This window comes from Anabrus simplex, chromosome 12, assembly GCF_040414725.1.
Source record: "Anabrus simplex isolate iqAnaSimp1 chromosome 12, ASM4041472v1, whole genome shotgun sequence".
Lineage (NCBI taxonomy): Eukaryota > Metazoa > Arthropoda > Insecta > Orthoptera > Tettigoniidae > Anabrus > Anabrus simplex.
Window position 1 is genome coordinate 50,914,192 of NC_090276.1, and position 124,471 is coordinate 51,038,662.

The window sequence follows — 124,471 nt, forward strand, 5'->3', positions numbered from 1 at the left end:
TTCCCGCGCGATTATACGGTTTGCATATTATAATAGTTCAAAAGAGTAAATTGAGGAGTTCGTAGCCTCTTCACAGATGGTATCTTGATTTGTTGTCATTGATGCTTCCACGGCCCTTACTTATAGACATGATACTGTATAGGCTTTTCGGTTTATGCCGTGTCAAGAAAATAAGGTGAAATTCTTTACGTTTCGCAGAGAACTATGCTCTGCGTCATCAGAAGAAAATCTCGACTGTCCACGAGAAAGGCTTCTTAAACAATGGCTTTTTAAAAAAAATTAGACGTTATAATAGAAGTGGAAATGGTACGTTCATTCGCCACCAGATGGCTCGCCGGTCGTGGCACAGCGCTAGCGTTCGAAGCGGAAGCTGACCGAACCATCAGAATCAGTCAAAGAGATTCACATAACATGTGTACGTAACATATGACATTGACAGGTGTATGACATTGACACAAGCCTGGAATGAAACCTCTGGCGATGAGGAACGTACCGAGACGAAATCACAATAGTGAAGGGACAGGGAAGGGTATTACTTAATTGATAGCCAGTGTCCCAGTTGAAATTGTTAGGATTTCTATGTATTTCCACAGCTTTCCATGTAATCCTGGACCTGTAGTGTCTTGTGTGGGTAAAAGCTCGAGCATCTTGGAACCTGACATCATGGCCCGACGATAGAGCGTGCTCAGCTATTGCCGATTTGTCTGGCTGGTTGAGACGAATATTACGTTCATGTTCCGTAAGGTATACATCGGCCAAACATGCCAGTCCATCGGTACCCGTATCTTAGATAAAATACTGAGATACTTGAAATAGTTAAAACTACATAAATTAATAGAATTGAAAATAAATTTAAATAAATTACTGGGGCCGGCTACCACAAATGATCTGGAACGTGTATTTAAGTTGTGAAATGATGATAAAAAGTTGAATTTAGAAGAAATATACAGTGGCTGGCTTTCAGCCAACACACCAAACACCATCGTTAAAATGTGTAGCTACCGACGTTTATCAGGCTTCAGCCATGGGAGAGTCTGATAGTATGGGGTGATATGAACATCGTACCCGATATTGTAAATAAATCGCAGACAGGAATTCAGTGCTCGTTGAAGTTTAAGTGTTTCTTCTCTCGTTATGTCAACTAAAACGACGTCACAATAATCAATAATAGGGAGAACCAGTGTCTGTATTACTTTGGCCTTTAGCTCAAATGGAAATACATATCTCTGCCGATTAAGAAGGTTAAGCACTCCAAAAATATTTTTACGGATTTCTTTCGTGTGATCGGACCAATCAAGTGTTCATTCATAATTACGCCGAGATTGTTAACCGTTTTATTGTAATAATAATGTTATTTGCTTTACGTCCCACTAACCACTTTTTAAGGTCTTCGGAGACGCCGAGGTGCCGGAATTTAGTCCCGCCGGAGTTCTTTTACGTGCCAGTAAATCTACCGACACGGGGCTGTCGTATTTGAGCACATTCAAATACCACCGGACTGAGCCAGGATCGAACCTGCCAAGTTGGAGTTAGAAGGCCAGCGCCTTAACCGTCTGAGCCACTCAGCCCGGCCGTTTTATTGTAGGGATTAATGTTACCATTCAATAGGTTAGGCAGGATTGCGACATTGTTTGAGCAGGTCAGTAATTTTCGTGATCCATTTATGATTGCCTGAGATTTTGTGGAGTTTAATATATCCAGTAGCATTCAGCACCTCTATGTGCTATATCTTGTTGGAAACCTGGAACTTTCAAAAAGCTATCGTCGACGCAGTTCTTGATAGTATTGTATTGGACACAACTGAAGAAGGCGGTGTCCTGGTGGGGTTGGAGAATTCTGTAAGTCCTGTCACCAATACGATGTGGTCATACTAAGCTTATCGATTAGTAATCTCAAATCTAAGTCCATATCTCTTAAGCACGTCCGATAAGTTATCTGACATCTCCTTCTCTTTCTGAATCACATTACCGTCTGCTGCTTAAAGTTGATATGATAATGCAGCGACGCACCAACAGAAATGAAGGTAATAATCCGTGGGATCAAACTGTGCTAGCAGGTAAGAAGCTGCGAGTACTATATTATTGTGAACGAGCTGTTGTCTTTGGCTGTTTGTTATTACAGCAGTAACACCATCTAGCGAAGCACACCTCAACTAACAACAGTCACTCGGTATAATCCAACGCCGGTGAAACTAAAGGAAGTTTCGGTTCCAATCTGTAGCTAGCTTCATGTAGTTCCAGTCACTTTTTCTAGATCGCACTGGATATCATTGAAAGTGTGTAGATAGTTGTAGGCAGGTTTTGTAGATGGCAGGCGAGTAGACATGAAATTAAAGATTTTAATAATAAGAGGCTGTTTGACTCGAGGTGAAGTATTTCAAAGTTTAACCTGGATCATTGGGTCCTTCTGACCAACAATTAGTAATATAACGTTAAGTATTGTGGAGATGAAAATGAAATGGCGTATGGCTTTTAGTGCCGGGATACCCCAGGACGGGTTCGGCTCGCCAAGTGCAGATCTTTCTATTTGACTCCCGTAGGCGACCTGCGAGTCGTGATGAGGATGAAATGATGATGAAGACAACACATACACCCACCCCCTGTGCCGTAGGAATTAACCAATTAAGGTTAAAATCCCCGACCCGGCCGGGAATCGAACCCGCGACCCTCTGAACCGAAGGCCAGTACGCTGACCGTGCAGCCAACGAATCGGGCATTGTGGAGATAATTCAGGGTCTGTCATGTAAACCCAGAGCGAACGCGCCGTGTTTGTACTCTGGGCTACGACAGCTGCAGTGTGGGAGGCGCGCGCGTAGTTCTTGACCTTGCAAGCAGCCTGCGCGTGTTGGACCTGGCAAGCATTAGTCGCCAGTCTGAATGTCAGTTGTTAACATGGTGAGACAGTTATCACTGCAACACCGTATTTTCGTATGTAAAAGTTCTGGTTTCATCTAAGTGGTCGTGTGAACAGTCATAACTGGTGTGCAGAAAATCCTGATGGTGTTTATGAAGTCCCTCATTATGATAGAAAGATTGGTGTTTGGTGCAAGACGAATAATTGAGCCAGTTTTTTCTTCGAGATGACAGTAAATACAAAGAGGTACCAAGACGACATTTTTACGCCGTTCTTCTATCAGTTAACGGAAGAAGAAAAATCGTCTGGTTGGTTTCAACAAGATTCAGTCCCTGCTCATACAGCAGAAGATTCCCTTCTTCCAATCTCGGAAGTGTTTGCAGACAGAGTGACCTGTACTGGTCTATTTCCCCCTCGTTCTCCAGATCTAACGGCGTGTTATTTTTACTTGTGGGGTAAACTGAAATAAAAACTGTATCGAACAAATTCTCACACATTGGAGGAACTGAAAGAAAACATTACGAATGAAATCATAAACATTACAGTGGCAGAACTCGCTCGCGTCAGCCAGAATGTGGTTACCAGACGTACGTTCGGCCGAGGCAGCTGCCGCAGCGCAGAGTACGAACACCATGCGTTCGGTCTGTATTTATAGGAGAGACTCTGTACTGCCGGATTGCATTAAATCCTACTTTACCCAATCGTAGAACCTTGTTCGAACTCACTTATATTGATTTTAAGCGTACGTTCACATGGTGCTATTTGTGTTGTTTGAATTCCGTGTGCTTGTGCTATTTAAAATAATGTAAACGTTGCAAACCTTTGTTCCTTGTGCTTGTATATTGGAAATATATCCTCGCCAATGGTCGTGAAATCCTGTATTTCCTGTTTGAGTACACCTCAGGGGCTGGAAGCTGTTAATGTATTTCTATATACCGTATTTACGCGAATAATCCCCGCACCCCAACTTTGGGTAGGCTTATTTTGAAAAAAAGAAATGCCAACTTTGACGCAAAAAAAAACGCATCCCAATTTCGTGCCTCATTTTTTTTTAAAAATGTGCGGGTATTATTCGCGTAAATACGGGTATTTACGTGAATAATACCCGCCACCGAATAATCCCGCACCCTAAATTTAGGAAGGCTGATTTTGAAAAAAATGTCAACATTGACGCAAATAAAACCCGCACCCCAATTTCGTGCCACAATTTTTTTTAAAAAAAATGTGGGTGTATTATTCGCGTAAATACGGTATTTCCTGCCTCAGTGCATTTAGTTCTGTTATTTTCATGTGGTACTTGGATACTGTTGACACCCATTATCTTGCGTATGCTGTGCTCTGCTGTCTTGCTTTTGAAGGGATTTATTATTTGACATAATATCAGCTTTGTGTTGTGTTCATTTCAAGGTAAAGATACTTTGTGGTGTGTGAAGTTATGCTCTCAATAAGATAGTACGCCATGAACTAGGATATCAGATCATTATTTACAAAATAGTAAGTACAGGGTTATCCGAAAGTTCGTAAACATTTGACGAGGCAATACTTCACGGAATATTGGAGGTAATGATTGACACACATGATTGGCATGACTTGGGGTTTTATTGACAACAAAATAAACTCCACAAAATGACCAACAGGTGGCGCTTCATACGATACACAAGCAATAATTAGCATAGCAACACATGCTCTCCATGTCGGCCGTCATTCATCAACAATACCTGTAGTAGAGGGACAATGTTATGAACAGCACTCTACAGCTTATCTGTAGGTATGTGAAAAATTGCCATCGGATGTTGTCTTTTAGCATCCCTAATCAGGTCGGACGGTCGCGGTAGACTTGCGACTTCACGTAACTACACAACCAATAATCACACGGATTGAGATCTGGGGACCGAGGTGGCCACCCACAACATGCCACGATCGCACGCGCATCTAACGCCCTCTCTCACAACAGCTCCTCTGTTCGTGCACTCGTTGTTAGTGTCAATAACACTCCATGCCATGTCAAGCATGTGTAGCCATTTGGACCTGATGTGTTGCTGTCCGGCGCCATCTGTTGGTCATTTTGTGTACTTTATTTTGGTGTCAATAAAACCCCATGTCATGCCAATCATGTGTGTCTATTATTACCAACATTCCGTGACGTATTGCCTCGTCAAATGTTAACGGACTTTTGGGTCATCCTGTATTTGAAAATAAAAATATATGAATTATAATGTATTGGGAATGGAAATAGTAGAACTGCATTATAATCATCATAGTTGTTGAGGGGGTTAGGGTGTAGGGCGAGGGATGAAGGGGGATGGAGGAACTGTTGTGAGCATAACCGCATATGTGTCTCTACGCCGGAAGTTTTTTTTTGCTAGGGGCTTTACGTCGCACCGACGATGGGATAGGAAAGGCCTAGGAGTTGGAAGGAAGCGGCCGTGGCCTTAATTAAGGTACAGCCCCAGCATTTGCCTGGTTTGAAAATGGGGAAACCACGAAAAACCATTTTCAGGGCTGCCGATAGTGGGATTCGAACCTACTACGCCGGAAGTTACTTCTCTGTGCTATCTGTTGATGATAATAGTGAGGTATTGCTCACAATGCGCATTGTAGCGCTATCTCTGATTGCGGACTAAAACTACTGTGCCATCTGGCTTGATACGGAAATTTATTACTGAGTTTTATCTCTATCCTATTTTATCCTATTTCACGTAATCCTTTTCTTATTCCTTTCGCGCTCATTACTCGAATTATCTTTCCTTCTTGGTAGAAATAGTGTCAATGTAACAAGAATCAGTGGTGGGAAGAGTACAAGAAAAAGTAATCCGGCTGAAAAACAGTCACCTATTCGAATAATTACTATTTTACGCAAATAAAGGACTTGATGAAATAAATATTTTTCTAATAATCCTGAGATGGAGACCTTTCTTTTGATGACAACACATGCGCATTATTATTGCGGTTTTCTTTGAATTTTCTGTTACACGTTCAAATTATATATAGATATATGATTTAGATTTTTTTGCCAAACAAAAAGATAGAACTCCTAACGAAATTGTCATCTAATATCATTTAGACTTTCACGGCCCGTGTAACTATTCATGAGTTGTATTTTTGGGCTTATGCCGTGTAAATAATTATAAACACACTCAACGTTTCAAAAGGAACCTTGCCTTTCTTCATCAGGAGACAAAAGAGAAAAGAAACGACGTATTGATGGTTGCTAGGAGAAAGCAACAAGGAAGCTTCAAATGGTGCCCAAAGATGTATAGGGGACGCCATTTTATCCCCAAGCTAGAGGCAATGAATAGTAACAACAAAGCATTACTCTCTAATGGTTCTGATTATAGGTAGCCATGATTCACTGAGGTTGTAACCTGTATCGCGGTTGAAATTATCTGGATTTTTACGTATTTCAACCGCCTCCCTGATAATTGTTGGGCGATATTGCTTTATACGGGCAAGAACATCCACTTCTTGGAACAAGACGTCATGACCAGGTGTTAGGGCATGATCAGCAACAGCTGATTTATCAGGTTAGTTGAGTCTGATACATCTGGTATGTTCTTTGATGCGAGTACACACCGTTCTCGAAGTCTGCCCAATATAAACCTTGCCACAAGTACAGGGAACTCTGTAGATACCAGGTTGTTGTAATTTAGGCAAACTAACCTTAGTTGGTCGCAGGAGTTGCCTAATCTTAACTGATGTTCCAAAAACAGTTCGTACATGGTACCTACGTAAGATTTTAGCAATACGATCCGTCGTGTTATGTATGTAAGGTAGGTAAGCAGTTCCTTTTACATCTTTTTTTCTTAACAGACGTCCGATTATGTGCCGATTTCAGAACCCTTGAGATCAAAGCTCTGCTGTAACCGTTGCTCTCAAGGTGTTAATTTCCTCTTGTAGATCTGACGCTTCAGAAATCCTCCTGGCCCTGGTAGCCAGAAACATGGTGTCCTTACAACTCTTATTATTCACAACGTTGAACTTATTTAGCAGATGAATTTGCTTTATTTCCCTTCCCAGAATCTCTTCATCATATCGCTATGACCTTTCTTCCGTCTATGCAGCGTTGGTTATCATCCTGGGTTTGTTCGACAAAATTATGATTGTTTACCAACCTCTTTCTTTCTTGACTTCATGAATCCAGATTGTTGTTGGCTTCTCGTTCCAAAGTTATTTGAAGATCTGTTAGGGTAACCTCTTGTCATCCATTCTGTATGAATGCCCCTCCGTATTGTTTTTTTTTTTTTTTTTTCCTTCTATGTTGCGATATATTCTATTATTACTTCCTGATTTCTTAACGGTACAAGTATTTTCCGTATAATTTCTTCTTTCCAGTTCTTCTAATTTATTCAATTTGTAGTTCAGTACTAGACATTCACTCGCGCATTCGTATTCCGGTTTTTTTTCCTTAGTTGCTTTCTTTACGTTGCACCGATACAGATAGGTCTTGTGGCGACGATAGGACAGGGAAGAGCTAGGAGTGGGAAGGAAGCGGCCGTGGCCTTAATTAAGGTACAGCCCCTGCATTTGCCTGGTGTGGAAATGGGAAACCACGGAAAACCATTTTCAGGGCTGCCGACAGTGGGGTTCGAACCTACTATCTCCCGAATGCTGGATACTGGCCGCACTTAAGCGACTTCAGCTATCGAGCTCGGTCGTATTGCGGTTTCACTACTCTGTTGTATTTTGAGGGTTTTAGATAAAACACTTCTTGTTGTACCGTAGATATTCCTAGTTATACAGTATGCTTTTTTCCATGTTGTGTATCCGTTCTTCTATAGCGGGTTTTTCTAAAGTTTTCTTCTGATATAACTATAGTAATTTCCGTGCAACATGGCACCGAGCACGGATCTGTTTATATTATTGAATTAACCATCCATCTATCCAGCTGCTCGTCTCGAGTGATAGCATTCTTGACATTGCACGAGAGAAATGTACTGTGATTGGCGCTCCAGAAATAGCAGAGACTCTGTATTCGAGCATTACTCTGTACAGGCTATTTCTAGCTGTGCTCCAAACCCGCCCGAGAGACCTTATACATCATCATATTATTATGTTCCACTTGTGTACGTCGAGTTCGAAAATTGGGGAGTGTAAAGGGGCTCATAGACGTGCAATATTATTGCACAAAAATCGAGTTTGTGCAATAAATAGAATCGTGTGGAGATAATATTGATAGTTGTGCAATATATTGTGCAAAGCGTTCATAGACATACAATATGCGTTGCAATATAATTATAGTCAGTCCATGCCGGTATTTATTTGGTGATTATATTGAGTGACACTGATCTCTGCTGCGTTTCGATCGCCGTGGGCGTAAGTGCCAAAAAGAAGCAGAAACGGAAAAGAAGCACAAGGGCCAAACAGTGGTTTCTAGACAGAGAAAAGTACACTCATGAAAATTTACTCAATGTACTGAGAAAATGGGAATCAAATGATTTTCGAAACTTTCTGCGCATGAATGGTGAATTGTATGATGAACTCCTCGCTTTGCTCTTAACGTCCCACAGAGCCGGAAGGCCATGGTACACTTCGATAAACTCCAAAATAAACTTTTTCTCCTCCTTTTTGCCTGCCATCACGATACCTTCTCCAACGCCTGTTGATACCAACTGGCGGGAGGACGGGATATTGCACAATATTGCCAACACACAGCACAGTATTTTGCGATTTGCGCAATATATTTCAAAATTTCTTGATTTTGTACAATATATTGCACAACCCTTCAATATTAAATACACACTATCATTTTTATTGCACAAACCCCGATATTGCGCAATAATATTGCACGTCTATGGACCCCTTAAAAAATAATGATAAAATGTTAATAATAATAATAATAATGATAATAACACAGTGCTCAAACCGGAATGCCCATACGCGAGTGAATATCTGGTATTGAATTATAAACTGAATAAATTAGAAGAAAAAAATACGGAAAATACTCGGTCCGCTAAGAACTACAGAACTCTGGAAATCAAGAAGTAATGATGTAATGTAGCGGAACATAGAAAACATAACAGAAACAATGCGATAGAGGCGATTGATAATATTTGGTCGTTCATACAGGACGGATGACAACAGGACAACCAAACAGGTCTTAAAATATCTTTGGAACAAGAAGAAAATAACCTGGATTCATAAAGTCAAGAAAGATTTGAAAAGAAACAATATACGAGAAGAAGCAACAAATGAGAGGGAGATTTTTTTTAGAAAGAAAGTGTTAAATATGGGAGGATTCCAAGGTCGGGAGAGAAAGAAAACAGCTTCAGAATGGTCCATGGAGAGGAAAAGAAGACATAGTGAGCAGATAGAGGAGTATTGAAGGAAGAAAGAATAACAAAGGATGAAGCATTGAAATTGTCACGTGGACCCTAGAAGTCCCTAACGGAGAAAAAACTGATGATGAAGAAGAAGAAGAAGAAGAAGAACTTCTGTCTTCACGGTGATCTTGCATGTTGCAGTTCAGCAGACTGGCGTTTGAGCTCAGGTTCATACCTCCTGGCCCAAAATTCAATCGTCAAATCGATTTTGCACGGAGCCTGACTCACTACTGCCGTTCCATCGCCCTTTGCGTGGTACCTGTCCAATACACCGCCATCTCGAGCTGTGTCCATGTACTATGAGTGTCATTGTATGGAAGCACGTTGCAAATGTGAGGGGGGGGGGGGGACCTGTCATGACTTTTGCTCCAACGCTCGTATATTCTATTCGTCGCGCACACATCAGATGATGTGTGTGTCGTGAGTTTCTTCTTATTGTTTCGTTGAAGCCCCTTGGACCACGTAGTTCCTAACTCTTAGCACAGTATTCCTTCATCTTAGCGCTGTGGGTTGCTTTCCTTTCCTGAGTCTATCAACTACCACTCCAGGATGCAGTGTTTTAGCTGTCAGTGACTGGAGAGTGTCAGATGTTCAGATCAGCATTCTAAAAGTTATCCCTGTTGAATAATTTATATCCTTGGGATCAGTTTTTAAAATGCTTGGTCTTTTCGAACCAGTTTCATCTATTTATCGTTTGCCTCCTTCCCTCTAGAAATGGTGTTGGAGATTTTTGAGGTCAGTCTCTTGTTGTCCACCCTGACTGACCGTAGAGGATACGTCTCCTCTTTCTTATGGCTGATGTTATGCTCTCTAAATGTTGGTAAAGCTCGTTGTTATGCCTGATTCTGTAGTCGCCTCCCTCTTTAATGGGGCCCAGGATCTTTCATTCTTTCAGTTCCAAATTCCTGAGTTGTGCCTTTTTGACCATGTTCAAGCATTCTGAGGCGTACAGTACCGAACGTCTTACTACGGTTTCATAATATCGAAGTTTGAGGCGAAGGGAAAGGGGTTTGGACTTGTAAATATTCTTACTGAGATGAAAAGCTCTCTCCAGTTCGGTACATCTGGTTTTCATGGCTAGATCCTCACTAACGTTCGAGTTTTTTGCAAGCTGCTTTACGTCGCATCGACACAGATAGGTCTTATGGCGACGATAGGATAGGAAAGGGCTAGGAGTGGGAAGGAAGCGGCCGTGGCCTTAATTAACGTACAGCCCCAGCATTTGCCTAGTGTGAAAATGGTAAAACACGGAAAACCATCTTCAAGGCTGCCGACAGTGGGGTTCGAACCCACTATCTCCCGAATACTGGATACTGGCCGCGCTTAAGCGACTACAGCTATCGAGCTCGGTTCGAGGTTATTCAGTCTCCGAGATATTTGTAGGCGTCAGTCTTCTGTATTACTGCTTCCCCGTGTGGGATTGAGTTGGGTGCATCTCCAATGTTGGTGTTGAACTCCGTTTTCTTAATGGGAATCTTCAACCCTACTTTGGACGCTGTTTGACTGAGGCAGGAGAGTTGGTGTGTAGCTTCCTCCATACGTAATGCTAGGAGTGTGAGGTCATCTGCGAAGGCCAGGCAATTAATGTTTAACTTGTCCTTCTGGAAACCGATTCTCAACCCCGAGTTTTTCGACATTCACGAATAACCTTCTCTAACATGTAGTTGAAGAGAACTGGGAATAAACAATTCCCTTGCCTAATACCTGTTCTGATATCGAAGCTTCTTGACTTGGTGTTTGTTTATTCGTTAGTGTATTTATTTATTTATTTATTTATTTATTTATTTATTTATTTATTTATTTATTTATTTATTTATTTATTTATTTATTTTTAACCTCATAATTACAATATAATGAAGAAATACTGTTATTTAATTAGATACGTAATTAAGACAGTAATTTAGAAAAATACATAACTGGCCCACATCCGTGTTGATTTCGACTTCAGTTATCATCACCACAAATAAATGCGTACTGTGCACTCCAGTGTCTCTTCCAGTGAAAGAGAATATTCATTTTAGAAGTTCTTCCCAACATTTGCTTCTTTTGTATTTATTCTGTATGAGTATCGGGAATTGTCGTGACACAAAGCTGTCAAACATTCTGTGTCGTTATGTGAGTGATCAGCTCCCATCGACTTCCATGGAAATGTTTTGGTACAGATAATTGAAGTGTCAGTCTATGTCCAATCCTTTCACGAAACGTACCAATTCATTTCAATGATTAGAATAATTTTGTAATTAAAAACTACCGAAGTGCAGTTCTCTCTTAAAGAAGAATCTCTTGTGATTACTTTTCGCACACACATATACCTCTCCAGTGTATGATAATACTTATTTTTGATACCAATGTTTTCGATCAGTGACTTTTATGTTCGAGAAAAGTTTGAGGTGATGATTGTTGTTCTGAATGAAAAAGTGATAATGAGGGAAAAATAATTCAGACTGCTCGAAAATAAAGGTAACAGATTTACCACATATAACGACTCCAACATAATATAATTGAATTTGAATAATAATAATAATAATAATAATAATAATAATAATAATAATAATAATAATAATACTTAAACTTTCCGCCAATATTTAGACATGCTGTTTTACTCGGGACAGTAGTAATCCCATTTATCGGAGACGAGTGGCAGTAGAAGAGACATATTACATCACAACAATGGTCAATGTAATGTTATTGTTGATCAGTTTTATGAGTTTTCGATATTGTAGGTTAGAGGTGTGATAAGCTGTTATGTTTGTGTAACTGCTACATCTGTCACTGCTGCAATAAAGTAACTGTGAAAAGTAACAGTTAAAAATAACGTTCAAACTTACCTTTTATTCCTCACAGCCTGGTCACGGCTTCAAGCTTGTCCCCTTACAGCTGTGTTGCGAAGCCCCATTCATTCACTCGCACATGCGAGCACGCATCACTACGCTGTTGAAAGTCGATGCAGCAAAACACGCATTCCTATTTGCTATAAAGTTAACGAGAGGCAGACAACGGATGAAATAACATATCGTCTTTTCTAAAATCCAGAGGAGTGAGTTTGGCAATGCCCCGATGAATGACAGAAGACAAGAAAACATGATGATCTGTCTGCCAAACCTCGACACAACAGATGCAACTAACTGCTTGCTCGTTGTAACATGTCAAAATTGAGTTTACAAATTTAGAAAATTCCTCTATGTGTTTGTCTATGAGTTCGTATTTCTCCACCGGCCAGTGGCCTACTAAGTTTGTATAATCCCAAAGGATATGGTCAACTGGCTGATGATTTGTTTCACCGCGCGCGCGTGCTTGCACACACACACACACACACACACACACACACACACACCTAGGCTCTTCTGTTATTTTGAACCTAAAGAATTATTCACCAAATTTCTCGTGGCCTGTTGTCATGGCTCTGTGTGTGTGTGTTTACTTAATTAATTAATTAATTAATTAATTAATTAGCTAGTTCCATATTTTGTGATCTTGTTTTGTTTGCGTAACTTTGGGGGGCAAAACATTTTCTGCTCTCTCAAAAATGATCTTAAGGGGGGCACAGTGCCATTCCTCTCCCCCCCCCCTCTCCCAAATCTCCTCCTAGATGTTAAGTCCCCTTAAAGCGTAGAGTTTGGTAGTCTTCAGAAGCTGCTAAGGCATTAAATCTGAAGAAAGTGGTAGATGGTTTTATATCAAGAAATGAGATTAGAAAGCGGGCATTTCTTCAGAGAACTACATTTCCCAATGGAGACTGTTCAGGCGGTAGAGCTTTTCACATTTCGTATCATGAAATGCATCATATACAGCACGGTAATAGGATATTTATTAAGCAAGTTCTAATTTTTCTTCGTACATAAAATATTCCTTCAAAATATTTACTGTATTTGTGAATCAAGTTCTGTGTTTTCTGTTTACTTGTGAATATTACTGAAAACTCCGTACATAGTACTCGTTCAAACATGTATTTGCGAAGCAAGGTCTGTTGTTATTGTTCTGTCTGTGAATATTGTTATTATATAGGAAGGCTTGCATTGATGGTTGTTCCTCATTTCACATGCCCCCCTTCTCCCCTATAAATTACCCGAAGTCGGCGCGCCTGATTTATCAAGATCATTAGGCTAAATGTATTTCTCCGAGGTACTTTAATTTGTTTACTTTTTTCACATTTCGTGTAATGGTATTTTGAAGCAACTTTCTTCTTCTTCTTCTTCTTCTTCTTCTTCTTCTTCTTCTTCTTCTCCTTGCGTTCCGGCCTTCAAAGGACCACGTTACAATTTCAATTCTTCCTCCTTAGTGTTGTTCTTTCCTTTTCTTCCAGTATTCTTTCAAAGTTTCACTGTACTTCTTTTTCCTGTCTTCAGTCCATTTTGTGCCTGTTTTCTTTTCATTCCTCCCTTGGAATCCTTCCATTTGTAAGACTTGCTTCCGAAAAATCTTTCTTTCCAATAATTCTTATTCTCGTATGTTGTTCCTTTCCAGGCCTTTTTTGACTTCTTGAATCCAGGTGGTGGTTGATTTCTCTTCTCAAAGGTTTAGTTAGTCTATTGTCATCCATTCTATAAATTTGTCCAAGAAATAGCAGTCTCTTTTTTCTTTTGTTTCTGATATGTTTCCTATGTTCTGATAAATTTCATTGTCACTTCTTAATTTCCAAAACTCTACAATTCTTAGAGGATCTGACATTTTCCTTATCTCCACCGGTCTACGGAACAAGGTCTCAACTGCCCCCTCCCATTTTTCTTTTTGTGAACTGTAGTTTATTTTGTCAAATGTGTGTTCAGTAACAAAGGATTTTTAACCCATTTATGCCCAGAACTTTTTTTATTTACTATTTTGACAATTTTTACAAATTTGACTACTTGGTTAAGAATAAACATAAATAACTCAAAATTACACAGTAATAAAGCTCTATATGTAAGATTACATGTTGCGAAAACGCAACACTGGGCAGATCCAGAACCTCAATGAAGTCCATGTATGGAATATGAAATTTACCGTTTAGATGCAATCTACTATTAGTAAATTGAAATCACTTCACCTTGGACAGACAGCTCTATAATTCTTTCTCATATCTTACGGAACGAAAACAACGCGTAATTCTTCAGAATAGGTCATCCGAATGGGTAATGAAATATTCAGGAGTACCACAAGGCTCTGTACTTGGAGCACTTCTCTTTGTATCTATATTAACGATATATCGACACGGCTAAGACACTGTAAATACCACTTGTATGCTGACGATCTACAGATCTATTATCATTCCAAAATTTCAGACATCAATCAAGCAATAGGTTGTATGAACTCTGACTTAAATAATATCTGTGCATACGCTCATGAAAACTGTATTTTAATTAATCCATCAAAATCTAAAGCTATTATTGTTGGGCAGACGAAACAAATCAGTGCGGCAAAAAACAAAAACATTCCTCCACTAACTTTATCTGGTAAAATTATTCCGTACGAAAACTCGGTAAGAAATCTTAGTGTAATTATAAACGAGAATCTTAACTGGGGAGAGCACATTACAAATATCTGTAGAAAAGTGTATGCGTCTCTTCGCCCATTAAAATATCATCAAAATATAGTGCCACTAAACATGAGAATTAGCCTTATAAATACTCTTATCCTCCCTATATTTTACTACTGTGACATAGTACTAATTGATGCCACGAGAGAACAACTAAACCGATTACAACGTGCTATGAACTCATATATTAGATTTATATTTTCCTTACGCTATGATGTTCATGTTACCCCTTATTATCGACAACTTTCCTTTCTAAAATTTGAATAATATAGAAACCTCCACGTGGCAGTATTAATCTTTCGAGTATTAAAAGAGAATATCCCATACTACTTATCTTCACAACTCTTTCCACCAGCATAACACACGCTCCGGCAGTACACTTGCTATCCCTCTCAGCAGGTCAGCAGCATTTAGCCGTTCCTTTGTTGCAAATGGAGCTAGAATATGGAATTCTCTCCCCCACAACATTAGAGCCATAAAATCCTTAAATTCCTTCAAGTTGTCTTGCCGTGATGTGTGCCGCCAGGCTGAATGAATCTGGTAGAGTGAATGTGTGTATGAATGTACGTTTACTGTGCTTATGGTATTTTGTGTCATTCAACTTTTAATTTGTAACGATAGTTTTAAGACATGACTAAGAATATTTATAGAGTTTGTTATTTTGTTTCATAGTTTGTAATGGTAGTTTTAAGATTATGAATATTGCTTTCAGATGTACAATGTTAATGAAGTGTGGTTACGTGTAAGAGAGGACCATGAATCCTAACTTCGCCACTACAAATAAAGGCAAATATAATAATAATAATAATAATAATAATATATAATAAAACTGACATTTTCGGTGTAATTGATAAAAAAAATGTCCGTGTGAACATTTTTCCCAAACAATGAACATGTATATTCACGAATAAATACGAACAATACCAAACATTTGCTGGAAGGAAGTGTAAATTTTTACTGTCCCTTCCGGAAGTTAAATTCTCTGAAACATTTATTGTGAAGAGCTACTCTGCATTTCACACATCGATGTTAGTAGTTGACTTGCACTGAGTTTCAGGTAAGTGTCCGATGTTATCGAAACGAAGCTCAGTCGACACTCTAGCACCGGTAGGAGTAGCAACTGGACCATGTCTCACTCTGGGCGTTCCATGCGTGTGTAGTAAAGTTAATGCTATGCAACGTCGAAATTCTAGGAGATTCGTAGAACTCCAGTAAATTTCGTTGAAATCTTGTGAAAAATCCAGGCATTCTGGATTGACACATCAATACCCCAAAGAAGTATGGGCCACCACCACTTCTTTGAGCGTATGTTTACTCTGTAAGTACTAACGTTTTGGTCCATTCTGTGAGTTCCACCCGTGTTCTCGTTGTATGGTTTTATTAGTAAAGGCTGAGGAATCGAGATTTTCTTCTTTTCACTGAAGGAATATCTGATTGCTGTTCGTACTGGATAAACACCATCACAGTTCGATACCAGAGTTACAACAGAATTGTCATTCCATCTGCACACAAGTAGTTTCTTGCTGTCACATCTCATGTCAAACGTTCTGCGTTCTTCTTTCTTGATAACAGAGATATCTTTTAGAGGACACTTGTCAGTTCTGTTACTTCTAATAGTTCCTGTGAAACCAATGCCAAGTTTTGTAAATTATTCAACTACTTTTAGGCTGATGAAGTAATTTTCAGCAAACATATGATGTGGAAGTACTTTCCCGGCTATGTCCCTTGGAAGACTTTCGGTGAATTTTAGAAGTACACTACTACCTAAACCGAACTTTTCATTTTAACAGTTTTTCAGGCCCTTTTGCTCCTTGGTATATATCAAAATCAATCAGATATCCCAGGGGTTGATTGAGGCACCAAACTTTATACCCAAAGCGGATGGGTTTGCCTTTTATATGCTGCTTCAAACCATGGCGCCCGTAATAGAGAATCATGGCTTCATCACAGCTAGATTGATTTTGACATATGGTGTACTCCAGAAACGAGTTTCGAAGTGAACTAGGTATGGCCTGAGTTTTGATATTTTGTCCCTCGTGTCTATATACGTATTGTCATTCAATTGGAGATAACGCATAACCTTCTCAAAACGATTTCGCCTCCTAGAATTAATCACAGCCTCGTTTCTTGTGTCGGGCCGTTCATCCCAATACATCCTCCTTCGAGGTACAGGTATATAACCACTCAGAATTAAAATACCAAAACACACTTTGAGTTCCTCAATTGAAAGCTGAAAGTTTGTTTTTCCCTTCTGAACAGCATACTTCACACTTTCCTTTACAATAATGTCAAGAAGTTTACCTTCCCGCTCACGGCACTAGAATTACTGTCCGATAATTTGAGCACACTCTCCTTGCACTCATCACCTATAACAACGGCCTCATCTGCACATCTAAGAACAGTTTCGGTTTCTGCAGCTAGCTGTCTTCCAGTAAGATTACCGCACGTCCCACAAAAGTCTTCGTCACCGCTATCTTCGTCGGGTATCTTCATTTACATCAGGTGGAGCAATGAACATATCAATGCTATGAGCCTTGTCAACATCTTCATTTTCTTCCAATAGGGAGAGAATTTCATGGACACTCAAGTTTCTGTAAAAGAAAAGAAATATATACTGTAGTTTTGAATAGGTATCGTATCTGCCCAGTGTTGCGAAAACGCAACGCTCGTGTTCTAAGCTAATTTGTGAGGAGAAAAAAATAAATACAAATCTCACGAGCTGTATACTTGTTAACTTAAGTTTTGTTATTCACTATTTGTGAACTTCAACGAATTACGTACATTTGTAAGGTGATAACTTACCGTTTTTGTAACAGCGCGCGCGCTTACTACCTTCCATTTCCACAGACACAAGTTTACAATAGTCCACTGCCACTTCGATTGTTACACTGGATTCTCAATTCACTGCCTGTGAAGTTGATTCGACATTCAAATTGTAGTTGGAACTGATAGATCCTGTTGTTCTTTATCATAATACTAGCTACATGCTGTTAAATGGACGGAAGACAAATGTTGCGAAAACGCAACACTGGGCATACATGGGTATGAATGAAGGGTTATATTGACGTGTGGTGTTTGTTCCAGCGGGTCGCGGGCTGCGGGTTGCCATGGCGACGCCCGCTATAGGCCGGCGACGCACCGCATCTTGTCTGCGTACGGCTCTCTTCCTGTTCCTCGTCACATTCGTGTGGCTACAGTTACACGTGGCATCGCTAAACGGTGGTCGTACGACCTCCGTCGGAAGCGAAGCCCCCGAAGGGAACGACTCGACGGCAGCTATCCTCAGCATGGTGCCCCAGGTCAGTAGCTTTCAGTATCATGGTTTTACTCTACATTTCCCTCAATACTGTAGTTAATTTCAGATACTGTATTTTTACTTTGATTCATTTTCGTAAATCGTCTATGCGTAGCAAAATTGGTTTGCCTCTAGCTTTTGTGATGAAAGATGCGGGACCGAATTCATTCCCGGTTGGTTGGCATTTAAGGAAGGTTCATTATTCGAGACCCATGTCTCCACGTTATATAACGCCGTCGGGCTGAGTGGCTTAGACATATAACGCGCTGAACCCAAGTTGGCAAGTTCAGTCCAGGCTCAGTCCGGTGATATTTGAAGGTGCTCAAATATGACAGCCCCGTGTCGCTAGAATTACCAAAACATAAAAGAACTCCGGCGGGGCAAAATTGCGGCAACTCGACGTCTCTGAATACCGTAAAACTAGTTAGTGGGACGTAGGCCTAGATATTTTTTTAATGAGCCTCTATGGACTGCGTTTTAACAACCAATCTCATTTTCAGGGTCTTATGTCTAGTTCGTCTGCCGGCTTTGACATCCTGCCAACATCTCTTGAGCGCATCGATCAGCGCTTTCTTCCGCTCTTCTGGTAAAGGGACTCTCCATCTTCCGATTTCTGTCTCCACCATAAAACCCTGATAGCTTTTCACCATCCTTCTAAAACTAACCCTGTCGGTCATTTTATCCTCCCTATTGCCCACCTCTCTCAGATCTTTCTCACACTCGTGGAGCCATCTCACCTAAGGTGCATTTTGGTTTTAGAAAATGCCATATTTTCTTTGTGAGCCGGTCATTATTCATACGGAAGATGTGCTCATAATACAGCAATCTTCTCTTTCTAATTGCTGTTGTTATCAGTTCCATCTTGCTGTATATTACTTTATTGGATCTCAGTGGAACCAGCCCGTCAACCCATCTGTTGCCAAAGATCTTCCATAGTAGCCTGGATTGTCGTTCAAGTAGCTGATTGACTTGTCCTTTTCCATTCATGCACAGGGTCTCCGAAGCATATACGCCTTTTGGTCTAAATTATTATTATTATTATTATTATTATTATTATTATTATTATTATTATTATTATTATTATTATTATTATTATTAGGTAATCTTTTCTTTTTCTTGTCTTTCCAAAATGTTTCATCCTTCCTCGGTGGTGGTGTTTTCTTTCATCCGTCCATTTACTGCCTGATTTCTTCTTGGATTTCTCTGGAAATTTACACTGAAATGTTGCTTCCCCAAATACTTCCCTGTTTGCAAGTAGTTCTTTTCTAATGTTGAGTAGTTCCAAATCATCTTCGGCTTCATTTAAAAAATGATAATTTTTATATAAAAGCTTTTCAGGACAACATTATTATTATTATTATTATTATTATTATTATTATTATTATTATTATTATTATTATTATTATTATTCAGAGTTCTAAAAGGAACAAAAATTTGCTAGAGTTCGGTATCTTTCACGACCTTAGGAGATTGCACATTCTTCAGATTATAATTCTACTGTAGGACCTCGATAAAAATTTAAAAAAGGTCTCCAACTATCATATTTAATTAATTATATATTGTGCGATGCCAACTGAACAGATTTCCTTGATGGATAATAGAAAACCGTGGGTTTTCAAAACTAATTCAAAAATGTTATTTTAAAAATTCAAATACTGGTTCGTATGTACTGAGTTACTTGTTTTTTTTGTTTTTTTGTTTTTTTTTTTTTTCAAGTCAGCTACTCGGAAGAGGCCTTGAGGAAGTCGAAGGGGAGGGAGAATCACACGACCGCCTGTTGGTTGGCAGGTTGGAATAATTCTCCACCACTGAGGCAGTAGATGTGTTCTTTTAATGTTTTAGAATTCTAACAAGCCGTTCTAACTCTCAAATGCATTTTCTGCCATTTTGAATCGTTTATCATCCATATGACGCGATATTTTGCTAAAGAAAGGAATTTATTATCCTTCTCAAGCATTGTGGGTTTTTTTTTTTTTCGCCGTATACTTACAGAACTCACTGAGACGACTCGAACGACACCACGCCGCACCCCATTGTGTTAGCCGCGTGGCACGGCGATTTTAATACCTCAGTTTGTGTGCTATTGCATCACACAATAACATAATGTTGAGGTCCGAACTCTTGTTGCTAATTCCCTGTGGGGGGGTGCTAGAATAATACTCCCACGGTATCCCCTGCCTGTCGTAAGAGCCGACTAAAAGGAGGCCCCATAGGCTCTCAGCTTGGGAGCGTGTGTTGGCGACCACGCGGTCCTAAGCTAAGTTCTGGTATAGCTTCCACTTGCTTGTGCCAGACTCTTCAATTTCATCTACCCTATCCGACCTTCCTTGGTCAACTCATATGTTCTTTTCCTACCCCGACGGTATTAGGTTCCCATGGTCTCCGTAGGGAGTCTTTCATTTCCATGCCCTTCGTGGCCCTTATCTTCCTCTGCCCTTCCTGATGTCAACCTCGTCAAAGGGTCATTTTTCGAAGTGTCGGACGCCTTCACATTATTACCTTTCTACCGCCAATATTCCCGTGAAGTATTGCCTCGTCAAATGTTAACGGACTTTTGGGTCATCCTGTGTTTGAAAATTTAAAAAATATGAATTATAATGTATTGGGAATGGAAATAGTAGAACTGCATTATAATCATCATAGTTGTTGAGGGGGTTGGGGTGTAGGGCGAGGGATGAAGGGGGATGGAGGAACTGGTGAGCATAACCGCATATGCGTCTCTACGCCGGAAGTTACTTCTCTGTGCTATCTGTTGATGATAATAGTGAGGTATTGCTCACAATGCGCATTGTAGCCTCTCTCTGATTGCGGACTAAAACTACAGTGCCATCTGGCTTGATACGGAAATTTATTACTGAGTTTTATCTCTATCCTATTTTATCCTATTTCATGTAATCCTTTTCTTATTCCTTTTGCGCTCAGTACTCGAATTATCGTTCCTTCTTGGTAGAAATAGTGTCAGTGTAACATGAATCAATGATGGGAAGAGTACAAGAAAAAATAATCGGGCTGAATAACAGTCACCTAAGAAATATTTTACTTTATTACTAATTACTTTCTTCCAATTATAATTAGAATATTACTTACAGAATATTAGTCTTAAGGAAATCACTGACTATTTTCCTCGCATGGGGCTGGAATAATACAAAAGTTTATAAGGTAACACTCTCTCTCTCTCTCTCTCTCTCTCTCTCTCTCTCTCTCTCTCTCTCTCTCTCTCTCTCTCTCTCTCGTACTCCTGTTAAAATGATTATCACCACCACCACACATGGACATAGAAGTACGATTCATCCGTTTGCCGCGCGCATTCGTCAGTCTGGCAGTCTCACTGAGTCAATGTGTCTGTGCAGCTCTATCTAGTGTATTTACTTTCTTAACGTGTAATCAGATACTAAATGACTTTTTATTATATAGTCACGTCGTACTTCTATTTAACTGTAATACGTGTGTAATCGTCCCTTTGGTGAAAGTTTTATTGTATAGTTATTGAATCAAAATCTTTTACAAAAATGTATTACCGGAGTTAAGTTGGTAAACTGTCAACTTTTACCTCTCTGTCGAAATTCGCTTGGAGAGAGCTCCAAAGCTTAACAATTTTGCAGCTTTTTAATTATTTTTTCCAAGTTTGTTGTTACTCTCCCCCCGCCTACAGATCTCCCCAAACCTCCTGGCAAATTTTGTTGTCTATAATGTTTTGTGCCCCGCCCCTAATTCCTAGTCCCCGCCATTACGAACATGACTTCACGTAAACCCTACTTGTGCGTGAAATGAGTAGCTCATTCGTTACTGAAGGCGCCCACAGCCAAAAACACACAAGAACGTTGAAGTTTCCCTAAAACCGTTAGAGTTAACAAATAAAATGTATATGACGTTTCTTGTAGGAATTGTAAGTTCAAGACCAAAACGTACCCTCCATTTTTCGATGGGAACAATCATTTACCCGTTATTTTAGTTGATGTGAGGGAAAAATTTTCCTGTATTTGGGACATACCCCTGTAAAATCCCCTAATAGTTCAAAACGGTGAAATTTATAAAAATCAAAAGTATACCTTGCGTGACTAGGGATTTTATTCAATATCCTTACCAAATTTGAGATCAGTCGGCCCAGCGTATCCGAAACACAAACACAAACAAACACGGTCTAGATAAAAATGAAAATGTCGTGCTTCCGTATTCCACGGCGAACACTTTGGGGACTGTTATATCAACCAAATGTGCCCTAACCCAAAATGTGTAGCCCTTCTGAGGTAGAACTCTTGGCATTTACTGTCCCAATAGTCCACGCCGTATTTCATTTGGTTGAGGTGAAATTCCTTTCACTTACTTTACTTACATGTGGTTTGTTCTTTTTCTCTTATTTTATCTGTCCATGCTTCTTTACATCGGAACGAGTCTCGCATGGGGAACTAAAGAAGTGAGCGACATTCTTTGTTTTCTCTTGGCAAACACTCTTTGTTATATACGAGTAACAAAATAATGTCGAAACTTAATCAAAATTTCGGCTTAACACTGTAGATGCAACTAGAAGAAGAAATACAGCCGGAGATAGCAATGCAAATATATCTCCAAGAAGAAGAAGAAACTACAGTCCAGGAGCTGCAAGACGACCAGCAACCAACAACATCCGGAACGGAGGCAAGTTCTCGCATTCCCTGGGGAAAGGTGGAGGAAACATGGCACATACAGCATTCGTGAAGGGTTGTAAAGCAGATCTCTCTATTTCACTTACATTGTGATTCTGAAGAATCTATTGTCCCCTTTTTCATCAAGGGAATAAGGGCGAATATTTCCGTTTAAAGCTCGTAATTTGTACTGATATATACAGATTATTTGAGATGTACTTAAAATGCAGCATGCCAAAACACAAACATTTTGCTAGTGATTGTATTACTATGGTTCCCTACATGTCTTTTGGCTATGCAAATCTAGCATGGTAAGGTAATGATCTAATTTACGTTATTCATATTGGCCTTCATTTGCACCACATAAACTTAATTTGTATTAATTTGTAAATATGATATGTTCAAGGTCATTTTCCAAGCATCATAATAGTAGTGGTGTTGGTATCTAAATCCTGGCATGATGACACTGGTCTGTGCACGTGTTCATAGATTGCACTTGATTCTTTCCTTCTTGATGTAGTCAAATTCGGAAGCGTCGAGCAAGTGCTGAAAATTTCGCACATATTTTATCCGAATAAACGAACGAAATGTTTTCATTTCCCGCCCTGAGGGCATGGGGCGGCCCACTAAATGGAAACACCCTCTCTCTGGCCAGGAATTTCGGGGTTGTTATGGAAAGGATGGTGAATAGAAGGAGATGGCTGAGGGAGGGATGTTATATTTCCGTAGGGTACCTTTTTGTCTGTTTTCTCTATTATATTATCTTTCGTACATGAAAGTAATTATACATAGTGTATCAGAACTATACCGACAAAAAAACAGGGATGCTCTTCGTGTTATGTTAAATTGACGAACTTGCCGTATTTGCATCCGCTGTGATCCAAGGAAGAGAAGAGAAGAGGAGGGAGGGGAAGTGGTATGTACGTTGGAGACAGAGATAATGAAAGCGGTTTCAGTGCAAAACAACTATTAAGGTACTTATTGGTAATATTGCAATATGGTGCACATTTATTTTTCATGCAGTTTGACTACCTGAAGGCACATTATTCTTTAGTGTAGCACAAGAAATAATCCACACTGCAACAAATGGGCTTGCAGCATGTGTGCAGTTCCACTTTGTCTCAGTGAGGCCAAAAGCTGCTTTCCTGCATTTCGTATTACACCAAGCAGAGTTGAAGTTCATTGCGAATAGAGCAGGTGAGGCTGATTTTGTTGGGTCTCATTAATCCCAACAAAACATCTAATAATTAAGTAAGCTAACAAGATATACAAGAAACAAGAAACCCACATTATTGTTAAAATATGTGTAAATAAAATGTGCAAAATGAAATGCATGAACAATGGTAATAGTTTCACCTTGAAACCACCAATTTTGAGACCTGATTAATCCAGTTTTTCAGAATTTCAATGTTTCTTATGCACCAGGGTTCCTGTTCTTGATGACAGATATGTTTTTATTCCAAATTTAATGCTTCAAAGGGTTAGTGATTCGGTACTGAAAAGTATGTCTTCCTTCATAACAAACAAACAAACAAACAAACAAACAAACAAACAAACATTCGTACAAAACAATAATCTTCAGTTTCTTTCTCATTATCGGCATCGACTTCTTGTCAGGCTTTTTACCAAACTTCAATTTCTCCAGCGTCTTTTTTCTATACTGATCAAACCCTTCTCCCGTTTTGTAATACGTTACAGTCACATTTCACTTCCTAAAGATTTATTAACGCTGCCCGTTCAAGCGTGACGAGCATCCCAGGAAGGAGGAAATGCTCTTTATTTGATGTAACTAACGCAGAAATACGACGCTGTCTGTACTTACGGAAATGAATATGGAGGGTTTTTAAAAATTCACGGAGTCTTTTGATGCTAGTCTTTTCGATGGTTCAGAGCTGCCGTCTTACATTGGAGGGATTTTAACAGTTCTTCATCCTCATTATTATTATTATTATTATTATTATTATTATTAGTAGTAGTAGTAGTAGTAGTAGTAGTAGTAGTAGTAGTAGTAGTAGTAGTATTTATGCTTGTCCAGTTCTTTCCACATTGGGGCTTCTATGATTCCTCTCCACTTTTATGAGTTAGTTCCACCGCTCTTCATTTAATACTGTGATGGTCCAGTACATGCTGTATTTTCATTAATTCTAATTCTTGTGGTTGATCAATACGTTAAATCAAATGAATATTTATCTGGAGCGAATACGATTTACATACATGCATACATAAATATAAACTGTTAGGCCTTTCAGGGTTCAGGTCTATAGCCTCTACGAATGAACTAAGGGTCTCTTCAATCCTCTATTTGCAGCTAACTCTGGGGCGTCTTTTAATTCCTCACCTCTTCCATTTAAATCGTTAAAAACAGAGTCCACTCTTCGTCTTGGTCTCTTTCTGCCTCTTCTGACACCCTATATGGCTGAATTAATTTATTCTCCTCGGTAACCTGTCCTCCTCCATTCGCTTCACATGACCCAAACAAAGTTCATACGCATAGCGAGTGAATTCCTAAATTAACCTTAGCTTCCTCATTATGAAAGCCCGCCAGACATTGTTACCCCATATTTGTTACCTGTAATAATTCGTGGTAGTCTCCAAGCTTGTAAAGAAGACATTTTGAGTCCACCCAGCTTTCGCTCTGTACACGAAATTCAGGCTGAAAACACACCGATGTAAGGGTAATTTCGTCTGAGACCTAACTTCTTTCTTGCAGAATATCGTTGATCGCAGCTATGAGTTCACGGCATTAGCTTTGCCACACCTTGATTCGATAGGCCCTATCACTTACTACCATCCTACACATACTAAATCCTTGGAATGTTCCACCTGTTCCAGTTTTATTAACCCTATCTGACATTCAATTCCTCTAGGTTTCTCCCCATTTGGCATCACTTTAGTCTTGAAAACACGAATTTTCATATAATTAAGCTGTTCAGTCTGGCGATGACGAATAAAACACTTAAGAGCACTACAAACTACTCCACTTTCGAATTGTTCACAGATATCTTATAATGTTCTAAGTATTATATTCCTGTTACATAGACCAAAAAGCTTGTAAGTTAATTAACTGAGTCGACACTTAACAAAAATTCATATAATACTCACTGCAATTCAAGTTCCAAGATATTGGACTACAAAGTTTCAACGTCGGTAACAAGTCGTCGGCATAAGCCAAACTACTCGTTATATTTCCATCACACTGAGCCCCTTCCTACCAGTTTATACTTTTCAGTAAATGGTTCATATATATTATGAACAAAACTATGTACATGAACAATGAAGGTGAAATATTGTAGCTTTGCGTAACCCCTGTAACTGCTCTGAACTAAGAACTCTTCCTATCATAAATTCTCACCCGTGGATTGTCAATGCAAATACCTTTTATTACCTGATCCCATGATCCCTCATTATGGTCAACGTACTTTCACTTCGTGATCTGTCATACGCCTTTTCTAGATCTACGAAATATTCGCATATTAACTGTATATTCTAGAATGAATAAAAGTCGCTTACATTACGATCTATCTGCACTCGCGTACGGAGCACTCACTGCAGAGAGTTAAAAGTAAAGAACGTCAGGCCTGAAATCGGAGAAATTACAATACAGTATTGCAAAACACGTTCCAAAAGAAACAGGACTGGACACGAGGGTCTACAATAAAATATCCTTCTGTAGTGAAAAATAGAAGTATTTTGACAAATTACGTAATACAGTTATATAATAAATACAATAATAACAATAATGTATTTTATGTACTGTACTTGTGGTTCAGTTCAATACTCCAGTCCTCCTTGGTGTCAGAAATTCCTTTCTTTTTTTTTTTTTTTTTTTTTTTTTACTGATTTTAAGGCCAATCCGATGAGACGATCTTAAGCTATTGACTTACTGCAGCAGGTCTTGATGCGATTCGGAACAGAGAAACCTCTTCCTGCTGTAAACGGGACTCGAACAGGCTAACAACGGTATCAGAGATCATATAGACTTGACGCTGAAACGACCACGGCCACCAGGTGGGCTATTATTATTATTATTATTATTATTATTATTATTATTATTATTATTATTATAATAGTTTACGCCCACATTGGAGCACTTAAATCAAACCCAAATACATTTACGTTAACAAAGAATTAACTGAAGATTTAGCTTGCATCATCTTCTTCCTTTCTCAAAACCTCTTCATTCTGGCTGACCTGGCTGCCCTTTCTTCATCAGATATGGCATATTGTTTGTGTTGTACAGTTTTTAATGACAATCTTTTTTGTTTGTTTTTGAGAATCCTTATTTCTTCTCTATTTTCAATTTGCTTCATTGCAATATTCAGCTCTTCTGAATCATTCTGAACTTCTTTAAACCAATTATTTTTTTGTTTTACTTTTCCAAAAGTAATTAGTTGTTTTATTATCCTATTATTATTTAATCTAGAAAGATGACAGAAAAAGGCAATTCTTTTTCTCATCGTATCTATTATAGATGCATTTTCCCTATAAACCACTGCATTAGGCAATAATCTCCATTATCCATCCACCTGATGTTTTTTTATTAATGATTGTTCTGAGTCTCCTTCAGTAAACCTTTTGCAGTGTATCAGTTGTTGCTTTGGTGTTCAATTTAAATAGTGTTTCACAAGCATAAGTCGCTTCAGGTTTAATGACGGAACAGTAATGTTGAAGTTTAGCATTTATTGAAAGAGATTTTTTCATGTACGTTGGCCATGTAATTCGTTGTGCTTTTTTAACTGAAATGTTCTGCTTTCTATTGATGATTTTTCATTGGAGTTCCAAGTTATAATTTCACCGAGATATTTAAACTTATTCACAATTTTAATTTGTTTGGTATTGGCTAAGGTAATGGTTGCTGCTGTAACCGGGAAGGTTGGCATTATTTCTGTTTTTTCATATGAAATTTGCAATCCAACTTTTCTTGCTATGTTATCAAGTTCTTCTATTTGCAATTTAGCTTCTTCCATATCATTAGCAAGTAGTGCAAGATCATCAGCGAATGCTAAACAATTGAGTCTTATTTTTCTGCCAATCTTGATGTTGGGTTGACACATCTTATTCCATTCCCGCATGATTTTTTTCCAACACACAATTAAACAATAATGGTGAGAGTCCATCTCCCTGCCGAAGCCCAGTATTAATGTCAAATGGCTTTGAGAGTTCATTTCTAAATCTAACTTTAGATTTAGTGTTCTTAAGGGTAATTCCAATAAGGCGAATAAGTTTTGGATATAAACTAAATTCTTTTAGGATATTCAATAATGGCTCACGATGGATTCTATCATACGCCTTTTTAAAATCAACAAAAGTGATAACTAACTTTTTGTTTCTAACCCTATGATGCTTCATAATCCACTTTAAACTGATAATTTGATCTGGACAACTTCTCTCTGGACGAAAGCCTCCTTGGTATTCTCCAAGTTCACAGTCAAGTTGTTCTTGAATTCTCATGTATAATAACTTTGAAAAATTTTTGTAAGTGATATCCAGCAATGATAACCCCCGATAATTGTTGGGATCTGATCTATCACCTTCTTTTATGTAAAGGGTGTATTATCGCCATATTCCACTCTTCGGGCAATTTTTTCATTATTCCAAATGTCTATGAGGTATTTATGTAAATTCTGAATGGTTTGTGTATTAGCATTCTTCCATATTTCTGCAGTTAGTTGATTCTCCCCTGAAGCTTTGTAATTTTTAAGTGAATCGATGGCTTTCAACACTTCATTGTAATCTGGTGGTATAACCTTTTCTAATGGTGTTTTATTTTTTGAATGAAGGTCATACTCTAGGTATTGTATTGTTCTTCGCTATTAAGTAATTCTTGAAAGTATTGAGCTAAAATTTCTGCATTCTCTTGGTTACTATACGCCAGTTTCCCATTTGTATCTCTCATAAGTGTTGGTGTATAGTTTGATTGGTAGGTATTGTCGAAACGTTTTATAAAAATCCCTCGTCTTATTTTGTACTATCTGATGTACCCGTGCTTCGCTACGGGATTCTCAGAAAGACTGCCTTTGTGGTTTTCCTAACTGAAATCAACATAGGTCATTACAAAAACGTAAGTAGGAATGTAGCGATTAAAAGCAATGCTATCATATAAAATACTCGATCAAATGGAAAGCCGCACGTTTTATCACGTTTAACGAACAGTGTTGCGGTTAGATTGCGGTGCCAATCTAATAGTCCAAAAGTTCCAGAGCTGGGATGACCAGGCCGCAGATTGCCATGAACACTCATCTGCCATCATTCCACTAATTATGCACACTGTTCATTCCAATCAGTGCCTCAGAATAGGGATTGAATAGCCCGAATGCTATGATGATCCATTGTGTTACGTACCAGTAGTATCAGCAAATGTATAAACCAGGGGAATGGCATGCTAAAGAAGAAAGTTATCTAACTCCCCAGCTACTTCCCATCAATATTCAGACAGGCTGTTACACTCTGTACGACTGGGCGAGTTGACCGTGTGGTTAGCGGTGCGCAGCTGTGAGCTTGCATCCGAGAGATAGTGGATTCGAACCCCACTGTCGGCAGCGCTGAAGATGGTATTCCGTGGTTTCCTACTTTCACACCAGTCAAATGCTGGGCCTGTACCTTAATTAAGGCCTAAGGCACTCCTAGCCCTTTCCTACCCCATCGTCGCCATAAAACCTGTCTATGTCGGTGCGACGTAAATCAAATAAAAAATACTTTGTACGCAGCAGTAATCCTATCTACCGGAGATGAGGGGCAACAGAAGACAAAGCACATCACGACAAACAATGGTCAATGTAACGTTATTGTTGATCAATGTTATGAGCTTTCTATATTGTAGGCCTACACATTTAGTTTTCTTTCGACTCTGTGATTTGTAAAATGTTTTATGCCGTAAACTGTAGTTTCTTATTCTCCGACTATACCTACTGGTTTTCATTAAATACTGTTTACCCATTTTCTCGTTACTCGGCGCTGATATGGACTTAGTAACAAAAATCCAAATTCGTGAATATCTTTGTGATCATAGCCAGTACGGTAACAATGTATAAGACATGAATAATAGGAAATTTAATACTATATAACCTTAGTTATGTAGCATTCATCGATTACACCTCTAATAAGAAATATTTGAGAATTACATTTTAGGCCTTCCCCTAAATTACCATATCACTCAGCGTGAATAAAATAATTTACAGCCTAGACTATAGCGACTTATTTCCTGACTTTGCATACCGATTTTCATCAAGATAGGACTACTAATGACAACAATATTTGAGAATTAATTTTTAGGCCTTCCCCTAAACTACCATTTTTCTCAGCGTGAATACAATTATTGACAGCCTAGATTGTAGCAATTTATTCCCCAACTTTGCATACCCATTTTCTTTAAAATAGACCACTAATAACATAAATAGTTGAGAATTCAATTTTAGGCCTTCCTCTAAACTACCATTTCACTCAGCGTGAGTAAAGTGATTTATAGCCTAGATTGTAGAGGCTCATCCCCCGACTTCACATAACGATTTTCATTAAATTCTCTTCAACCGATTTCTCGTGATGCGTGTACATACATAGGCCTACATACAGACAGACAGACAGAAATTACGGAAAAGTAAAAAGTGCATTTTCTTGTTACTGTGGACATGACCGATACAGAAATACCATTATTTTCAAATTCTGAGCAATGTACAGACAAAACTCTTATTTTATATATATAGATGAATGCTTCATCTATGGCGTTTAATGATTCTTTGTCATAATTTCTCTTAATCCTTCTGATTTCTTTGGCTGTTTGTTTTCTAGCATTATTTAGTTCTTCACGGGACTTTTCTGTTCTCTTTTGCTGATCATTCAACCATGCTTTGCGCTGTGTCACGCTCCACATTCCACCAAGCATGTTTCTTTCGTTTTTTAACAGGAGCAATTTCTTCAGCTATGGTTTTTAATTTTGCAATTACCGTCCCCAAATTGTCGCTTAGAGGAGTTTTAGACCTTTCAAAATACAGTTTATTATTAATTAAATAACTAGGGTCTTACTTCTTCCTCCTATTGGATTTAGATATTTTGTTCTTCTTTTTTGGCGTTAATTTTATTTTAATCTTGGAAATATAGTGATCTAAATCTATGTCTAACCCACGGAGTACTTTCACATTATAAATTTCTTTGTGATAATTCTTGTCCATCGCCACATGGTCAATCTGGAACTCCCCCAATTTAATATTAGGGCATTTCCAAGTCATTAGTTTGTGTGGTCTTCTTTTAAACCTTGTAGATTCCAAAATTAATCCATGATCTATACAAAGATCAATTAATCTTTGACCATTTTTATTTGTAAATTTATGCGCTGGCCATTTACCCACTACTGTACGAAATCGTTTTTCTTTTCCTATTTTAGCATTAAAGTCACCAAGTAAAATTTTAATATGTGTGTCAGAGATACCTGATATCAACTGGTCCAATTCTTCCCCAAATTTTTCTGTTCCTTCCTTTTCTTTGTTATTTTTGTCATTCGTATAGGCCACTAATGGACCATGTAAAGAGTCTACTTGATGTGAGATTTTCTGAGGAGCCACACTTCTTTCATCTTCTCACTGTGTGATTTCTTCCTTTCTTCAGACCAAGTTGTTCCAGTCTTCAATTTCTTGACCTCCCGGCCCACTTTCCACTTACCGGTACGTACTCGTACTTTTGGTCTGAATATCTGTCTGTCGTGTATGTCCGAATCTGTGATTCTTTAAGTCTTCTCTAACTTCGGCGATCCACTTCATTTTCTTTATGCTTTCGGTGCATTCCAAGATCTGTTTAGTCAGTCGGCTGTCCAACATTCTCTTGATGTGACCATAGAATTTCAGTCGACGTTTCATCATGTCGTGTACTATGTTGGATATCTGTTCAGTCCCCCTCTTTACTTCGCAACCGGTACCGTATCCTTCTCGTATCTTTTTGGGTCCTAGAATTTTTCTGACAATTCTTCTCTCTAGTTTCTTAATGTTTTCCTGTTCACCTTTTCTATTCAAGACCAGTGTTTCATGTGCGTACAGGGTTTCAGGTTTGATGACCGTGTTATAATGTTTCACTTTGGTGATAGACATGATTTATTGTAGATGTTCCCAGTCGTCCAGAATGCTCTGGTCATCTTTTGTCTTCTCTGCTCGTAAGCTGATTTCTCCATCCCATTCGCCTGTATCATCTCTCCGAGGTACTTGAATGTGTGAACTATTTTCATATTCCCGTATTTTGTTCTAATTTCCTCCGGTGCGTCTTTCATGTTCGGCAAACATTGTGTTTTCTCGAAGGAAATCTCTAGTCCCACTTTCCCAGCCATCTCTTTCAGAATTTCGATTAGTTTTGTTGCTGTTCCTATGGTATCTGCTAGTATTGCTAAATCATCGGCAAATACTAGACAACTGATATCTAATACGTTGTTCTTTCTTCCTAACCTGATGGGTTTGTGAAGTCCCTGTGCCTTCAGTTCATTTTTTTGCATTCGCTGATCACATTGTCCAGTATTATGTTGAAAATAATAGGTGATAGTCCATCCCCTTGTCTTACTCCAGTTCTAATTCCAAATGAATGTGATGGTTCTCCCATAAATTTGATTTTGAATTTAGTGTCCGTTAGTGTCTGTTTGATGAGGTTTGTCGTCTTCTCGTCAAGGCATCTCTCCTCTAGTTCTTGTATTAGCGATTGTCTGTCTACAGAATCGTAAGCCTTCTTGAAGTCTACGAAAGTACAAACGATCTCTTTGCTTCTCATTGCATGATATCTCAGAATTGTTTTCAGATTGAGTATCTGACAGCACAAGATCTTCCAGGTCTGAAGCCTGCTTGGTATTCTCCTATCGTGTGTTCCAGTTGCGACAGTACTCTATCTAGCAGGCACTGTGATAGAATCTTGTATACAGATAATAATAGCGATACTCCTCTGAAGTTATCTGCATTCGTTCTATCTCCTTTCTTACGAAGAGGGTGTATGACTGCACTCTTCCAGTCTTCAGGCAGTGCATCATTTTCCCAAATATCTTGTATTATCTTCGTGATTTCACTGATTGTTTTCGGTCCGAATTCCTTTAGTAGTTCGGCTGCGATTCCATCTTCTCCTGCAGCTCTACCGTTCTTCATTTTCATGATGTGTGCCTTGATCTCTAATTTATCTAGTGCTTCTGTCTTCTCATTTCTGTTGATATATTGTATCCTTGGGAATCTCTCTGTGGGTTCGGGACAATTCAGGAGTTCTTCGAAATGTTTTGCTAGTGTTTCGCAGTTTGCTTTGTTGTTCAGTGCCATTTCTCCATTCTCTTTTCTGAAGTAAAGGTTTTTTGGTTGATATCCTGTGATTAATTAATTTAATTTCGTGTGGCTATTTCTAGCCGAGTGCAGCCCTTGTAAGGCAGACCCTCCGATGAGGGTGGGTGGCATCTGCCATGTGTAGGTAATTGCGTGTTATTGTGGTGGAGAATAGTGTTATGTGTGATGTGTGAGTTGCAGGGATGTTGGGCACAGCACAAACACCCAGCCCCCGGCCCATTGGAATTGAAAGTTAAAATCCCCGACCCGACCAGGAATCGAACCCGGGACCCTCTGAACCGAAGGCCAGTACGCTGACCATTCAGCCAACGAGTCGGACGATATCCTGTGATTATGCATTTGATTGTCTTCTAGAACTCTCTCCTGTATTGTGGTTACGGAAGTTTTCCTCTGTCCCTCTCAGGTGATCCTTTAGATATTCTCTTTTGACCTTTCTGATGACTCTTGTCGTTTGCTTCTTTGTCTCTAAGTATATCGATAATTTGGTTTCCGTTTTGTCGCTGTTCCAGTTGTTGTATGCTGTTTTTCTATTCTCAATTGCTTCTTCACATATGTCATTCCACTATGGGTGTCTCTTTGTTTTGGTTAGGGGAATTTTCTCTTTAGCTTTCTTAATTCTCTTTGAATTCTCCCCAGGTCGTTGCTGTCTCCTCTTCCCATTCCTCTTTCATTCCTGATGATTGTAGTTTTGTTATATCGAACTTTGGTATCCGTGGAGCCTTCTTTATTCTCTTTGGTGTCAGTTTGATTTTGATTCTCGTGAGGTAGTGATCGGAGTCGAAGTTTGCCCCCTTTCTCACTTGAACGTTCATAATTTCTCTGTGGTTTTTGTGTGTTATTGCTACATGATCAATCTGGCATTCTCCTAAGGACGTTACTGGGGAACGCCAGGTCTTAGTTTTCCTGATATCCTTCTTGAAGTGCGTCAACATTATCTTCATATTGTGTTGATAACACAACCCCACCAGTCTCTGACCATTCTTGTTAGTGAACTTATGTCCGGGGTAATGTCCTACTGTTCCTCTGAATCTTCTTTCTCTGCCTAATTGCGCATTGACGTCGCCCAGTAGAATTTTAACATCTCCTTTAGGGATTTTTCTCATTGTTTTCTCAAGTTGGTCCCAGTACCGTTCGACTCCTTCTTTGTCTCTCTTGTTATCTTCGTTTACTGGTGCGTGTATGTTGACTATTGTATAGTACTTGTTAGCAATTTGAGCCTCATCGTCATCAGTCTGTTGTTTATTGGTTTGACTTCCGTTACTGAGTAAAGTATGTTCTTGTTGACAGCGAAGGCCATTCCCAGGAGCGGTGTTCCTTTACCTACTTTCCTTTCTGTTTTGCTCTTGAATAACCTGTAGCTGCCGAAGGCATCTGCCATGCGCGTCTCTTGGATTCCTAGTATCTGAATCTTCTGTTCGACTAGCATCTTTTCCAACTCTAGTAATTTCCCTGCTAGTTGCTTTACGTCGCACCGACGCATATAGGTCTTATGGTGACGATGGGACGGGAAAGGGCTAGGAGTGGGAAGGAAGCGGTCGTGGCCTTAATTAAGGTACAGTTCCAACATTTGCCTGGTGTGGAAATGGGAAACCATAATTTTCCTGCTCTGATTAGTGTGTTGATATTCAATGTCCCTATGTACGTCTTTGTGGGAAGTTTGCCAGAGGTCTCCGACTCCCTCTGTCCCGCCAACCACGAGAACAGAACCTTGAGCACCGGTGGATTAGTTACCACCTGGGGTATCGAAGTTATTTCTCTCACGATCCATGTCTACGCTTGTTGACACTGGTGGGTCCAGCCAAGGCCGCACTAGATAGACGGCCTTGGTCCAGCTCTTGCTGGGTGGTTAGAACTGGAGTGGTTAGTTCCAGAGCTTTGTTTGCAGCCGCACTAACTACAGAACAGACGCTGACTCCCTGCCGCTCGCTCCGAGTACAGACGCAGAAAGATTTGCTTCATTCAGTTCTTCCATTCTCTCCCCCGTTGGGAAATGGAACTCCTCTTCCGCAGTGGCGGCTGATGCAGAAAATCAGTTGTGTGCTCTAACCCATCCTCCCGTCTTCTTCTTCTTCTTCTTCTTCTTCTTCTTCTTCTTCTTTATCTGCTTACCCTCCAGGGTCGGTTTTCCCCTCGGACTCAGCGAAGGATCACACCTCTACCGCCTCAAGGGCAGTGTCCTGGAGCTTCACACTCTGGATCGGGGGATACGTCTGGGGAGTATGACTAGTACCTCGCCCAGGCGGCCTCACCTGCTATGCTGAACAGGGGCCTTGCGGGGGGATCGGAAGGATCGGAAGATTGGAAGGGGTGGACAAGGAAAAACGAAGGAAGCAGCCGTGGCCTTAAGTTAGGTACCATCCTGGGCATTTACCTGGAGAAGAAGTGGGAAACTACGGAAAGCCACTTCCAGGATGTTTGAGATGGGAATCGAACCCACCTCTACTCATATGACCTCCCGAGGCTGAGTGGACCCCGTTCAAGCCCTCGTACCACTTTTCAAATTTCGTGGCAGGGCCGGAAATCGAACTCGGACCTCCGGGGGGGGGGGCAGCTAATCACACTAACCACTATACCACAGAGGTGGATTCCCCATCCCCCGTCCAAAAATAAAAATATTTAGAAACTTTTGCAGTTTTCAGGAGACTCTCCACTGAGTTTTCATACTGAACAAACACGCGAACAACCCCAACACATATACACATTCCTCATACAAAACCAATTAAACACACAATAACACCTTCCATCACAAAACATTCACGAACTCAGGAACACTTGGTGGGCGCGCGCAAAAAACAGAAGTTCGCAACGTTATAAAAATCATTGAAATAAAATCAGCAATGCCGTAATGCAAAATTACATGTTATGTTGTTATAGTGAAATTTATGTCCGCCTCCGTAGAGTAACGGTTAGTGTTATTAGTTGCCGTCCTCGGGGGGCCCGGATTCGATTCCCGGTACTACCAGAAATTTAAGAATGGCAGGAGGGCTGGTATGTGGTTAAAATGGTACATGGAGCTCACCTCCATTGGGGGTGTACCTGAACAGAGCTGCACCGCCTCGGGATGAGGACAGGAGTTTACTAAGTGAAATTTATAATGTAGACATTTTGTAATTATAGGACATCACAATATCATGTCCTTATTTTGACAACATAAAAAGTACATTTTTTTTTTTTTTTTTTTTTTTTTAGTTCATCGATTTACAAATGTGGCTATGGAATAAGCAAGTTGGGAGTATTATAAGACCTGCAGCTGATGGCTTTCTCTACAGTATTTTGTTTCCCGAATGCTTTGAGCGATTCACTCTTATATACTACCGCTGAGTCACCTGCCACGTTCTCATTTCCGTCGAAATGCTGGTGTGACCAGTGCTGCCTCTATGTGGTCGAACGAAGACTCGCTGTGAAGTGATGTGTTGGCTGTTCCTTTCACAGCCTGTCGAAGAAGTTAGGCACGCATGCGCAAAAGGCGGAGTTCCTGCTTTCTGGCAAAAGGCTTAGAAATTCTCGCCGAGCCACGCTGAGCTGTGATCTGCACAGCCAACACCCGGCGTGGGGCGCACCACTAGTTACGTGTTGCGAGCAAGGTCTGTCTAGGGAGGTCTGGTCACGTTACCACAATCCTTTGCGGTGGCGGCCATATTGGGTCTCAAATATCGTTGTTATGTGGGCGCGCACGATGTAATGATGTGAGTTATTACTTGTATTTTGAAAGAAAATGGGATACTGTGCCGCTCCAAATTGTCAAAATAAGACAACTGACGGAATTAGAGTGTTTCGCTTCCCGAAAGTTAAGCAAAGGGAGCTCAATGGGTACAAAACTGTAGGCATGACAAATGGTAATCTACAGGTAATTTCGTCTTGTGCGCGCTTTTGTGAACTTATGCACTCGTATTATTCCTGAATAATACAGTAATATGTTTGTATGAACGATGTTTTATATTTATAGGTCTTATTATGTATTTTCTTCTAGCATAATTTTGAAGAATCGCTATTTGAACTAAAGAGGGCAGATGGACGGAAACTACTCAAGTGGAATTCCATCCCAACAATTTTCAACGTCCCTAATCCACCCAAGTCTTTGACATATGATAGGAAACCTCCCAAAGAAAGGGAACTATCTTTCAAAACAAGCAAGAAAAGTAACAGGAAATGTGTAATAGTAGTATTGTTGTTTATGAAAATTTCCTTTTCATGCGTCCGGCTCCATGGCTAAATGATTAGCGTGCTTGCCTTTTGGTCATAGCGGTCCCGGGTTCGATTCCCGGCAAGATCAGGAATTTTAACCGTAATTGGTTAATTTCGTTGGCCTATCTCTTCAAACCAACAATTTGTGTCCAGCTTGTACTCATTACAACAATAATTGTTAATAAACGGGAAACTACCTCACTCATTTCCCTAGTACGCCTCTTCAGTGATGCCTAGGCCATCTATGACAGCTCATGGTGGAACTGTTGAGGATCCAACCAGCCTTCGGGCTGATGACTAAACATACATACAACAGTCTTTTACGGTACTGTAGTTATTTACAGCTATATTTCATTCACCTTAAATGCTCTATGGAGTACATTATCTGGCTGGACAAATACTTAAAGATCACAACACTCGCACTAACCAACGACTGTAATTTAACGTACCGTAGCCTAACATAGTATCCTAATGTAATCCCTAAAATAGCCTAACCTAGGTTAACTCAACTTAATAGTGACTGAATTTCTATTTCTTAAGGAATCGTGTCTAACAATGGCTGTAATTTTCTTAACCACTATTATTATTATTATTATTATTATTATTATTATTATTATTATTATTATTATTATGTTGCTGCCTGCTGTCATTTCTTGATGGATACAGTACTTTTGCATCCATCTCTTGGCACAGGCCAGAGTAAAGTGTAGCTTCCACCGAAGTCTCAGTCAAAATCCATGGCTATGACAATATGGAAGTTGCTGGGGTATGGGTAGTGCTGAGTAATGACATTCAGCACATGACTAGTGCATCTGAGTGTTATGAAAGGCGCTAGGGTCAGTCGTGCTGCAATAGTACTTTCTGACCCAGTGAGGAAAGCAATGGCAAACTACCTCACTCCTCATCTTGCCTAGTACGCCTCATTTTGGTGCTGCTTTGGTTTTTGGGGTTTCCTTATAACCGCACAACCTTTGGTGGTGCTATTTGAGGATCCAACCATCCTCTGGTCTGGTGACCTAACAGACAGATTATTATTATTATTATTATTATTATTATTATTATTATTATTATTATTATTATTATTATTATTATTATTATTATGCTATTTGCTTTACGTCGCACCGACACAGATAGGTCTTATGACGACAAATGGATAGAAAAGGCCTAGGAATGGGAAGAAAGCGGCCTTGGCCTTAATTAAGGTACAGCCCCAGCATTTTCCTGGTGTGAAAATGGGAAACCACGGAAAACCATCTTCAGGGCTGCCGACAGTGGGGTTCGAACCCACTAGCTCCCGAATACTGGATACTGGCCGCACTTAAGCGACTGCAGCTATCGAGCTCGGTATTATTATTATGATGATTATTATTGTACCGGGCGGTACATCTCCACGCCGCTAATTTAAAATGTGCGCCAGTTGAAACTCCTCTGCTAGAGGAAGTCTGAACTTTATCTACGCTATTAATTCTCTACCTTCTCAGAAGATGTCACCACGTGGAAAACTTTGAGTTTTTGAACTGTGTCATTTTTGATGTGTTTTTGTTTAGCTTGAAGTAAGAAGTGTGAACTTTCTCTTCTAGAGGACACTACTGAAGATCAACAATAGTGCACCCTAGTGCGGAGTCAAAGAACTATTTTGTTGGAGAAAATTTAATTTCAAGAGTTTGTTCTTTGTTAAATTTCTTTCTGTTATTGTTTAAGTTGGCTATATTTACCCCTTTCTTCCCCTTGTTTTGAATGTATCCAATCACAAATTTCTTCAATTAATTTCTGACCAATCTGGGGTATCTTCCCCCAACTTGAATCTGTTGCGGGGTCCTACCCAATAAAATCTTGGTGGGAGGGTGTTTTCTTTCCCCTAACGCCTAGAACTTTCTGCGAGAGTATTTAAACTGCTGATTTTAGGGTCTCTGGGCCATTTCTGTTCCATCTTTCAGTGTATTAAGTACATAGCAGGAGGCGGGAAGCGCCTCTTTCTTCGGCTGCGGTCAGCAATAAGGTAATGGCCGATTAATAAATTCTTTCCTTGCTAGCTCAGCAGTTTAACTTTCGGGGCGGGTTCTAAGCGTTCCACTATGTAACCTTTTCCTAAAATGTAACTACTCTTTTCATCTATTCTCTTGTGAAGCTACATACTGGGATAGAGAGTGCTAACCCTCTCGAGCTCCCACTCATATTGTTTTGAGGTGAACTTTTTTCTCAACCTATTCTTCGTTAATGTAAAACAAATCGTTCCCTTCTTAAGTCACCTCTTTAGTATGGGATTAGCCCTTGTATTAACGGCCTAGCGCCAAGTAGGTCTTAATCAAAGTGTATTAGGAGTGCAAGTTCGCCTCCTCTCAAATTGTTATTTTAGAGGTCATTTAATTAACATTCTTTTCGCTTAATAGACCTCAGTAGATTGGGTATTTTACCCCTGTGTTATGTCCGTTGAGGACAGCTTGAAGGTGGAGTTTAGTGTGGCCTGGGAGAGGCTTAAATTGGAGAGCGTGTGGCTCTTTTAAAATTTGTATGTTGTATGCCTCGAGGAGGCTTTTCAGTGTAATTTGGAGCAAGGGCTCCTAGGTATGAACGGGGTTTTCTGCCCCTCTGTTAAAATTGTGTTTGGGATAAAACTGAGCTGATTGCCCAAGCATTGTGAATTCGGGGCTCGAAGCCCAACTTCTGTAAATATTGTAACTACCTTATTTGACTTGCTACTCTGTAACTGCCATGCTTGTTACTTATTAATTTTGAAAAGAAAATATAACCTTGTTAAATTTTAAAATTAATTTCACTTTAGTAGCTTGAGACCTATTCACCACCCAGCACCTTCTTTCATGCATAACTACCACAAAAACACGGTAACAATTATTATTATATGTATGAACGTTAGGACTCAGTTGAGAGCCCCGTGGTCGCCAACCCACGCTCCCTAGTTAGGAGCTCCTGACGCCCCTTTCAGTCACCTCTTATGACGGGCAGGGGATACCGTGGGTGTTATTCTATTGCCCCCGCCCACAGGGGAAAATCAATTTGGGTTGTGACTACGAGGCCCTTAGCTGAGTCTTGACATTTCTTTCACTTGTGTTAGGCTCTCACCTATTCTATCCCATCCGACTTCCCCTGGTCAACACTTGTTCTTTTCCGACCGCGACGGCATTAGCGCATTCGAGGCCTAGGAAGTTTTTCATTTCCACGCACTTTGTGGCCTTCATCTTTCTTTTGCCGATACCTTAATTTTTCGAAGTGTTGGACCCCTTCCATTTGTTTTCTTCTGATTAGTGTTTATAGAGGATGGTTGCCCAGTTGTACTTCCTCTTAAAACAACAATCACCACCACCACTTGGTACTATATAAGCTGCATGGGTTATCAACAAACTAGTTACGAGTAGCTAAGAACATCACTCTTGTTGCACATGTGCAGAGTATTTTTGCCTTAGAACCAAAAGAAATACCACATGAATGGATAACAACAGTTACCATACATCATTTAATGCACTCAACTCAAGAGACTTTCAGTGTTTGTCAACACACTGGGATAACCCCTTAGAAACGCAGTATCGGTAATTACTTACTTAATAAAGAAAATGCTGAAGGTAATTTATTACAACTGTCTCTTAGTACTTTAAGTATAGTACTTCAAATTCAGTATTTCATGTAGCCTACCGTTAATCATAATATGACACAGGTACTGTACAGATTTCTATGTTTCTGTCAATAAGATGACGTATTTGACAGATGATATTAATAGGAAACACAGTAAGACCAAGTTGTAAGGAAGTAAAAGAGTAGGACATGAGCTTTCCTGTTGATTCTTGTTTCTAAAAAAAAATTTAAAAAATAAAATTCAGGCTCTGCTAATTATCTTCCTATTCAAATAGCTGTGAATGTATTAATATAATTTAAGTGTTATACAGTTATATATGCAAGAACAGTACATGCCCAATTAAATTCTTTACGAAAAATAGTTGATGTTCTGTTTTTATTTCAATGTACGGCACCGAAATCCTCTAAATTCGAATACACTTGCCTTTGGTTACGCTCGCTTACAGACTCAATATGGCGGCTCCATAAGAAGCATTCGTGACTTGACCTCCCTAGACAGACCTTGGTTGCGAGGAGAGTCGAATGATTTGTTATTCTTTGGCTGGCGTCTTTTTCAGTGCACTGTATTTGATTGTAGATAATATTATTCAAATAATTTATTTTTCAAATAGACAATGTGCTGCAGCACTTTAGCACATAAGGTACGGCCGCCCCTGCGTCTTCCGCCTTCCAGACCGTTAACTGCATTGCCCTACATTGTGCCATTATTATTATTATTATTATTATTATTATTATTATTATTATTATTATTATTATTATTATTATTATTATTATTATTATTATTATTATTATTATTATTCCGAGCGAGTTGGCTGTGCGGTTAGGGCCGCGGAGCTGTGAGCTTGCATTCGGGAGATAGTGGGTTCGAACCCAACTGTCGGCAGCCCTGAGGATGGTTTTTCGTGGTTTCCCATTTTCACACCAGGCAAATGCTGTGACTATACCTTGATTAAGGCCACAGCATCTTCCTTCCCCTCCTAGCCCTTTCCTATCCCATCGTCGCCGTAAGACTTACCTGTGTAGGTTCGACGTAAAGCAGCTTTATAATATATATAGTTACTATTATTGTTTTCAGTAATGAAGGGAAAGTTTTCTAATGTTTTTTTGTTTTTGTTTTGGGAATTTATTATTCGCCATCTCAAAAAATAAGTCATGGTTGTCTTATTTTATTCTATATAAATAAAATTGACTCTCACCAATACCAAGTCAAAAGTGAAGTTTAGGGGTGAAACATCAGAGACATTTGAAATTAAAACTGGACTACGGCAGGGAGATGGGCTCTCACCACTATTATTTAACTGTGCTCTAGAAATGGTAATGAGGGAATGGTTTAGAAAATGTCCCCCCAAAATAAAGATTGGCCGAAAAATCAAAACAAATTGCCTGGGTTTTGCTGACGATTTAGCATTACTAGCAGTGGACATAAAAGAAGCAAAAACCCAGATATCAGAACTTCAAAACATTGCAAATAAAATTGGCCTCAAAATATCATTTGAAAAAACAGAAATTATGCCCCAAAAACCAACACAGCTAAAAGAAGTCACCATAAATGGTAATAAAATCAAAATAGTAACTCAGTTTAAATATCTTGGAGAAGTAATAACACATAACTTAAATGAAAAAATCTCAATCCAAGTAAGAACAAATAGATTAGCTAAAGCACAAAAATTAACATGGGATATCTACAAAAAGAAATGTCTATCAATAAATTCAAAAATAAAACACTACAACACAGTTATAAAACCGGAAGCTACATATGCAGCAGAAACACTCTTTTACCTGAATAAACAATCAAAGACTGACAGACTTCAGAAAATTGAAAGGAGGATTGGAAGAACCTGTATCAACAAAAAATATCAGAAAGATGGACAGTGGCGGTTAATACCTAACAAAGTCGTGTACAAAGAGCTAGAACCCATTACAGATACTATGCGTAAGAGGAGACTGGGATTCTTTGGACATATCATGAGGATGCAGGACTCAAGACTTCTGAAACAACTAGTACAACACAATCTCGTCTCAAAAAATACCACAACAGGATGTAAATGGATCAGAGAAGTAAGAGAGGATCTGAAGGAAATAGGCCTTACAACAGAAGACACCAAAAATAAGATAAAATTGAATACAAAACTCAAGAATACAAACCTCCGCTTTACCCTTACACAAAACAAACCAACAACACGCACATTTTCAACTGAGGAAAGGGCACGAAGATCGGAGCGTCTGAAGAAGTACTGGGAGGACCGCAAAGCCCGAACAATCCCTTCAAAGAGACCTGAACGACGGACTGACTAAAGTGATCCTATGTGGTCATAAAAGAAGAAGAAGAAGAAGAAATAAAATCGTAACGACCGTGTGTCTGTACATTGACTATTTTGGCGAAATATCTCTACAGTTATCAGTTTCAGTTGTAATAATGGCCATCTGCATATTTTTTTAGCTTAGGTGTTTGTTTGTTTGTTTGTTTGTGTTTTTTGTCTGAGTTCTTATAACTTGAAAACTACTAGATGTATTCCTACCAAAGTTGATATTTAGAATCCACCTGTCCTTGGGTAGGTTTTAGGGCCAATATTATTTAGGGATACCTAAATTTACTGGGGGTTTATCATAAACCGAAACCATGATTTTTTTACTCCCATAAAATATGCACATCTAAACTTAATGGAAATCTACCGTCCTGATTTTTTTTCTCATTAACGGACGGTTTTTCAGTCTCAACGGACTTAACTTAAAAGCAGGTGCGTGTAAAGCGTTTTTCTTATGACTTGAAAACTGCTGAAGATATTTCAACCAAGCTTTAGCCTATATTTAGCATCCATCTGTCCAAAGGTGTGTTTTAAGGTCCATACTATTTCAAATTTCCGAAATTGACTGGGATTTTACAGAGAACCGAAACAGTGATTTTACTCTCCCACAATGTATACAAGACCGACCTGATTGGAAATCGACCAACCTCGATGGAAATCTATTTCTAAAACGTTTTCCTCGTGTGTATTTTTTCGACAGGAGGATTAATAAGGGAGATATGAACGGTCGGTTTTGCAGACTAAGTCCAGCGGACATAGCCCAAAAGGTGTTGTACGTGGAGCAGATTCCTTATCTATCTATCTATCTATCTATCTATCTATCTATCTATCTATCTATCTATCTATCTATCTATCTATCTATCTAAATAAATAAATAAAATCGTAACACCCGTGTGTCTGTAATAGGTGTCTGCTATTGTAATCAGTACTCCCTACATCGACTTTGAATGGCAGTAGGAATGGGGTCTTTCTCCAACTTCTGTGTAGGTGGCATCAGTAAGGAGGGCCTATCATTGCAATGAATAACTCCCTTTTTGATTTGACTTGCAGGAGGCAAGGGAGCATGCAATTTTGTTCAAAACTCCCTTACCTGATTGTGTTTGGCTGAAGGCAAGGGTGCCCGCCATTGTAAACAAATGTACCCATCTAAAATGTGACTGGCATTAGGCATAGTAACCTACTATTTTAATGGAAACTCACCAACTCGCTGTGACTGGCAGTAAGCTGGCGGGAAGTAGGAAAAGGGGCCTGTCATAATAACAGCACAACTCAGTTTTGACTGGCAGCAGGAAAGTTGCCTATCATTATAATAAAAGCTCCTCAACTGTAATCTGTCTGGAAGTAGAAAAGGGGATCCACCATTGTAACGAAAATTTCCCAAATCGATTGTGACCGCGCAGTAGGCAATGGGGCGTGCCATTATCATGTAAACTTCCCAACTTGATTGTGAAAGACAGTAGGCAAGTGAGCCTGCGTTATCATCACAACAACGTATGGGGACCTGCCCAAAGTTGTTTCTCGGATAACGCTAAGAGACATGCATTTTTTTTTAAACTTATTCACTGCATGTACAGTAATTTACTTCGATATCCGTATACAATGTAGAACACCGTAGCGAAGCACGAGTACATTTGCTAGTTATTCTTAAATTCTCTTCGTTTGAATCACGTTACCATTCATGTCATTTTCTGTGATAGGTTATATCCATGCTATCAAATAGGTCTAATGTCTTCCCCAACACCGCAACATCCGGAGAAGACCACGTGTGACTAAAGACATCGTTAAAGATTTTTATCTACTGGTTTCTAATTTCATAACAATTTTCAATATTTTGTTAATCTTTCCGCTTGCCAGTTACCTTTTGAAAAAGGAAATTGCACTGTCAAATTTAAGAAGCTACTGTTTCTTTTACCAGGTCTCCCTGAATAGAAACTATTTGCTGTACCTAAAGGTTGTTTTTTCCACATTTGTTGCAGGTGCTCCACAAGTTCCTGACGCCGCGTCCTCGAAACAACACGGCAGGTTCTGGCTCGACCAATGCCAGCACCGATTCAACGGGAGCGCTTCCCACTGCCAACATTTCCGAGATCCGCCGTAATATAGAGCGCTACAACGAACTGCAGACGGTCCTAAACGAGGATATCTTCGGTCCTGTACAGAACGACTCGCTACTCATCGTCGTACAGGTAATAACTTCACCACCACACGTCTACCTTAGCATGTTTGAGAAAATGAGCGAAATAAGGTCGTAAAGGTCTAATAATAATAATAATGATGCTATTTGCTTTACGTCCCACTAACTACTCTTTTACGGTTTTCGGAGACGCCGAGGTGCCGGAATTTAATCCCGCAGGAGATTTTTTACGTGCCAGTAAATCTACCGACACGAGGCTGGCGTATTTGAGCACCTTCAAATACAACCGTACTGAGCCAGGATCGAACCTGCCACGTTGGGGTCAGAAGGCCAGCGCCTCAACCGTCTGAGCCACTCAGCCCGGCAAAAGGTCTAACTTCAAACTTTTGCAGTCTTATTCCCGCAGATATTTCTGACTTGTCTCCGTGAAACTTTCAGTGACACTTCGTTTTACGGGGGTGAGGAGTAAGGAGGGAGCTACAGCGGTTCCGGTAATACGGCCAACTGAATGGAAATGAAATCTGAATTGAATCGAAAGTATGATCGATCGATATGAATTTTCTAAATCGTCGTTTTCGTGTAGAGTTCTCCGTTGTCCCTGTGATGTACTTTGATTTTCCTCACTCATGTTCAAGCTTAACCTACATTTTGACGTTGCTGTGTAAAGGTCCCCACACACACCAAGGCGAACGCGAACACGAACCCGAACACGAGAGCAAAGGCGAACATTTGGCGAACTCCCCAGCACACACCAAAATGATAGTCCGCGCGACCTGGCCATAGCGAACGTGTCTCCGCCAGTTCGAATGCTGAGTCTTGGCGAGATCATGCAAGTCTATCGGTTTGAAAAATAATGTCTTCTTATCGCAGTAGCTTTGGACGATGACGAGGAGGTAAAAAGGTAAATAAGACGAGATGAGATCCTATTCACGTAGTGCGTGGTGAAAACTTTAAAAAAATATTTTAGATAATTCTTAATTCCTCTCGTAATAATAGCCTATTACGTAACATGATAGTGTAGAAGGCACAGATAATTAATTATTCTATCTGAACATATTTTCTCTTAATAATAGGGACAGGGGCCGATGACCTTCGATGTTAGGCCCCTTAAAACAACAAGCATCATCAGCATCAATGAAATGAAATGGCGTATGGCTTTTAGTGCCGGGAGTGTCCGAGGACATGTTCGGCTCGCCAGGTGTAGGTCTTTCGATGTGACTCCCGTAGGCAACCTGCGCGTCGTGATGAGGATGAATTGATGATGAAGACGACACATACACCCAGTCCCCGTGCCAGAGAAATTAACCAATGATGGTTAAAATTCCCGACCCTGCCGGGAATCGAACCCGGGACCCCTGTGACCAAAGGCCAGCACGCTAACCATTGAGTATGGAATCAGCATCAATAATAGGGACAAACGCATAACGCTATGGGCACACGAAATTAATGCTTCGAGACATTCAAGGATAATTCAATAACTTGTATCATCAGCTGAGGGAGGATGAAGAAAGGCTTTACACGGCATTGGAACTTTGAATGTTTCGATCTTTTAGAGATGAGGATGAAGCATTCCCATTTTGCCCATGCTTAATGCGGCCATTTCCGTGCCGACACTCCGGAAATGACGACTTAAAAGAGAAGCACAAGAGATTATGCCGTGCTAGACGCACAGTCGGGAATGCATTTAGTATTTCAGCTCAGCAACTGAGAGTTTTCTTAAGACCTTTAGAAATTAAGGTTGATACTGCAAAACTGATCGTCAAAACTGCCTTCGTTCTTCATTATTTAAGATCAAAGAATTCTGATGAAAAAAATTGAACACCTTCTTAAACCAACTACTCCGAAGATGGCAGCCTTTCAAAACCAAAACTTGCATCCTCGAAGGCCAGCTAATTTCGCATTTGAGATCCGTGAAAGATTTGTTACATTTTGCAATTCAGACTGAGTATGAACACTATTTGTTTCTACGACATCAAAGCTTCCTCTGTGGCTGTATGGTATTTTCAAGCTCTAATCTCCTCGAAAACATTCCAAAATTAGTCCGTTTGAATATTTTCATTTCATTCGTCTTCCAGCTTAATTTCGCTTTCCCCTTTTTTACTACGGTACTCATAAAAACGTAACCACTGGGAGTTCGATTATGTTTATGAATTTTGTACAGAAACGTGAATTTGTTAACAGACACGATGTTCTTAATATATGCCAGCAGGTTAAATAATGGCTTGTCAGTAATATTGTTCATCATCATCATCATCTGTTTACCCTCCAGGTTCGGCTTTTCCCTCGGACTTAGCGAGGGATCCCACCTCTACCGCCTCAAGGGCAGTGTCCTGGAGCTTCAGACTCTTGGTCGGGGGATACAACTGGGGAGTATGACCAGTACCTCGCCCAGGCGGCCTCACCTGCTATGCTGAACAGGGGCCTTGTGGAGGGATGGGAAGATTGGAAGGGATAGGCAAGGAAGAGGGAAGGAAGCGGCCGTGGCCTTAAGTTAGGCACCATCCCGGCATTCGCCTGGAGGAGAAGTGGGAAACCACGGAAAACCACTTCCAGGATGGCTGAGGTGGGAATCGAACCCACCTCTACTCAGTTGACCTCCCGAGGCTGAGTGGACCCCGTTCCAGCCCTCGTACCACTTTTCAAATTTCGTGGCAGAGCCGGGAATCGAACCCGGACCTCCGGGGGTGGCAGCTAATCACGCTAACCACTACACCACAGAGGCGGCCCAGTAATATTGTTACTGAAATTAAATGCAGCAATGCATATTATGTTATGTCTTACCTGTCATTCCAAAAGTGGAGCCTATTTCATCCCATTTCTTGTTAGTTACTTTTATATTCTTGTAACCGTTCAGTGTCCTATTATAAATCCCCTCATTCTTTTCCACTGCTTTTATGAGCCGTTCTGCACTTTTGGATGCTTGCTACTGAAACAGTTGCGCAAGGAGGTAAATCCGTGGCAACGCAATGCACTCACCAGGCGAGTTGGCCGTGCGGTTAAGGTTGCGCAGCTGTGGGTTCAAGCCTCACAGCCCGCAGCCCTGAAGATGGTTTTCCGCGGTTTCCCATTTTCACACCAGGCAAATGCTGGGACTGTACCTTAATTAGGGCCACGGCGCTTCATTCGCACTTCAGGGGCTTTCCTATCCCATCGTCGCCATAAGACCTATATGTGTCGGTGCGACGTAAAGCAAATCAAAAAGGAAAAAGAAATGCACCAAAACCCGCTGCCCGCCAACGGCGCGAACTACCCGACATGCGCGATCTATTCGCCTGCCCGCTTATCTGACCGCGCATTTTCCTTTCCCGCGCGAACCGCTCCCTCTCTGGTGTGTGCCACTGCATTTAACTTCGAGTGTTACAGATCGCGTTCGTTCTCGTGTTCGTGTTCGCATTCGCCTTGGTGTGTGGGGATCTTAAATAACAACATAGTTTAAAGTGTTGCAATTATACCGCCAGTTTTTTTTTTTTCTTTTTTCTTTTTCAGAGGTTGCCAATACGAATCTCGAAGATAACCGAGGTCTACCGACTCAGCACTAGGGAGCCGAAGTATCACTAAACGTTTCGTGGATAGTAGTCTCTAGGGCATTGGTACTGGGAATTGAAATTTCCAAGTTTGAGGATAGATTTTAAACGTTAAATTTTGAACAAAATAAGACCCATTGGCAAAAACTCTTGAACAGCGCTAAACTATTTTTTTATGAAGGGAAAATCCTCAAAATTGTAGAAAACCACATAGCGACCTCCCCTTGTTAATTAATGTTTTATGAGTCATTAAGGACCTCTCTGATACCAGTTAACACAGTCGGCTACATAAAGAATACAAATTACATTTCACCTCCCAAGAACTTGTAACATTGTATGCTTTGGTATATGCCATGGGGAGGGGGTTACAGAGTTTAATTGTAATAAATATTATTATTGGAATCTCTTTTTGACTTTCTCACATTCAGAGTAACACCTGCGACTAGAAACAACAACAACAACAACAACAACAACAACAACAACAACAACTTAAGCATTCCAGACACACGTCTCTGAGTACTGAAAATATAAGCTCAAATTCTTGTAAATGTCGAATTAGCAGGTATCTGGTTCACAGATATTAAACAATAAACTTGCAATTCTTGCTTAGACTATCTCAGTAGTGTAGCTAGGATCGACTGATGATGGGGTATAGTTGCAAAATGATAATAGAACACAGTGGCGGTGCTTGTTCGTGTCTGGTGTGCGCATGCATGAATGTCAATACAAGGACACTGGTACAAGTGAATTATGTTGATATTCAGATTGCAATACACTACAAAATCTTACATTAAAATACAGAACGAGAACAGTATGATCAAGGTCAACAGTTTTACAGCGAATGGTATGTTCAAGATTACAATCTAAAATCCAACTTTTGAGGCTTCTTTAAAAAAAAAAAAAATTCAAGAGATCTATCGGTTTTACAATTTTGTCTCTGTGAATGTTCCAAAGAGCCAACCCATTGGGTTGACTTTCACTTGTTTATCGTCATTTTCCATTTATTTTCTTTTGTAAAACTTCCATGGGGGCCTGGTGGTTCTAATCTCCAGTAACCCCACCTCTGGACTATCAACTAAGCAATTGATAGTCACGGAATGCCCCGACCGTCAAGAACACAATTCAGACATCGCCTTCTACATTCAAAATAATTCCTCTGCTTGTTCCTGCAGTACGTTTGAGTTTGAGAATTGTTCAAGCTTTTTCCTGACATATTGCTGGGCATCATCCAAAAATTTGTGTAACATGACGCGACCAGAAGAGTAACCATAGCAACCGTGCAGGCTGTGTCTTATGGCTGGTTGTCATCTGAAATTAGCAGCCGTTGATGGATGACCATGACTGGGAGACATATTTATGACCATTTGATTTTTTCAAAGGAAAAAGTGGTTTCTTTTTTCGCTCCTGCCCTGCCATCACCGTAGCGTAATGATTAGCACTACTGGCTGCCATTCTCGGAGGCCCAGGTTCGAATCCCGGCCTGCCAGAAATTTAAGTAAGGCAGCAGAGCTGGTATGTGGTTAAATTGGCACCTGCAGCTGACCACCGTTCGGGGTGTGCCTGAAAGGAGCTGTACCACCCTGGGACGAACATATGACTTTACTTTTTTCCCAGGGGGTGCCAGGTTCGATTCTTGGCTGGTAATTCATTGGTAATTCTGCTGCCTCGGACGCTGGATGTTTGTTCTGTCTTTATCATTAGAATTCATCTTCGGTAGGACGCCATCTAACAGATGCGCAGGTTGCATATAGAGTGTCAACTCGATAAACCATTTAATTTTAAAACATTCAAGCGGTTTAGGCCTGTTTAGTTAGCAGCGTTTCCAAGAAGCTCGCAGCTAGTGTGCAATTAAGACACTACAGGAAGCCTCCTATGTAGTACAGTGCAGTGATGGTGCACTAGAGGAAGTATATCATCTCCACTCGTGTAAATGCTTGTCTTTGTCTTTTGTATCACCGAGCTCGATAGCTGCAGTCGCTTAAGTGCGGCCAGTATCCAGTAATCGAGAGATAGTGGGTTCGAGCCCCACTGTCAGCAGCCCTGAAGATGGTTTTTCGTGGTTTCCCATTTTCACACCAGGCAAATGCCGGGGCTGTACCTTAATTAAGGCTACGGCCGCTTCCTTCCACTTCCTAGGCATTTCCTATCCCATCGCCGCCATAAGACCTATCTATGTCGGTGCGACGTAAAGCAAATAGCAAAAAAAAAAAAAAAAAAAACCAAAAAAAAACCCAGTCTTTTATATCAAAAAATGAGTTCCCAGGAGGAAACCGTAGTTTAATTTCATTGATTGTAAATTTTAGGTTCACAATCAAAGTAATTAAAGTTAGTTCATTTTAATTTTTAAAAGGTACAAATAATGTGGACTGTATTGCAAATAGAGGAGTCGATAGCAGTAAAGTACTACACTCGTGCTCAGAAATTAAGGATAATGCTGATACATGGTGAAACAATGCAATGGTGGGCGGTTTGCGGGTTTAAATCACCTCGGGGTATGACCATGTGGTGCATTTGACCTGCGGTCGTCGCACGATGGCGCTGGCAACAGTCCAAATACGCAGAGGTGTGTTGGTGCATGTCAGAGTACGATGCAGCGAGTAAGTGTGCAGATGTTTTCAGACGTGCTAATGGTGACTGTGTGATGAAAATGGCTCAACGAACACATATCAATGACGTTATGAGGGGTAGAATAATTGGGCGACTGGAGGCTGGTCAAGCACAGCAGGTCGTACCACGGGCCCTCCGTGTTCCACAAAGTCTGATTTCAAGATTATGGCAATGATTCCAGCAGATAGGAAACGTGTCCAGGTGCTACAGTACGGGACGTCCGCAGTGTACAACACCTCAAGAAGACCGACATCTCACCATCAGTTCCCGCAGACGGCCACGGAGTACTGCAGGTAGCCTTGCTCGGGACCTTGCCACAGCCACTACAACACTTGTCTCCAGACACACAGTCTACAGACGACTGAACAGACATGGTTTATTTGCCCGGAGACCTGCAAGGTTCATTCCGCTGACCCCTGTTTACAGGAGAGCCCGTAAAGCCCGGTGTCAAGAACACAGTACATGTCATTGGAACAGTGGTCCTAGGTTATGTTCACGGACAAGTCCAGGTATAGTCTGAACAGTGATTCTTGCCGGGTTCTCATCTGGCGTGAACCAGGAACCAGATACCAACCCCGTAATGTCCTTGAAAGGTAGTGGTTTGATGGTGTGGGGTGGGATTATGATTGGTGTACGTACACCTCTGCATGTCTTTGACAGAGGAACTGTAACAGGTCAGGTGTATCGGGACGTCATTTTGCACCAGTATATCCGCCTTTTCAGGGGTGCAGTGGGTCCCACCTTCCTCCCGATGGATGATAACACACGGCCCCACCGAGCTGCCATCGTGGAGAAGTACCATGAAACAGAAGATATCTGGCGAATGAAGTGGCCTGCCTGTTCTCCAGACCTAAACCCCATCAAGCACATCTGGGATGCTATCGGTCGACACATCGCTGTACGTCTTCAAACCCGTAGGACACTTCAGGAGCTCTGACAGGCACTGGTGCAAGAATGGGAGGCTATACCCCAGCAGCTGCTCGACCACCTGATCCAGAGTATGCCAATCCGTTGTGCGGCCTGTGTATGTGTGCATGGTGATCATATCCCATATTAAGTAAGTAAACTCGTGTCCTCATCCAGAGGTGGTGCAGCTCTTTTCAGGCACACCCCCATTGGAGGTGAGCTGCATGTACCATTTCAACCACATACCAGCCCTCCTGCCATTCTTAAATTTCTGGCAGTACCGGGAATCGAACCCAGGCCCCCGAGGACAGCAGCTAATCACACTAACCATTACGCTACGGAGGCAGACATATCCCATATTGATGTTGGGGTACATGCGCAGAAAACAGTGGCATTTTGTAGCACATGTGTTTTGGGACAGTTTTGTCAACTTACCACCAATACCGTAGACTTTCAGATATGTTTCGTTTGTGATCACTGTGTGCCTATGCTATTAGTACCAGTTTTGTGTAGTGCCACGTTGTGTGGCACCACAATATGCAATTACCCTTAATTTATGAGCATGAGTGTAGAAGAGGGGTGGTGTAAAGACTGAGTAAGGTGGAGGACTTTGGTACACTACCCTACCCAGAGAGAATCTGGAAAAGGGAATGGATGAAGAGAAGAAGATGAAAAGACAAATAATATCATGGAATATCATTCTTTTCATATTCGGTAAGCCGTACTTCGATTTAAATTCACTGTACATAGCTTGACATTGTGTATATCGGGCAGCAGGTTACACAGAACAGACCATAGTAATAGGAAACAAAATTAAAATTCCAATAATGCACATTTGAATAGCAAGTCTTTAAATGACCCCAACTTATGTGTGTACGCTACTGATTGTAACTATGAAACTGCTTTATTTTCAGATTCACACTCGTATTATCTACCTGCGCCATCTGATCGTGAGTCTGGCACAAGCTAAGGATATCGAGACGGTGCTGCTGATATTCAGTCACGATTATTATGACGAGGAAATCAACGAGTTAGTCCAAAGTATAGATTTTTGCAAAGTGATGCAGATCTTCTATCCTTATTCCATCCAGACTCATCCTCACGAATTTCCAGGAGAGTCGCCTGGGGACTGCCCACGGAACATCAAGAAGGAGCAGTGAGTTTTCTCTTATTTTCCTTTTTGATTCTAACACTGCAAAATAATTAATGAGATGCTATATTTTGACCAATTAAATAGAGGACTTTCTTCCCTTAACTTTCGCTAAATGGTCAGCGTTCAGGTCTTCTTTTCGATTCCCTGTCGGGTTGGGGACTTTAATTACATCTGATTAGTTCCTCACATTTGAGGATTTGGTGTTTTTGCTTATCCCAACATATTCCTCTTCATATTCACACAGTGTATCACACTACCACAGAACAGAAAATTTTCTCCATTCCGTGCGCCAAATTCCAATCTGCACGAACAATTTTTACCATATTGAAACTGAGTGAACTGCTGTCATACTGAGCCTGTTTTATAGGTTGTTAGTTTTAGTTTGAAAACAGCGACAGCTGTAGTATGTACCTTCAAGTGAACATTTTGAATGTTATTTTTGTAAATACGTAGGTCGAGTCATAAATCATGGCAACTATTTTTTTCTCACGAACAGGAGAGAACACGGAAAATCTAAGATATGCATTTGGAAACGTACGGTATGTACTTGCGTATGATGCCACTAGATGGTGTATGTAAACAGCAGTGTGGGTCTAGGCATGTCCCCAAGGTCAGTGTGTGAGTGAGAGTGTCACAAAATGGAAGTCAACAAGCAGGAGCAACGATCTTATATTAAAATAGCAGTCCTCCGCGGCAGAAATGCTCGCCAATGTCATGCAGAGCTGCGGGAAGCATTAGGTGTGCATGCCATGCCGTATAGAACAGTGGCAAGGTGGGTGGAAAGGTTCAGACGGGGTAGAGTATCAACTGCCGATTTGCCTCGCCCAGGCCGTCCAGTGTCCATGGACAAAGATGTACTGCTGGCAACGCACAGTGGAAACCAAAATCAAATCAAAATCTCTTTATTTGCAAATGAGGTTTCTACCTCGGTGGCAAATGGTACACTAAAATACAATATTGTCAAGCACTAAATTTTAAATTAACAAGAGACGAAGAAAATTTTCCTAGAATACAATATTATACAATTTACGCTAATAATTTGTTCTATTAAACACACACATCATCCTTAATAAATTTATATTGTTTACAAAATTCTACTTATAATATCTTACAAACATAGTCAACTCATATACAGTACGGTATGTGAAATTACTTCTAATAATAATATACAACTGGTATAAGATTAAAATTAACATTGAATTTATTTACATATTTATATTTTACCCATTTTGGAACCTAAGTAGCATAACGACCTGCTGCGTCTTAACCAGAGCCCCTTTTGCCACCACTTTTCAGAGTTCCTGAAGGGCATTCACAGCTACCGTAGCGGTCCCAGGGCCCTCGAAGTCCCCACTGTACTTCACCCCTACAGGCAGTCCCCTACTTGGGCTGTCCAAACTCCATAGACCAGGGGATGGAATTAATTTAATCACACACATTTTTTATTTACAATATCCTGCACTGGTCGAATGCCCTCTAACATTTCATTTATTTTCTCTGTTGTTGTTTATTCTCTTCTTGAATATCTGTACAGATTTTGGAAAAGGATCAAACACTATCCCTGGTAAACTGTTCCACTCCTTCACGCCCTTCCCAATGAATGAAAATTTACCCCAATCGCTTCTGCTAAAATTCCTTCTAATTTTGTACTTGTGGTCAGTTCTACCAATATAATTATTTTCCAACTGAAGCCTCTCACAGATATCTCTCCATGCTTCTTCTCCTGTATATGCTCTATATAATCCTATAAGTCTAGTTTTCTCCCTTCTCTTACTTCAAGTTTCCCAACCAAGTTCCTTTAACATTTCTGATACACTACTCTTTCTCCTGAAATCCCCTGTTACAAACCTTGCTGCTTTCCTCTGCACACCATCTAGTTCTTTTATTAGGTATTCTTGGTGAGGATCCCAAACACTGTTTGCATATTCCAATAATGGACGAACCATACTTAAGTAACTTTTTTCTTTTAATTCTTTGTTGCATCCTTTAAGTAGCCTCATTATGACATGTAACGATCTGTATGCTTTCCCAACAATGTCATCAACATGACCCTTCCAGTGCAAATTACTTTCAAATCTCACACCTAAGTATTTGCACTTGCCATCTTTTGGGATAACTACCTCATCCAAAGTATATTCGAATTCAGTTTTAAAGCTCCTGTTTGTAAATATTGTAACAGTTGATTTGTCTCCATTAATCTTCATATTATTTTCTTCAACCCATTCTTGGATACTCTCAAGGTCCCTTTGTAATTCTGAGCAATCCTCAATGTTATTTATTTCCCTATAAACAATTATGTCATCTGCATACAATCCTATTTTCGATGTTATATTGTTCCCTAAATCATTTGCGTATATTAAGAAAAGTAACGGACCGATTATACTACCCTGTGCAATTCCCTTCCAAACTTTCTCTTCCTGTGATATATTATTTCCTACTTTGACTTTCTGAACCCTTGAATTTAAAAATGTTCTTATCCAACGTATAACCCTTACGTCCAATCCTATTCCCTCCAATTTCTTTAATAATATTCCATGTTCCACTCTATCAAAGGCTTTGGAAAGATCTATGGCTATGCAATCTAACTGGCCTCCTGAATCCAACTGATCTGATATGTCCTGCTGAAATCCCACCACTTGTGCCTCGCAAGAAAATTTCTTTCTAAATCCATACTGGCTCCTCATGAACCAATTTTTATCATCACATATCCCTCTGATGTACTTTGCTATTAAACTCTCCAGTATTTTACAAACTATACTGGTCAGGCTGATTGGTCTGTAGTTCTCTGGTTTCCTTTTATCACCCTTTCCTTTATAAATTGGTATTATTATAGATTCCTTCCATTCCTTTGGTATTACACTATTATTTATGACATAGTCAAAGAGAAATTTTAAATAAGGCACTATATACCACCCCATTGTCTTTAATACCTCCCCAGTAATTTGATCACTTCCTGCTGCTTTTCCTTGCTGAAGCAGTTGGATTTCTCTGAAAATATGTTCATTTGTGAATGAGAAGCTTCTTGTTTCCCCATGTGTCTCTCCCTCTCTATCTTCTGTTATGGTTTCCAAGTCCTGACAATCTTCTACTGAATCTCTGAATTCCCTACTGAAGAGGTTTGCTTTCTCAGTATCTGTTAAATAGTGTTCACCCCCTTCTCCCACCATTGTAGGAATGTGGATTTCTTTTCCTTTTTGATTCCTAATATATGAATACAGCTTTTTCCATTTCCCTTTGTGGTCATTACCCTCTTGAAGAATGCCATTCATATAATTCTCTTTTGCTTCCTTTTTCACTCTATTCAGTTCCCTCATTAGCGGTTTTCTAGTTTCTCTATTCTCCCTACCCTCTTTGATTTTCCTGTTTACTATTCTACATTTTCTTTTAATTTTCTTATTTCCCTTGTATAATAAACAGCGTCTGAGGTCATTTTACCCTTCTTAACAGGTACAAATCTCTTCTCTCCTTCCCAAATGATTCCTTTAAATTTAGCCCAAATTGTATTCACATTACTCCCTTCACTTATCCAACAACTGAATTGTGATTTAAGGTAAGTCCCAAATTCATCAACTTTAGTTTTTCTGTATAATTTCTTGTCTTGTGTGACCCTCTTATTAAGCCTTTTTGGCACCAGTCCTACATCCATTATTACAGCCTTATGGTCACCTATTCCTTCAATTACCTCAGTTTTATCAACAATTTCCCCTGGTTTAACCAAGAATACATCTAGTAAGTTATTGAGACGAGTCGGTTCTTGTACTACTTTTGTAAATCCTCCCTCCCAAATTAACTTATTTGCCAGTTTCTGTTCATGGGCTTCACTTGCAGCTCCATTCCATTCAACTTCAGGCAAGTTTAGATCTCCCCCAATTATTACCGTATCATTATTGTTTTTATGAGTATAATCTATTATTTTCTCAAATATATCCATATCTCTTTCCTCTCTTCCAGGCCTATATGTTCCTATAATTCCCACCTCCTTCATATTATCACAAACTAATTTTATCCCTAATATTTCATCCCTTTCATCAGTAAACCATTCATGCGCACAATAAGTTTCCTTCACCAGAATAAATACCCCTCCTCCTTTTTTATCTCCTCGGTCTCTACGATAGACTGTATACCCTTCTGGAAATACTTCTGTATTACCCACCCCTTCTCTCAACCACGATTCCACTCCTATCACCACATCCGTCTCATAAGATTCCATCAATGTACCGAATTTTAATTGTTTATTTACTACACTCTGACAGTTTACCAAGAGCAATCTCAGACCTCCTTCCTCCCTAAAACTTGACTGTTGCAATTGGGTAACGTTTGACTCATGAGTTGAGAACTTCCCTGGAACCCAGATCCTTGTACATAGATCTTGATTTAAGGGTCTGGGTTTTCTGGCAAGTTTCCCTGTATGTGCCAGTTTAGTGGTATGGGTTTTCTTAAGTACCGATTAGTTTGCAAATCTCTGTTGATAATTGTAGCAATTTGTCTACAGAGAGTTGCTTTTCCATTACCATTTAGATGTAACCCATGTCTAGTGAACATTTGCCTGCCAAGACCTAAAGTATCTACTACATAGACATTTCTAAAACTCTTACATAATCTCTTGATTTTTATATTTACATCATGTACAGCTTTGTTCACACATGAGTCCTCTAAAAGGTCATACCTGGGTGGCACATTTACTACAATTACTTTTGAGTCAGGTAGTTTGGAAATCTTACCTCTGAGAGTCGTAATTAGTTCCTCACCTTCATTTGCAGCAATGTCATTTGTACCACTCACAATCACCACATAATTGTCCTTCTCTGACACAGGATCACAACTTGAAAGGACGTCTTCAGTTTTGGCACCTGGTTTTATTAGTCCTAAAACCTCAGTCTCTGGATTCTGCAGCTCATCCTTGATGCCTTCTGCCATACCCCGCCCTTGACTGTCTGCGTAGAGATGAATCTTTGGCGATCTTGACTTTCGGTTGGTTTTCTTACCTCCACTGGATTTAAAATTATTTGGAAAACTTGGTGTGTCTTCTTCTGGAACTTGCTGAAGTAATTGAAATCTATTTTGGCACTGCAAAGAGTTTTTTCCCGGTTTTAAGTTGTACGTAGTTTCTCCCATATGTTTAACATTAGGCCTAAAATGGCTACGCGTCACTTCCGTCCACGGCGATCTTTCTTCTCCAATGTCTTCTTTATCTTCCAGTTTCTTTATTCTGTCCTTTAAGCTTTCATTTTAATGTTTCAGAGCGCATAAGTCTTCTTGTAGCACTCCTAAAATCTTAATTATAGTTTTGTATGTCTCTCTTTCTTGTTGTTCTGCCTCACTATCAGTTTGTTTACACTTGGGACACAGCCACTCACTTTCTTCAATATCAGTCCTATTTACAATATTTGCACAACTAAAATGGTACCATTCATCACACATACGACACAGAATCCCATTTTTAACTACTCTTCTGCATTTGCCACATTTTTCACTGCATCTTACACCATTATCTACTACGGATATCACAGACTCACACACAGTAGTCGCCATCTTACCCTGGGTAATTATGGGTATATTTACCGTGGGTAATTATTTCGAAGGTCTGTAACCAGTGGAGATCTGTCCTTTGTACGTAGTCTTGTGTATTTGCTGTCTATACCATAATAAAGCAGTGTTTACCAATGGGCTGTGTTCTGTCAGTTTCCTACGAGAATCTTCTGAAGTCAGAATTTGTCTTCAGGCACTGTGAATAAGTACATGCCCTATATTTCCAAATGCATATATTAGATTTTCCGTGTTGTCTCCTGTTCATGAGAAAAAAAATAGTTGCCATGACTTATGGCTCGACCCTCATATTTATAATTGAGCATGCTTGATAAATGAGTATTTGTAAGAAAAGGTGGTTGATGGTGCTCAGCATCTAATTGCAAAAAATAATTCCAACACAAATAAAGACAAGCTTTATAGCTTTCAAAAAGACTAGCAACATCATGTAGAATACACTTTTTCTAGGGATTGTAGCAGTGTTGGGTTCTGTGATACCAAGTTTTACAATAGAATGCCTGGAAATACCTCAACTGGCACCTGCCTTGTATTTATTCGATTTCAACATGGTGGCCATTGCTGGGTTCGGCTTGCTAATGACCAAGGAGCTGTCGTCTGCTTCACTTTCTGTTTGTTCCCTCTTGTACCATCCACCGCAGAAATGCGCAATAGTGAATACATCCCCCCACAAGGGTTGGGGGGTTGGTGTCAGGAAGGGCATCCAGCTGTAAAACAGGGCCAAATCCACATGTAGGCATAGAGAAAATGATAGAAGAATAAGAAGTAGAAGACTTCTCTCTTGATATGTGAAACTAACATAAACTCAAACCCACAGAGCTGGCTTTGATTCCTCACCAGGTCTTAGAGGATGGTTGCCTAGTTGTACTTCCTCTTAAAACATTAATCATCACCACCACCACCACCACCACTACCTCACCAGGTCAGGGCTTTTTGCCTGGATGTGAGAGCTGATTCAAGAACAACTCGACCTACTGGCATGTTTTCCCATCAATTTCTTCCATGATTTAGTCACAGACTGAGCAACATCAACACAAATTTCTTATTGAGTTGAAGGTCTTTTGACACTTCCTGTGCGGAAAGCCTTTTTTTTTAATTTTTTTTTTTAAATTTTTTTTTTTTTTTTTTCAGACTTCAGCAAGTGCCTCTAATTGGTAGCGCCTTGCTAAAAGGAGCCCAAAAATTGTCACAATGTCATTAAAAAATATTTTGTACATTCTTCTCCTTCTTTTATGACCACATAGGACCACTTTAGTCAGTCCATCGTTCAGTCTCTTTGAAGGGATTGTTTGGGTTTTGCGGTCCTCGTAGTACTTCTTCAGACGCTCCAATCTTCGTGCCCTTTCCTCAGTTGAAAGTATGCATGTTGTTGGTTTGTTTCGTGTAAGGGTAAAGCGGAGGTTTGTATTCTTGAGCTTTGTACTCAGTTTTATCTTATTTGTGGTGTCTTCTGTGTAAGGCCTATTTCCTTCAGATCCCCTCTTACTTCTCTGATCCATTTACATCCTGTTGTAGTATTTTTTGAGACGAACTTCTGTTGTACTTGTTGTTTCAGAAGTCTCGAATCCTACATCTTCATGATATGTGCAAAGAATCCCAGTCTCCTCTTCCGCATAGTATCTGTAATGGTTTCTAGCTCTTTGTACACGACTTTGTTTGGTATTATCCACCACTGTCCATGATTTGTACATTATTATAAATTATTTTGCATATTAGGCACAAAAAATATCTCAGCCTATGATACCATAATTAGTGAATTTTAAGTCCACTTGTCAAATTTTTTGTGTGTGAGACATTGCCATTTATATTAATCTAAAATGATCAATTTAATAGTACCATCACAAATCACCCTGGGAGCTAAATTTTATTTTGAGTTATCGAAATTTTGAGATATAGAGAATACCATTTTGGAGCATATATAGCATGTAATTGAATCATGCGTTTCTACGGGCTTATACTGAATACAGTATTTTTTGCAGTATTTAGAAATATACTAACAAACTCGTATTTTACAACATCGCTTTAATTATGACCCTTATTAAAGTAAATTTTTAGAAGATAGAATACAATACATTCAGTAATGAAACAAGAAACATACCTTCGTTAACACGTTTGAAAAAAATTCGTTAGTGTCTTCTGTTTCTTACTGTTAACCTTCTTTTCTTCCACATACTTTTCAACAATATTTATTGCTGTGAGAAACTCTGTCATTTCTATTCCACTGACTCTGTACGTACTGTAGGTTCGAAACCTCGCAGCCATCCACAACTTCAGGGGTTGCTTTCATACATGACCGTCAATGAATTCACACCCGAAAAACAAGGCTTCTCTGATTTTCTGATCACTAGAAGTTGAAGTTTGCGGTTCCCATCACATTAGGTCCCAGCATCACTATAACCCTTTCTTTACTTGCTAACTGTTCCGCACAAACTACAAATGCTGTATTGCACAGTCAAATGTTGTACAAAATTCGAGGTACAGAGAATTTTTTTTTTGCTTCAAGGGAGGAAACGTTAGCTTCGAAAAATAGAGAAATTCGTGTAACCGAATTTCAAGTAATAAAGAAATAAATACACGTGAAGAATAGGACAAATTGCTGGGAAATCGAAGTTGCTTCAAGATAGTGGAAATTCAAGTAATAGAGGTTCGAGATATCGAGGTTCAACTGTACATGTACAATTAAAATATTAAAATTGGAGCTGAACTGCTACACTGGTGTATGAAGTTAAAATAACCATGTTGTGTCTTAATTGATAAAAGTCTGTTGTGCTGAGTAACGTATATCGGTGAGAAATGTGTCAAATGTGACCCCCAGCTGTGTTTGTATAAGTGTTCACAAGATGGATTAACTTGAGATGGTACAATTAAATTGTTTGATGCAAAGGACCTTACAAAACTGAAGGACTTAATATTTTAAGTGTTTAATTTTGTTGTATTTAGTTGGACATTTGCACTATATATTGTCAATTTGAGTCTATAAATGGCTAAAAATGGCCCGTAATATGGTCAAAACTGGTACCAATATAAGTAATTATGGCATTGTATTAAAATACATTGAATTGGTGGATCTTCATTTTAATTTCTTATTGATCTTGTATTTTTCGCAAAGGTCAAGAACAACGTGTGGTTCGTGAGCCAGTAAGTGCAATTGCATGCTTTAGCTGGGTACCTCCAATGTTTAAAGGGTTGAAAAACATCCTTTTTCTCCTAAGATTGCTAAAACAAACTAATAATCCTATTCTTTTGCCTCCTCCTCCTCCTTCTCATTCTCTTCACCCTCCTCCTCCAGTATTTTCCACACCATTTTTTTTTTCTTGGTCAGTCTGCGTCCAGTTTATTTTGGTGCATCTCTTTATATCCTCATGCCAGGAAGTTGGGGGTGCTCTACATTCCTAGAGCAGGCCCTCTCAGGTTGCATGCACCGGTATATTGCGCGGCGCAAGGTGTGCGAAGACGACTACGCTAGGTTGATCAGTGCCGACCCCCACCACTCCTGGATTTGAAGCAGTAGCGCTGTCTTGTTCACTCCGCCTGTCTCCCCCTTCCTCACTTGCTCTGCAGTGCTCCACCATCCGAGCTGAGTGGAGTGGAACTTAGCCAAGTTGTCCCGAGACAAAACGCTGGTCCGAACCGAGCAAAGTCGGGCCGATGCGCAGTGAACAGAACCTCTGCTCCTCGGTTTGCACGCGTGAGATTTTGGGCATTTGAGAGGCCCTGTCCTAGAGTATGTTCTGAGACACTGGTATAGAAGCTGCTTGTTCCACTTCTCCTCTGAGCTTCTGGCCACCTCCATTTCAGCGTTGCTACCCACTTTATAATGACTCTCTCTCGTGTTCTGCTTCTCAAGACTTTGTTTCTCATACAGTCCCTTAAGCTGATGCCCAACATTGCCCTTTCTGTGGCTCTTTAGCTGATATGTAGTTTCTCTGTACCGTTTTGAGTAAGTCGCGACCTGTCTTGTAAACTTTATGCCTAAGTTTGACTGGAACTTTCAGGTTTTTCAGAAAGTGACTGAGTTTGCCAAAGGCTTCCAAACTTTGCATAATTCTGCATTTGAATTCCCCATTTGATTTTGTCAACCAAGCTTTATAGTGTGGCCCAACCATATCCTCAAGTTTTGTTTCTTCGTATCTTTTTAGCTTTCTTTCTAAGTATTTAGTTTGTTTCATTGTTGTTTAAAACATCAATCATCACTACCAATCATATTATATTTTATTTTCTATTGTCCACTACACACTATAAGAAGAAACAGTTTGTTTGTTAGGGCTCCTCAGTTACTGCAACGTAAATTTTTCCCCGCCAGTTTCCGATATATTTGTGAAAAGGTGTAATTTTTTTAACTCTATAATATTAGTATGCAGTATTTTGTTCAGCTGATGTATTAATAACCTTTAATATTGTACTGGTATAAATGATAGCCCTAACATACTTTTAGGTAAAATAGGGTACTTTCCTTGGAGAATAAATAATAATAATAATAATAATAATCTGATTTGACTTTTTGGTAGCCTGTTTGTTACCTCTTTCATAATTCTTTTCACGGTCTCCACAGGGCTCGTGAAATGATGTGTAACAATGCCCTGTATCCTGACTTGTATGGCCATTACCGGGAAGCAAAGTTCACCCAGACAAAACACCATTGGTGGTGGAAAGCCAACCGTGTGTTTAACCAACTAGAAGTAACTCGTAATCACACAGGTAAGTTTATGAAATATTTATTTTACTATCTATGTATTAATTCAAACTAATGTAATACAGTGCCATTGCTGTTGGATAGCTGATCTTTGAATTTATTTCATGGATGTCCTGACATCTTAATACTGTCTTGGTAGGCTGGCTGTATCCTGACAAGTACAGTCCATTAGGAGTTCACCTTGATCCATTGTTTAGTTGTACCCCGTTGACAGAGTATGGTAGTTAGAAGTAAGGATTTAGAAATGATGCAGTCCTGACCAGTACAGAGTTGAAAATTTTCTATTACTTGATTTCTAGGCTAATAAAGTGGAGTTTGGCACACACCAGTTTTGTCAAGCTTTCATGATAGTCTATATTGTAGCTTATAAATCTCATATTTTGTCTCGTATTGGCTCAACACCACTAAGGTTAAGTTATAAGGAGATTTCCACCTTCCAATACTTGTCAATTTTTTATAATAATTTTATTGATTACATGAAATAATTTAGCCTAATCTCTAGATATACAGTATATTAAATAGGACATGTTTCATTGCGATTATGGAATATCTTCAGCTAAAAGATTTAATAAAATTGGCAAGACAATTAAAACACAAGCAATGATTATGGTGACAATATAAAATGTTAATTCATGTTAGACACCGACTTGTTGGAAATTTTAACCCAACATGAATGAATATTTTATTTTGTCACCATAATCATTGCATGTGTTTTAATTGTCTTGCCATTTTTATTAAATCTTTTAGCTAAAGATGTTCCATAATCTGAACGAAACATGTCCTATATATATAAAAGAACATGTCCTGACCGACTGACCGACCGACCAACCGACCGACCGACCGATAATCGCCGAGCCAAAACTACTAAACATAATGAAATTAAATTTTGAGGGTACATTTATAGTACAATGTAGACACTCGCTAAGGGAGGATTTTTGGATATTCCATCACTAAGGGGGTAAAAAAGGGGGGTGAAATTTTAAAATGAGTGTATCTATATCTCAACACTTTAAAAGTTTACAGATGTAAAAATAGGTCTTTAGAATCTCCTTTAAAAATAAGGAAATATGTATTTTTCATTTTTGGAAAATCCCAATAGAAGGGGTGAAAAAGGGTGAAAAATGGGTTGAATGCCTTTAATGAGGATACTTATATCTCAAAAACTGAAGGTATTACAGACCTTAAAATTGGTATTTGGGATCTCCTTTAAAAATAAGATAAAACATATTTTTTGTTTGTGGAAAATCCTATTAATGGAAGGGTGAAAAGGGGGGGGTGAATTTTTAAAATGAATGTATCTATATCTCAAAACTTTAAAAGTTTATGGGTGTAAAAATTGGTATTTAGAATCTCCTTTAAAAATAAAGAAACCCGTATTGTTTTTTGTTTTCTGTAAATCCCAATAGGAGGGGTTGAAAAAGTGTGAATAAGTGGTTAATTGCCTTTAATGAGCATACTTATATCTCATAAACTGAAGATATTACAGACCTCAAAATTGGTATTTGGGATCTCCTATATGAATAAAGAAAGACGTATTTTTTATTTTTGAAAATCCGAAGAGTGGGGGGGGGGGGTTGAAAAGGGGGTGAATTTTTTAAATGAGTGTATCCATATCTCAAAACGTTAAAGGTTTACAGATGTAAAAATTGATATTTAGAATCTCCTTTATTAATAAAGAAACACGTATTTTTTTGTTTTCTGAAAATCCCAATATTAGGGGTGAAAAAGGGTGAATAAGGGGTTGAATGCCTTAAATGAGGATACTTATATCTCAGAAACTGAAGATATTACAGACCTCAAAATTGGTAGTTGGGATCTACTTTAAACATAAAGAAACACGTGTTTTTGTTTTTCGAAAATCCAATTAATGGGGTTAAACAGGAGTGACTAATTGTGGTGAATTTTTAGAAAGATTATATATACATTATATTTCAGAAACATAAAATGTTACAGACGTAAAAACTGGTATTTGGAATCTCCTGTAAAAGTAAAGAAACATAGGTGATTTGTTTTTGGAAACTCCACTTATGGGAAACTAAAAAGGGGGTGAAATTTTAAAACGAGAATTTCTACAGTATATCACAGAAACTTAACATGTTACACAAGTGAAAAATGGTATTTTTATCTCTACTGAAAATAAAGAAACGTGTACTTTTAGTTTCTGAAAAAAACACTTGGGTGGGGGTAAAAGTGACTGGAATGAGGTTGGATTCATTTAATTAGGATACTGACATCTCAAAAACTAAAGATGTTACAGACGAGAAATTTGGTATATGGAATCTGCTTTGAAAGTAAAGACACACGTATTCTCGGATAATCCAATGAAGTGGGGTGGAGAGGTGAAAGAATTGAAAAATTCATTGAATTAATTGCATGAGGATACTTACATCTAAAAAAAACAAAAGTTGTCACAGACGTGAAAATTGGTATTTGGATCCCCTTTAAAAAAAAAAACAGTATTTTGGTGTGGAGGAAATCATCTTGGGGGGCAGGAGTGAATAGGAGTTGAATTCCTTTCATGAAGACACACATCTCAAAAACTGAAAATGTTAGAGTTGTGATAATTGGTATTTAGAAAATCCTTTACTATTGAAGAAACAAGTACTTTTGCCGGAAATTTCCCCTAAGGGTTGGGGGAGGGGGGGAATGTGAAAGGAAGTGAAAAAAGTGAATTATGTTTATGAGGATACTTATATCTCAAAACTAAAGGTAACACACGTGAACATTGAAATTTGGAATCTCCTTTAAACATAAAGAAACACGCCTTCCTTTCTGTTTGGGGTGGGGGAGGGTAAATCAACTTAATGGCTGTGGGGTGATAAAGGAGTTGAGACCAAATCCCGGTCACTCCATGTGAGATTTGTGCTGGACAAAGCGGAGGCGGGAAAGGTTTTTCTCCATGTACTCCGGTTTTCGATATCATTTCCTTCCAGCAACACTCTCCAATATCCTTTCATTTCATTTGTCATTCATTAATCATTGCGCCAGAGTAGTGCAACAGGCTTCGGCAGCCGGTACAATTCCTATCCTCGCTGCTAGATGGGGCTTCATTCATTCCATTCCTGACCCGGTCGAATGACTCGAAACAGGCTGTGGATTTTCAATGTACTTATTCTGATCATAAACCGATCATTTTTAACCTTTCCTGCGTTCGTTTTCAATATCCATCTTTTCCTTTGGGGAACGTTCTTAGATTACAATAGATTATCCTGGAATATAAATAAAAATTAAAACACATTCAAAATAAACATTAGGAATGAAATTGACCGTGCAATTGTTCACCCCTATAATAAGGTCAATAATGCACGGAAGTATGTCATTCGTATCGCCAGAAATCCCGCGTACTTGCTTGCCTACGTGTGACGATGGTGCTGGTCACAAAGTCAGCAATGACAATGGCAACATATGTAATTTACCGCCAATTAGCGGTCTTGCATCTTCCTGTGGGGTCCAGAACATCAATAATAATAATAATAATAATAATAATAATAATAATAATAATAATAATAATAATAATAATAATAATTCAAATCATGGAGACAAAATATAGCAAAATAAATCAGGTCCAGCAATTCAAATATCTCGGTGAAATAATTCAGGAGAATCGAATAGAAACAAAAGCCAACAAAGTTATGCCAAAAAAATGGAAACTGCATAGACTCACCCAAAATATCTATAACAAAAAGTGTCTCTTCAAGCATGCAAAACTAAGACACTATAATACAGTAATAAAACCAGAATGCCTCTATGGATCAGAGACACTAATTTTGAACAGGAAAACTGATCTAGAAAATATTCAGAAAAAGGAACGCAAGATCATTAGAAAAATTTTAGGCCCAAAACTACTAGATGAACAGTACCGCCTTAGAGGGAAACAGGAAATCAAACAATTTTCTAACATTCACAGTGACATCAGAAAATCCAGATTAGGATTCTTTGGACATATAAAAAGGATGAACCCAGATAGACTTACCAAGCAAATAGTTGAATTTTATGAAAACCGAAGTAAAGCTAAAACGGACACAATAAAATGGATTGGCGAAATTAAAACAGATCTCAAACTGGCAGGAATTACACCTGAAGACATCCAAAGCCGGGTTATCTTCAGAGCCAAAGTTCATAAGTGGCAAGTTGACCAAGAGGAAGAACCAAGGAAGAAGTCCGGAACAACATGGTCTCAAGAGAGAAAAGAAGCACACAGCAAACGAATGAAGGAAGTGTGGGCAAAAAGAAAGGCAAATGCCTGTCTCTAAGTACTTTGCGTAGTCCTAATGGGCTCATTCGCAAATAATAATAATAATAATAATAATAATAATAATAATAATAATAATAATAATAATAATAATAATAATAATCTGGACCGTCGTCAAAATGTGCGGACCACACTGGGAACGGGTCCTGGCCAGGTAATGACTACAAATGCAGTCCGGCCGCGGGTTCAGTACCAACAAGGCACCCAAGACGACACCACGCCGGAACTCCTCAAGGATTTGATCCATATTTAAAATGCTTATAGGAAAAGATGGCAAAGATTTAGGGACCCAACTGACCGGGTGGAGTACCTGGACCTAGCCCAGGAAGTACGAATCAATTGCTGGAAATATAGATTGAAAAGTGGGAGGAACTTCGTCGTATCTCTCAGAAAACAAGTCAGATCGTGAATTTCGGCGGATTATCTATAAAACGTTAAGCATTCAATTATAAATTTCAGTATAATATTGTAGCGAAGCACGGGTATCTTGCTAGTTTAATATATATCTAGAGATTAGGCTGAATTATGTCATGTAATCAATAAAATTATTATAAAAAATTGACAAGTATTGGAAGGTGGGAATCTCCTTATAACTTAACCTTAGTAGTCTACATTGTTCCAAAATAGATATATATTTGGAAATTCTCTCAAATAAGCTCTAGTTTTCAAAGTTTTATCATTTTAATTTTTAAACACTATTTACAAGCTGTCGTATAAGCTAGCATTCAAAGAATAATTCACGTAGCATAATGGCAAAGTTACTTGCTTCTCAGTTTAAGGGGCATTGATTCAAGACATCACAAACGTTATTATTTACGTAATACATTTTGAAATTGTGCAATGTTCAATTTTTAGTTTTATCCTGTTTTCTTTTTCTTATGCCTGAAACCATTTTGCAATGCTATATTCTTTGCATACATTTGCCAATGAAACACTGGACTCTTTTCTCCTACACTTAATGAAACACACTTCTCTTGTTCGACATCATTGCTATGCACAGGCTCAGCATGACTTGCTTTTTCTAAGCTGGCTGTGAGATACCTATGGATGATTCTAGTGCTTAGTGCAGATATGATATGAAAGGGATAGTAGCACTGCATTCATCATTGTCGTCGTCATCATCATCATCATTTCCCAGCTTCAGTTTCCTGGATGTGCACTGCATTGCGTCATCTAATTTAACATTTTAGCCTACCAGAAATGTGATTGTCGCGTTAATAATTGAAATTTTATTTTTTACGTTATCCAGCGTCTGAGTTATCGAGCATTGACTGTATGTACTATGTTAATCATTTTGCACTGAAAAAATGTACATTAGGCATACAAAACATCTCTCTGCCTATGATACCATAATTAGTGAATTTAAAGTCCAGTAGTCAAATTATTCATGTGTGACATTGGCATTTTTTCATAGTTTATTATTTTCATGTCTGTATTGATAAAGTTCACGATTGTAAAATGGTACTTAATGCAGATGTCCCATAATTCAGTGAAAGAGAGACATCTTTTTCAAAATGTTACACAAGAACAATTCAAAATCGGCCAGTATATGCACTAGTCACCAATCAGTAACATCGATGTAGTTAATGAACAGAATATTATTCATATAACATTTAAGTTTCTAATTTGAATATTCTCTATATTTAAATTCATTCCAAAATATTTTTAAAATCATATTCAGTTTTATTCCAACCATGTGTTTCTTCACCGAATTGTTAACACATTGCAGACCGGGTGTCCTTCACCCCATGCACAGCCCTGTTCCCGGCCCCTTTCTAACTACCTCCAAACTGGAGTGCATGCATTCAAATAAACTGCCAGAACTTCCTTAGCCTTTAAAGGACTACTGTGTTTTATTCTGGAGGCCTTCCTGAATAGTAGTTGAAGTGCAGGTAGGTAAGTATTTGCTGAAATCTGTTTCGGCTCATAGTTTTCCGAAATATGGGGGTTTTCTATTAGGGGATCGGTTGGCCAGTAATCTTTCAGATACGATTTCTTCACCTGCCCTATCAATATACACAAAGCAATTTTTTAATTTCCCTGCTAGGGACATTAGTCCATTTTAGGGTTTTAGGGGATATGTTATGAGAATGTGAATTCTGCTCATAGTATAAGTTTGTCTGCTCAGCTACATAATGAAAAAATCCTCACCAAACATAAGTACTGTTACTTGTCCCATGTTTCCAGATTCATCAGGCCATACCTTTATACCAGGAGCACATTCAAAATCCTCTAGCCTAGGTTTACTGTTGTCCATAACCCAGTTGTCAGAAAACGCTACATTATTTACAGTATTTAGAATATTTACACCCGTAACACAATTATCAGACTCATTCTGCGCCACGTGAGTTCCACACCTTGAAGATACGGCTATCTCCTCGTCATCACTTGAAACATTTCCGTTAGAATATATTTCATCATCGAACTCTAAATATTCAGCATCACTTCGACATTCGGGGCCTGTATCAGCACATAATTTGCGAATAATTTCATTCCTGTCTAAACCCGTGCGATACCTGAGCGCTGCCGTCTTGCACGACTCTTTGAACTTTGTAAACATGTTGTCAGGAAATGCAAAAAAAAAAAAAAAAGCTCTGATATGAAGAATAATCGAAAAGAAATGCGACTATCGATTGTGTAGAACCGTACATAAGAGTTCTAGCACCCTTGACTTCCAAATAGTTCCGGTATATCTCAAAAGATAGCACTAAACTTCAGTCTGCTGCTAACACGAGACCGCAACGCTTGGCCAGGCAAACACGAGTTTTCTCGGGACCGGTCCGCAATGTGTTAATGGTGTTCTTAAATGCACATCTTTGTTACCTCACTTCCCGTTACAGGCTTATCCATGTAGGATCCATAATTATATTCCATATTCCTCGTGTGGGCCTAACACTCCAGCAACGCTCCATATTCTAGGGCCTTCCCATGACAGCAAATACCCTGCATAAAATAGACATCTTGATTCTCTATCATCTGTTCAAAACCAAACTGAAACGTATACTAAAGGAGTAAGGTCTCGATTCTCTGTTGACAACCTGGCCAGAACATTACTGCTGACACTGACATGTTTTTCCCATTGATATTAATTTTATTTGATATATTTATATAGAATAGAGAAGAGCCGACTAAGATGGTTTGGGCACATAAAGCGAATGAGCGACGAAAGAATGCCAAAAAAGATGATGGAAATGCAAATCCAAGGAAGGAGAGGCCATGGACGACCACGATTGAGATGGAAAGATACCATCCAATGCAGCATTATAGAAAGAAACCTGGACTGGGACACAGTGTTGGGGGAGGAGTAGTGGAAAGACCGAAGAAAGTGGAGAGGAACCATATTTGCCCCTACCTGGCTACAGCTGGATACAGGGAAATGATGATGATGATGATGATATTTAATTTATAATGAATTTGTTAATTGTAAATCCCTTCTTTGTTAAATTTTATTCTTTGTTTTCTTACTTAGTTATATAGTTAGTATGAAATGGTGTACTTCAACTTGTACCATATCTGATTACTAATAAATATAAATATATATATATATATTTCAGAAATAATAAGTCAGTGGTGTTTATTAATAGAAAGGAGTGATTAGAATTTTTTTTTTCACTAAAAATGACAAATCCATTTGCATTATATATAATATAGAACTCCTAACAAAATTGTCACTGTGTTTACGAAAACAGTATCCTTGTAAGAAGGTTTTTCTGTAATTACTGAAAAGTCACTGTTGTTTCTGAAATAAACTATGCATATGTTCTTATTAATGTTCTTACATTACTGTACTACTTTTTGATTGTATTTTCATCTTTGTGAAACATGAAGCTCTAGATTGCTTCATTATCACTTTCATTACCTCCAAAGAGAATTTAGCACCGAGTGTTCACAATTAAAGTTATGGTATTCAGCATGGTACAGCATGGATTTTAATGATCATAGGAGTCTGAAATTTTGTAGATATCCTAACTAAGCAATGCCCTTGCGAATTATGCCACAAAAATTATTAGTTCCAAGTTTTGCCACCAGGCAAAAATGTGGCTCTGTAAACGGCCAGAACGTGCAGTATTCCCTAACTCTGACTTCAAAATGTTCTTCTCGTAGAATTGCGTTGTGCCAGTTCCTTGGTTGTTGCTTGGTGACCATGTTGATTCCTTTTGTGTAGTGAATCTTTGTTGTAACATAAGAAAGTTGAACTTTTCCATGTGAAATGTAATGCCTTTTGGGATGACAGACCGTGCATTATGTACTATTAGTTTCATTACTATTAGTTCAATAGCAATTCTGCATTGCGAGAATATCGCCGACAAAAACAGCAGACAAGAGGTCCCCTTGACAAGTAATGGGCTAACGAAATTGATTAAGATATTCAAGGAAACAGGTGAATTAGGTGTCTGTGACCAGTGCTCGAGCTGTGTCACGTGAATTGTCACTACCCCGGTCAACAGTTCACAAGATTTTGCGGCGTGTTTTACAGTGGTATCCCTACAAATTTCATATTGTTCACAAATTGAAACCCCCAAGATGTTGCACAACGCCATGACTTTGCCCTTCGGTTTTTGGCGTGTGTGGAACTGGAGAACATGTGGCTGGGGAATATTCTGTGGACTGAAGCACATTTTACTCTGGAGGGTGCAGTGAATGCACAGAACTGTCGCATATGGGATTAGACTCCTCCAAACATTGTGCAGGAACAACCATTGCATTCAGCTTACGTGACTGTTTGGTGTGGTTTTACGAGCTCCTTCATTCTTTGTCTGCTTTTCTTTGAGGAGATGATCCCTCATGGACCTGTTAGGTGTACAGTGACATCTGCATGTTATAGGGACCTCCTTGTGTAACACGTGATGCCAGCTTTGCAGGAACGCAACTGTGACCACAGCCTTATTTTCATGCAAGATGGGGCAACACCACATATATCTTGCCAAGTGAAAGAATCGCTCCAAGAATCCTTCAGTAACGACCGCATTACTTCTAGGCATTTTCCAGATGTGTGGTCTTCGAGGTTCCCCACCTAAATTTGTGTGATTTCTGGTTGTGGGGATATTTGAAAGATCATGTCTCTCAGGGACATGTCCAGTCTCTGCCTGATCTAAAGGCTACCATACGACGACATGTCGCTCTGATTTCAGCTGATACGCTGCGGACAACCGTCGACCATGCTGTGTTACGGATGCAGCATGTTGCCGAGTTTGGAGGCTATATTGAACAGTAGACTCCTACGATCATTACAGCCCGTGCTATACCGCACTGAATACCATAACTTTAATTGTGGACACCCGGTACATATATTCTTGGTGCAGTAAACCTCTGAATTTAGTGAATTGTGTTATTGTTAACAGGTATGGTGCTGTTCCTGGAAGAAGATCATTATGTCGCAGAAGACTTCATCCACATCCTGCGGCTGATGGAGCGGAGTTGCAAGACGAGCTGCGACAAGTGTAATATCCTGTCCCTTGGCACATATCTGAAGACTTACAACTACTACGGGGACTCGAAGAAGGTACATTAATTCACTTGTATGTCCTCCAGGAGAATTATATAGCAGTTATCATAGGGGAAACATCACCTGCTCTGCCACATCTTAGTAGATGAGGAGGAGACTGAAAATGATCCGAGTATGTGCTTATATTAAGATATTTATGATGTGATGGAAATAATCATCTGTTAATGATGTTTATCTCAGAGACAATTTACCAAAAATATTACCATGAATTTTGAGATCATCTCTCTAGGTACTCACAGCTCTAGAAGCCTGCAATACAACTGTGGACTCGGAAGCTAAATCTGGATTTCTTAAGGTTTAACTCTAAAACAGGCAGCCATTTTCTAAGGAAATACAGTGCATGGTCAAATGTTTACTTACCGGGCGAGTTGGCCGTGCAGTTAGGAGCGCGCAGCTGTGAGCTCGCATCCAGGAGATAGTGGGTTCGAATCCCACTGTCGGCAGCCCTGAAGATGGTTTTCCGTGGTTTCCCATTTTCACACCAGGCAAATGCTGGGGCTGTACCTTAATTAAGGGACACCGGGACTGAGTTTTTAGGCATATTTTATCAAATATTTCGATTTTTCGATTTTCACATAATGCTCTACCCCTGGCCATTGCAGATAAATTAGCAATATAATTTTCCACGTTCCGCCATTTTTAAAGGCACAGCGGGACATTTAAATGCCTGCTGCACAGCCATTTAAACGCCCCTTCCTCTTTGATTCTCACCAAATATTATCCTGAACACGCATTTATGCGTTTTTCGTCACATAATTTTGAAATGTGGTGTATGGCACCAACACAGTACTGAAGGAAGAGTGTGTAAATCACATTGCTAAGAGAATGGGAAAAGGTTTGAGACTGATGCGACAAACTTGGAAAGTGAAGGGTGTGCAGTTAGGTGGCCGTTCAGGTGGTCTTACTAATGCTACAATTACCAAGCTTACCAGCTATTATAGGAATTATATTGTACAAATCACACTTAATGTTGCAAACATGAAAAATGCTATCTCTGACACACTCTACTATTACATATCCACCAACAGTAAGCCCCAACATAAGAAGTGCTCCCAAGGCTTAGATGATTGGTGCTTCTATAACAAAAGCATAGCAGAAGGTATGGTACCTCAGGGACATGATAAAATGTCAGTCAAACTTTCTGAGCCATTAGTGTGTAAGATTATGCCTGTGTATCAGAGGCTGGACTCTGATGAAGTACTATCCCGATATGCCCGTGGTGCCACGCAGAATCAGAACGAAAGTCTACATTCTAGCATCTGGAGAAAGTGCCCAAGGGAAATTCTGTATCAAGAAACAGACTAGAAATTGGTGTATGCAGTGCTATGGCAGAGTTCAATAAGGGGTGCAGTGCAACAATAGACTTGAAGTCGGATATCAAAAGAACTTCAGTCTCTCATGTGACAGAAAAATCAGTCCTTAGGCTGATGCTCGCAGAAAGTATGAAATACAGCGATCGTCCTCTGAGAAGAAAAAAATCAAATCGATGAAAAAAAAATGAAGAAAGAGGCTGAAAAACGGAAGACGGAGAGTGTGACTTATGCTGCAGGACAGTTCTAACGAGTAAGTCAACTGACAATATAAAAATATCCACGACTTTAGAAAAATGCTATTTTCTCAGTTTCACATTTTCAGATGTATAAAACGTCATAGACATAACAGATATGATGTTATTACCTTGAAAATTCATATAAATGTTCCTTAGTACATTATACATAAACGTGTGCATTACTTTTATGATTAAAATTCTGGTTTGCTTGTAAAAAAATTTCAAAACTTAAAATTTCAATAATTTTACAAAAAATAAACTTCAACAGGGGAAAAATTCCTATCTCCATAGTAAATAATAAAATGCGAAAAATGATGCACAGTTTCATTTATATAAGAATAAGGTACTATTTCTTTAAAAATGTGCTATCTGGATCACTTTGATACGCTTAACATTTAGAATATTTGAATAATTTGCATATAAATATTGGAAAATAACTAATATCTATGAAACTAGTAAAGCTACACTGACCAAATTTAGTACGAATATTCATAATAGTACATACCTTGAGCCAACCAAATATTAAGGTGATATCTTAATTTTTACAGGAATTAGAAATTTCAGTCCCAGTGTCCCTTAAGGCCACAGCCGCGTCCTTCCCATTCCTAGGCCTTTCCTGTCCCATCGTCGCCATAAGACCTATCTGTGCCGGTGCAACGTAAAGCAAAAAAAAAAAAGAATGGGTCACTTAGGACAACTGGGAATCAACATTTGTTGAGCTTTCCTCCTTACCTAACAGTTCTTCATATTCCACCAAGCTCGATAGCTGCAGTCGCTTAAATGTAGCCAGTATCCAGTATTCGGGAGATAGTGGGTTCGAACCCCACTGTCGGCAGCTTTGAAGATGGTTTTCCGTGGCTTCCCATTTTCACACCAGGCTGTATCTTAATTAAGGCCACGGCCACTTCCTTTACTCTCCTACACCTTTCCTGTCCCATCGTCGCCATTATATCTGTCTGTGTCGGTGCGACGTAAAGCAACTTGTAAAAAAGAATGTTCTTCATATTTATTGATTGTTGTCATTTCAGTTCCTCCGACCAAGTTCGTCGTGTTGGTTTTTTCTCATCTAATTCCCTTGTGTGAATAATTTTCCTGATTATATTTCTATCCTGCAGATTTGGCTATCTTAATTCAGTGAGGCCTTTCTTTACTTCTTACACTATTTTGATCTCGTACTTTGATTTGCGGAAATTTGTCTAATAATTTGATATGATATTTTAAACATTTTAAATTCCAACAAAAAGAAACTATATAAATCACTTTTGAAAATAGAAAAATTAAAATTTCAAAATAAATATATAAAACTATGCCCCTTATTATGTAAAATGAAACATGATAAATAAATTCCAGTATCAGTCACTACTGATCTGTATTTAGGGCAGTCGCCCAAGTGCCAGATTCCCTATCTGTTGTTTTTGTACCCTTTTCTTAAATGATTACAAAAAGAAAAATTGGAAATTTATTAGGAAACAAAGAAAATATATTCCCTATTACCTGGCAAAACTGGACATTGAACTGTTGAAGACCTGCCTACTTGCATGGTTCGGGTGGTGTAGTTCTAGCCCACCTGTTACCAGCACTCCATGATGCAGCTGACAATAAGTCCGGCTCCATGGCTAAATGGTTAGCGTGCTGGCCTTTTGTCACAGGGGTCCCGGGTTCGATTCCCGGCAGGGTCGGGAATTTTAACCATCATTGGTGAATTTTGCTGGCATGGGGGCTGGGTGTATGTGTTGTCTTCATCATCATTTCATCCTCATCATGACGCGCAGGTCGCCTACGGGTGTCAAATCAAAAGACCTGCACCTGGCAAGCCGAACATGTCCTTGTACACTCCCGGCACTAAAAGCCATACGCCATTTCATTTCAGCTGACAATAAAACACCAATTAATTATGCGTTATCAACACCACTCGTGTTCAGGAGCATCTTCAATATTTTCAAAATCAGATCCTTCACTTTCTTGTAGCCAGTTGCATGATCTATTCACTATGATTTCTTTCATTCCTATTTTAGGCCTACTTGATTATATGCACTAATCCAATCGCTTCAGGTTTATTGGTTCTGTGCGCTGACTTAGAAATAAGATTTAAATCACCTCAACATGAGTAAGTCACCCAGTCAGAATTTCTGTGCATCACTCTGAAATAAATGCCATACTGTACATGGAAAAATAACCAGAATTTTCATGCCCAGTTTTCAGATAAGCATTCAAAATAATTGTACTTGCCAGCAATGGCATCAGAACGAAGATTTTGCATGGTGAATCTTGAAACATTAGGGTAAATATAGAAGTGCTTCACACTACTCTTTGTCTCTCAAAAAATTGGGGTCTCAATACACATCTTTGCCCTAGTATAATTGGATGGGTGGCTTTCAAACCTGGGGCATCAGAATGCAGAGGGCAAAGTAGGCCTTAATCCTCATTAGTGTCAAACCACTTGTCACAGTCTTTCTCCGTGTCGGTTTGATAATTTTTCCATGCTTAAATATTAGCTTCTTACAGAATGTGGGAAACAATGGATCCAGAAACTCAAAGAACACAGACAACCCCGACACAGAATTATCTATATATTTGTCTCTCAGTTCTCCTGATACTCCTGGAGAACCTGTAAAGTCACTATGTTTTGCTCTTGCATACGGGGCTTTAGGTACGATTTTACAGTCACTCATATCAGATGAACTGTCAGTTTCACTTAAAATCTCTTCTTCATTATTATCTTAAATCACTACCACTGTCCTCCAAATCATAGTCTAAGACACTTTCAATTAACTAACCCACTATTGTTGTCACTTGCCTCTACTAAGCCCAGAGCCATAGCTAAGAGACTGACACCTATTTATTTATTTATCGTATGATGTGCACAGATAGATTATATAAATAAGTATACAATATATACACAATATATACAAGCAGAAGCCTATAGTTCCAAATCAAGTCCATTGATCCATTTCAAGGCCTCCTCAGTTGCGTTATGAATGTACTGACACCTATGAAATGCTTGTACTTTCAGAGGCTACATTTGGGCAATAAATAATGGTACAAGTTCTTAGAAGGAGAGCTGTAAACAAGAGACATTCATGTTCTTTTAATAGGAGTTCGCAAAAGGGAAACCCTTGCAGGGGTGATCAAAACATAAGCCACCTACGACTCGTCTTCGTGCGGCGCGTGAATGTCTCATCATTTGAGCTGAAAGCCTGACCAATGCTCGCAGGGACGTCGCATCAAATGAGTCGAGTGGGCTAATCTATTCACAACTAAATATTTTTTTATTTTCCACCTAAAATCAGATCAAAAATTAGATGGATGGCTTTTCCGGCGTTTGCTCTATTAACCAGCGTTTCGTCCTAGGTCTGACACTAGACTCTTCAGAGTGGGATGTGTCATACGCTGGTTAATAGAGCAAACGCCGGAAAAGCCATCCATCTAATTTTTGATCTGATTTTTGATATGCTCTATTGGTGGAAAAGAATCTAATTCCCTCCATGGGAACTTAGAATTTCCATTTTCCACCTAGTCGATACAATGATTGCCTAAGGCAATTTAATGGTTAAAAGTGGTACATGTTTCGTATATTATCAACATCTTCAGCCACATAACACTGTTTAGATGAAAAATACATAAATTGACAAAGTAATGCTTTGGAGGAAGTGTCCTTAAAATTAACATAAGATTGACAACATTAAAACAAACAAAAATCTCAAGAGAAAATATATAAATTATTTCTACTTTGTCTACTTTAAATGAAATAAGTTTCATAATGATAGATCCGTATTGAACTGTGATTACAATAGAGTAAAGTAATGTATTATTAGGGTCCACCTTTTCAACTCAAAATGTAAAGCGTTTAGATTACATAAATGATTAGGAACTAGTTTCGACCTAGTACTAAGTCACCGTCAGTCTAAAGCAAAATTAAAACACAAATACCGAAGAAATTAAACAATGTAAAGACACATAAGGTCTCGTAAAATTACATACCATGTGAGATATTGTGCAGCACTATGTTAAAGTAACTCTATGAAAGAGATTCATAAAAAGTCCAGTGCGCATTAAAAAGATGTTATAGATAGGAATCCTTGAGTTGCTGGATAAGGAGATTAGAATATGCTGGCTCCTTTAAGATGCTGATATACAATTGAAGAACCACTGAGCCGAAGTTACGTTGTTTATTTACGAATGAAGTCCAGTGCACCGTATAGCATTAAAAAGTTCTTAGGGATGGAAATTTTTCAGTTGTGAGTCAAGGAATGCAACATATGCTGGCTTCTTAAATGTGTTGCTGTATATTCGAAGAACAACTGAGACGAATTTACGTTGATTTTTTAAGATATTCATAGACGTTAAAACACATGCATGCTGGAAAGGCTCTTCAGTTTTTTGGAACTTGAAGGAAGGTAATTGTTGTGCGTGGAGGCTTAAGAATCCAGAGATGCGCTACATTATGTTAAAAAATAGAGATCCATAAAAAGGCCCAGTGCGCCGTATAAAAGTAACAAGTTGTAAAAGTAATCCTTAAGTTGTTGGTCATGGAAATCAAAAAAGGTTGGTTTCCAAGCGATGCTGCTGTTCATTCAGAGATCAGTTGAAATTACAGTAACATTGTAAGTAAGATACTAGAAGAAAGTTCTTCTCTTTTCTAGAATCTTGAAGGACGATGGATGTTACGCGAGGAGGATTAACACATATGGAGTTAAATAAAGGTGGATAGAAATTTGCAGTTCAATGCGGATCTTACATTTGACTCTGAAAAAATGACAGCAAGGAAAGAAAGAAAGAAAGAAAGAAAGAAAGAAAGAAAGAAAGAAAGAAAGAAAGAAATTTGGTCAGGTCGAAGAAAATATTTAAATAAAATATGCTATAAGGGAATTAATACGTGTTGTAGTAAGCTGAAGAGAGAAATGGGGGTAGGCGAGGTTCAGAGGAAATCTTGAGGAGGTGAAGAGAAAAAAGAAAACGGAAGGAGAAAAAGGGGGAGGAGGGGGGAGGGAGGTTATTAAGGCAGGGCTGAGGGATGTGGGAATATGGAAGATTGTTTAAGAAAAGTACTATAAATAGAATTAAAAATCGGACCTTTAATGTTTGATTTTGATTGTCTGAAAAACTGAATGAGCAGGTCAAAAAAAATGTGCACAACTCTCTACATTTTGTATTGAAAAAGTGGAACCTAATAATACAGTAAAACCTCCCTATAACGAACACCTTCGGGACCGAAAAAAATGTCCGTTATGAAGGGGTGTCCGCCGCGAGAGGTTATGAAATCGGTACCATTAAACATAAGTTGGAACACAATAACCCATGTATAGTATGTGTTAACAATTCTCGCAAATGTACCTTTAATTGTATACTGTATACAATATTGTACAATATGCTGCACTGTACTCACATGAGAAAGTTGTAGATGGGCTGCTGCAGCTGCGAGGCACTGTATTAAAGAGACAAAAACACTTCTATGGAAACCTCTATTGAGCACACTGTACACTATTACCGTTCACCATGTTAAAATTAAAAAGAACGTATGAGTTTTTGAAACGTCAAATCAGTATGTAGATGTAGCAATATCTAGCACAGTACAGTAAAACATTAGCACTTGAAAAAATCCTTAATGTTCGTTTGTTTTGTCCATTTTGGTTTAGCAATGATGTTTTCACTATGTGCAATTAAATCCTGGGTCAAATTTACACCTTTTTCATCGTTTTGTTTACAATAAAATTCTTTCAGTCGCTTAACAATACCGAGAGCCTCACTGTACGAGGTTATTGGCAGCACATTCATTTCCGTATTTTCTTCAAAGTCGTCATTAGTATCATCTTCACTCCCGCTTTCGTCAGAATCTTCATTTTTGTCCCTCTTCCCTTGGATTGACTGAAGAATCGTTTTCGTGTCTCCACTCTCACACTCTGTTGGAATATCTGAATCAATTTCGATATAGGTGTTCACTTGTACACTGTAACCTGCTGCATTAATCAACTCTTGTGTTGTTTCCATGCTGTCAGGAAGGGTATCCGATTCTATTTCGGGATGTCCACCACTAGCGGGAAACCCAGCTTTCAGAAAGCAGTTACGAATTGTTGAGGCCGTGACGTTTTTCCATGCATTGGTTATCCATGAAATTGCTTGGAGAACATTCAGCCCCTTTGTCAGTGTTTGAAGGGTTACTTCATTCCCGTTAAGTTCTGATACTATGTGCTTCATCACTAACTGTCTGTACATAACCTTGAAGTTCTGGATCACTCCTTGGTCAAGCGGCTGAGAAACTGATGTTACATTTGGTGGGAGAAAGACGATCTTCACATTTTGCAACTTAATTGTATCCGGATGCGATGCTGCATTATCGAGGAATAATAACACTTTTCGCCCCTGGCGTATCATTATTCTGTCCAATTGTCGTAGCCACTCTGTCATTATTTCTCTGGTCATCCATGCTTTCCTATTCGCTTTCCATTCAGTGCCAAACTTCGTAACGTCCATATTTTTAAAACACCTTGGTTTTGCAGCTTTTCCTATCACAAGGGGCTCCTCCCGTTCTCCACTCATACTTGCACATAACAAAACAGTAAGACGTTCTTTTGCAACTTTTCCACCAGTACAACGATTTCCTTTGAAACACAAAGTTTTGTCGGGTAAAGCACGGAAAAATAATCCAGTTTCATCGGCATTCAAAATATTTTCCGGGGCATACCCGTCTATGATTGAAGGTATTTTTTTCTTGCCAGTTGTCAACAACCTCCATATTAACACTGGATGATACTCCGCAAATCACTCTGAAGTTGATACCATGTCGTTTTCTGAATCTTTCTAGCCAGCCATTCGAGGCTTTGAAATCTCCAATACCTAATTCTGTCGCGAATTCTAACGCTTTTGCTTGTATCATTGGTCCTGAGACAGGGACATTTTGATTTCTTACTTTAGCGAACCACTCTAGCGTTGCCTTGTCAATGAGAGCTCCACTACCACTTTGAAACAGTTTAATGCGCTGTTCGTTGCCATTTAAATGCCATTCTTTCACTAGTTCCTCTTGCTTTTTCACAATTTCAGCTGCCTGTGTCTTTCCAATCTTAAACACTTCTGACAGTTTACGCACACCACACTTCTCACGTTTATGATAGTCCATTATGCCTACCTTTTCTTTTAAAGTTAAAAACTTCTCGGAGCCATGTTTACACACACTTACTAACGTAAAATTGAACACATCAAAAGCCCACGAGTCAATGAAAAGTAACCTGACAGTGAAGGTACGAATTCCAGGGCTGTCGAGCATGTCAGATCACACAACTTCCGGAAGTGATAGCGTAGCATAGTGTTGCCTTCCAAGAATGTGTACAGCCAGGATCAAAAGTTACGGTGTCTGTGATTCTTGGAAGTACCGGCTGTGCAAAAAGTAAGCGAATACATACTGTACAGGACACAAATACAGAATTTTTTGAAAAAGAAAGTGTCCGTTAGGAGAGGTTTAATTGGAGTTTCCCGTGGCTATGGTGTGTCCGTGTCCGTAATAAAGGGTGTCCGTATAAGAGGGATAAATTACTCATACACAACATGGCATTTAATTACGGACCTAGGAAATCGTCCGCCAATGAGAGGTGTCCGTTAAGACAGGTTTTACTGTACATTAATTTACTCTATTGCCCATCCTTTAGTCCTGTTTCCTGATACAAGGTCGGGGATTAGGTGAGATGAAATTATATGCCATGTTTTTACGGCCTGATACCCTTGCTGACGCCAACCTCAGTTGAGGAGTCAATGAGGATGAAATGAACAATGGTAATTGAAACTGGGTAAGGTGGTGGAAGGAATTGGCTGTGGCCAATGAATAGGAACTGTCCCAGTATTTGCTTGGAAGTGAAAATGGAACACCATTTTTTTTTTTCTTTACGTCGCACCGACACAGATAGGTCTTATGGCGACGATGGGACAGGAAATGGCTAGGAGTGGAAAGGAAGCGGCTGTGGCCTTAATTAAGGTACAGCCCCAGCATTTACCTGGTGTGAAAATGGGAAACCACGGAAAACCATTTTCAGGGCTACCGATAGTGAGGTTCGAACCTACTATCTCCCGAATACTGGACACTGGCCGCAATTAAGCGACTGCAGCTATCGAGCTCGGTAACACCATTCTTAGGACAGCCATCAGTGGAGTTTGAACTCGCTCGTCCTGAATCCTGAGCATGGCTTACGTGGCCACTCCACTCTCCCCCTGTGGGCGGGGCCAGTAGAATAACACCCATGGTATCCCCTGCTTGTTGTAAGAGGTGACTAGAAGGGGCCGCAGGGTCTCTTAGTGTGGGTTGGTGACCACAAAGCTCTTAGCTGAGTCCTGGCATTGTTTCCACTTACTTGTGCCAGGTTCCTCACTTTCATCTATCCTATCCGACCTCCCTTGGTCAGCTCTTGTTCTTTTCTGACCCCAATGCTATTAGATTGCACGGCCTAGGGAGTCTTTCATTTTCACACCCTTCATTGCCCTCGTCTTTCTTTTTTTTTGAAATGTCGGACCTCTACCATTTTTTTTTCCTTTCTGATGAGTGTTATATAGAGGATGATTACCCAGTTGTACTTACTCTGAAAACAGTAATCACCACCACCACTTGACTCTGTACTTGTCTGTCTTTAAAATAATTGATTGCCGTTGTTTTAACATTCATTTAGAGCTTTATTCTGGTTTTCTATGACCATTCTGCAAACTTATTAATTAGATAAGAATGCATCATTTTCACATAGGTAAAATTACTAACATTTAACAAATCTTAGTTCAACGAAAATAATATAATGTCCCCAAAAATTCATTTTAACGACATTTGCCTGTACATACTTACACCTTTGTATTTGAATTTCCTCCTTTCCTTAAACTCCCAATATTTCTCTCGTTGGAGTTCCATGAAGGTACAGTATAACATTTAAATTAAACTCTTGTGAATAATTTCAGTGTCCTTATTTATTAATTAGCACTGGTATGCAACAACTTGGAGAGACATTAATGTGTTTGTTGTGAAATAGGTTGTCATTTACATATAAGAACAGTCAGCATGCAATTTACTGAGAAATGTGCTTTCCTTATAAACAACACTTTAGTATTGATCTAACTTCAGAATCTATTCTTTGCACAAATTGAGGGGAAAAAAAAGATGGAAGTAGTTCGTTAATAGTGACTCACTTCGGCTTCAACAGGGAACAATTTTAAATTAATGGTAATAGGCCTTTCGCTAAAACAATGAAAAATTATAAACCATCATGCAAGTTACATACTGTAAAGGAAAAATACGGACCGATTGCAGAAACGATGACTAGTTTTAAGCCTTAGACAACATCTATCTGAACAACGTCTAAATCGTGCATGATCTTCCATTGCATAAACAATGTTCAGCCGCTTTTTAACTAAGCATCGTTTAAAGTTTCAATATTGGTTTGAAAATGGAGATAGAAGTATCTTTCATGTAGTTCTTTGCTTGTCGCAACCAGTGAAATTCGTTGGTGCGTGCGCTGAACGCCAGTCAGCTGTTTGTCTTCCTACACATTACTCAGATATGGCTAAGCATGAACATGACTTGCCCACAGATAAGAAATATCGCTTTCGGTGGAAACGAAATCTCATAATATTATTGACACAAGCGACACGCCAAAGTACGGGGAAGTGTAGCTTTGATTCTACTGTTGTTATGGTGAGTGTAATCTAATCGTAAATAGCTTCAACGAAGGGAAGATGAAACAATAGTAATGTGTAACCGAGTGTGTTGTACGGGCCATATAGATGTAGCTTGCATTCTGGAGATCGTACGTACGAAACACATCATCGACAGCCCTGAAGATTGTTTTCCGTAGTTTCCCTATTTTTACACCAGGCAAATACTAGGGCTGTTATTATGGCCATGGCTCTTCTTCCCCAGTCCTCATCTTTAAACAGTAATCACCACCATGACCACCACTTGCCTTTTCCTACCATAGTTGATGAAAACTTATCTCACTTAGCGTGACGATTATATATTAAAAACCTACTTTTTAGTTTTCACTATTATGTGTGCTTACTTAGCAGTAAATATAAGTGAATCACTCCTGTTTGATGTATACGACAGCCCTCTGATGATTGGGACAAGTAATTCTGACATGTATGTAGTTGAAGTGTCCTATAACTCCATGGAAATTACCCCATATTGCCAAGAATTGTATTCCAGGTTACCAGACTGTCCCTTTGTCAGTCTAAAGAAACAAATCTCTTGAAGAGTAAAATCTTATTTTAAGCTCTGCCTCCCCGAACATTTCAAATAAATTGCTGTGATTTTACAGCGGGCGACCCACAGAGAGGCCATTAGACTGATCTTTCTTCCCAGAAACGTCTCAACATGATAATACAAATTACATGTTTTATGGTAAATAACCTCTGATTGTGATTCACTCCTCTCATATGAGGTTAAACAGTGTTCTCGTAGTGTTTAAACATGGCCGGTTGAACATCTGTTTTAGACAGTGTCTAAGTGATAAATAACGTTTGTGCAATGCGGCAGCCATACTTAGGCACTGCTTAACCGTAGACATCATCTAAACACCGTTTCTACAATCGGCCCAATATGTTTATCTTAATAAGATTATTATGGTGAATAAACCGTTCACAAGGATTATATAATTAATGTCAAATTATTATTATTATTATTATTATTATTATTATTATTATTATTATTATTATTATTATTATTATTATTATTATTATTATTATTATTATTATTACCTCTAATTTTGATTTATACAATGTTATTGCATTAGAAATCCCATTCTATACCTTATGCTTATTAAATTTCCTGTAGGACACCATACATTTTTAAATTCTTCCTGCAAACCAGAGCTTGAGAATTTAAAATCTAACTGGAGAGTGTGATGTAATTGAGAATGAAGATAATCACATTAAACACAGTATTAGAGGAATCTTGAAGTGTTATATCTGAGGAAAGCACATTTCAGTCCTGTAAAGAATGTGTTCTCAGAGTGATAATTTTAATGTTTTCTTCTTTAGACATAAGTTTTTCAATGGCTATTCTCTTCTGTATCATTCTGTTTTCATGGAGTGCCTGCCCACAAAACACAGAAACTAATGGATTGGTTCCACATACTAAAACAGTGACCTTTTGTGTACTTATTCACAAACAATGAGATCATGCACTTGACTTACAAACAAGCTTTGTGTCTAACAACATTATTGAAGATTATTGTTAAGGAGAATATATTTTTTTAAATAGCCTCCCTGAGTAGAGGTCCTGACATATCGACCTTCTAGTATGTCTGTAAAAACATTTTGTTTAATGCTAACGGAGGGCATATTGAACATTTCGTGTGGTATACTGGCAGCTTCTGTTGCTGTGTGTTTCCCATGGTTAATGTATTATGTAGAGTTGTAGAAATTGAGCTCTAGCACAGAAATAAAGCGTTTCCAGACTCAGGTCCATATAACATATTTTCTTCGTCTACGTGTGAGGAATGTGTTCTGAAAGTTTGGTCATACCTTTTTGTTACATGGGCTGATGATCTAGATGTTAAGCCCCTTTAAACAAGCATCATAATTGTTACATCCTGTCTGTGTCCAGTTTCTTGGCTGTATAGTCGGTATATTGGCCCCCAATTTAGAAAGTGCTGGGTTTGATTTCCAGTCTGCTAACGTCCGATGATTTTAACTGCATGTAGTTAATTCCTCTGGCTCAAGGACTGGGTGTTTCTGTTTCTCTCATTACTCATTTCTTCATTTACATACAACACACCACAGCGAATACATCCCTCCATGTAGAGTTGGTGCCAGGAAAGACATCCGGCCGTTACACAGGCATCAAGTTCTGTCGCCAATAAAATGGGGAAAAGGCCAGGGAGATGATGATGATGATGATGATGATGATGATGATGATGATATAGGTAATACAGTGAGTTTCTCTCATCAGACGGCCAGTGAGTGTGTGCTGCGTGCCTACTGTTGACTCGTCATTCCCCGCTCTGCGGCATATCAACAAGCGTAGCACTTTCCTCACTTGTATGGTTTATTGGATTGAGCTCTTCAGAACCCCCTTTTCTTGTCCAAGCCGTCGTAGGAATTTTGTAGGCGTAGGTTCTAATTTTCCTGCAATTTCGTGACTTTCTCCTCATTAAGCACACTTTTTTTTTAACTCTTTGCTTGTTGACAAATAAAGAACCCACTCCTCTCCATTTGTATACAAGTTTCTGCATGATATCTCTATGTGGAGATTGTGTTATGAATCTTCTGACGACATCACGCCAAAACTTTGTTTTCGCTAATAGTAATTATTATTATTTTATATCAGAATGTTGATACAATACAAACATACACGTTACATTACACAAAATACACGGCACTTTACAGATATATTTCTTGCGGTCACACAAGTTTCCCTCTTTGGTTGCTTGAACGAGGTCTTCATGTGTACACTGGACAGGGCATAGTTGACATTTATACATGTGTGGGTTAGTTTGTTTTATTCCGCAATCACAAAGCAATAATAATAATAATAATAATAATAATAATAATAATAATAATAATAATTGTATAGCCTCAGCTACCGTGTGCAGACATTTTAATTTGACGCTGTCTGCTTGTCAATTTTGACGTCCTGTTATACTCTACGCCCACTAGGTGGAAGAGTAAACCAAATCTCTCTTGGACATCTGTGGCTGAGTTTTAATGAATTTTATCGGGTGGACAACAAATGTGTCGCCAAGATCTTAAACATGCCGACATCATATGACAAGGAGTGTGTTAAATTGACTCTTTTAATCACCCTTAAAAGATCTGACTACCTCCGCTGTGTTTGAACTCGCTGTCTTGGCATCTGGACGCGGTTTCACTTAACTGTTGTACATAAATACTCTTTACTGTACTATGTACACATCATGAGAATAATACTCCGAACTAACACTTCATAACTCGAGAACTGTTGGAGCTACATATCGACTGTTAATCATACATTCATATATTTAGCATAATTATTCCACCTTGTCAGCCACCTGGTGTCCGTGACCGTTAAGGCATTGAAGTCTAAACGGTCTGACACCTTGGTTAGCAAGTACAAGTCCCGTGGGTCGAAAAAATGTTCACCATCAGATTGTTGGCCGGCAGGGTAGGGGAGGTGGTTGTATAAAATTTCTAATCACTAGATTATGTGCCGGAAGCTTGGATTAAGTTTCAAATCTCTCCGCAGTGCTCATATGGAGTGAGATCATATGACGCTGTTGATGGTGATTCATCCATCGGATGGGTTCGCTAAGCCTTGAGCAGACCCGTTGGTGCTATTCGACAGGAGTAGGCTATGTGCCAGCACTGGGTTTCACCCTCTCCCTTCCTGCTATCATATATCACATCATTAATTTCATCTCATTAACTCCTTTGATAAGGTTAACGTGAAAGGCATCCGGTCATAAAAACCCGCCACGATAGATTCATTTCACCTCATACCTGACCCTGTAAAGAACCGGGTCAAAGGTTGGGCAAACAAACAAAAAAACAAAGAAACAAACAAACTTATTCCGCCTTGTCAATACATTTAATAGTTTGTTATTAACATCCATACATGTTTAGAGAAGCTTCAGTTGCTGGCTTCTTCAGCAGCATAAATTACCAAAATATTGTTGGACTTGTTGCATATCTTTAAAGAAGTTAGTATTTATATGATTCTATATGTGTGTTGAAAACATTAATTAACTAATTAATTTATTATATGTTTTTCTGTTTTTTGAATTTTAATTATGGTTGGTTTTTACAAGGCAACACAATTAGTGCTGTAAGTCAGTAAATGAACGGTTGAGACAGGAAAGCTGTTAGTTTAACATTTTGACATATATATTGTTTTATCATTTTATTTTATTTCTTTATAGACTTTGTATGGTTAATGAGAATACAAGAATTGATTTGATGTTTTGATCTCATAAGGAGATGTAGTTAAAATTTTAAATTGTGAAAAAAATGGGCCTCTATCTCAATATTTTAAAAAACCAAAGTTAATGACTATGGATGAGTGTGGTACAGTTTGTCTAAAGCTAAATGGGGAGGAGATAGAGAGTGTGGAGGATTTTATCTTCTTAGGAGCCAAGATTAGTCAAAGCGGAGATTGTGGTCCTTAAATAAAAGACAGATTTCACTTGGACGAATCGCTATGATGACTATGTCCCTAATGTGGAAGACCAGAGATATAAGTTTGGCTACCAAGTACGGATTAGTCAGTGCAATTATATTCCCATTCCCACTGTTCGTGTATAGGTGTGAGAGCTGGACACTGAAACAAGCAGACAAGAGGAAGATCAGTGCTTTTGAGCTCTTGTGTCCGAAGACTCTTACAAATACCATGGAGTACGAGAATCACCAATAAAACGGTTTTAGAGATAATCAAGACCCGTATGTCATTAGTTGGTATGATTATGAAGCTGAATCTAGAATACTTTGGCCACATTATGCGATCAGATGCATTTGAAAAAGCAATCATGCTAGGAATGATCAGTGATAAAAGAAGATCAGGACGCCAGATGACTCGTTGGTTAGACACCATTAAAACAGACACCACCCTCACTCTGGAACAACTGAAGAGGCAGTGTGCAACAGGACAACTTGGAGAGCGCTAGTTCATAGAATCGCCGATGGTCGGATTCGACTGAACAGATATCATCATCGTCCTCATCATCATCAATCGTTGCCATAAGACCTATCTGTGTCGGTGCGATGTAAAGCAAATAGCAACAAGAAAATAGCATGTTAATCAAAATTATGTTAATGAGGCAAGGTTAGGGTTTTGAGGTTTTGTATAGATATACTGTACAGATAACAAATCCAAGAATATTTTACGCCACTGAAGAAGAGACCAATTGAAGCTTCTTGAAACATATACGGACGTTAATGACAATAATCTGTTGAATTGTCTTCACAAGGTGGAATAAATATGTTAAATATACAAATGTATGATTAAGTTGTAGTCAATACGGACCTAGTTAGTTGACCTTTACGGTTAAAATAATAATTTTAGATCAATGCTTGTTAAATGTTTGAGCATGTCGCACAACTCGGAAAATGAGGGCATTGCCGTGCTTCTTGCTATGACGCAGAACGGGGAATGATGCGTCAACAGCAGGTGGGCACCGTGTACCCACCAGTTGTCGATGAGAGAAACTTAGTAATGCAGCCTGTTTTGTTGAAATACAATAACTTTGTCTGAAAATTCCTGTTTATTCATGTATTGTGGAACTATATCGCTTAGTCTGTGGGTGTAAATAAGAGGTACTGGAACTTCAGCATATGGCAATGACAAGTATCATCGATGTGTATACAATAGATGGAAATTTGATTGTTCCACCTTTTTTCAATACATAATATGTTGTTAACATGATTACAACATTTTTATTCATTACCGGTTTCGGTGTCTATGGACACCATCATCAGCTCTGACAGGTCATATGAACAAAGATATACAAGTATGTAGGACATATAATAGACCCTTGATAATAAGTGACATTAATAGGATGAAGTAAAAATACAATGCCTAAAAGAATATAAACAAGTTATGTGCTTGTTGCTCACTGCTACGCGTGAGACTTTTTAACCATGCCAAAGTGATCAAGTCTATAAACTTTAATTTTATACTTTATACTTGACCAACAAGCACATAACTTGTTTATATTCTTTTAAGCATTGTATTTTTACTTCATCCTATTAATGTCACTTATTATCAAGCGCCTATTATATGTACTACATGCTTGCATATCTTTGTTCATACGACTTGTTACAGCTGATGATGGTGTCCATAGACACCAAAACCAGTACTGAATAAAAATGTTGTAATCATATTAATAATATATTATTATTGAAAAAAGTTGGATCAATCAAATTTCCCTCTATTGTATGTTATCTCGTTTCAATACGGACCAGATATGAAGTTCTTAATGTTGGAATCATCAGTGTGTATCATTTACCTTTCACTCATTTTCTAAAAGAACAAATATCAGATGAGTGTGGTTTAAAAGAGTAGTGACCAAGATTGTGCCTCAGGAGTGCGACGATGTCTGGCTGCCTCCCACTACAGAACCATCCTCTACAATACTCAGTAGAAATAAATAAAATATTCTGTGGAAGTGTGCGAGGAAGAGACGGATGCATGTTGCCAGTTACGGTAGATGTGCTTGTGGAGAAATCGGATTGATGAAGCGAAATTCACATTCACAGTCTTCGTAATCAAATATATGGTGACAAAAATAATATTGTGGTTTTCTTTTCGGTTCGTTTTAGCCTACTAGGGACCAAGGGGCTCATCTTAACTCTTAGCTAGGGTCTTCTGCTTTTTCTTGGCCCAGTACACCTTTATTTTCTGGCTGTGTGCCTGCTTCCTCCCATCCATCCACTTAAGTTTGGTGGTCCCTGTACTGTTTTTTCTTGTGAGGGACAGTGGGAAGACTTCCTGTAGGATGGCCTGTTGGTACTGAGATTGGTTCTCTTTGGACTCTAATGGGATCTACAGTTCCTATAGGTCTAATTTAATGAGGTGATCCACTTTCCCGTACTTTTCACTGTGAGGATTCTGTTGGTGAACCTGAAGGTTTCAGGCGAGTCATGTTTTGTGTACTGATACATGTATTCACTCTTTTCAGCAGCCGGCCTGGGTCGCTCACGCAGTAGAGCACTGGCCTTCCAAGCTCAAGCTGGCAGGTTTGATCCCGGCCAGTATTTGAAAGTGCTCAAATATGTCAGCCACATGTCTGTAGATTTATTGGCACTTAAAGAACTCTTGCAGCAGAAGATTCCAGGACCTTGGTGTTCCCAAAGCTATAAAAGTAGTTAGTTGGATGTAAAGCCAGCAACATTCTTTTCTGCAAGACAAAGAAAACTGTGACCTGAGGTGGAATGGTGTTTGAACTATGCAATGTGTTCAGTATTTGGAACAAGGTTTCACAGTACAGTCAATCAGTCAGAGTTGCACAGATTAAAGGTTATTAAACCTGTACATTGCCAGAACTTGGTCAGTTTTATAAATGTTCCCATACGTAAATGGAACCAAACATTGAAACAACTTAAGACATTGACTGCTCCGGAGTTCTCCGTATTACTGCGGCCAGCAGTTGTGGATGGGCCCTGGAAACCTTTGTTTTTATGTATTGAGTTAGTTTTCAGCATGTTGTGCTGTCTGTTAGCTAGAGTTTGAACTATTTGCCATCATATCGTGGAGTATTAGGATCATTGATGCTAGGGCTGATTTTTTTTCTTTTTTTCTTTCACTTTTACAATCCTTGTAACCATGAAAATAACCTACATATACAGGTAATCTTAAGTGCGCACCTAGAGACAATTGTCAAGATGACGTGCCTTGTGTGACGAGAAAGTGTTTCTGATGTGCCACGTGGGTAACGAGCCCTGAGGATTCTTGTAGTTTCTCAGCTGACGATAGCTGACAGCCAAGAGTACGTGACTGGCTACGAGAATTCTTGCTTTTATGCACCTCGTATTTCCTTGATAATTGATACCAATTTGGGTGAGTATATGAGTTCCAAATGGTGTAGTTACGGAATATAAACTATGGCTATCCCTGCATCTTTCTGTGTTTAAACCTTCCTGTATTTAACAGAATAATATCGGATATGTAGAGCTATTCCTTGGAGCACCAGTGCGGATGTCAGCATGGCTAGGCACTTTCAGTTCTGTCAGATACCAATATTTGTCATTAATTACATGTAGATCAGCTATCGTAGGTGCCGAGTGACAGGGAATTGGATGTTTCTAATGAATAACAGCTAACATTAAATTGGGAGTAGCTGTAAAGAGAAATCCTTGCATACTTGAATATAATAAGTACATAAAAGGCACCAAAAGGGAATTCCTACTACACTGTGATTAGAAAGACTATTAAATGGAGACATAAATGGTACTGCTTTGAAAGGTATCGCACCATATAGACTGCTAAGCAACCTGGTGTGTACATGTTCCGAGTTTGAGCTCGATATCTTGAATGCTTATCAAGTTAGTACAGCAGTGTAATTTCTTTCTTCGAGGCTAGAAGTATCCAGTCTACATGGGTTTCCCTTGTATTTTTATCCTTTGTCTCCTCTATGAGAGCTAGGAGCCCTAACTTTGCCATGGATAATAAAGGCTTTTATCTATCTACACAGTTTTGCAATTAATCCTTAAGTCAATGTTCTAGCCTTTAAAGCCCTGTGCACACCTTACAAATACATTGTTTGTTCATACAATTAATGAAAAATGATTGAATAATTCTAAATACTATCATAGATGCTATGTATCTCAAAACTAAACCCGTTTTGTTCTGTGATATTAAAATTTTCATGTTGTATGAGTTTCAAGATGTCTTAAGATTATTTTTATGATTAGAATAGGTTCTGTTATTTAACGGATATGCTTGATATTGCCATAAGCTGACCACCTCATAGCTCATTGTAAACATCTTAATCAGTGTTCTATCAACTCTCTGGAATGGTGATGGTATACGTGTTTACTTTTTCCTTATTTTATAAATGTGTTTATTTTCACTGCGCGCTCGCTGTCACAAACTGGATGCTCACGCCAGTCCACGGCTGCTTGAGTGCTGCACAATTTTCTCACTGTGCGTGTGTGTGTGTGTTTGTGTGTTTTGCTATTTGTGTGTTTTGGTGTTGCATTGCAGAAAGAGGCTCTGAAAGCCATGAAAAGACACCAGTCAGTGTCGGCCGGCTCTATCCCTCCATCTTGGGGCTTCCAGATCGTACCTACTCTCTATCAGCACTACCAAAAGGTAGACTATGGCTGGCGAGGATCGGTCGGTTCCTCTTCATTTTCTTCTTCAGTAGTTACCTGCTACTGCATGTTGCATTTAGTTTTGCCAGCCTTGCTTTGTATTAGTGAAATGATATTCAACCTACAAGGGCTGATTTGAAAAGTAACGCTTAACGTTTTTTTAAATGAAATAATTAATGGGTAGGAAAACCAAAAAATATGTGCAGAAAAACTATAAGTTTTACCTATTTTTTAAGATATGGACAGAGTTTTTATAAGTAATATGACATGTTTAGCCCTGTTATCAACTTAAAAGTTAAAATTAAATTTCCACCTTTACAATACTTAGAAAAGCTTTCATTCTTAAAGCAAAGTTATACGAACATGTTTTTGTCCCTCTTGGGGACATCCTCAGCATAGCGAAGCATCATAGTAAAATAAGCATAACAAGAAAAGGTGTTACATACATATCCACAGCAACTCAAATTTACATGGTCTTAGTGTGCCATTTGATAACAGAGTGATGACGTGAAATCCATCTGAAACGTCTCATCATTATTCAAGTATAAAAGAATCTTACGTTTTCAGACGCACAAGTTTAGAGAGGAAATCATGACTTGTTGTGTATGGTTCTATGCTGCTATTCATAAAATGTGTTCCATTTGCAACATAGAACCAAGACTGAACTGCTAGTAATGAATTTTTTTTTTTCCTCTTACCCGGTGTGTGAACAAACGTAAGATTGTATACTTGTTTAATGATGAATTAACCCATTAATGGAACACATTTTATAAATAGCAGCATAGATCCAAGACTGAACTACTAGTCATGATATTTCCTCTCTTAACCTGTGTGTCTGCAAACGTAAGATTCCTTTATACTTGAACAATGATAAGATGTTTCAAATTGATTTCACGTCACCACTTTGTTATCAAATGGCACACTAAATTTGATTTGCTGTAGACATGTATATAACACCATTTTTTGTTATGCTAATTTTACTATTTAACTTCTATTCTTTGCTAGGCTGAGGATGTCCACAAGAGGGACAAGACATGTTCCTATAACTTTGCTTTAAGAACAAAAACTTTCTTAAGTCTTGTAAAGGTGGAACTTTTAATGTTAATATCTTTAAACTGAACAAAGTTTCTCGAGACATCTTCCATCGTGATGCCAGGTTGAATATGCCTCGTTCTTAGAACTCCATTCCCTCGGTGTATCGCCTCTGCACACGACCGATTTCACTTCTTCATCTGAATTTCTTCAGTGGTCCAGAGTGGTAAGTCAGGCAGTGTCTGGACTGTTGGAGCAAATATTGCAAAATATGGCTTATATACAATAAAGTCCTGGCCTTGCAGTATATGATGTTCACGTCTTTGGACTTCTGAAGAAATTCCCAGGAGGTCAACGTTTCAGTTCATATGAAGAAGTGAAATCAGTCGTGCAAAGGTGACTTTAAACACGGCAGGAGCAGAATTCTATGAATGAGGCATATTCAACTTGGTGTCACAATAGCAGACTTGGTTCATGTGTTGAAGAATAGCTAAAACCTGCAGGATTTATTTTCTTGCATAATTTTATTTTCTTACTCATTAAATGTGTTTATTTTGTAAAAAAAAAAAAAAAAAAAAAGTTGTGCATTACTTTTTGACCCACCCTTGTAAAATTATCTTAATATTCGTATTTCAATCGTTTAGAACATAAAACTGATGTATAAGTACTTGCATGTGGTTTAAAATGTGAAGACAGTTTCCTGAATTATTGGGTCATGTTGTGTTGAATTTATTTCCTCCCAGCAACTGTGGTTGCATTTGAAAATCACAGATTGGACAGCAGATTATAGGAGCTGTCTTGGCTGGAGGGAAGTAAAGCCAATCAAACATTAACTGGTAATACTGAAGGCTGGACACTAGTACTTCAATACACAACATGATAGATGTGTCTTACCAATTGAATGAGCAGCATGACTTAGTGGCTTCTTTAGATGATAACAAATGTCTGGATGCATGGAATCCTTGCCAGTCTCAAATGTTATGAACTTGCTCAGGGTTTATTTCTTATGATATCCCCTGCTACTATAGTTGGTTTGAGTGCTGTATCCGAGAATGAATTGCATCCTTTGGCGACTTCTATAAGGGTCACCAAACGTTACTTTGTGAAGCCTCAAAATGACCAGACATCCTACATTCTCCAGAGATGTCCTGCTTTTCGGCCTTACATTCAGAAGTCCGGAAAATAGTATAAAATATTCTGCATTTTAAATGTTACATAGCTTTTTCTATTTTTTCATGTCCAAATCAATATGGGTTATATCTCATTTTGAAATACTTAATAATCCCTACCACGTGATGTCATGCGTCATTGACCCATTCTCATTGTGGCTTGCCTTATCTGCCTGACTTTCATAAGCATATGCCATCGAACAAATTTACCAACAAAAATTTCTTCTTCAGAGAAATATATGTAAATTGTTCGTTAAAAGCAATCCTACCCTGCTGTAGCAAATAAAATTTAGTACTCTGTAAACTGTTACTGTACGAAATGAACATGTTACATTAATGTCCTTCAAACAGCTTTGAAAAATGGCTTAAAATGTAGATAAAGTTATTCGAGTGAGAGTGTCCTAGATTTTTGGTCAAAAATGACCTACATTTCAGGCCTCTGTGTCCTCTATTGCAGCATTGTCAATGGTCACCCATCTCCAGTTCGCTTTAACATTATAAGGATTGGTATTAAATGCATAAAATTGGGATCTTTCAACTTATGAATATCGTGAACCTCAATAAGAATATAACATTTGTAGATTTATTATTTATAGCACCCAGTAATTTAATGTGTTCATGAAAACAAAGTGAACAGAAATACTGTAGTAGTAATGGAGGAGAACAAAGTTCTTTGTTTGAACGTTTCATATGTTCAGACCTCAACAAGTTGCAAGATGGACAGCGGACAACGGTATGATGGAAAGTGAGGTTGTAAGTTTCACAAAGAGAAAAAGTGCTCTAAGTAGTAATTACTGTGTTGATACGGAGCCAGAAGAGATCCAGAGGAAAGTAGCATAATTTGTTCTGGGTGATTTCCAACAAGGAGAGAGAAAATCCACAGGGGATAGCTGTCCTAGACCAAGGGGTACCTTACGGTAACAGCATCAAAGTGATAGTAACATACTTAATGTCAATCCAGTTTTGACACTATTTATCTTAGGATAAAATGAGCGTACGGTACATATTTCTTAATTTTGAAATTTCCCTGTTGTACAGCTATCCCCGTTGAATATTTTATTTGTCTTTGCATATACCGTGTAAATGGTAATTTACTATTGACAATGAATTATTTAAAACATCTAAACAAACATCTTTAAAAACAAAACAGGAATACCAAAACGAAGGAAGAAATTAACTGAAAATTTTGTGACGGATCCTCGCGCACCAAAGAGCAATCCAGACACCTCCCAGATATGTGATACTTTTCTTAAAAGTACTTAAAATAAAAGTGTCACAAAAATGTTGCAAAAAGCGATATGTTCTGCGTTGTCGATGGAGAGATGGCATGGAATAACTTAGTAGATGAATAAGCTTCACTGGAGTTTTTAAAAGTATGAAGAACCACATTAGGGAGATAAAGTTAGAATTCAAGAGGACAAATTGGGGCAAATCTTAATTTATAGGATGAGGAATTAGGGATTGGAAAAATTTACCCAGGTAGAAGGTCGATACATTTCCAATGTCTTTGAAATCATTTAAGAGAAGACTAGGTAAACAACTGATCAGTGCTATTCTGTCCGACTCGTTGGCTGAATGGTCAACGTACTGGCCTTCGGTTCAGAGGGTCCCGGGTTCGATTCCCGGCCGGGTCGGGGATTTTAACCTTCATTGGTTAATTCCAATGATCTGGGGGCTGGGTGTTTGTGCTGTCCTCAACATTCCTGCAACTCACACACCACACATAACACTATCCTCCACCACAATAACACGCAGTTACCTACACATGGCAGATGCCGCCTACCCTCATCGGAGGGTCTGCCTTAGAAAGGCTGCACTCGACTGGAAATAGCCACACGAAATTAAATTAAATTAAAGTGCTATTCTTATTTTATCCTCCACTGCCAGAAGACTGCAGTTGAAAATGTTGGACTTGTTTATTTCTTGTACATGTAGTCCATCCACGCATTCTTACATGGCAAGTCACTTCACATACATTAGTTGATGCCCAATCCTTCCCCTGTAATCTGGCAAGGCTTTCTCTTTGAATATTTGTGTGTGACTTAATTAGGCACATACACTAGGCATCTAGTCGGTGTTCATAGCGAGCACATTTCATTAGCTAACAGAAAAATGAAATCTTGAAAAGATATTTGGTCATTTGTGCCTTCATAATAAATTATGCGTTCATTTAATGTATGTGTGCATAAGACACCAGAAGCGGAAATTTCATGTACTGTAATGAATTAATTGTACGCCTACGATTTTATAGTAACCACACTCATTTTGCAAGTCGAGAATTGTTGGAAAAATTTCACCAGAGGAAAATATAGATGTGTCAATCAAAATAATTACAATTTAAGTGGGGACCAACACATTTGACCAACCAAGAATGCGATTTTTTTTTTTTCCATTTAAAATTTAACTTTTCTCTTTCTAACAGCCCAAAATTTTTGTTAATCTGTCCAATATTTCCGGAGTTATGACCTAATACGTGAAGCCCTATCACCCGTTATCAGTAAGTTTGTTGCTCGTTTCCTGTAACTTTTGTTTTTCAGAACATTTTCCCTGATAAGTCTGAAAGTTTTTAAGATATTAAGATGAAATTTTGCATGCATGTATATTTCATAGAGAAGATGATATGCTAGAATTATTGAGCTAGCTTCATTGGATAAGTTTAAAGAAATATATTTTCAAATTAAAATTCATGAAAAATTGACCACTTGAAAAAACTTCATGAAAGAAATATTTATACTTGTTGGACTTCACTGATTCTAGTAGATGTTGTAGCTATAACATAACTAATTATAATAAAAAAATAATCATAAAAAAAATTAATGTGTTTGGAAATTATCAGGGAACGGCAAAATAGTGGCCATGATACTCCACCATTTTGAATAATTAATTGTATATAATTGCATAGGTTTATATGATTTCTAAATATGTAGGCATATTAATAAAGATAATGTGTTTGTCATACTAAGCTTCCTTTTAATATTTATTTCCATTGCTGTTGGAAAAAGAAAGTTTAATACATCTCATTTTTCAATGTTCGGAGGTGTTAGGTCCCCCCTTAAGAATCTCATTATTGTTCTTTACAGTAAAGAAAATGTCATTTCAGTAGTCCACCTGTAATCAACATTTAATGTATTGATCAAGGTGGACTACTAAAATTACATATTTCTTTTCAAAATAAGTATTTCATTCACATTCACTCTAAAATATTGTTGCCCCATCCCATCAACAATTACCAGCCTTCAAGAGCTTGAACATTTTCATCCAGTAGCTGTCAAGCTTTGCATGAAAAGTGGCGCCTTTGTTGCTTGAGTAGATTGTCAGAGATCCAGCTTTTGTATTAAGTATTTATTTATTAGTAATTGATGTGGAAAAATTTTGAACTGTGTAGTGTCACAGGATCTGAAACCTAGCTGTCTGAAGACATTCTGCTGTATAGGTAATACAGACTTAGTCCTGTAAATAAAGATCAATTTATTACAGCTAATGTATGTTAAATTTTGTATTCCTCAAGTTTCCATTTCCCTTCTTCCTTATTGCTCATTTTTTAATTACTGTAGATGGTGTAGTGCCGCATCGTTTTATTCCTAAGAAGATATTCATGGAAACACAGTATTTTAGCTTGTTTAATGACAAATGTTCAGGCTTTTGAAAATGAGTTTCTTGGATAATCCCCAGTACTTTGACCTTAAATTGGAAAATGATAAATATATGCATATGAGAAGTGTGAAGGAACTTAGTGCATTCCACTACAAAAAAAACTACTACTACTCCTGGTAAGTGATCATCATTGATTCTCCACTCCAGCAGGCTGGGCGTGTGAAAGCAATCTCTCTTTTTTCTCTGCCGTGAACGTGCATTTTTTTCTGGCAGGGTGAACTCCCTTAGCCTTTAAGTCCTCATGAGTACTGGAATGCCTCGTCTGCCAGTTGTGCCATTCCGAAGGTCTCCTTCTCTTCCGAAGCTGCTGTTAAGAACTTCACCGTAACCCTGTTCTGGCTCATGACCTCCCGTATACTGGGTCAGGTTAGTGAAATTGTTGAAATACTTTTATAAACAAAACATACTGTTTTTTAACAACTTTTCCCCCTGTGGGTAGGGGCGGTAGAATAACACCCACGGTATCCCCTGCCCGTCGTAAGAGCCGACTAATAGGGGCCCCAGGGGCTCTGAACTTTGGAGCGTGGGTTGGCAACCACGGGGCCCTTAGCTGAGTTCAGGCATTGCTTCCACTTACTTGTGCCAGGCTCCTCACTTTCATCTATCTTATCCGACCTCCCTTGGTCCACACTTGTTCTTTTCAGACCCCGACAGTATTATGCATGGAGGCCTAGGGAGTCTTTCATTTTCACGCCCTTTGTGACCCTTGTCATCCTTTGGCCGATACCTTCATTTTTCGAAGTGTTGGACCCCTTCCATTTTTCCGCTCTAATTAGTGTTATATAGAGGATGGTTGCCTAGTTGTACTTCCTCTTAAAACAATAATCACCACCACAACTTTTAACAACTTTATAAACAAAGATTACTGTTTTTTAACAACTGTATGCCAATAAAATGGTGTTAACATAACTGAATTAAACATAAAACTTACTTTATATTTAATACATTTTCCACAGAATAGTTATTCACGAGCCATCCTGGTATCAACGAAAACCTTCTGTACATTAGCGCAATGTTAAACCACTAGCAAAAAAATTTATTGATAGACTTACTGTACAGACCTAAATGAATAATTTATGCCATTGAATTATCTGCAAAGCCCAATTTTAGGAGAAGAAATTCTAAACATGAAAATAAAAAAGGTTTAAATTTGTATTAATCCTAAGTATAAAATATCAGTTTGTGTTTATAAAACACACCGTCGCCCTCATTATAATATGCCTTGTTCCCTGTCTGTAGTTAAAGCTTTTAGCTGACATATTTCACTTGTAACTTTGCATCTGTATTGCCTCTTTTCATCCACGTAATCACACAACCTATTTTCAGTGTCCAGATGCTCCCCTTTTTCGGCAGTGAAATACCTGATTATTATTGGTTACCGGTACTTGAAGTAGACAGATATAATGGGCTTAAGGCTTTTATGAGGGTGATAACATCCTTATCTTGAACAATGTGCACACCTGCATGTTTCATTGCCAACTTTCAAAAAATGTGCAGAGTATTGATGTATTTACAGTAAATCCTTTACAGTGCTTAAACTAACACCTCTGTAATTGTTTTTTTTTTTGGTTAGGAATATGGTTCAAGAAACTCATTCCCAATGGCCTCGACATTGTTTCTGTAAGACCCCACATGCTTTTCCCATTTCTGGTTGTCTGCAGTTTTTCATGTTATTTAAAAATATATCAAATTTATGATTCTGTGCATTTTTCTATGTAACATTTCAGCTAATTAATCATTTAGCAAATTTCAGAGCTGTTGAACTTCGTAAAACATATCCCAGATTACACATTTCTTTTCTTAGAGTTACATTCTGGGAAACAGGGTGAACTAGGGAGTAGTGATTAGAGTATAAAGAGAGCTGGAAGACAAGTACTGTAAGTATGATACACGTTTGTTAGTATTAAATTGTAGAAGTGCTGTAAAGAAAGTAATAGAATGAAGTAATTTAATAGCTGATATATATATATATATGTACCAGATATTGTAATAGGAGTTGAGTCATCGTTGAGAAGTGATATTAATTGAAGCAGAAATTTTCCCACAGAATTGAAGTGGAACGGTTGGATTCTGCCGGAGTACTGAGCTAATGCGCAACCATCGCCACCATCGTGTAAGAACGTCGATTGCTCAAGGCTTGAGACAGCGTGGATGGGAGGTGCACGAGGAGGTTCACTGCATCTCTACCGATGACTCTAATCGGAGGGCGGACATCGTAGCCATCAACAGAGAGGACATGAAAGCGATGGTCTTAGATCCCACCATTCGCTTTGAAAGAGACCTTAATCAGGCACGGGATGTGGACCTAGAAAAGCAAGCTATTTATGTTCCATGCTTGCCTTACCTTTCATCTAAGTATAAAATACCTATTGATCGGTGGATTGTCACAGGCCTGCTTTTCGGAGCAAGAGGCACCCTCCCTAGTCAGACATTGAACTTCCTACAAAATTTGAAAGTTCCATTCTGCGAGCTAGAAAAAATAGTAATACAGATACTGAGGGACTCGCTGCAAATCATTCATTTCCACCTATACCTGAGAACGTGAGTTACATTCCTCCCCAACTAACCCTGGAAAAAAGAAGATAACAGCATTAACGATTAAATGTTCATCTTTTGATATTTTTAAACCATTGAAATTGAAACTGTATTCCGGATCCAAATGGTCACCCTCATTGGAGGACGGATGATTTATTTCTTTAATAAATCTCTCTCTCTACTGGTGAAAGAATCATTTTTGTACTCTACAAAAAAATTGAATGATGAGAAACATGAAATTCTAGATGTAAGGCTCATCAGTAAAGATAATAGGCAACTTGCTGTTTTTGGGGTATAAAGACCTAGAAGGGGTGACCCTAATGTGGTATTATTTGATAAGCTAATCGGCTATGTGAGGAGCAGCACAGAAAAGAACATTATTGTAGTGGCTGATCTCAATTTATCTCATGTTAACTGGCAAGGGAATGTGAATGAGAGAAAGCAGGAGCAACAAAATGGTAAATAAGTTAATATTGTGAAGGACAGCTGAATCAGAAATTGATGGATCCAACTACCCAGAAAAATATTCTAGACATGGTGCTCATAAAACCAGTTAAGCTCTATAGAGAAAGTGATGGTCTGCATTTGACAGTAGCATTAAGAACAGAAACCACACAAAGAACATCAACTTCTACCATCAGATTTCTATAATCCTCACCACTATAATCTAAGCAACACCTCGCCCAAGTTTTATGATTTAATCAATGAATGATTTTCAATTCATCTAATGTATTTTAACAAGAGAAAAGCAAGAACTTTTACAAAAGAAGATTATAGTGATATCCTATAATTCTCTAAGGAGATTTTTCTTAACTAAGCTTTTAAATTTTTTAAATTTTATTGCCAAAACAGGGTCAAAACATGTATACTATTAGATAATATTGTGTATCACTCCTAAAGATTGAATAGTAGTGTATTGAACTAGGTGGAATAAAACCCGCTTTTTAATTGCAGAATAAATGTACTTCCCTGTGATAATTAGGAGTGCTTTGCAACTCTACTGAATGTGAATTTAGCCAGGCATCACTTCAGTTCTCAATTACCTAGTTCATTTATCACATACACTTGTACAGATACATTGGTAATAGAGAATATCAGGTAATATGCATTGGGAAAGCATTGTAAAGTAGTCATTGTAGTCATAAAGGTCTTGTTTCTTTGTCTGTTCTACAAATAACTATGTTGGTTACATCATTCTAGGCTGAGGTGACTCCGTGGGTGAGCAGCAAGCACAACATGGGGATGGCGTTCAATCGCAGCACCTGGGAGGAGATCCGTCGCTGTGCCGATTTCTTCTGCACCTACGATGATTATAACTGGGACTGGAGCCTCCAACACATTTCGCAGGGCTGTATGCAACATAAGCTGCATGCCATGGTCATGAAGGGACCACGTGTCTTCCACATTGGGGAATGGTAAGTTTACATTCAGGCTCTTCAGTGAGGGTGTGATAGCCAAGTGGCATTGTCGCTGCTCACCCAGGTGGCCACGATATGAGTCTTGGCCAATTCATATGGGATTTTGAAGCGAAGTTGCATCCTTGAGAACCCCCTGTGGGTGGGGGACGCAGATGAAGAATACACCCACGGTATCCCCTGCTTGTCATAAAAGGCGACTGAAAGGGGCGACCAAGGTCTGATAGAATTAGAACCATGAGACTACTTGTAATTAGTACCATCACACAGAGAACACCATGGGTCACTTGCACGTAGTACCACTATGTTAGGTACACAATAAGTTTGTGATTAGTAGCGAGTGTGTGAATCGATGTGGGTTTTACAGTACCTGTGATTAGTACCACTATATGAGCGACACCATGGTTCTGCCTTGCCTATGACTAGTACCTACTATATGAGGAACACCACAGGATAGTACGAGTCCCTGTGGTTCGTACACTTATGTGAAGAATATCATAGGTTTTTCGTTGTCTGTAAATGGCGCCGCAATGTAAGAAACACCATAGGTCTGTGTTACATGTGCGCATTACATTACCTATGAGTAGTACCATAATGTGTGGAATACCGCGAGCCTACGCTACTTTTGATTAGTACCGCAACATGACAAATACCATGGTTCTACTTTCCTAGCGATAAGTACCATTATGGAGGGCCGATTACCTGGATTATGGACCCCTATAGACTACAAGCATCGTTGATTCAGTATTGTGCTTTAGAAGCAGTCCCTTGGTCAGTAATACTATTGGTTAATGCTAATTTCTGGGAATGTGGGGCATTGTATGTCAGATCCACAGATTGTTTCAAATTCATATCCAACCATTCATTCTTTGTCCTCACGTTTTAAATTCTGGTCAGTGGAGGATATTGGACTTTTAAGTTGTCATTACATTTCACCTCATTTCGTACCATTAGGGGCCGATGACCTAGATGTTAGGCCCCTTTAAACAACAAGCATCATCATCATCAGCATCTTTGAGGTTTTTAATCCTTGTAAAACTGGAGTTCCTGTGACTATGATTACTACAACAACATTCTTAATTAAAGTTAACATTCAATCAGCCAGTCAATACTGTTTATTACCAGGGTGCAGATTTTGATGACTTAATAAATGCTGAAAAATTATCTGTGAAATGAGCAAGAAAATGACCCAGAAATATGAAGGAAAATATATATTTACCCAAATATATGCATATTATTTGATATATATCCTTTAATTTTCATTCTCTCTTTCCAGTGGTGTACATCATAAGAAGGCAAACTGTGAGTCGACGGCAGTGATCTCCAAGGTGCAGCACGTCCTGAAGTACGCATCCAAGCACCTGTATCCGAGCCATCTGCAACTGACTGTAACGAACGGCAACAAGAAGAACAAACTGCGCAAGGGTAACGGCGGCTGGGGAGACCTGCGTGACCATCAGCTGTGTGTGAACATGACCAAAGCGGGCAGGTAGTATAGGTTTGTGCGCACTCCCTCGCGCAGATTCAGCTTGGCTGCCCGGGGTGCTTAACGAAGTGACGCTAAACAAGGCTCTACATTACGAACTGTACATTGACTGCATTCGATTACTGCAGCTTAGTGTTTACTACACAAGTGTTTGTGAGGGAAGATTCCTAAAGAGACTACCTATGTATTGCCGCCAGTTTGCTGTAAATGTTATTTAGGATTACTGTAGTCGATGAGTGGAGGGGTAAAAAGCATACAGATTGAATTTCAACCAATATCCTTGTCGTAATTACCACCAATTGATTATCATGTGGACTCGCTGTTACATATGGTGCAAAATATTCGGTACTAGTTCTTCGCAATGACTGTTTGATCATTTCCATTTATGATAGATTTTCAGTTATGTGTGCGTGTACAACGATGTTAAAAATCATCGCATATATACTACACCCTTATTTTGCCAAATTGCATAGTCAGTTTGACAGTGAGCAAGATCTATATTGTAGATGCTGTGATTTTCAGACTTGAGCCATCAGTTTCTATGTTTTAGGACGTTTTTACCACTCTGACATTGCAGATATAGATGATATCAATGTAGAAAGATACTGAAATATGCCTGAGATTTACATAACTTCGTATAGCCCCCTGAGACACTTGTTTAGCTAGTTTAAGGGGTACTGATTCTTATATACTAATCTTTTATTTTGCTATGGTTGGTGAAGACTAGATCAACAGCTGACATTTATCAGTGTCTTAGATGCTTTCAGCAGTGTTTTAAAAACACATACAGAAATAAAGTATTAGGAATACCTATTTGTTAAATTTGGCCATCTTTCTCTAAAAAAAAATAATCAAATTTGCTATTCTTGCATTAGGACATGTTGTTTTAGACTTGAAGTGTGCTAGTGGAAATGTGTTTCTATAACAGTGAAGCAGTTCAAGGCCTGATGTATAAGCATTTTAAGAAACATTACATTGATTTTGTGTGTGTGTTTGTGTGTGTGTGAACATGTAAAACCAGTACAATTTTATTATTTTAACTTATTTGTCCTGGGAGGTAAAGTATGGAAGTCTCCTGTGAGGATGCAATTTACTACAGGAAATGGAGAAATAGACAGCTGGTGAGCAAATCTTTTGATGAAATTCATATACAGGGTGTTTCAAAATGAAGATCGGGGTTTTAAGGCTCTGTAGTGTTTATTACATTGAGCTAACATTTGTAAATAGTACGTCAAGACAAAGAGCTACTCAAACAGTTTGTCCTGTGAACACCATTCGTCACAAGACACATATCGAGTTGATAGCCGAGTTTGTCCTACGCCTTGCTCAGTGTGTCTGGAGTAATTGTTGCAACAGCTGCTTCAATCCTGTTTCTTAAATCAGTTAGGTCAGCTGGCAGCAGAGAAACAAACACATGATCCTTGACGAATCCCCAAAGGTAAACATTGCATGGTGTCAGATCAGGTGAGCATGGAGGCCATGCAAAACAAGCTCTGTCATCATACCTCTTGCGGCCAATCCAGTGATCAGGTACAACGTTGTTTAACTAATGCCATTGAGGTGGCGCACCATCTTGCTGTCAGTCCTTGCAAACTGTAAAACACTAAAAGCTTTCTGTTCCCCAGTTGCCATCTTTGCTACTTTGTTACTAGCACTACTAGCTACTAGACACAGGGACCAGTGCATGTACACAAGTAGGAAAGTGCTTTCTAATGGAAGACAGAGGAACCAATGCACGCACACAGGAATGAACACTTGTAGAACAAACTGTTTGAGTTGCTCTTTCGTTTGATGTATTATTTATAATTGTAAGTTCAATGTAATAAGTACTAAAGAGCCTTAAAACCCTGATATTCATTTTGAAACACCCTGTACTTGAATATGGCAATGTAGAAAAAGAAAGTAAGTACAGTAGAATTCCGCTATAGCAAGTACGACATATAAGGAGAACTCCGTTATAACGACAGTTTTTGTCTCTCCCTTCAAAATTCCTATATTAAACTGTGCATTATCCTTCAGTTACAGCAAGAGCCGTAACACTAACGTATCCGTTATTGCGAGCGTTTTTTTTCCCGTTATCGATATTTATGCACCTCAGCGATTATGATGCATGCGATCGATCACCTTCGGTATCGTTTCCTCACAATGTTCACTAGCGAGTTCTCTCGTCGACATTCAAAGGTGATGTCGGAGTCGATTAGTAATACCCGTCAACTGCTGTTCCGTAAAGAAAATTCAGAATGAAAGAGAACTTTTTGCACAATAAATGCGTGAATAACATGTCTGGTAACAGTTAACTCGTTAAAAATAAAGGCTGAGGAAACGATCGGGTAATTTAAATACTAAATACTGCAATTAAGTAAGGATGGAATACACCTCAAGATATGGCATCGTGCATCATTGATTTAAGAGGTTAGTTTAAATTTTCTTACGTCTGTTAAATTTCAGAAAGTCTATTATCATGTAAATTTATAGCGAAAAGGGTATTTCTCTACTGGCGCAAGAAATACGTACATATTCGCGGTAAATATAGTACGGTTAAGTTTAGATTAGGTGACGCTGTTTGAATAACAAAACTGAAATATTTGCCACAAAATGTATACGGTATAGTTTTCTCGCTATGTGCATTTGTGAGCTCCCTCGTCGACATTCGAAGGCGATGTTGGAGTTGATTAATAATACCCATCGACTGCTGTTCTCTAAAGGAAATTCAAAATGAAAGAGGATAACACATTTTCATAATAATTGCATAAATAACGTGGCCGATAGCAGTTTTTAACTCGTTAAAAATAAAGGCTGAAGTAAACGATCTCTTAATGTTATATACTGAAATTAAGTAAGAATGTGATCAACCTCAAGATATGGCAGCGTATATCACTGATTTCAGAGGATAGTTTATATTTTCTCACGTCTAATTAAATTTTGGAAAAGCCATTCCCATGTAAATTTTAGCGAGGAAGTTATTTCTCTACATGCGTTTGAAATATGTTTTCATGATACATATACGCGTACACAAAACTCGCCAACAACAAAAGACAGTCTCTTTATTATACATCGCTGGCCATGGCGACCGATTGTACAGTGCCTATGTGTAATGTCACTGGATCTCAGGAAATAGTGAAGAGGGAATGACTTTCTATTAGCCTCTACACAGTCGTTTCTCAAATCTGCAGAATGGCATCAAAAAGTTCGAGACTTCGAATTCTTAGAAAGGCCATGGCTACTCAGTAGCAGAGTTATAATGCGTCCACTGTACCTGACGCTTAGTAAAATATTTATAGATAGCAGGAATATTTTTGTGATGGATCATCATACTGTAAAGATACGTGGAACAGGTACTCCGGGAAATTTTCAACGGGTTCTCGTTGATATTATGATGCCAATTTTAAGTTAATGGTTATTAAACACTCGGAAATGTAGAATAATCGTGCAGCCGCAAGAAAATACAGCAAAAGCCTAACTAAAGCCAATATTCGGCACTAGCGTAAAAACAAAGATAGCTTAAAAATTGGTACTGTACAAAAAATGATTCAGTGGTCCGCAATATGGGTGGTTTAAATAAGTCATAGATGAAATTGTGAGGTACGAGCACAAAAAACGCTAGGGCAAAATTGCCATACTGGGGTTCAATAAACTCGTTCGTTGACCTTCAGCATCCACGATTAGGCCTATATATCGCTAGCCGCTGAAGTTCGCCGAAGCCAGCAAGTGAGACGTGCATGTAGTGGCAGCCAGTTATATCTGACGCTAAGTGAAAGTAACAGTGTTATAGTAAGGAAGAATATTTTTGTGATGGATCTTCGTATTGTAGAGGCGCGTGGAATAGATATTGCCAGCATATTTTCAACGGGTTCTCTTCGATATTATGATGCCAGTTTTAAGTTAATGGTTATTAAACCCGCTGAAATAAAGAATAATTGTGCAGCCGCAAAATAATACGCCATAACTGAAGCAAATGTTCGGCGTCTAAAGTGTGTACTGTATAAGAAAGGCATTTGTATGATTTTACAAAGCACTTTTTAAGACATTTAAATTTGCAAAGGAAAAAAGTGGGAGTCATTTGGATTCGAAGAAATAGGATACTATATTTTTTTTCAGAATGAAATTAAACATACACTTGCACGTAGTATCAGATTTCGAAAAATAACAAACAAGTATGCCGTAGTGTGGATATTGTCCGTGAAAATGCAAGTTTTGAACAAACTGATTGCCATTTCATACTGATTTCAATGTGTATGGGGATTTTGCCAACTTTTACAAAAAATCGGATATAAGAACAATCCGTTATACCAAGTAAATTTCTCGATGTTATGAATTATCGCTGTAACGGACTTCTACTGTATTTAGTGTCAAGTACCAGTATCAAGGAAATCTATTTTTGAATGACAGTCAAATCTTGCTGTTGACATAATTTTTACGATCTCTGTTTGCACACTCGGTGTCACCCGACGAAATTATATTAAGTTGAAAAGTCAAAGATGTCATTGAAAGGTATGGAAGCTGGGCTGAGTGGCTCAGATGGTTTAGGTGCTGGCCCTCTGACCCCAATTTGGCAGGTTCAATCCTGGCTCAGTCCGGTGGTATTTGAAGAGGTTCATATACATCAGCCCGTGTCTGTAGATTTACTGGCACGTAAAAGATCTCCTGCGAGGCTAAATTCTGGCATCTCGATGTCCCTGAAAACTGTAAAAGTAGTTAGTGAGACGTAAAAACCAATAACATTATTATTAAAGGAATGAAACTTTTTTTGCTTTATAAATTTAAAACATTTCTGGCATAATTCTTAAACAAATGTTGAAGGGAAATGTATTTCAAAATATTGTCTCCCCTGGTTGAGCTACAGTTCGTTTTGTCCTGGGTGATTCCTTCAGAAAGAGATTTGAATGAGTTGATATGAACCTCTGTATTGTGTACTGTTTTTGTAAACATTTTTCATTGCATGGATTCATGTTGGTCTGTGTGGTAACATATTCCATGTTAAACTTGCCTATCCAAATATCAAGTCAATGGAAGAGAGAATCAAGAGTTTGAATATATTTTTGTCTGAACGTGTAGAACCATGTGGTAAAAAAAACGTTTGTGCTATGAAGGATGAAACTACTGTATTTAAGTTATGTGATTATATAGTATATTATGGTAGGAAGGATGATTTCATCTGTTTTGATTTAGTACTGTGAAGAAAGATTATAAGACAAGAGTGAAACTTCCTTATAAAGTCCATTCATTTTCTTTCTTTCTTGACAGGAAATAATACCCACACTTCAACATAGCGAAACACAATGAATACATCAATATTCAAAAGCAGGAATTTCCAACCTTTTCTTACTATTGTACCCTCTTGGTAGCCTTTTGTCACAAACGGTCCCTCTTGTCTTCCACGCTCGATTATTTCTTTTATTTCCTCCACTTTCCTCTATGATACTTCCCAGGTACTTGAAACTCTCTACCTTCCTAAGCTGTTCCCCTCTGGTATCCCTCTCATGGGCCTCTCCTTTTTTCTAGTTGTGATCACTGTCTTGCTCTTTTGCCATTAAATTTAATTCCATATTGTTTCACCTCCTCTTCCCATGCATCTAACTGTACCTAGATATCCCCCTTCTTATTTTCCTTGCCACTTTTGTCATTAGCTCGCCCATAATTACAATGAAGAACAATTATTATTTATTATTAGGACTAATTTGAACATTGGCAACACTTAGAAGTTGAGACTGTGAAGGGTGTGGTGTGCTGTACTGTAGTGGATTGTTTCCACTAAAATTTACTAAAATAGCAAAATGAGGATAGAAGAGAGAGAACCCTCCACTCACTGTAACCACAGATTTGTATTGATCTTACCATTCAACTACTTCAGCACTGTTGATGCAAGTGTCTTTTTCTATCGTTATTGGATTTTTTTTTGTAGCCATTTGATCATGCATACCCCTGGTTGGGAATTTCTGTTTTTAAAGAACACACCATGTATGTCAATCCCTACCTGAAGAAGAATGAACTTCTTTTTTATTCCTTTACTTGCATGAATATTTTGCATATTGGTTTAGCATTTCTCAAGAGACCGTCTGTATGAGGCTGCATGAAGGAACAATTTTCAATCAGACATATCTAGAATAGACTTTCACCATCCAATTCATAAGGTGACTGAGCGTTATTATGTTCTAGGCCAGTGATGACAAGATTAGTGCTACAGAGAAATCACTGTCATTCATAGCAAATAACTGGAAGTATAGTGAGCTGTTAAAATTATGATCATGCTTGCTGCCTAGCCAAGAGCGACACTATCTCTGTGGATCGGTGGTAATGTGCTGGTCTCTGGATCCTATCACAGGTTCAAAACTAGCTGAGGTAGTCCGACATTTAAAGGGCGGAAGAAAGTCCGTTCAACATTCCGCGGTGAACAGTGTCACATGTAAAGGATCTCTGGTGACACATTTGGTCTTTATCCTACAAAATTAATGAAATCTCGGCCATAGGTCTTCCAGTCGAGTTCCAGTTTCCGTGCCAACTGGTAAAGAGTAAAGCAGAACATCAAAATTGACATGCAGGTATCCTGAATGGCATCAAATCCAAATGCCTGCACATGGTAACTGTGATTATCATCATTATTATTGAATTACTTTATTTACACATACAAAATCATTGACAGGTTTCGTAAAATCATCAGGCGCTAAGGTTTTTGAAAACAATGTTCTTAAAGTTGCTAACTTTGCTTCCAGTTTTTTTGTCATCGGAACTACAATTGATAGAGGGGAGGGGGGGGAGTATCTGTTAAGATAAACCTACTACTTCTGAGAAGTATGAACTTGCTCTCAGCACTGCCTAATATGTCTTATCAGATTTCTAGGTTAGTTAATGAATCTGCAGGAAACAGTAATGCTCCAGTCATTATTATGAATACATACAAGCTTCAGAGAACCATATTCATGTCTGCTATAACTCTTTAAGTATTACTGTGACACTATTTCTACTGGATATAAATGTTACTGCGAAATGGACAAGAAGTCAAAAGACAATTTTGTAATTAATGTTCTGTGTACCAACTGGAGAGTGTATTTTATATTCTTATGCAGTGTGGGGGGGAAGGGAAATAAACTTAGCAAGTTGATCACAATGGTGCTAAATGTTGTATTTTTGAGTTTGTTAATTTTTCAGTCTTTATATGTTTTGGTTAATATGTTACTGAGGTCTCGGTTATCCATTCTGCATAGTGGAATGATCCACCAATTAGTATTGGTAACATTTGATCCTTCTAGGACCAGTACCTTGCTTATTTTATGGCAGAAAAGGATTAATATAATTGTCGACTGTAGGTCAGGGATGATAAGACAATGGTTTAGTTACTGACTTGCACTCTGGGGGGTTGGTGCTGAAGTTCCTGTGATTGCTGTTTGGAATTTACATCTGATATTTTATGTTGTGTCTGGATGAACATCCAATCGAAAACCCACAGCAGAGCTGAACACATTCACTGCTGGTCCTTTAGACCCGGAGCTGACATTATTAATGTGTAAATATTTCCATATGCAAGAATGCTTATAAGCGTCAGTAGCATGGGCTTACAGTTTACTCCAACACCTGCAGTGAACATGTTAACCATGAAATTAAACTGAATCACTGATAAATGAAACCTCTGGCTAAAACCTGAAGAGTGGCTTCAGCAGGGAGCATGTACTGCCAGTCTTGACACAGGCAAGTCCATGTCTGTAAAAAGTGGTGGATTGTTGTAAGACGTTCCTTTTAGAATAACAGATGTTCATTCCCATTTGCATGATCTCGATAAAATTCTGTTCCAACTTCAATTGATCATTTTTATGGCATTGAAACGAACAGCCAAGAGGATTTATCAGGCTGACTACGCTTCATCACGCAACATGCGGGCCATGTTTCAAATCCTGGTCAATCCCAGGTTGGGATGCTTCAGGAAGAGCATTGGATCAAGTGAGGTTCCAGCAACCCCAGAAATAGATGGGATAAACTGAAGGAAGTTTAATTTTTTACTGAAGAAGATCCTATCAGAATGGATAAATGAGAATTACCTGTATTTATTGTACCCAAAATGCTACTAGAACAGCTTGTATGTTAAGTTGCTGTGCGGTAGTGTAATCCTAGTTGCTACATTGTGGTTTGGTGCTAATTCTCTAGTTTATATACACTACTGTTGACAATACTTGGTATGATTAGTATTGCCACTGGTGGCTCCATGTTTAAACTGATATGAGAGGCACTGAGAATCAAACTGAATTCCCTGGTTTTTGCATTGTTTTTTCAGTGAATAGGTTTTATTGTCTAGTACTAAAGAAGATACAGTGCAAAGAATCCCTTCCTTTATCCTTGCTTTTTCCCGCTACGGGATCGGCGGCGTGGCGACCTCTTCCTCATCACATCCTATCCGTGATATCAGTGGTGGATAATCCACACAAGGTTATATCTTGGCTGACTTTGGTTTACACCGTCGATCTGGGTCATCTTCTACACCTCCTGCCCTCCATATCCATCCGCTGTACTCGTAGTATCAGGTGAACGTTCTCTCCTCTCTCAACATGGCTTTATAGCACAGTCTTTGTGCAAATAAATATGGCAAAGAACTGTTTGTTGGAGTTTTTATTTTTGCACATCTGATAGCTGGTGGTTAAGTTCTTAATCCTGTGGAATTGGGATTCATTGCACTTAGCACTTACCAAACCTCTGCCCTGAACCAAAATGAATTGGTCAAAAAGGAATCAAATAGTTTCATCTGTACGACCCCAGAAGGTACAAGTGAGAACCAGATATTTTCAACATGAAATTAAACAACTTTTTTAGAACTTCATTTTTCTTTTCATTGTTATAACGAAATTGAACCAGTAGGAAATCATAATTTAAATTCACCAATTCAAAATATCAACAAAAATTGAATTTGTTCAAGCTTTATAGGCTTTTTTCAGTCGTAAAATAATCGAGCAAGTTGGCTGCCTGGTTGTGGTTACATTCGGGAGATGCCGAGTTCAAACCTCGCTGTCAGCAGCCCTGAAGATGGTCTTCCATGGTTTTTCATTTTCACACCAAGCAAATCTTGTGGCTGTATTTAATTAAGGACACACCTGTTTCGTTCCAAGTCCAATTCCATTGTTGCTGTAAGACCTGTCTAGTGCAACAGAAAACCAATACCAAAAAATCAGTCTAAAATAACCAGCATTTCATCCTAGTGTGGCAGCGGGCTCGTCAGTTACTGTAGGTTGCCACACGTCCCCAATGGTGTACTAGCCAACATCTTGCAAAGATGGAAGATACTGTTATTTTATCTGTCATGAATTTGACTAGGTCTCAGAATGGCTGTCTTATATTCTTATATGCTTCTTCCCCTCTTGTTCTGACCCTTCTAGTGGAGCCCCCTTCTAGTAGAGCCCATCAAAATACGAACTGGTCTTTTTTCAAAACACTGGAATAACCGTATGGACACTAAATGCAGCGAGTCCAGTTTAATCCATGAGAAAACAAGTGAAATGAACTCTGTACTCAAACAACTTAAGAACTTGTCCTGTATGTTTAAAACTGATATTTACTTAATTATGGAGCCATCATTGGTTCACCTTTGCCTATTCTGAGATGCAAAACAAACGCACATGTAATTTATTATTATTATTATTATTATTATTATTATTATTATTATTATTATTATTGATTAATAAATATATCTTTCTTTGTTCAATTCTAGTCATATATCTGAATGAAAGGAATATTAGTTTTAAGCATTTATGATTTCTGTTTTATTTTCTGTGTGTTAATGTAAGAAAAACTTGTGTGTCAGACTGTCAAAGCTTAAAATGTAATAAATTTAAGAAATGATTCATGTGATTAAAGATGGGGTAGAATATATTTTTCTTCCTTTGCTTTTTTTTTTTTTTTTTTTTTTTTTTTTTTTTTTTTTTTTTTTTTTTTTTTTAAACAGAGATCTCAAGTAGACTTTATCCGGATTATGGTCTCTTTTGATATTATTAAGTTAACATTCTTCTTACTTACACTGTCATATGTATTGCAAACTTAAATTTATCATGTTTTATATGACTTGAAATGGCTGTGTTTAATTTTATTAACTGTTTACTATGTATAAAATTAATATTGAAAATTGTGGGTTGAATGTGCACATTTGTTTTGATCTTAGGCCATTGAAACTGAGATGAGAATGAAATCATGCAAGTGTCGCCTAAAGTAAAACAGTACTTCTGTGGTTCTTTTAGTATTTATTCGTTGAATCGCAGCTCTCAAATTATCTGCCATACCTCATAGACAATTCTTATGAATGCCGAACAATGATATATCGTTGTTCCATACTTGTGTGCAATGTACCAGCAATGATATGAATCAGTGCGTTTTACTACGTGCTTTTATTGCTGTTATATCATATTGATGGCAGCGTCTTGTGTATCGTTTCCATAGAGGGAAAAATGTAATTCATAACTGTTATCATGAAACCCATACATTCTTTCATTTCTTTACAATGAGTGTTTAAATTTCAGATCTGTTAATTTGTAGTAAAAAACTACATCTAAAACCCATCATGATGATTAAATACCACATCATCTCTGCTACAACCATTAAATATGTTTAAATTTCATATTGTGTTTACGTTCAGCATTAGAATAACTTCTTAACTACTAAATTTTCTGCATGATATATTCTGTGCTTACTCCCTTGCATATATGTGTTGCAGAGAAATGGGAATATTTCGTATAGGAATTGAATTTTGGTATTATTTTCTTTCTTCCTTTTTTTTTTCAACAGTCTTTATCCATTGTAAATTCATTCTTTTATTAATATGTAGAGAAAATTTGAGGTCAAAATATTGGTTAGCCGCATTCAAGGATTATCTTTTAGCAAATGAAGTCATGTTTTGGAAACAATAGGCAACTTGGCAGCCGTACAAGATATCTCTGGCAGGAACCTGGACAGTAACCACTGTCAGCGCTGCCACAACTAGGTAGTAACACTTGCTCATGTCTTGCTGAAGCCCTATGAAATACAAGGCATCATAAAATACAATCTGCCATTGCTCAAGCATTAAGGAACTCTGGTTTTACAGTCTTCGAGGAGGTTCATGGTCTTTCTGTTACAGGCAATGCCCATCAAAGCCTTCAAAAACCATCAAAAGAGCTTTATAATAGATCTGACAGTCAGATTCAAAATATCTGAAATACAGACAATGAGGTTCATGAATAAAAGAAAGGAGCATATGAACCAACCATCCAATTCTATCAACAGGAGTACTAGTTGTGATGAAATCAATGTCATTGCATTAGTGGTTGGCACAGAGAAACCATTCCTCTCCATTTTGCCAAGTTCTGTAAGACCTTTAACCTGAGAAGATGCAGTGATTGCCTTGAAATATTCCATCCAGATACTGAAGAACCATACATATCTGCCATACTTTTTAACAAAATCACATATGCTCTCATTAAAAAAAAAAAAAAGAAAATCTTTATAATGTTCTAATTAATCATTATGTAAACCAACTCCTCTCATTTGCTTTTAAATTCTCTCTTGCTTTTATTATATACTTTATCCTCAGGGACAATCTCCATTTGGAGAAAGTTATAATAAATAAATAAATAAATAAATAAATAAATAAATAAATAAATTAAATACTTTATATACCCTTCTATATGGGAACCTGCAAAATCAGTCTGGCATTCTATGCATATTCCAATGGCCTGAACTATGCCTTTAGAAGGCTAATTCCTTAATTTACCAAATCTTCTTCGCTAGTGAGTATTAGGGCATACATTTGTTTCTAATGAAGTTAGTTGCACAACGCAAGAGCAAAGGTTTTTCGCTATACCCAAAAATCTTATATGTTGCAGCAATCAGACCTGAAAGTAACAAAAAAAGAATCTTGGTATAAACCATTCAGAACAGTATATGAAGAAGTTCATAATGCAGAGAGGAAGGCTAAATCATGAGTGAACACGGCGGATTAAGCTGTGCATAGAACTGACTTTGATGGTTGGGTCATTTGGAGTAAGCTGATATCTAAGTACTTTATGATCCTCTCATGTGATGTTCATCCAAACATTGAAGACATATACAATTGTTAATATTACTACTGCAGTCTGCAGAACTAAAATCACTTGAATATTTTGAATTGTTGTGGATTGGGTGGCATAAACAGGAAGTACTTCACTGTGGTTACCATATATCTGCTAATGTCCACTTGAGATCTTTGCTCCTATTTTTGGTGATAAGACAGATAAGCCATAACAATGTAGAACTTACATAATGAACACTTAAAATATTTCTATCTTATATATGAAAGATGTACTACTTTCCATCACTCACAGTTATTCCTGGATTGTAAGATGTGTAGTAATGTATGTCACTAAAAGTATCACTAATATACTACATATAAATATATAAAATATTTTTTTCTTTTCTTTTAAGTGAGAATGACACATGTCAGAAGGAAAATAAAACTGTTTTATTCAAACTCTCTTGTATTATTTAAAAATATTATTAGAATCATACCTGCCAACTTTACAAAACCAAAAATCAGGAGATTTAGATATGAAAATCAGAAAAAATCGGGAGGAATCAGGAGATACATTTGGTCAAAATTGCTCACTCTACATGTCTTGTGCAATACAGGAGTTCTATGGTATATATTATAACACTTTTGTCTCAAAACCCGACTGTTGCTATTCGAGGCTACAAGGCTAAAAATTACACATCTCTATTCCCTCACAGGAAGTATGTGAGAGAGAGATGATTGGTCTCTGATAAGTCTTCCGAAAATAGTATGAACTCATGGTCCACACGCGTGAATCATTTGTGCACTTGGATGCTATTACTTAGCAAATTCATAGATTAATATATTGCATCATGCACCCGCGCGATTATGCCAAGCACAATATCATTTTTAAGCAAGTGAAAATGAAAAAAATTTGCCAGAATTGTCTCCAAATGGCTCCTAAAATCTCTAGAAAAGTCACTAGTCGCTATTTTTGACATTCTGTCACTAAATTACTAAAATAGGCTCCAAATCTGGCGACTAGTCTCTAGAAACGACGTGAACGAACACACAGCACGTGAGAACGAGAGATTGACAATCGATATACGCGTCCCGATACACAGGTTTCAATAAACATCGCACATTTGCGTGTATTTCTCATTAATAAACGTCGATATTTCATTTGAAAGCGGCCAATGAACAAAGGACTTCTGGCCACTTGAATTCAAAACTGAAATGGCGGGATGTGAAAACAAATGTTTGAAGTTCATCAAAAAATAAGCTAAAATTGGGAGATACAATAGAATAATCGGAAGTTGGGAAAAAATGTCGAAAATCAGGAGTCTCCTGCCTAAATCGGGAAAGTTGGCAGGTATGTTAGAATGAAACCCTCAAACCTCAATGTTCAAGATCCCATGGGTAGACCACATCATCAAATAGGGGGTGCTGGTAAATTATACAAAGCCTTAACCCTCACAAAATGCAGGATAGCGACATATTTCAGCCATACCTTCTGAAAAGATAAAAAAGGCCTGATACAACTGACCGTAGAAGAGAACTGTGGACATGATAATGGCGTGTGGCATCCAAATAGGCCTGGTGCAGGTCTCTCGGGTTGAAGCCGTATAGGCGACCTGTGTGGATGGGGCCCTACCTATCATCATCATCATCATCATCATCATCATCATCATCATCATCATCATTGTACAGTTCCAGTTTCCTGGATACTGTTTATGTGCCTCTTCCACTTTTTCCAGTCCATATACAATTTGCCATGGAGAACATCATCCACTGTCCATCCCCTGGTAACTAGATCAACTTAGATCATGTCCATCCATCGGGTTTTAGGTCTTCCTGCAGGTCTTTTCCCCTCCACCTGTCTTTCCAAACTTATTCTGGCTGTTCTTGTAGGCTCCATCCTCATCACATGCCCGTACCACCGCAGTCTGGATGTGCACTCCCAGATCTTATCTCTTATAACACTATCATAGGCCTTTTCTATAGCCAGGAATACAATGACCAAGTTCTTGCCTTTCTCCCAATACTTTTCCATCAGCATGCGGGTGCTAAAAATTAGATCTATTGTTGATCTGTTACTTCTGAATCCATATTGCTCCTCCTCTAACTGTGGTTCAATGATGGTTCTCAATCTCCTTTCTATGATCTTCTCTAGAATTTTTAGACCATGAGACAGCAGTGTTATTCCTCTATAGCTGGTGGGTTTCCGTCTGCTGCCTTTCTTAAACGGGAATTAGAATGCCCTTGCTCCAATCTGCAGGTATTTTGATGTCTGTCCATATGGCATTTCGTACTCTGTGCAGCCATTGTATACCCTGGATGCCTGCTGCTTTTATCATGTCCGCATACACTTCATCTGCACCTTTAGGCATAGATTTTAAGGCTGTCTCAGTTTCTGTCCAGGTGATGGGAGGTTCCTCATTATAGGCTTAGATTTCTGGGCCTGTATTTTGTTCTTGAACTGTTCTATTCAGTAGATGGTCGAAATGGTTCTTCAGGAATTCTCTCGTGTCACTTTCTGTCCTAACCAGATTTCCATTTTCATCTTCAGGTGCCTTTATGGTATACATTAGTTTCCTTTTACCTCTGATAACACTATACAGTAGTTTCTTATTGCCTCTGCTGTCTTCCTCCAGTTTCTGAGTGAATTTATTCCATGCCTTGGTCTTTTCTTCGGTAACTGTTCTTTTAACATCCAGTTTCTTGTTTCGGTATAATTGTTCGAGGTTTCTGATCTTTGCCTCGTCTCTAGTAAGATCCAGTTTATGTTTCTCCCGATCCCTTTCTTTCTGCAAGAGATTTCTTTCCCTGATTGCTGCTCTCACTCTTTCATTCTACCATGGTGTTTCTTTCTCCCTTGTTTTCATACTTGTCTTTCCACAAACTTCAGTTGCTTCCTTAACCAATGTGTCCCTTAGTCTGGTCCATTCTGCCTCTCCATTTTTCCTTTCATCTCTTGGTAACGGTTTTTATCTGGTTCTGATACTCAGTTCTCTTATCTGTTTTCCGGAGTTCCCATACTTTTATTTTTGACATTTTCCTGTTCTGTACTTTTGGCACATAGAAGTTTCTTAGGTCCACCACTAATAGACGGTGGTCACTGTCAAGGCTCTCGCTGGGTATTTCTCTGACATCTATTACCATTCTGCTCCTTTCTTCATCTGAGATGGCAATTACAGTCTTTTGTAGTGCATCCCAACTGTATCGTGTTATCTTATGACTCTGTCTCTTCTTGATCCAATTATTTTTCACCACCATCCCATTCCTCATACAGAAGTCAGGGAGATGTTCACCTTCTATATTTCTTCCACCATATCCATGAGGTCCCATTACATTCTCATATCCTGTTCTCCCTGTCCCAATCCGTGCATTCAGATCTCCTATAATGATTACTCTCTCTTTATTAATAACTTTTTCCAGTCAGTCCAGCACTGTCAACTTTTCATTTGTAAAAGGACTTAGTGTGCGTGGAGTTGTGGCAGGAAGCCATATATTCCTGAAACAGAAGATCACCATCAGTAAAATGCCTATGCATTGTTGGAATTGGTTTTCTGTGTAGTACGTTGATGTACTTCTTGCTATTCTTCACTCTGCAGTGGGGTGGAGGTCTCTGGTCTGAAAGCTGTGAAACAGCCACAAAACATCACAATTGGTAGGTGTTCAGGTGCCTCTTCAATGTGGCCAGGTTGCAAAGATTCAGCAGGTGAGCTCTGAACAAAATTAGATCAGCAGTCTACTCATGAACAAAATCTGTCACTTCAAAAAAAAACCCTTCTTCTCTACAGTCCATTCTTTGTATTTCTTCACTCAGGACAGCCTTTTCTTTTCACTGCATGGCAACCAAGGCAATGACACAATGGACACAAGGTGGAAGAGTCTATATCCATCCCATGAGATTTAAGGTCTCTTTTGATGTCGCCAATGGACTTTTTCAGGTTCATGATGCTGATTCTTTGGATCAAGGCATCATCCTTGGCTGTAGTTTTTCTCTTTCTCCCACACCGCCTTTTTCTTGACATGTTCACGATCCTAGTGTCTTCATGAAACTTGACAATCCTTGAAACACTGAATTTTCTAACTGCATCTGCTATCTTTCTTATGCTTACCTCCATATTTTCACTCAGAACAATGATCTTTTTTTATCAGTCAGTCACCACTGATCTGCATTGTGGGCAGTTACCTGGGTGGCAGATCCCCTATCTGTTGCTTTCCTAGCCTTTTCTTAAATGATTGCAAATAATTTGGAAATGTACTGAACCATACCCGGGCGAATGGAGTGGGACATTGATGATGATTGAACATCTCCCTTGGTAAATTACTCCAATCCCTGAAGAAAGCTTCCCGTTTGGAAATACTCTACAAAAAGACATTAAGCCAAGACATTCTGCCTACCCATTCATTTTTTTACCACCTTCACCAGTGCATACCACCGGTGCTGTCTGGTGGTACACAAAGAGGTGGCTGAGTAAAACTTCAAAATATGAATAAAATTTTAAAATTACACTAAAAATTCATTAGGACTACCACTTACAATTGTTTTTTTTTGCTATACGCTCTGTCCCAATCTCCTTGGAACTTTGATATATTCCTAAGATGAAATTTTAACACTTAAAAAGAAAAACCCACCAATCAGTTACTGAATTTCTATGCGAGTATTCACAGTATTTGCTTAAGCTTTGAATCGGGCTTAAGCTTGAAGCTCACATCCAGAATAGAAGATCAAGAATGTTTAGAATGCATCCAAATCACTGTTGTGAATTCACTGAGAATTTGATTGGCGATTGTACAAGAAATTTTTGATGATGCAATTAAACATAAAATCAACTTCATCATCATCATCATCATCATTTTACAGTTTCAATTTCCCGGGTACTCTTGGCAAGCCTCTTCCATTCTGTCTTATTGAGACACATTCTGTTGTTAATGACGTCCTCCAGTGCCCTTACCCAATCTGCAATGTCCATCTTTACAATGTCCATCCAGTGGGTTCTTGGTCTTCCCACCATCAGTTTCCCTGCCACATGTCGCTCCAATTTAACATGCTTTCCTTGTTGGATCCATTCTCATTACATGCCTAAACCACCTCAGTCTGGATATGCTGATCCGACCTAACAATGATGTAACAATCCCAGCTTCCTTCCTAACCACATCATTCCTCAATTTGTCCAGTTTGGTTTTTTGAATTGTGGACCTAAGGAACTTCATCTCAGATGGCTGCAACCTTGATGAGTCTTTCTTACTGAGGGTGGAGGTTTCAATACCATAGGTTAAAATTGGTATGAAGTACTGTTTGAACATCACCAGCTTTGATTTTGTTGGTACTTTGGGATCCCAGAAGAGTGTTCGTACTTGCTGGTAAAAGTGAGAGCTCTTCTGCACTCCATTTGCCACCTCCTTTGTGGCTAGTGTATTTCGAGATATTACACTGCCGAGGTATGTAAAGCTTTCCACACTTTCTAGTGGATGGTTTCCTAACATGACGTTCGCTGGTCGTCCCTCTTTGTTTTTTGCCATCACTACTGTTTTGAGTTTGCTTATCGTGAGATTGAACTCCTGGAACTTAACCTTCCATTCATTGAGTCTCAGCTGTACTTGTTCCTCAGTTTCTCCCCAGATCATAACAGCATCAGCAAAGGCCATTGCATTTAGTTCACCAGAGGTTTTTCTTGATGTTCTTCATTATGTCATCCATGCTGGTGATAAACAATAAACCGGGCAAGTTGGCTGTGCGGTTAAGAGCGTGCAGCTGTGAGCTCGCATCCAGGAGATAGTGGGTTCGAACCCCATGGTTGGCAGCCCTGAAGATGGTTTTATGTGGTTTCCCATTTTTACACCAAGCAAATACTGGGGGCTGTACCTTAATTAAGGCCACAGCCGCTTCCTTCCCATTCCTAGGCCTTTCCTGTCCCATCGTCGTCATAAGATCTATCTGTGTCGGTGCGACGTAAAGCAAATAGCAAAAAAAAAAAAAAAGATAAACAATAATGAGGATAGTGCACTGCCTTGCTGGACTCCACTTTTGGTCTTGAACCAGGATGAATGTCCGTCATCCAAACGCACACAGCTGGTACAGTTCTCATACAGCATCTGAACTTTCCTCACCAGTCCTGGCACATTCCTTTTTCTCAGGCATTCCCATATCTTCTCCCTTGCAATGCTGTTATATGCCTTCTCAGTGTCAAGGAAAACCATATTTGCCTTTTTCTCCAGTATTTTTCTGTTAACATATGGAAACTTAAGATTAGGTATGTTGTGGACCTGTTAGGCCTGAAGCCAAACTGTTCCTCTTCTAACTGTGGCTCTAAGCTGACTCGCAATCTGCTCTCTAAGATTTTCTCAAGAATCTTAAGCCCATGAGAAAGGAGTGTTATTCCCCGGTATTTGGAGCATTTTCGACGATTTCCTTTTTAAATGGGGATAATGACATCCTTGCTCCAATCAGTAGGTATCTTGCCATCTTTCCAAACTGCATTGGGCACTCTGTGCAGCCACTGTAAACCCTGGGACTCCTGCTGCTTTAATCATGTCTGTGCCGACTTCATCGATTCCTGGGGATTTTCCTTGCGGCATCTTCTTAAGGGCTGCTTCTGTTTCTGCCCATGTAATGGGAGGTACCTCTGTGCAGGTTTCAACAGCTTGTTCTTTTGCTCTCTGATCTGCTTCTGTCCTGTTCAATAAGTGATCAACATGATTCCTCAGAACCTCTCTGATGTCCTCTTCTTTTCTGGCCAGGTTTCCATTAGGATCTTCAATTGCTTTGATGGTTTCAACTGAATTCCTTTTGTTTTTGATCACTCTGAACAATAGTTTCATATTGCCTCTGCTGTCTTCCTTCAGATTTTGAGTAAATTTCTCCCACACTTTATCTTCTCTTCTTCTACTACACTTTCAACTCTCAATTTCTTGTCCCGGTAAACTTGCTCGAGGTCTCTGAACTTCCCCTCGTCCCTTACCTGTTCTGGCTTGGATTTCTCTCTATCTCGTTATTTTTGTGCCATGTTCCTTTCCTTTATTGAGGATCTTACTCTCTCATTCCACCAGGTTCTCTTTTTCCCTTACTCTCACACTTGTCTTCCTGCAAACCTCTATTGCTTCTTTTATAAAGGTGTTTTTAAATCTTGTCCACTCTACCTCACTACTCTCCACTTCTTCCGTAGGCAGTTGTCCTCTTATACAGTCCTGATAGTTAGTCCTTTTTTCCAATCTGTTGTAGTTCCCATACCTTAATCTTAGGTAATATTCTGGTTGTTATATTTAGTACATTAATGTCTTTCAGATCTGCTACTAATAACTGGTGGTTGTTATTGAGGTTCTCACTTGGAATCACCTTGACATCAGTCACAAGTCTACTTCTTTCTTTATCTGTAATGATATAGTCAATGACCGTCTTGCTCTTTCCATCCCAGCTGTAACAGGTAATTTTGTGACTGACTCTTTTGTTGAACTAACTGTTTTTTTTACTACAAAACAGTTTCTTATGCAGAAGTCTAGGAGATGTTTGCCTTCCGAATTCCTTCTCCCATAGCCATGTGGTCCCATCACCTTCTCATAGCCATTCCTGTCTGTCCCGAGCTGTGCGTTGAGGTTCCCGATGATGATTGCC

The 124,471-nt window shown here is 38.8% G+C and overlaps 1 protein-coding gene across 2 annotated transcripts; it reads left to right on the forward strand.

Moving 5' to 3' along the window:
• The first annotated feature begins 1,983 nt into the window (after positions 1–1,983).
• On the forward strand, positions 1,984–117,330 carry LOC136884258 (alpha-1,6-mannosyl-glycoprotein 2-beta-N-acetylglucosaminyltransferase). Of its 2 annotated transcripts, XM_067156323.2 has the most exons (9): positions 1,984–2,056; positions 17,770–17,984; positions 44,947–45,156; positions 53,056–53,297; positions 63,391–63,536; positions 73,126–73,286; positions 93,476–93,583; positions 103,176–103,390; positions 104,667–117,330. In XM_067156323.2, exons 1-9 carry the CDS (start codon positions 1,990–1,992, stop codon positions 104,881–104,883), a joined length of 1,581 nt encoding a protein of 526 aa, XP_067012424.1. In that variant the 5' UTR covers positions 1,984–1,989; the 3' UTR covers positions 104,884–117,330. The 2 variants fall into 2 exon arrangements, with proteins under 2 accessions (XP_067012424.1, XP_067012425.1); XM_067156324.2 differs by lacking the exon at positions 93,476–93,583.
• Positions 117,331–124,471: the final 7,141 nt, after the last annotated feature.

Excerpts from the sequence above, each read along its gene's own strand:
- LOC136884258 (XM_067156323.2), top strand. The coding sequence starts at position 1,990 with ATGATAATGCAGCGACGCACCAACAGAAATGAAGGTAATAATCCGTGG. Across the intron at positions 53,298-63,390 it reads CGGAACATCAAGAAGGAGCA|GGCTCGTGAAATGATGTGTA; the intron begins GTGAGTTTTCTC and ends CGGTCTCCACAG. Across the intron at positions 73,287-93,475 it reads ACTACGGGGACTCGAAGAAG|AAAGAGGCTCTGAAAGCCAT; the intron begins GTACATTAATTC and ends GTTGCATTGCAG.